A 113,198-nucleotide genomic window follows, 5' to 3' on the forward strand; every position below is an offset into this window, starting at 1 on the left:
TTCTGGGTGTGTGTTCAGTGTGTGTGTGTGTGTGTGTGTGTGTGCACTTGGATGGGTTAAGTGCAAATTCTGAGTATGGGACACCATACTTGCCGCACATCACTTTATACATTACTTCATTTTATGCCAGCACTCAACAACCATTAAGTTTAGATGATCACAAATCAGTTAGATCAGGTGACTACTTGTGCTTCATAAGTGCCCGAAAGGGCAGTTTCCAGTTCTCTTCATGTCTGGCCACAGCGATCTCTTTTCTGCAAAATCATCACAAATTAACAGAAATGTCCATTTATTTGGGTGGCAGATAAGGTGTCAGGGGCTTGCTACATGCTGGTGCACCTCAGATAGGCCACAATCTTGTTTTTATCTCCCATAGCCTATGCAGTCACAAACACCCCCCGCCCAACCCCACCCTAACCGGGAGTATGTCTCCAGAGTAACCACGGGGGGCTACTCCCATGTTAGCCAATAGACCTTTAACATCCAGATGCGGAGGACAACTACAGATGTAGAATCAAGTTAAATTGTCACAACTCACACATAGGCATGAGAACAGACAACCAGAGCTGAATTCATCGGTAGTCAAACAACAACTGGCCACAATAATCCATGAATTTGGCATCGCTTCATGAAATTGCATCATAAGGTCATGAAATCCATTTCAGTGATTTAAATCTTGCATAGAAATTTAGAAAATTTTGCATAGAAGTCCATTAGTAATAAATATTTGCAAACCCCTCATATAGCCTCAAGATGCACTTTCCTCCTGTGGTATTATTAACTACTTATGCAGGTTTTAGTATGTGTAATTTGGAATATTATTGTAATATGCACTTTTGGGTATAGATAAAAGATGAAGAAACTAATATGATATGCATATAACATGTATTTGGATCTTCTTACCAACTTTGTTGGTAAAATTTCAAGCTTATTCAAAGAGTGGGAGAGTTTGGGTGTGTGCTCACACTCGCGTGAGAGCGAGACCTGATGCTAGTTCAGGGTCTACTGTTCAGGGTCTGATATAGGGAACGGTTCTGATTGGTCAGCAGACTGAAGGGCAAAGACATGATAAGGATAGAACAGCCTTTGTGTCATCATATGCAAATGAGCAGCGAGCATTAAAACTCACAAGCAAGGGAGCAACGTTGACGATCGCTTAACAGCATGGAGACAACAGACTTGTGAAAACAAATGTGAGAAGACTAGTGAGGGTGACAGATGAAGCCAATTAAACTGTTTTTCAGCACTTCCTGCAGGACACAGATCTAAAGGTGAGTGTGTCGGCCGGTGACTATGAACTACAGGATGGCAGCTGCTCTTCCTTTAAGATGAAAAGTCCCATATGAGGGATCTTCCACAGGTGTGATCATCTGAAGAGTTGGGAAGAGATTCTACATGAAAATCTTTTGGAAACAAAAATGAATCGAACAATTTAGACCAAGCTGAATTGATGATGCAATAGATCTGGAAAGCTCTATTGTCCTCTAGACAGGATATCATCGTATACTGTAAGTTCATTATTGAGACACTACAGTATAGATGATGTACTATCCAGGGGGTCAACACACCTCCAACTGTTTCCTGTGGACCCCCAAACATTGTGACAGAGAGTGGCGGTGAAACCGTTACCATTACTGAGTTTAGTAATGGTAAGGGTTCTGTTGCCTTTTCTCAAAAATCATCTGGATACGATGGAACTTCAGAGCAACGGACGGCGCAGTCAAAATCAGATTGAGTGAACGGATGGACAAAAACACCAGAAAGACCAATGCTACGCAGATGTAAAATTCTGAATTATTTTTTATTCTATACAACTTTATAGCCTATAATGTGTTACATGAGACCGCCATTGTGTGTAATTTAAATAAATATCACTGAATTGAAATGAAAAAAATTATTTTGTTTCATTATTTTTACAGTCTACTTTTAACTTTAATTTTACAGAGAAAGGCAGCATATAGTTGGCAAAATGCTTACTTGTGTTTTTAAGAGCCAAAAACATGAATAAGAAGCTTTGCTTTAACTTTAATGAACTTACAATTAACTGATGCAGCCAATGGAATAAAAGTAATGACCAGTATCAGGATCTAGAGAAAGAACGAGGGACATAGCATTGCTTTAGGCCAGCTAGAGGTAAGCATATAATTCTTCATGGAGTCCTACTGCAAAAAGGGTAATAAGTGCATCTCTTCACCATTTTGAAACTCGCTTTAGCAGCAGGTTAACTGCGCTTTCCATTCCAAAGGTTATAAAACCCTTTAGGGTCTAAACAGGGGAACTTTAAATGGCTTTTTTCCACATGCTTTAAAGGAGGTGGAAGAAAAAAGACAGTTTACATTATTTACGTTTATTTTAAGAAAAAAAAAGTTTTACAAAATTAATTACAGAGAGAGAGAGAGAGAGATACAAAACTGTTCAGAGGTTGGGGTCAGTGTAATATTAATTAAAAAATTATCAGATTAATGCATCCTTGGTGAGCATAAATGAAATTATACTGAACCCAAACTTTTGAATGGTTTTGTATTATAATAAAACAAACAATTGAGATTTACACAATTAAATCTGCAGCCAATAAGTGAGTCGATTGTTTCAGCTCCTTATGTGCCGTCTGTAGATAAAGAGATCATAACCTTTTCACCATAGACAGTCCTGCACCATGAGAACTGACTATTTTATTTTAACTCGAAACATTTACCACTGACTAAAACTGATACAATAATTTACTCAACCGATGAAAATTAATTATTGATTATTGATTACATATTTATTAACTGCAATATTACAGACATAGCTACAAATAACTAAAAATAGTTAAGAATTCAAAAGCTGCAGTTAGTATGGTGTACAGCTACAGTTGAGGAGGCCCGGCTCCACCCTGGCAACCAGCCACCACCCCAACTGTGCAGCCCACTCGGAGTCTTATGGCCCTCCTGACATGTTAGAGCTGGAGCTGGGCTTACGGTTGAGTGATTTCAGGTCAGTGTAATGACATTCAGTTAAACAGCAAGACTGCACCACAGATAACAGCGTGACCACACTGAAGACAACGAATAATAAAAAACAAGGTAAACCCTTCCTTCCAGTAAAAGAGTAACAGTTAACCTTACCCTCAGAGCAAACAAGTATACCTATGAATACAGAACTACGTGATTTTTGGCTTTTATTATTATATAGACATTTTTATAAATCAAAAGCAGCAAGATATGTAAGCAGCAAAGGGCATGTGATACAATCGATCTTTGAAATGACACTGAAAACCCATGTAATGCGCCTGATATACTTGCATTTCATTTTACAGAAATGAGGGTGGTCTCTTGAGATCAGCCTGACAGTACAACCCAAAATACAGACAATTTTGAGTTCATGTCCATTTCTTCACTCTTCCTCAACTCTTTTCAGGTTTCCCTTCTGCCTCTGACCTTCATCATTCAAACAGTCTACCTCACTTCTTCAACTTTGCAGAGATTTTTAAACGTACTTCACGCAAGAAAATCTTCATTAGGTCACTTTCAGCTTCCTGGGTTATTCTGGTTATCAAATGACCTCCAGAGCCAATAACCATTTTCTGCAAGAAAGAAAGAACAAAGGTTTAAATGTATAGTGAAGTATAATAATGTTACTGTTTCTTCAGGTAGTCAGAAGGCATTCTTGTGTCTTAAAAACAATTCCACAAACTGTCTACCATAAAACTAAAGTCGTCTGATAGTTAGAACAGCAGCACAGAAGACTAGCCTCTCTAAAAAAAAATGTAGCAAACAAACCAACTCACCATATGAGTGTCTTTCTTTACATATAGTTTGATGGATATTTCGAGTACCCCATCTTCAGACTCCTTCCAGATTTCAATTTGCTGCAGAAAGACCAAAACAATAACATTACAGAAAACCTAAATAATACAAAAAGGTCACAATACATATTTTAAGTTACAAAATCATTCAAAAAGAACCATGTATGTATGATTAGGTTTTGTGAAGAAACTCCCGATTTAGAGCCAACAGAATGAGAATCATACCGGCATAAAATAGACAGTTTCGATGATAAGAAAAAAAAACAGACCATAGCAAGCTGGGAAACAGCAGATAAACTGGAAATGAGTGAATATGACTATATTTATTTGACCAAAAATACAGTAAAAACAGTAAAAAATCATTTTAATGTTATTACAATAAACTCATATTATTAAAATATTCAATAACTGTTTTATATTTATATATATATATGCACCGATGGCAAAGCTAAGTTTTCAGCAGCCATTACTCAGTCTTCAATGTGACTCAATACTTAAGAAATTGTTCTAATATGCTGATTTGGTGGTCAAGAAATGATTCATCAATATTAATTTTTTTTTTAAATCACAAAGCAGAAATCAGTTGTGCTGTTTAATATTTTTGTGTACTGTAAACCATATATTCAGGATTCTAAGATGAATAAATGGTTCAAATGCTACATCTGTAACATTGTAAAGGTCTTTACTCTCCCTTTTGATCATTTGAATGCATCCTTGTTGAATTATTTAATTTCTTTAAAAAAAAATCTATTGACCCCAAATGGTTGCATATTTCAACACCTTTTTATCATGACCCACCTGTGTCATACTGTATGGCACCTCCTTCGGGAGATGCTGTAGAAGTTTCTCTCTGATAGTGTTGATGCACATCTCCTCAGGACCCTGGTCAGTCAGTACTTCACTGTGGTACTGCCACTGGCCAGGCTTTGCACCATCGAACAGGTACTTCTGTTGCACGCGTTCAAACACAGACAAATTAAGGATGAGAATCACAATGCTGGAGATTCCAACATAAGGTTTGTTTTAATGCAAATGTCTCTTTCTTAAAATTTTCCAATGCAGTCACTAACCTTTAACGTCTCCACATCTTCTCTGTCAATGGAACTTAACATGAATACATCCTTAAAAAGATGCCAGCCCCTGCGGCTCTTCAGGGCCTTCAGTCTGTCTTTGTCCTGACCCTCCTGAGACAGCCCGTCCTTCACGCTCTCAGACTCTGGTTGTTCAGCATGTCTGCTGTGGCGTATGCCTTCTAATTTCTCACGTGGTTTCTCTGCGCCACGGATCCTGATCTTCTTTCCATTAACCACCCCTTCTGTGAGCTGTGCCGTGATGTCTAGCAAAAGTGTTTTGTTCTTCAGTAGATCTACCTGTGTGTTAAGAGTTGATTTTTTGCTAAGTGTAGCAGCTAATTAATCATTCACTGAGTTTAATAGCGATATTCATTTTGATGTTAACAGTAGCAGCATAAGAGCCCAACACCCCTCTCTTTGCAGGATGAGAGATGGGATATGCAGAGAAAAAGAGATTGTAATTTGGTCAGACTAGGACAGACCAATACAAAATACAAAATGACAAAGTTAATACCTTATTGAGGACAAGGATGGCAGGGACATCTGGATTCAGGGCCAGACACTTCAGCACTTCATAGTCCAGCTTATCGCGGGTCCATTTATCAGACACATCGACTAGCACCACCACTGCACATTTATAGCAGAAATGGAAGATTCAGCACAAAATACAGAGTCATAACACAGTGGTTCTCAGCCTCTTTGATTCCAAGGCTCTCATTTGCCCAAGACTATATTCAGGCTCTACTAAGTTGATATATACCTCTACATTTTCATGGTTAGTTCTAATTATACACACACAGTAAGCCAATGGCGATTATATTGGATGCTGGCTGTGTCTTCGTTTTTGAACAGATTAAGAAATAAATAAGAGAAGAACAACTAATACAAAGATTTTGTTATGTTTTTTTTTACCTAGATCAGCTTCCTTTATTGACTCAAAAGGGTCCACCAGCAGTGATTCCTCCAGTTGATGTCTGTTAAACAAATATAACAAAATCAAGTTTAGTTTAAAAGTTAAGAATTTTTAGCACAATCATGGCATTAGTTAAACCTATGTTGTTGTTGTTTCGGGTAGGCTGAGATGTTTAGACAATCAGAGCAAGGTTGCAGAGCAGAGCATCTACACTTTTCTGGGAAATCAACCAACAAATGGTTTACTTAAAGTTGTCACCTAATGTTGTAAGAAACTGCTGTATTACATAGTCACCTTTTAGCCTTTATTGGTGTGGTGAGACCAGGGGTATCCAACAGAATCTGACAGAAAAATTAAATAGGTGAGAAAATGCCATCCAACCATGGAGCATTCCCTAAACAGACTAGACTATTATACACGGGGTAGAAGAGGTACTTACGATTTGTGTGTCATCCTCTGTCAGGACACCAACAGCACGTGATCTTGTTGTGTGCACTTTCTCAGAAACAGCAAACAACTATACAGAAATTGTGAATTAACATTTAAGGTTACAGACACAAGGTCTTATAGGGATCATTCACACCAAAATTGAAATTCTGTCATTACTCGCTCCTAATTATGCATCACTATGCATATCTAATTTTAACGTGTACATTCAAACATACTGGAACCGCACTGTCACTTTATACACAGCCTGTTAATTACAGGCTCAGTAAACAGCAGAAATAACATTTCTGGGTGAGAAATAAAGATTTCACCTTAATTTTTATTCCATAAATTAGTATAATATCACCTTTCGACCCAGCAGTTGATTGGTCAATGTTGATTTCCCTGCATTAGGAGCACCCACTATCGTCACTTTAAGAGATTTAGCATTTGCAGGTTGATCAGGATCCTTCAGCAATAAGGAAAATTGATGACCTGAAAGCAGAACACATACATAAACACACAGACAAGATTAGTTTAACGAATAGGCTACAATATCACAAATATCCAAGGAGATGATAACTGTTTTCAATATGTTATTTGTAAAAAAGCAGTCATGAAGGCTCGAGGGAGGCTGGTGATTATATTATTACCGCTGTCTGAGGGAACACAGACAGGCTGATGATGACAGAGACCCTCATCGTTCACCACCGCTCTCCCCTTCTGCAGTCTGTCCAAAAAAGCACTCGAAGACACCAAACTGGCAGGAGTGCAGTGAAAGAGACATTGTCTTACTGTCTGTGGACCAAAAACTGAGCGACCTGTGAAGAAGTAGAGGACAAAAACGACAGGTAAAATAAGAGATATAAAGTTACCATGACGTTGTTGTTTTTCTCTGAGTTTGGTTTTATTTCTGGTGGCGAATTAAGACAAATAGAGCCAGTTTATCATCTAGCATAACGTCACGACATATAAGAAGGATAAACAGACTGTGTATAGTCTTTCATCTATATATCACCAGATAGACGCAGATCCAGTGGCGCGTGCTCTGGGGCTATTGTCAGTCTGCAGATCGTTGAAAATCGCACAGATCTGCGTAGAAACGTCTCGCAAAGCCGCAAGGCCATTGTCGGAACACGTTTTCTATACACAAGTGGATGATTTCAAAATGTTACACTTAGGTTAGCCCTAGTACAAAGTGATTCTCATCTCCATGTTTGTTTACACATGTGTCCAGGGCGCAGACATGTTGCTAAAGTCGAGTGAACTGTTGTGATGAATCTATATACTACACACCACTGCCACCTGCTGCTCAGGCGCCGCTACGAAGGCGCCATAAATAAACTGATTGTATAATTTATAAATTATTAATACTTAAATATATAGACAGCCTCAGCGTCTGATAATAAAAACCAAGAACCTTTGTTATCATTTCAGCTAGTACAAGAGGAAACACCGTAGCATGTATTATGGATATAATGCACTTTGGATATTTACTTTTACAGGAGTTCGGGAGTTTATGGAGTTCAGTGATCTAGCATGTAACAGACAGACCTTCTGAATCAAAATCGTTTGGTTTGTGGTAAAAGGAGCATTTCAGGACCAAAGAGCTGAGAATATGATCCCTTATCAAGGGCGCTGATGTTGTTTTTATCCGTTCAGGTAAAATCAGAGGGAACAGATGTGTTTTTCCATCTTCCATCAAAAGCTAGTCCACCAGGAGCAACTCAGAGTGAAAAACGCTTCCACTGGGGAGAAGAAAGGATATCAGGTGGCCCACAATCTGTCAGCATATATCAGCCTAGTGATCAGCCACAAAACATAACAAATTCAGGCAAATAAAATGAGGATTTTGATTGAGTCAGATATTTGTTTGCATTAGAAAAAGCCATGAATTGTTCAGGAATAGACACAAATATATCACATGTGTCAACAAAACATGCTTATTGCATGCATTCACTTATACACATATGGGTTTGGTCTACCCTTATTTTACCCTGCAGACCAGGAGAAATGGCATATTCTTCCCCTAACGCCTCATTTGAGAATATGGGCCATTTATAAATACATATGATCAGAATTTATAAAGATAATAGCTAATCTGAGGTTGAAACTTAGCCTATTTTGTATTTCAAGGCATTCATTAGGTAATCAGTAATTAAAAATAAATGCCGTGGAGACACATTTTGCATAACTTCTAAAGATCTTTGTTTCTGATTGTGTATTATTATTGCTGTATGAGATAAATAGGATATCTGGGATTTGACTACCTTTTGTTTTATCAGCCACAGCCATGAACGTTAGATGAACTTTCTCACAAACTGTTTTAGCACACAGAGACATATTGCAGTATTTCACCTTGTATTCTTCCATCAATTTTAACAAGATGTCCAGTCCTTTCTCAAAGAAATGCAGACATCATGATTCTACTCCCTCAAATTTCAGATGTGAAATGTGGCCAGCGTTACATTCAGAACACACCCATCATTTGTAATTGTGGTCTCATGCAACCACAAAATCTTTTTCCACATTAGAACTAGATCACCATAAATAAAATCTATAAACATGTTGATGTGCTTTCACATCTTTTTGAACAATAACTTTTTCTTTGCCAGTCATTAAAGGCTAGTGTTTGATCTGATTAAATCTTTTTCTCTCACAATTCTCGTTGAGCTTTATGAGAAGACCTTTTCTGGCAAGTGTCTGTGGAATTGTATGTGACTTCCACTTCCTAGAACCTGAATCCTGGTAATTTAACCCTAAATTCAAAGAAACCTCTTTAATCTTCATTTTCACTGTGGTTTTATGACCAACTAAATATCCATCCAGCTATGTGGTTTTCATCTAGAAAAAAAAAAACTTCTGCAGGGCCTAATACGTTATGCAAAACATAATGTCACGTTTAAATAATTCATTTGAGTCTCATAATTGAAATACTGAAAGTAAAAAAAAGGACAAAGGTGTCCATCTTGGATGATTTTAAATTTCTGGCTTTCTCCAAAAATAACTTGACTATTAACACTATTTCTAATAATTCCTGTGCACATATATGTTTATGTTTAGGTTCTAATTTACAAAGCTCAGTGTTAGAAATCATAATAAGAAAACCCATATCAGCATAAAATGATATATCAGCATCTCGTTCCAGGGTTGTTTGTGCTGTATATGCCATTATTGTTTAGCAGCTGTGGATGCTGAATAACTGCTGTCATGTCAAATATTTCAGTTGGTATCTCCTCAACTTTTGGAGTGAAGACAGACATGCACACACAGATAGAAATGTCCCGCAGTTACAGCACAGCACTGCAACCTTTCTTCAGGCAAGGAGGAATCACAAAGCTGCGGAGATGTTGAGTATAACAGGCGTGTGACAGGAGTTGGCCGAGCCGTGCTGGTTTGTTGCTCAGGCAGAGATGCAGCTCCGACTTGCTCAGCCATTACACATGATTGCAGCACAACACACAAAGCCACACAGCTGAGGCATCCTCTGTCACATCCTCATCACACTCTTATTAAAAGCACCCAGAGGTCATACTTTCCAGCGCTGATTGTAGCAGGAGAAAGAAAGTAAGAAGAGGAGGAAAACTCATACTAAGGAATTCACAATCAATACAACTTGTCTGTGAAGGGGATCAATAATGCATCTCCTTTGAAACCACCAATCATGTCAGAGTTGGGAATAAAAAGCGTAATTAGGACCACTGTTCCTTAAACATCCTGCCTTGATGTCTTTCAGGGCCATAGAAAGACACCATTCTGCGTCATTAACGTTGTATTATTGTGTGATGAAGCACACTGCTGAGCACTTCCCCTCAGCTGTCTGAGACTCTGTGGGTGCAAAATTACGTTTTGTACTGCTCCAGGATCAGCCATCATAACCTTAACAATTCCAGAAAAAAAAAATTTCTGAAACCGCACATTAAAAGCTTCAAGCTCAAGACTTTATTTATTATTCCATGCACATAATGGCTTTATCTTTTGAGAAAGCCTTTCACAGTTCGGTTTATTTTTTTTAACAATTTTTTTTTACACTTTTCAAAATACTTTTTAATAAAATATATATAAAATAAAAAAAGAATAAGAAATAAAATACTGCTGCAAAGTTCTCCATTAAATAAAATAGTCTCAGTCTCAAATCAATATCATATAATAAAATATAATGAAAAATATAAATAAATAACTATGATTACAGTGCAGCATTACCAATCCCAGCTTGTAGGCCTGCTCATATTTAAAATATATATATAACTTTTCCAAAGTGTAAAGTGCAGCATCAACAGCATCAACTGCTCAGATTTCGTTAAAGCGTTGGCCCGATCGGAATTAAGAGCAAAGGTCTGTTTAAATGCCGACGGGAGCTGCGTTTGAATTACAATCGTTTTTTCCTAGTTTTAGTGATGTTCACACTCGCGTGATGCCTTTTGAAAACCATTGCACCTGTCAAACATAATCTATTTTGCCGTCAATACTGTTGACGGTGTCCTTTATCATTAGGCTTTATATTTATGCTCAACATGAAGTATAGATATTGTTGTCGTGAAGACAAGATCCTGGTCTGGCCTCCCTCTATGTCACCTACAGTAGCAGCAGCGCGCCAGCGCCGCGTCAGGCACGATTCTGGTGTATAAAGAAGACACAGAAAACGCGAAGCAGCCGTCACGCAACTGACACGCAGCAGAAACGCCACGCAGCCAGTGTGTCACCGGCCTTAGAATCAGCTGCAGGGCGGGATTTGCGCTGAACGCGGAGACTTCCGCCACTTATTCGTTTGGAAACACGAAAATGTTCCGCAAACAAAATATTGCATTCACACGTGCACCGTACCGAAAGCCCTGTACCGAAACGGTCCGGTACGAATACACGTACCGTTACACCGGTCACGGCTATACGCGACTGTCACTCGACCGGTCACGGATACCCAGTTGAAAAAAGTACACTTCTATAATGTACTTAAAGTGCTCTGTTTTCGCGCACTAATTTCGTTCTTAACGCGTCTGCAAATTTACCTCTCAGTACAAAACGAAGTCCAATAATTAAAATTATATTTACAATGCCATAGTAAATGTCTTGTGGGCAAACTGACAGAAAATATTTAACCAATATGTCGCTACAGACAATATCTTCCTTAATGTATGTACAGTACACACAAAGTATTTTCTTTTTTTATGTTCCAAAGGTTGCAAACCACAAATGCAAGAATGTGTGTGTGTGTGTGTCTGTGTACAGTGCATTCATTTTAGGCAAGTTGGTATTCAGATCATAATTTTAAACCAAGCACATTTTACAAATTCCAAACCACATCAATCTTGATAACTTTTTTTCCTCATTTTATTGTTAAAAGAAAATCTACCTAATAATTATGCACACCTTGATATATGAATGTTTTCACTTCCAGCCTTCATGGACAATTATATATCACTTATAAATTATTAAATATAAAATTAATAGTAGTTATTAAGATTAATGTGGTGTGGAATTTGTTAAATGTGCTTGTTAAAATAAAAACTATGATCAGAATATCAACTTGTCTAATAATTAGGCATGCACAATACATACAAACACAAGTGCACACACGCACACATACATCCATACATGAATATGAATAATTTGCTATAAAATCCAAGGCCATTAGGAGAGTACTACAACCTTTAGAACATGAAAAAAAGGTTTTAGGTGAATTAGTTTTTAATAAAAAAATAGTTGTGTGCTGTACAAACATTAAGGGTGTTATTGTAAAAATTTCACCTGTAGAAAGTCAGTCTGGTCACTACGAACATACTGAAACCTTTGGAAAACAAAAAACCCATTTGTTGAATTACAGTAATTGTTATTGAATATGAATGACGTACTGCATGTACAGTAGGGGGGATATTGGCAAATGTTCACCTGTAGTAAATCAGTCTTGTAACTACTAACGTACTACAGCCTTTGGAACATGAAAAAAACCTTTTGGTGAATGACAGTAATTGTTTTCAAAGAATAATTATATACTGTACGTACTATACAGTAAGATAGAAATTGGCAAAATTTCACCTGTAGTAAATCAGTCTTGTAACTACAAACATATGAAAGCCTTATGTACTGAAAAAACCTTTTTGGTGAACCACAATATTTTTTTCTAAGAATTATTATGTACTGTACGTACAGTAAGGAAGATATAGGCAAAATCGCACCTGTAGTAAGTCAGCATCATAACTACAAATGTATTACAGTCTTTGGAACATGAGAAAATCCTTTAGGTCAAATACAGTTTTTGTAAAGATGAATTATGTACTGCATGTAAAGTAAGGTTGATATTTGCTAAATTTAAACTGTAGTGAGTTAGTCTTGTAACTACAAACGTACTACAACCTTTGGACAATGAAAAAACCCTTTTGGTCAATTACAGTAGTTTTTTTCTAAGAATAATTATGTACTGTGTGGACAGTAAGGGAAATATTGGCCAATGTTCACATGGAGTAACTCAGTCTCGCCACTAGGAACGTACTACAACCTTTTAGAACATAAAAAAACCCTTGTGGTGAGTTACAGTAATTGTTTTTTAAGAATAATTATGTACTGTATGTACAGTAAGGTTTATATTGGCAAAATTTCAGCTGTATTAACTCCGTCTGGACACTAGGAATGTACTACAACATTTGGAACATAAAAAACCCATTTGTTGAATTACAGTAATTGTTTTCTTAGAATAATTATGTACTGTATGTACAGTAAAGGAGATGTTGGCAAGATTTTACCTGTAATAGGTCTGTCTTATAACTACAAATGTAATACAGCCTTTGGAGGATGAAAAAAAAAACATTTGTTGAAAGTAATTTTTCATAAATGTGTGTACTATACATACAGTAAGGAAGATATAGCAAAATGTAACCTGTGGAAAGTCAGCCTTGTATGTACAAACATTCTACAGCCTTTAGAATACCGAAAAAAGCGGGGCTACTAAAAATTCTTCTTTAGTACTTCTTAAGATAATCTTAAGAGCGTCTATAAGTGCACTTAAGTGTACTTTTTTGAGACACCATGAAATATGAACTAAAATGTGCTTTTAATATACTATCTCTGTATTTAAAAAATTTATTTAGTTACCACTTGTAGTACACTATTGGTTCAAATGTACTATAAGTGGTAGGCCTATCTAAATATATATTTTTTTACATACAGAGATAGTATATTAAAAGCATATTTTAGTTCATATTCCATGGGGTCTCAAAATAGTGCACTTGAGTGCACTTAGATGTTCTTATTATCTTAAGAAGTAATAAATAAGTTTTTAGTAGTTAGAAATTAGTGCAAAAAAAAGAGCACTTTAAGTAAATTATAAAAATGTACTTTTTTTCACCTGGGTAACCCCGTGTTCCATCAAACCTTCTGTCAAAGTCACCAATAAATGTGTTTGGCTTGCCTTCAGCTTTGAATATGTATGCTAGTTGGATTTTGCCAGACGGGCCTACTGCTATTTTTTTATTGTAGCAAATTCCTTAAGTATGTACACACAATAGCAGATCGAAGTAGTAGGCTAGCCTATAGTATAGTAGCTAGTAGTACTTTTTCAGGATTTAATTATCAATAAAAAGTTAAAAAGAAGAGCATTTATACAAAATATAAATATTTTCTAACAATGTGAATGTTTACTGTCACTTTTCCTCAATTTAACACATCTTTGCTGCATAAAGGTATTACTTTCTTTCAAAAAAATAAAGGAAAAATTACTGACCCCAACTTTTGAACGGTAGTGTATATTGTTACAAAATAGTTCTGTTTTAAATAAATGCTGTAATTTTTTACTTTTTATTCATTAAAAGAATCCTGACAAATTTATTTATATTAAGCAGCAGAACATTTTTCAACATTAATAATAAATCAGCTTATTGATTTCTGAAGGATCATGTGACACTGAAGACTGGAGTAATGATGCTGAAAATTCGACTTTGATCACAGTAATAAATTAAACTTTAAAGTGTATTATGTGTGTGTGTGTGTGTGTGTGTGTGTGTGTATATATACATACATACATATATATATATATATATATATATATATATAAACCTATAAACCCATTATTACACTAACCATTATTTTAAATTGTAATAATATTTGACAAAAGTTTTTTTTTCCTCTGAATTTTTTATTAAATAATTCCAGGCTTAATGGGCATAAAATACTTATTTTAAAAACATTACAAATAGCAACGCGTGTAAACTTTTGACCAGTACTGTAAATATTTATACATATATCTATATAGCAATATTTTTATACAATTATGTAAATAACACTTATTTCTAATCTAAATATGCATGCAAATTGCAATAGTGCACTTTTTAGAAGTTTTAGCACAACAAATTGTTGGTGAAATACTTAAACTTTAATAAACATTCTTTTTATATAAATGTATTGCATTTTTGTGTGATTTTATTATAATTATTTTAGGTTACTGTTGTATAACTTGGTTTCAAAGCTACATTAGTGTGTATGTCAGATTAATGAACCTGGACTCCTGGAGTGTCATAATTTACATTGAAATGTATTGTCAAATCTTGCCTAAACATTGTTAGACTTTAATAACAAAACAGGCCTTTAAAATAAGAATTAGTTTTCCTAGTCATCTTTTATTACGAAGTAGTTACTTAAGAAAATATAACTGTAACGGGTTACGTGACAGGTATACGGTGGTAGGAGAGGCGCAAGGCAGATGAATTCAGCAGTGACAGTTCCAGTGACAGGCGCGTATAGCCATGACCGGTCGAGTGACAGGCGCGTATAGCCATGACCGGTCGAGTGACAGGCGCGTATAGCCATGACCGGTCGAGTGACAGGTGCGTATAGCCATGAGCGGTCGAGTGACAGGCGCGTATAGCCATGACCGGACGAGTGACAGGCGCGTATAGCCGTGACAGGCGAGTGGCAGCAGTGACAGGTCGAGTGACAGGCGCGTATAGCCATGACCGGTCGAGTGACAGGTGCGTATAGCCGTGACCGGTCGAGTGACAGGCGCGTATAGCAGTGACAGGTCGAGTGGCAGCAGTGACAGGTTGAGTGACAGGCGCGTATAGCAGTGACAGGTCGAGTGGCAGCAGTGACAGGTTGAGTGACAGGCGCTTATAGCAGTGACAGGTCGAGTGGCAGCAGTGACAGGTTGAGTGACAGGCGCATATAGCAGTGACAGGTCGAGTGGCAGCTACCACTAGCGGTGACGGGTCGAGTGACAGGTCTCAGTGGCAGCTGCCCCTGCCACGCAAAGATTTTACCCCTACTGGGAGAAAGTGCTAAAAACCACATTAAGTACTAATATCTGTGATATTAGATGCTCTGTTTATAATTTTATTCAGAATGTGTTATGTACATTTAAGTTGTGTGTTTGATTGGCTTAGCTGCTTTTATTTTTTATTTATGTGCACAACTTTACAAAAATTATTGTTTTCTTTTATAGTAAAGCGGTAATACATATAGTAGGATGAGCAGATTTCAGAAGTATACAATAAAAATTATGGAAGCATCAATTTTAATCTGTTGTTTGGAAAAGTTGGAAAAGTGGGAGTGTCAGTGTAGAGGGGTTAGTAATACCTATGAACAAATCTAATATGTTTTCCTTCATATTTACTTCAACCATTCTTAAAAATATCAACCAATGAGAATTCAAACTTTTCAGAGCATAAAATATAGAAGAACATTTTAAAAGATCTAATAGGCCTATAAATGAGCCAATATTTTTTGTCCAATTTTACATTTTACAGTTATAATGTTTAATAAAGAAATAATGATTTGTGATTTAATGATTTTAAAGATTAATTTTAAGTAAGTGTTAAATAATGGCAGAGGTAACTGCATCAGTATATTGGCTAGTATATAATGATGACCATTTTATACAGTATATATATATATATATATAAAGTGTAATAAAATTGTCTGTTAACTACATATTGGCTGAAAGAAAAACTTGGAAATACAAGTAATATATCACAGTTAAGGAGACTGGTGTAAACATTAAAGGAAGTAAAGTGAAAAGCAATGAGTCTGTTCAGCTTAAAAAAGAATTACAAGATAGTCTAATTGTTTTAGTTTGAGGGATGACTTCCTGACAAGGTATAGCTATTATTCCTCCAAAGCTAAGCTGTTTTAGGTGTCAGTGTACAGGACGTGTAGCAGGAGTGTGCATATGGAAAATGAGATGTGAAAAATATGATGGTTAGAGCATTATAAATGTCAAGTGACTGATGGGCTCCGCTGTTGTAATTGAGCTGCTTTCCACAGTGCAGCGTGTATGGAGGATGTCAAGTACAATTGAAAGCATAGGACGTACAAAAATATACAGCGAGCAGAAAGTTTGATGTGTGGAGGCATTGCGGGCATGTAGGAACAGAAATGACAGGAGAAATATTTTGACAGTGTGGGATGGAGTCAGAGGCTCTAACGCCATCCATCTTCTACAATACAGAACATTTCTTGGCCTTCTATTATAAATATGATAAATATAGCTGCAATGCTTCTGAGTTGATCCACTGAGATCAAAACTATCTTAGAAGCAGATATTCAATTTATTCATGATATGCACACACTCTAAATCTCACAAAGTCGTGCGGTATTTTCTAACACTATTAGCATAAAGGAAATTACTATATGGAGATACAGATCCCTCAGATCCTTCACTGGCATATAACATGGCTTAGTGGACTCACTGGACTGAAGAGTGCTCTATAGAAAGAAAATGTGTATTTATGGAGCTTAAATATAGAAAGAAAATAACCATCTCTGTCTTGTTTGCTTTTGAGAAATGATAGTTCATGGACAAAGAACGATTAAATATATTAAATTTGCTATAATATCTTTTAAATTATTTATTTAAAGCATAAAATCGATATTTTCACCAACAAAAAATGGTTTTAAGTCAGCTATTAGTCTTTTGCTGTAGTGTGTTAGTAGGAAATATTAGTTTGCATTACCAAACAATCTTTTTTTTCTCCATTAACTGTAATAATGCAGTGAGATTTTTGTTTGCACAAGGAGTTTAGCAATCATCATCAGTCTGTCTGAGACTACATGAAGAAACAGAACAAACTGAGACAGACTCAATCCAGAAGAACTGTGGCAACGCCTCTAAGATGCATCAAGAGACCTACCTGAAATGTTACCTGAAAAACTATGCACAAGTACACCTGGGCCAAAGTTGCTTTAAACGCAAAGGATGCTCACATTAAATGTTGTTTTAATGTAGTTAATAGAAGTTAATTAATGAAGGAAATCTATTTATGACATTGTTTATTATATCTCAGTTTGTTCTGTTTCTTCCAGATCTCTGTGTGGAGCACTGGCTGTATATACAGTATATATAGAGTAGAGGCTGGGGAAACGCCCCCTACTGTTTTTCTCAAAATAACCACAAGATAAAGTCGAGATACATTTTTATTTTAACTATGGACTATGTTGATGTACCGGAGAGAAAACGGATATCACAGTAAATTATTTAATTTTCAGCAGTAAGAAAAAAAAGTGTTTTAAAGTTCGCTGATTTGTAGAACATCACAGTAATAATATGAGAAAAGTAGGGCCTGTAGATAGGGAGTTCATGTAATTTAATAAAAAAATATAATTATAATTTCAGAATGACAATTATTTTTTTTTTTTACAGTCTGGGATAAAATGCCTGCAGGGGGCAATAGGCTATTGATGTAGTTATTCTGCTGTGAACATCAAATCCTTTGTTTTTCCATCAAATATATTCTAACTAGTTGGTTGAATTGTTGGTTAGCCTTTGGTTGGTTGAATTGTTGAATAGTTGTTTTATCAATGTAGGCTATATGAAACAAGAATCCAGCTAAATGCTGGGATATAGAGGGTTAATTCTTAGCATGGAGTGCATGAAAATTAAGAAAGCTACAAGGTCATTAAGAAAGAGTAAAATTGATTGCATTTTTCAAGGAGTCAGGAATGTATCAGGGAATTTATTCATGGGTATCAGGTTGCTAGTGCGTTTCAAATTTAGGTTTTCCTGTCAGAATATGATTTTGACTGTTTTTCTTGTCCTCTGACTTTGGGCGTTCGCTGTAACACACATTTGATGATTTACACTTGCTATATTGGACGTTTATATGCAGATGCGCATTAGACCTGTAGGCAAGGGCGTAACTTTGGGTCTACCATTGGGGGGGTTAAACTCGCGGCATATTTATTTATTTATTAATTTATTGTATTATTTTCTTGTGTAAAAGGTAACATGCTAATTTGCATAATTTAATTATGCAATCCCCCCCAAAACGGGTGACTGTATTGGAGCAAACAGCAGTTACAATTCAGTGACATTGGTTCTACACAGTCCCTGGCACCCTCTGGCTTTACCTCATAGGACACTGGCAAACGAACATCTAGCCAGCCAACTCCAGTCAACAAAACAAATCATCAGCTAACTCAGTGTTTCTCAAACTTTTCTGCCATTCCCCACTTCAGAGGAAGGAAAGGGTTTCGAGCCCCACCTGTCCCCAATCACCCCAACAAAATGTTAATAAACTAGGCTTTAAGTTTAACTGTTAAAATGTATTTTATTAACATCACATTTTAAAAACTTAACATCAAATAACAGCATTAAAAATTTTCAAATAAAGAAAATGAAAGTGCAATTATATTATCACTTTGCATGAAATAAGTCTCAAAATTAGATTAAAAAATAATAATAATTGTGTTTGCATTTAGCCTCTGATAACATCAATACAAGTGTGGACTAACATTAACCTAGTTGTGCTTTGATTCATTTTGACACTTTGCAAAATCCATGCAAAAAGAACAACAAAAAAACAAACAAACAAACAAAAATAAAAATAATCTCAAATTGAACCAGAGGTGGTAAATTCCTAATAATGTACGTATTTTTTTAGGTATTTTAATAAGATAGATACCTAAAATACGTTGCGCATTCTCTTGGTCGGCGTTACGTCACAAATCATGTGACCTGCATAGCAACAAGCCGCCGCCGTGTTTGAAGGGTAAAACAAACCGAAGGCAATCAAGGCAAAGCCCGAGGAAAATCAAAAAGGTATCTATTCACAGAAGTTTTGTTGTGGATTATGTCAGTTATGGATACTAACGGACTACTTTGTATTAATGATGAATGATATCTGTGTATGCGAATGTATGTCGGTGGTGAGAAGTGAAGTGAATGTAATAAAACACTCATGTAAAGCGCTTTGTGACTAACGTTAGCTAACGTTACATGTATGTGAAAGGCGCTAGCAGCTATACAAATACAGATCTTCTTTCTTCTATTACAGAATGTCTTATCAATATATAGAAAGTCTACTTGTGCCTGCATTGACCAGGTACCACAGAAAGCTGTCGCTTGTAGGTTTAACGTTACAATCTTGTCCCTATCGACATCCAGCTGAGTCCTGGGAGAACAACCCAAAGGCATGGCCCAGGCACGAGTATCCAGACATATACAATTACCTCATCAAATCCCCTGGTGTGAACACCATGTGTACATACCATGTGTCCTACACTTGCAGTCATGTTTAAATACCCATCAAGCATCGATTACATTAACTGTTCATTTAGAAAAAAAAATGTTTATTCAAAAGCACTGTGTTACACAATGGCTGTAATGAGCTCAGTCTGTCAGTGGCACAGCTTGTACAGTGTCAGTGAGGGACACGGTTTTTTCAAAAAAGCAAAAATAGACTAACTGCAGAAACGTACCTTATTCCCCACACAACTAGTGCATTTCATTGTTGCTTATCAGTGTAGAGCTGCCGACCATTATGCATAGCAATGTCATAACATAGCAACAGAAAATTGAGTGGCCATCTCTGCAGTGGTATTATTTTGTTATTCTTTGATTTGCCGAATCATTGCTAATTTTTTAGGCATGATTCTCGGCAGTTTTCTCGACATATCTGCGCTCATTTGTCTTCCGCTTCGTGTTGCTTAATGGCGAGCGCTTATTTGTTTTACCCTTCGCCGCGGTTGCTATGCGCGCGCAGTGCATTATGGGAGTAAAAGTCCCGGATGTCCGACCTCGAGAATACAGCTCAAGTAATGCGATCGTTATAAAGGTGTTTGAACAACAAAACACATCCACTTGCACATATTTGACAATCGGAATATCAGATATATCCTGCTATAGCTAACACATTTGTGAAATTTTGAATAAAAAAGGAAATAAAAGCAGATCATCAGTCATTCAGCACTATTGTGGCTACGGTGTGACAAGCAATGAATGGCGCGTCTCCATGGGAACCATAAAGCGATACTACGATCAATAACGGTAGCCTTGAAATACTTTTAAACTTACGTGTGAAGAGGTTAAGTAACGTCAAGGCTTACATTTAAATGTGTCTTTGTTTTGAGTGTATGGTCAATAAATAACGGAATTAAAAAGATGGGCACAAAACCTGTTTGTCATGTTTCTATTCCCCACACTTTGAGAAACGCTGAGCTAACTTAACAGCTAACTTAAGGGTACCTCCGTTTGGTCAGGATTTTTTTAAGGGTACCTTCGTTTTTTTCTTTTTTCTTTTTTTTTGGCTGGTGTCGACAAACAATGAAAAATCGTTGTCTGGCTGCCTTTCAGTGTCCTTTTCATCTTTCCGTCAGCTTTCTCCAACCATTCATCCCATCGACTGCGCAAAATAGTGAACAAACTTGGTACAGAAAGCGGGTTGGGTAATACCAGAGACTTTGGTAATACCAAATCGGTGCGGTGGGCGGGGGGTACATTACAGATTATTTAAAATATGATACTATCTTTCTTGCTGGCAAATGAAATTAATAAAGAAAATGAACAAAAGTATTCATTCTGAATATTTCATATCTATTTTAATCTGAATGATGTGATGATATTGGGGGGGTTATATTAGCTGGATCTGATTTTTGGGGGGTCATGACCCCCGTAACCCCCGTGCAAATTACGCGCATGCCTGTAGGTGACGACATACACACTCCGCATTGTGTTACCAGAAATCAACAATAGAAGAAGAAGAAGGCTTCCGGTAAAATGGCGATCGAAGGGTGATTAGTCCTGCTAAAAGTCAAGAATTTATTGAAATCTCACGGTTCTTTTCTCGCCTATAGGAATTGTAAATATCTCTACATCATTTTCCGTTCCGTCCGAAGCCGGCTTTTTTGTTGTTGTCGCAAGATCGACGTTGTTTTGTCAGATTATGTATCGCGAGCTATTTTTGTCATATCAGCACAGGATCTCAAAACGAAACTGCAGTCCTTGTCTTTTCATTTCAGTAGATTGTCTGATGAGGTTTTCAGTCAGTGTCTGTCAAAACCACATAACTATGACTCAAAAGAAAAAACTCAGTGTTTACTTATTGAATGACCGCGTGCCAGTTAATCTATTTATAGACTAATGTGATTTGATTAAGAGACGTAACGTTAGCTGTATAATTATGATGAGATCAAATACACGATTACATTTGCGCTAATAAATCTGATGAGTGCACCACGCACACTGTGTGTTTGCTCTATGGTGCAGCTCCCGTGTTGTTTCCTGTTTTATCAAAATGGGAAAATGCTGTTGTTACTCCATTAACCAGCTGCCTTCCATCTGTTGCTAAGAATGTTTTATTTTATTCTGTGAATTTTTTTGTTATATATAACCTATGCATTGGTTTGTTGTGATGAATACCCTCCATATTTGTAACGATGTTCTCCCTTTCCATACCACGTGGAAACAAAATGACTTTGGACAGACTTTAATGTTAGTACATTCTCTGGGACTGTACCAAAAGGTTAAACCTACTTACTAAGTAAGGGAGAATATGCAATAAACTTGTTTAAGGAAATGTTTTCTTGTGTTAAACATGTTTCTAGCAAATCACGAACTGCTTGTTTAGTTGATATCTACCAGGAAATATCGACCATATCTAGTTTTCCTTAGAGACACAACCATCAAGACAGATCTTCTATCTAATAAAATGTGTTCCTCTTTAAACAATACGATTATCGTGGTGTTATTTATGATAGTCCTAAAGATGGTCTAACTTAATGGATAAACTAATACAAATTCCAAGACAACTCTTCTGTCTCTTGGAGAGTAAATTAAATAGACGATAAACCAGAGGAGAATAATCTCACAAATGATATGCACTAAATTGCACCAAGCTATCGTGGTTAGTGAATGATAAAGCATGATTATCTCTGCAGTCACAGCAACATGAAATGTGAAGCAACGGACAGGCATTACATAAAGCTCTCGTGATAGATTTACGAGTGATTTTGCAAGAATTCAAAAAGACACGATGCTGTTACAAAATGATTTAGATCCGAATTTAAAATATGGTCTAATCGGTTCCAGGGAAGATGTGTTTGATCGGTTATGGGAGAAAAACGCCTTCAAACCCGCCTTTTGCAGAAATTATTATATTTGGACTAATGCTAACTGTGGAGGATTTGTTAATGTAATATTTACATTTGTGCACTAGCCATTGTCTGTGACGCGAGCGCTGGAGCGCATGCGCCGGAAGTTGCTGCCGCAGACAGCAACACTGATTCGGCAACGCAGAGCAACAACACTAGAAAAAAAAAATCAAAACAGTATCCAACTAATGTTATTCCAGTACGATGTTCTGAACAATGTATAATACCATGATCCACGGAGAGTAAGTATATCATTTGAATGATACTACCGTAATGATTTTGTGGATGGTTGGTTACATTCAACCATTTCATATTCAAGCTTTAAGAAGCAACAAAGGAGTCAGCTCTCTATTTATTTTAATGTGGAAGAGCTGGCCACTTATGCACTTGGCCTTCTGCTTTAGGCCAAAACAAGAACGACATCAGTGCTTATAAATCAAGAGTTAAATACTCCGAAAATCCGCGTATGTACGTTGTTCTAGCACACGCAATGCATTTATTTGAGTGTTATTTTTTGGCCACTCTATGCTGACTTCCAATGAATGAATGGACTTTTAGCTGCAAATTTAACTACGATGTATTGTACTACATTAATAGATTAAAGTTTCCTATATATTACTTGCAATGTTCTTGGAAATGTTTAGTATTTCTATCGCATAGGCTGCGTTTTAGGGATACTTGGTGTTACAGGGCTTTTGGGTGTCAGACTGCAGACTTCGCATTTGATCCTCCAGAGAGAGAGAGAGGGAAAGAAAAGAAAGAAATATGTCTGTGACCTTTGCTGAATATCAAAGGCGTTGTCTCGAAATGTCACCGGGGATTTCTCCGCCGAGAAGCAGTGCGGTATTTGAAGCTGGGGGTTTTGACAGCCGACAGCAGATTGGCTGGTGGGTGGAAAGTTATAAAGTCGCATATCATTAGAGGGTTTATTATGGTTCGCGGTGAACTGACTGCGATCCACATACATGCACGACTTCTGTAAACGACGCTTGGCCATTTGGATAGCAATGTACAGTTGCTCTGTCATAAATCTCAGCTTTAGTCTAGCCAGATGGAGTCGTTATAAATCATTTGACTGCAAAGAAATCACAGGAAAAATCACATGGTTTCATGTAACAACACTGGCCACCCATACAGCAAGAACAGTATTTGTGTCATTAAAATTAAAATGAATATCCAACGTGTTGCACCTGCTTCCTTTGAATACTCGTTGTGTTTGCCTTGAATACTGCGTTCTGTAAATTAAACCCCCTGCAACAAGCTTAAAGTGCACCGTCTGCACCGAGATTTTTATGAATTAATTACGCTATGTTTTATACCCGTAGATAAGTGCTGTTTCAGATGAAAGGGGTCGGCAAGGTAACAAAGGGTTGACGTCATGCATCGCATCCGCCCGCATGACTTCCAACTCCGAATCCCGCCCCTGTTTATTTTAAGAGACCGGCGTGATTGGTCGAATGGGCTGCTAGACGCGTCCTAGTCTAGCCGAGAGCCAATGGGAGGAAAGCTTCCGTGTTGATATATTTAAGAGTGGGCGGGGTTAGTTGGCGTAGAAACCGGAGCGATAGACGCCACTGCTCAATCTAGTGTAGGTGTCTCCGCGGCTGCCCGTGTTGAATCGACCACTTTCTGTCGCTGTTCAAGGGATCTTTAACCATGCATTTCGGTCTTGTGGATTGGTGCTAAATGATTGCGTCGAATGTCATCCGTAAATAACTGGATCTCAGGGTAAGGTTAAAGCTTATGTGTGTTAGTAGACGTATTTTATTCTTGACCATATGTTGTGATTTCCGACCATGTTGCGTGTTTTCATGCAGTCAGCAGACTCTTGGCAGCGCTGAGCTTTTCCCATCTGTGTAACTGGCAACGTGAATCACTTGCATAACCTTCATTGCATGCTCAGTAGATTGTTATTGTATAGCAAAAGTTTAGTTTTAACATATTTTGAGGATGTCCTTTGTAAACATAGCTGGAATGTGAAGAATACATAGAGCATCATCGGTTCTGAGAAATTTGCTGTTGGTTTATGTTAATTTTTGTTCAGGTTTATGTTTATGTGCTTTTCTTTTTTTCATGAATGCATTCTAACCATTCTTAAAAGTGCAGTCACCTAAGGCTAAAGAGTGTTTATTTGGTTTACTTCTCCGGTATCTTGTGCTCACTCCGTTAAACCCGGAGCTTGACATTAGTTACCCACTGACTGAGTGCAGTTGTAAATCTTTGCGCCGTCTTCTGTCTGCCCTACATTTTCCAAAGGCTGGATAATTCAATTTCAGACTCCTATTTCCAAAGAAACTCGGTCTCCTATTCTCAGTACAATTATTGAGCGTGGTGAAGGATGATTTTGACATCTGGGTGTAACGTTTATCTTCTTCTATGTGGAGCAATTATGTGATTTCAATTGGCTTTTTGAATTGATCATGGGGGGAGTGCTTTCAAATATGCATGCCTACTCATACATAAATACATTTTCACTCCTGCAATTGTCCTGTCTGCAGCCACAAATGTTTTTTTTTTTTTTTTGGTCAGAGTAACTATTCCTTATTTTGCTGATCAGTTTTTCATTCATTAGACTGTATGCATATCAAACAGAATATGCATATTATTATTTATTTACATGCATAGTTTGAGGCTTTGGGTTTTGGTAACCAAACATTTGTTTGACACAAATTACTCCGTATTAGTTGTTTATAGAGCTGTTAAAAGTAATAACACACTCTTGGTTTAGTACAGCACTGCTGTGTTTACCTGTGGCCTTATATGACATAAACTATGAAATCTTTGTGCAAACACCTTAAAAATTAAATATTATTAGAATCTAGTTTTAGAAGGTTGTATAGAGATACTTGACACGCACCTTAAGAAAGGTGGCAATCAACTAATGTAAACAACAACAACAAAACAAATAACTAACAATAAAAAATAACTAGCAAACAACAATCCCACGCCAGTAACCAATGACCATATAATATATTCATGCTATAATTCATGCTGTAATTCACAAACCCTTAACATTTTAGGAGTCTTGTTTAATTATTACAATTATTTTTCAGACAACTGTGTTTGACTAGGATAACATTAGGGAGAACTCTGTTGGCTTAACATAGGTTTTTATGCAGTTTCAAGAATGCTTATTCACAAATCTTAGTATTCATTAATTATAAGTCATGGAAACTTGAAAACATGTAGTTTTTTTTTTACAGTTAATTTTTGCTCAAGTGATATTGCTTAAATGTCATTACACGTGTAGTAAGTAACCTCTGCTAATGGAATAACCATATGGCCACAATATCTCCAGATGTTTTGCAACACGTGGCAACCTGTTAATGCATTTGATAATTAACGCATTCCTCTATGAGTGTGCATGGAGGGCTTATGGCTGCATTCTCCTCTCTAAGTGGTTTAGGTTTAATAGACCTGCCTGTGCTAAGCAAAAGGTAAATATAATCGGTCATTATAGAGGAAATGCCAAACATGGTAACCTATTTTTTTATGAATACCATAAATTTGTCTAATTCCAGAAAGAATTTTCTTTTTTTTTTTGTAAGTTTGAGAGAGATAATGAACATTTCTGATCATGTGATTATCACGGACACAGTGTTTTATTAAATAGTTTTGTGGTATATGTGGTGACTAAGTTGTATGTGAAGACTTAAGCATGAGGATTGTCACAATTTGCTATCATGTGATTTTTTTTTTCTTCCTCTGGCTGTTGGTTCAAGTCCTTTGTCTGTGCGGCTCAGTGTCATGTTGTTAATACTGATAGTAATTGCTGTAATCTTGCGATTTTGAAGATCAGTTGAATGAGGTCCAAATGGACAGATTTCTCAACTGAAGGACGAGCAATCACAGCTTGTGAGTCAGCAGATGACAAATTACAGCAGAAGTGATTGAGAGGAACCCAAGTGGAAGAAGTGAAGAAGATGGAGATGATGAGGACTTTTGGGCTGTGTGTTCATCAGAACCTGAATGTGGTGATTTGTGAGTTCATTTTAAAGGTTCACCCAAAAATGAAAATTTGCCTAAAAAGTTGTGAAGTGGAGACCTGTGAGTTTGTACTCATTCAGATGTTTTTAACTTCAAATTGTTGCTTCCAGTTAAAATAACAGTCCTTTACAAAAATTTCCAATAAATTTCTACACTGAGAAGTAAATTTTTTTGCAGATTTTGCTTTTCCTTTAACACACTGATGTTCTGCAGTTATGCATCTATTGATGAGTTTTCAAACACACAGAATTTTTATTTTTCCTCAAAACTAATCTGAATTTTCTTGTTTATCAGTTGTTAGTGTAATAGTTCAATCTTAGTTCAATCTTAAAAACAAACAAACATCTAAAGCCATTGAAAAAAAATAAATGAAAATGACTCTTTCAACCTTGTTCCTAATTATATAACATATTTTATTTGGCTTGCAAGAGAGCCTGATCAAGCTTGTCGATCAAAGCTTTGCAGATCCAGCCTGTGTGTGTTTGTGGTGTGCATGCTCATTTGCACAGCTGTTTTCCACTGCACGACACGTCGGTTGGAGAAAAATGCGTGTACGCCAGTCTGTGTCTCATCTCTTTCTCCACCTATTGAGAGTGAGAGTTAAACACCCAGCTGTTAAACCAGGCCACACACACACACACACTCTCTCTCTCTTTTTCAGTTCTCTACATCTTTACTTACACTAGAGCAATAAAGCCTCACCGCCATCTTTCTCCCGTGCCTGTGCTTTATATCGCTTCAAACAGACCAGATCTCTCTTTTCCTGCACCCTAAAGCAAGAAGCTTTGGCCTGACTCATAAAATCCCTTTGTATGAGGGTAAACTGCAGGTCTGAAGAGATCAGCTGAGAAAGAGTCTCAGATAAGCCTGTTAGATGAGAGTGAGGAGCCTGATGTCATTGAGGCCAATTGGGCTGTATGCTTTTACCGGACAGGTTTAGATTGTCTTACAGGGCCTCAGTGATTGGTATGTCAATTTTCTGTTTTGTTTACCACTGCACTCCAGTTGAGGGTAGATAAAGCATAGCAGTCTGTGTGAAAGAGATTTGTACGGCATTTATGTAGCTGTTAACTGCATTTATTATAGTAAGCTAGCTTTACTATAAGCTTAAGTTTTAGTAAGTTTAAGTAAAAATGCATCTGAATTAGCCAGAGGACAAGGGAATAACTTTAATGCGTACTTTGCAAAAGAATAATCAATATGTGGAAAAATGGCATAACTGCACTCAGTTCAGCACTAAATTTACCAAAGTTTAAATATATATATATATATATATATTAATCTTTACTTTGAATTATTCCGATTAGATTAAAATAATTAGAAATAAAATTAAAACAGGATTCTCAGTAGTGTTTTATTCTGATTAACGAAAATAAATACTAGCATAAATTATGTACATAATCAAAAGCTTCATTTCAGTAGATCAGTGGTGACTCAGGGTTAAGCCCAGTATAATGTGCCAAATTCCCTAATCAAATATTTTTCTGTGTATCAGTGGTATGTCAAGTATAACTACAGATTTCCATGTCTTGTTCTCTAGAATAAAACAGGAAATTCTTAAATGTCAACTGCCGAAATATTCAGAACTGTTGTCTACATTGAGACACAACAGACAAACACAGTTTGTCTCCCTTTTAGCATGGAAGCAGAGTTACTATGGTACCTGTAAAAGGGAAGTGTGTGCATGCATCCAAGTGATATGGCCAGTATAATGACATCTATTCTACAGCAGGGATTAGATCTGTATTTTGGTGTGTATGTCTCTTGCTGTAGAACAGGAACGTGTTTATCCCCCCTGTCTGTGCATCTGTCTGTAAGTTGAGCAGGAGGGCAGCAGTCATCTGCTCTTATCTGTTTATGGCTCTAGATAAGAGCTCTGGAACGGGATATCTGACCCTCCCTTCTGTCTCTGCCCCGCTGCATAATGAGGGTTTGCTTGGCAAATTGCATATCTGTCCAGTATAATCTGAAAAGATGCCATTAGCATGGTAGCGCTCTCATCTCCTGCTTGGGTGCCAGGGTGGCCTGCTGCGTCTTTGCACTTCTGTGGTAATGCAATGCTGAGCTGTAGTCGTGAAGAGATGGAAGTGAGATCTGCTTCCAACTGGTTGGGGCAGAGGGCAGAATCATGAGACAGAGAAGTCAATTTTGAACTCAGAAGTACCTCAAATGGAAGTTTTAAAGTGTTTGATGTTACCTTTCACCTCACTGTTAAATGGAGTCCATGTAGTTGTTTATTATACTGAATAGTTTTTAGCTTCTCTGGAATACAATGAAACTGATGCCCTTCTCTTTACAGGTCTATTCTATTTTCCCCAATCTATTATAATATTATTATTACTTATCAAATTCAAATTATATTTGTCATACACACCACCATACATGTACAATGTGAAGGGAATGCTCTAAGAGATTTAAAAGTGCTAAAAAGATAAATATATGTACAAATCGGAATAAAAATTATAGCCTAAATAAATTTAGATCAGAATGATGTTACATAATGTAAATATAATATATATAAATATAAATATAATATAATATAATATAGATTATTAATGATCTAAATAATAGAATAATATAAATAATTTAAATAGTCTATTTTTTGTGATTTAATTAAAAATAATTTAATCTTTTCTTCAGTTGTTCTGCATTCATCTTATTCCTCTTTTCTAGAAAGATGTCGAATGGCACATTTTTACACAAGTCCTCTGGGTTTTCATACATTTGAGGCATTTGAATGTTTTGTTGACAGTCATTTTGACATGCTTGTTCATCTTTATCCTTCTTTCTTCCTTCTTTTGCTGTGCTTCTTAATGAGAGACAGACAGATTGACACAAATCTGGCATATTTTGCAGCTGCTTTGGACAGGAGCTATAATTTATGGTTTTCGGTGTTTGTCAGATTCCCATTTTAATGTATTAAACTGTACAGAAAACACATGGACCTTTTTGTGTGTGTGTGTGTGTGTGTGTGTGTTTCATCTGTGTTCTATGCTCTTTTTGTGTGTGTTATTGAGACAGAAATAATACATTTTAAAGTTATAGTACATTGAGATGACAGGATGATGGGATAGCTGATTCCTCCTGGAACAAAGAACAATATGGCGAAACATCAGAAGGTTAATGTCAGGTTACATGGAGCAGATTGAGTCAGCTGACAGTCAGAGAGATACAGAGGCGGGGAGGGGGTGTGTTGTGGATATTTGGCATGTCTGTTAAATTTTATCATGCCAGCCTCTGCTCTAACGCTCATAAAAGCACTTTGATGAATGTTCTTAGCCACAGGCAAGCACTTACTGTCAGCTCTTGCCATTGGTTGCCTTTTTATCAGAGGCCGTCCCCATTGGCTGATAAAGTTCTGCAGCCCCCTCAGGTCAAACTCAAGGCTGTCACACCAGTCAGGCCAACAACTTCTCACAGAAATTATTTAAAGAGATTCCGAAGAATGAGCTGAAAGCTAAGGGTATGCATTTTATCTTTCTTTCTTTCTTTGCATTCTTTTATTTTTCACGATAAAATCAGTAAATGTAGACTCGTTTGTTATCTTGTGTTAGTTTTGGTATACTGGTATTAATAAACCACAACAATCATCATTTTGCAAATTACAGTACCTGACCTGCATGGCAATTTGCTGTACAATTAAACCGTTCAAGTTTCTGTGGCATAAATCATGAAAGTTAATGTGTGAGATTCATTCAAATCTTTATGAATGCTTTTAAAAAACGTTTTATTTGAACTCAGATCCAGATGGAATGTTCATGAGCACGATGTGAGCAAAATATCATAATATTGTAGGTATTTTATATCACTGTAATGGTACACTATATATACTTAAATGTAGTTATAGACTTTTGTTTTGCATTTATTCATTTCACTTGCTTTCATTTATTCAAAGTGACGAGGAATACAGCAAGCCATTCATCATTACATAAATAATTGTCTAGTTTTCAATAGGCTAGCTAGCTAAATGCTTGAAATGAAAATGAAAGGGAACTGATATTTTTTTTATTTAACTTGATGTATGTATACCAGAAGATAAGATTATTCATAAATGAGTGATAAGTCTGGCGTCAATACAAAAACATCTTCAATTTATGTAACAAATAGAAACAAAGTAAAGTGTGGGGAAAGTTCCAAATGTTATTGCAGTTAGATTTTCTCATGTTTTGATACCTACTTATTTTGTTTGCAAGTAACTTGATGTATTATTAACTACACAAGAATGTAAGATTGATTGCAACTTGCTATTTAGTCATTTGATTTGCTAGTTTCATTTCATATGTCAATCCAGGCTGTGTTAATTTTTTGCCTTTTGATTTAGTATTGAAACCAAGATACCAGATAGCAAAATTCTGGTTTTGATCCAACCCTATTTGCCACACATCTGTTAGCACCGAGCCTATTAAAAAGCATATCTGAGGATTAGCGCTGTGTTTCTATCACTATCTCTCCATTTTATTTTCAGCCTAGCTTTTCCTAGTCCTCTTCTGACTAGCTACTTTCTCTGTAGCCATGTTTTGTGTACACCTGTTTTTATTGAAAGGTGAAGGTAAAAGTTAGTCAAAAGAAAATTGACCTGGATATCCTGTGAAAAGCCTTTAATTTTGCAGCAGCACAAGAGTTCAATTGAATTCAAGTTTATTTGTATAGCACTTTTTACAATACAAAATATTGCAAAGCAACTTTACAGAAAATTACATTTGTACAATATTTAGTAGTAGCTTATCAGTGGTGACTGTCAGTTTATGTGCATATGGCAGAAATTTCGGAAAAATTAATACAAGAAATAGTCAACCAGATGATGAACACTATGAACAGCAATTATTATATGATGCAATCACACTTGTAGCAATATTTGGTAGTTCTGTATGTTTTTTCAGGGTTAGCATCATCTGAGGTCCTCTGAGGGGTTGGTATCATCTCTTCTCAGGTGTTCTTGATCCAGACTGGAGCTTGTGTAAATCCTAGTTACCATGGGATGCAAAACATTGAATGTGTGAAATGAAATGAAATAGATGTGTTTTTAATCTAGATTTAAATAGAGAGAGTGTGTCTGAACCCCAAACATTATCAGGAATGCCACTCCAGTGTTTGGGAGCCAAATGCGAAAAAGCTCTACCTCCTTTTGTGGACTTTGCTATCCTAGGAACTACCAAAAGTCCAGCATTTTGTGACTTTGGGGAGCATGATGGATTGTAGCGTGGTAGAAGGCTAGTTAGGTACGCAGGACCTAAACCATTTAGGGCCTTATAGGTAAGTAATGATAATTTGTAACTGACACGGAACTTAATAGGTAGCTAGTGCAGAGACTGTAAAATTGGGGTAATATGATCACATTTTTTTTTTTTGACCAGGTAAGGACTCTAGCTGCTGCATTTTGGACTACCTGTGGCTTGTTTAATGAAGATGCAGGACAACCACCTAGAAGTGCATTACAATAGTCCAGTCTAGACTTCATGAATCCATTAACTAGCTTTTCTGCATCAGAAACATGTTTCATAGCTTGGCTATGTTTCTTAGCTGTTTTTGTAACATGGGAAATATGGTTTTCAAAAGACAAGTTGCTGTCTAAAATAACACCCAGATTTTTGACTGTAGAGGAAGTAACAGTACATCCGTCTAGTTGCAAACTGTAATCTACGAGATTCTAGTGTACTATTTTTTTTGGTCCAATAAGTAATATCCCTGTCTTATCCAAATTTAATTGGAGAAAATTATTGTTCATCTTTTAAATTTTTAACACACTCTGTTAGCTTAGATAATTTAGAAGTTTCATCTGGTCTTGTTGAGATATATAGTTGAGTATCATCAGCATAACAGTGGAAACTAATCCCATATTTTCTAATAATTTTACCAAAGCGAACATGTATATTGAAAATAGTAGACCTAGGACAGATCCTTGTGGCACTCCATGTTTTACTGGTGATAAATGAGATGAATCCCCATTTAAATAAACAAGTGGTAGCGATCGGACAGGTAGGATCTAAACCATCTTATAGCCTGCCCTTGAATACCTGCATAGTTTTGTAATCGATCCATGAGTATGTCATGATCTATGGTGTCGAACGCAGCACTAAGATCAAGTAAAACTAGCAATGAAATGCAACCTTGATCTGATGCCAGAAATTCTTCATACAGATAATTTTTTTTGCAGGAAAAGGAGCACAATTGAGCAGACCACAACTTTTTCAAAAATTTTAGACATAAATGTAATATTTGAAATGGGCCTATAATTTGCCAGTTCACTAGGATCTAGTTTTGGTTTTTTTTAATAAAAGGCTTAATAACAGCCAGTTTGAATGGTTTTGGGACGTGACCTAAAGATAACGACGAGTTAATAATATTGAGAAGTGGTTCTTCGGCTACAGGTAACAACTCTTTCAGTAGTTTAGTGGGTACAGGATCTAATAAACATGTTGTTGGTTTAGATGCCGTGATAAGTTTATTTAGCTCTTACTGTCCTATAGTTGTAAAGCACTGCAGTTTATCTTTGGGTGCGATGGATGAAACTGAAGTGTTAGACACTGTAGAATCTACATTTGTTATTGTTTTTCTGATGTTCTGATGTTTCTATATGAATTCAGTGAAGAAATTCATAAAATCATTACTATTAAATGTTGATGGAATATTTAAATCGGGTGGCGTCTGGTTATTTTTTAATCTAGCCACTATGCTTAATAAAAACCTTGGATTGTTTTGGCTATTTTCAATGAGTTTGTGGATATGGCAGTTTTTAGAGCCTGTCTATAGCTGGACATACTGTTTTTCCATGCAATTCTAAAAACCTCCAAGTTAGTTTTTCTCCATTTGCGCTCAAGACTATGTGTTTCTTACTTGAGAGAGTGAGTATTACTGTTATACCATGGCACAGTACATTTTTCTCTAACCTTTTTCAATTTGATGGGGGCAACAGCTTCTAATGGATTAGAGAAAATAGTGCCCATGCTGCCAGTCCCATCATTATGTGAGTGTGTATGTGTGTGCAAATTTCAGAGCGTGTGTGTTATTTCAGCACAAGGGATCCAGAGCAGAGAATAGGAGCCCTTTATGTGGCCCGTGAATCAGTGCTCCTGTTAAGACCCATTGTTGAGAAGACTGAATACTGAATGTTGAATGCTATCTCTGCACTGGCCGAAATAGACAGAGTAATAATAGATTACATTATTAAAAAAAGTGAAGCAGAAGGAATTGCTTTAACCACAATGTTTTTTTTTTTATTTAGGTAAAGTAGGAGAGAGGGCAGGCATGAATAACAAGGCTTGTATGTAATGGGGAGAGAGGAGGTGAAGGGTAAACGTTGACCTTCACTGGACCTGAGTGAAAGAAGTCATCCTGAATGGACGTTTGTGTTCAGAGCTGAAGCAGCGTGTGCTTCGTGTTCGTTCTGAAAGTGACTTCTGACGTGCTAGATTAACCTTAGCACCTCTGGACATTTGAGACTGGTCCATCTCTCTTTTACGTGTTTGTGAGATTGGATTCAGTGTGAGAGAGGTGGTGGTTCAGCCTGACATATTACTCGTGTTTCTTGGTGTATTTGGTATGAGCAGTTTTGGGCAGGATGTTATTTAGTGTGACCAAGCATGATAGTTTGTGTGTCGCAGTCTAACTTACAATTGAGAGTTATTACTTTGACCACAGGCTGGGTTTATTGATCTGGTAATCTCTGATGCAGTTCCTGAAGCAAGCATTAAAGTGATCTTATTAGCCTCATACACATGCACACAGTAATTGCTACCTCACTGAAAATGCTTTTTATATGTCAGTGAGATTTTTTTTGTTTTAAAGAAATTAATACTTTTGTTCAGTGACATCAAAGACATTCGTAATGTTACAGAAGATTTCTGTTTCAAATGAATGCTGTTCTTTTAAACTTTTTATTAATCGATGAATGTGGAAAAAAAAATATATCATGGTTTCCAGGAAAATATTAGTTACAGTTTTCAAACTTATTTCAACATTTGATTATAATAAGAAATATTTTTGAGCATCAAATCAGCTCATGTTTTCTGAAGGATCATCTGACTTCATGCAATCATGAAGACTGCAGTAATGATTTGCGTTACAGGAACAAATGACATTTTTACAAAATATTACAATAAATATATTACAGTATTTCACAATATTAAAGTTTTTACAGTATATTTGTTATGAATGAATGATTGATTGAATGAATGAATAATATTTGTATGTTTTATGCAAAAAAAACAACATTATTGGTGAATTCTATATTGACCCATAAACAAAACTGCTGAGTGCACTTTTAATTAATGAATCGTTTGATTTTGAGAATTGACTAGTTCGAGGATTTTCTGAATTTAGTCTTTTAAAGCCAAAACTAAAGTTGTAATTTCGCTTACCCAATTATTTTACCAACCTGACCCATTCCATCCTGTCTCTTCGGCTTGACTTCAGCTCGCCTGCATTTCTTTAACAAGATATTCATCCTACACGCACCTTTCTGGGCCCTCAGACCCTCATAAACTTTCTTAAAAAAGATCAACCGTTGTGACAACTGTCAGGCCACATCTAGATCTGTTATCTTGAATGAGGGTTTATTAAATACGAGCTGCAGGCTAACTAACGTCTCTGTTTACTAGCCTGTCCACAGCACAGGTCTCACTTTCTCAGCTACCTAATCCAGGAATGTGTCTTTATGCTGGATGAACTCAGCTGAAGAGATCACGTTGCTTTGTAATGACAGGTCAGAGTTGACGAGTGGACAGCCGAGTGAAGAATCAGGGTGCTGCTGTAACGCTGGGATTGATGCCTTTGGCAGAGTCAAATGCTGGTGACAGTTTGTTCGGGATCAGTGGCGATGTTTTGCTGAGTTTATCAGGGATTTTCTCTCAAACAGGACATGTAGCCCAAGAGAAGGGCAATATGTGTAGGGCTAACTGCTCCTCTTAATGTTGTTTCAAGTGTAAACAGAACGGTTTTAAAATTATATGCTCCACAAATAATGTAAGTGATACAGTTGAGTCTCCCTGCATCTTAATGGATTACAAAAATGGAATTTTATGGAAGTAAACCACAGATTTGTGTTAGTGGACAGTTGTTGTGTGGTTAAAACTTTATGCGACTTTATGGAAGATTACCCTCAATTTACTTCTAGTATAAACGCATAGATTTTCTCTCCAGTTGCATTTTGTAATGTATAGATTACAAAAGAGCTGGAAATATTATCGAAGTAATCTCCTATGCTCATGAAGACTAAATGTGTTTGAGCAAAAATACAGTAAAACGTAATATTGTAAAATAATATTACTATTGTAATTATATTAGAATATAATATTACTATTTAAAATAATTGTTTTATATTGTAATACATTTAAATGTCTTTTATTCCTGTGATAGTTAAGCAGAAATTTCAGATCAAGTAACATGATCCTTCAGAAATCTATTTCTAATTCTATTATGCAAATTTTCTGCCCAAGAATCTTTTCTTATAATTAGCATTTTTGAAAACAGTTGTTTGGCAGGAACAATTGTCAGAGGAACTATTTACATAATATTAGTTGCCTTTAGCAGAGAAAAACCAAATCAGCACTTTCAGAAACGTAATAAAGTATGGTTAAAATTACAGTTTTGAAGATGTTTTAACAAAGGAAGCAGGTATTAAAATTATGTACAGATGAGCTGATAATTATTGGGTTTTGTGTTATGGCTGATAATCATTAGATGCATGATATTAGAGTTGTATATATTTTATTCTTAACTAATTATCCAATTGAAAATAAAACATTTAAAATTCTAGTAAATTTAGACATAACAATGTACAGTAAAAGCATGGATAGCTATTTTGAGATTTGCTAAAGATAACATTTAACTAGTAATTATTAGCGTTATTTAGGATTAACCCAAATTACTATTAATTTAATGTCTATTGCAGAACCTGTACTTTTGGAGATTCAGAAAGATCTTGAGTAACATCAGTGCCTGAGGTTCTCATAGCAAGTCAAAAAAAGATTCTGGGGCCACATCCTTCATGAGCAGGTTTCCAGAAATATTCACTTGTAGATGTCAACACACCAAGCCAATAAATCAGGTGTGTTTTCTGAAGGTGGCGTGACGTGAGACCTTCTGTAGCCTTTTGTGCCTCCCGCTGATTTATAAAGGCAGCTCAAATGGTTATCAATCTAGCACAGGATCAGACACGGGCCTGGCTCTGAGGACGGTTCACTCCTGTGTGCGGGGAAGAGAAAGAGAGAGTTGTTCGCAGAAGCAGGTGCAGAGAGGTGCACTGACAGACACGAGGGAGGCTTAATATCCTGTCAAAAGACAAAGGTGCCTTCTAGGCTTCTGCTGTCCTCCTTGAAATCTTGCAAAAACAAGTTGATCCGGTGAGCCTTATAAAACTCATGTGTGCCACTAATGCATGTACAAGAGATACAAAAGCTACACATGCACAGGCACAAAGCAAAGTATAGTGCTTGGGTCAATGAGTGTATGAGTAGCTACGGGGGCAAGCGGAGACCTTTTGTCAGGCGTCTCTCAGCGATCAATGAAGAGTACACCTTCAGCCATTTCCCTCTTTTGTGCCAGAGTCCGGAACGTGGGGTTACTTGAAGAAACCATCCATTAGCAGAAGCTCTTTTGTGTGTGCTTGTTGATGCTGGCTCTGTTTGTTTTGTGCTTGCATGCATATGAATGCGTATTTAAAGTAGCCTATAGTGTTTTCGAGTCGGCTTGGTGCATATAATGTGGAGTTGTGTGATGAAAAGCCATCCGTGTGACCTAGTTTCTGAAATGCGGCATAGCCTGGCTGGCAGTGAGTAAGACCTACACGGGCAGCATTACAGAGCTTGATTGAAGAGGATGAGAGGGAGCTGAGTGTGTGTGTGTGTGTGCACTAGAGAATTTGTGTGTGTGTGTGTGTCTGCATTCAATCATGGTTTGGCCATTTGTCTTCCTGTAGCTGATGTCCCAGGGTCTCATTGCATGCTCACTGTCCCTCTGCGGTGGCTTCCTGTAATTAATAGGGGCTCCTACCCAAAGTCATCTGAGAGCAGGTGTTTTTGTGAAGTGGAGTAGTGTTGTCTCCGTGACCTGACAAATATTCATCCTCCCATATCAATGAACACGCTCGGCCTCCATCCACAAATCAACCTCAGGTCAGTGACAACAGCAAAGGAGAACGCATATTAGTGGTGCTCGCTAAGTGGTGTCATATCTAAGGACCGGAATGTCATAGAGACTCGTGGGTGGGCTCTTTTGACTCGGGACACTCATAAAACCCTACAGCATACTACCGGTATGTAAGTACCGCAAGTAACATTGGATTAAAAAGAAAATGTCTGAAAAGTAGAACTAATATTTTCCTGTAAAATGCACTCAATTACTAATCTTAGTTTTATTTACTTCCAAATTATTTACTTTGGAGAATGCATATTTGGATGTAGGGATAGACTCATTTTTAACATATTTCCATATGTCATTCTTGTCCTGTGGATTTAGTCTTTCAGTTGTTAGCCATGAAATCTGTAGGCTTGATTTCCCCTTCTCCTTTTGGCAAACATTTGCACTTCCCTGTGATTTCCGTGATGCTGAAAAAATGATGATGGAATTGCGGAATCAAGTCATAAAAACGGCATTTAATGTATTTTGGTAGGATAAATCAAAAGTAGGTCAGTACACTTAAATCAAAATGCAATATGGAATAGTGTCTGTGTGTCTCTGACTGTGTGAATGAATGGTGCAGGCGCATGGTTTCATTCACTGCATGCATCCTGAAGTGCACACCATGCTCGTGGTGTTTTCAGCCACTGCCGCCAGAATATAAGAGAACATAAACACATGAATATAATCTCTGTGATAGCTTCATCTTCACTTCATAAAATTTTTACAGTTTATTTTGGGTAAAACTGTCATCATATATACAAACAGAAACCTAAAGTTCTTCACCGCAACGTGTCAAAAAAAGTTTGGTTTAACTTTAAGAAACTGTGACAGAAATAAATTACTTAGTGTAATGATAAATTTGATAAATAATAAAATTATTATGAAAACATTATTTTTTTAAGAAATATTTACCAGAATATATATTTTTTATAAATTAATTATGGATGCTTTTGATTGCTAACTTTTAATGAAACCATTAAAATGGAATCCCGAAAATGAATGGAAAACACAGAATTTGGTAAAAAATTAAAATGAATTAGAGAAAAAAAAGGCTTTAAAAATCTATTCTTTGTTAAAATTTTAATAAATTGCTGTTAAATGGTGTAAGTTTCATGATTTCAATTAATTAGACATGCTTTTTGCTTACTACAATTTAATTGAACCATCAAAACAGAGTCTAGAAAAAAAATGGGGAAAAAGTGAAATCCAGAAAAATTTAAATGGAAAAAATGGAATCTGTAAAAAAAAAAAAAAAAATTGGATGGATGGATTGCATAGTGCCCTACATTTGGCATTGTTTTGTTCATTGGAGTATGTTGGTCCAGAGGACTTTATATTTATTTCACTTCAGCCTTCATTGGTTGCAATGAAATGTTTCCTTCTATGAGGCTGATGTGATGAAAGCAGCTTTTAAATCCTCGTGGTGCCCTCAGCCTCTCCAGCCAGGACTAATCAGCCGTGGCCTGCCAGAGTCAGACACTGTAATATTCATGATCTAATTATTCAGGGAGAGGTTAGTGTGCAGAACTGTAACGTGTGATTTAACCTCTTGTCAGGGGCTATAAAAGGAAGGCGGGTTAATCTTTCTGGCAACCGTCTCTCCACCCTTGGGAGCGCGCCTCAATTTCCCTCCCTGTGCCCTGGAGGATGTGAAGAAAGAGAGAGAGATACAGCATATTACACAGACACACACATATGCATGCAATTCACACTCAAGGTGTTGCTGACACTCAACATCTATTGCTTTTCTCTGGAGAAATAAAAATGAAGTGACCTTTGATTACTGGTGACAGCAGCTGCCAATCTGTCAGATACAGTCAGATACTCACAAAATTGAAGCAGTTCTCTCATCTGACATTAAAGTTTAGTTCTGTCATATTTTCAGTTCTGAGCAGCACTGACACTCAAAGTTAATGTAACATTGTTTTTTGTTAGGAAATATTATTTTGTAAACAGCGTCCCAGAAGATATGACTTCACCGATATGAAAAAAAAAAAAAATTAAATGACTCTATCAAGGACACATTTGTCTAAATTTGCCTTAATTGGCTTCTACTTGTGAATTATTAAATTAAAAGCATTCTTTGTATAGTAAACACCGTTAAACATTTATTTGGTCTTTGAATCAGAAGGACAGCTGTGAGAATAAATACTAAAGAGTCTTACAGAGAAGTTAGAGTAAAAAATAAACATGTATAAATGAAGCAAAATATCAAGTGTTACGATGTTTCACTGGAAGCAGAAGATGCGTCAAACCACACAGGTGCCTAGAAAAAGTTCTCTATTGGATAGTGGCAAAAAAACGTATGGCTGTAAAAAAAAAAAAAAAAAAAAGGTTAACATTTTTACAGTGTCTATCAAAATGGTCAGTGTTCATTTATAAATATATCATTGTTCATTGTAAAATTGTTAATTAACTTGTTAAAATTAAACTATTGTATGTAGAAATTAGCATTAGATGAAACAGTGCTGTAGAATTATTGTTTGTTCTCAGTTCCTGATACCTAATACAATAACTACTCTTAATGAATAATTTTGGTATTCTCGTTTGCTGACAAACAAAAGATTTTGCTAACGCTTTATAGTGAATGTTGAAATTAGTCTTGACTAAGATTAATAATTGCTTTTGAAGTATTTATCATTGTTAGTTTATGTTAACTCATATTAACAAATGAAACCTTATTGTAAGTCTTTTAAACAATATTTTTTGGCAAGATGAAACCAAAAAAGAGTCTTTTGTCAAAGCAATTTGTCTGGTGTAAATAGTACATTACCCAAACCTAAAACCTTAAACTTCTTCTTTCAGCAGGACAATGATCCCGAACACAAGGCCCAAATGAACAATTTAGTGGCTCAAGAAAAACAAGATTAATGTTGTGTAATGGCTCAATCAAAGTGCTGAGCTCAGCCCAGTTGAGAATTCTGTCTGAAAATAGTGTACAATAGTACAGCTAACCTGAACAAGAAAATCAGGACAAGTAGTTCTGCAATCCTGTATGTTTTTCACTTTGCAGTCAAAACAACGATTGTGTAAAATCTTGTATAAAATAAGTTCCTTATTTTCTTATAATCCACCATTACACCATCAAGGTTGATGTTTTTAAGTACTAATTAGAGCCCGACCGATATATCGGCCGGCCGATATTATCGGCCGATATAAGCTAATTGCATTTAAATCGGCATCGGCATTTATAACGGCCGGTGAAACATGAGAAACAGAGTCTCATGCTTCACTCATGTTATGAGTGTTGCACAGTGTGCCCACCAGAGGGAGCTCTGCAGCTCCAGAGTTAACAACAGCGCCAGAAGTCCACTACAGAAGAAAGCGATCAACTGTTTTGACGGTGAGTCTGTCGTTCGTCATGTGAAATGATTGTAGATTTAGTTCATACCCTGTGTATAAAAACTGTGTGGTAGTTCTAGCTAACGGTCCTATCATTATTACTTCTAAATATTCTGTAACATCACTTACAGCCGCTAATGCATTGCTATATTAGATTAGCCACAAAGCTAATACCATGTTTATCAGTGGAAGAGCGCGAACGTTAATAGGAGGTCAAACTATAACGTTAGCGTTTAACTTATTCTTATTCTATTGCGGTGTGTTTCCCACATAATGACCGCGAAATTGGGCCTTTCACACAGTACGCGGTATGCACGGCGCTTGCCGCTGGGTTCAGCGTTGCCCTTCAGATACAACGCGATTTGCGCTGCGCTATGGCATAGGCGGAGTTTTAAAAACGTTTAGCGGGAGCTCTTTCATAGTCTGTTCCTCCTCCTTTCGGTCAGCAGCAAACATGTATCTGTCCCGTTGTCAGAAGCGATCGATAGCGCTAGTCCTGCTGATGAGAATTAAGAGAGAAGCAAGGAAGAAGAGGCTACCCTCAGGTCCAGAGAACAATTTGGTGAATTCAGGCTGGTTACGTTACTCTAACGCTAATAGCTTCCTTTTTAGCAGGCCCCTTAAATGCTTGCTATTAACTTGTTTGAAGGTGGTTCTTCTCAAAATTGACAGCGGTGTGTTCATGACACTAACGTTAACCATTCAACTTCGAATTGATTCCGTAATCTTTCGGTAATAGTAGGCAAGACGATGTTTTGATTCAGACTGCACAAAGAGAAGAGAAGATATACGGGTCTGTTGTGAATGTGTCTGTGAGAGCAAATATAGTGTAGTTACAGTAACTACAGTAGGTGCGTCAGAAATGATTAAACCAGAGGGGACATGTAAATAAATGTGAGCTGAACAAGCGCTTTTTTCTTTTTTTACATATTGTTTCAAAGCAGCTTTACAGACATAACAGGAAAATGTTGAAATAATATTGTTAAATATAAGTAGGTAATACCTATTGCTTGACAAATAAAAAAAAAATATATATTTCTCATTTTTGCCTATGTAGGAGGCAAGTTTAATTATTATTATATTTCTAATGATGACATGAGTAATGATACATGGTGATATTATTAATACACATGCTTATTCTTTCTCCGTCTCTCTTTCTGCCTACAGATGGCTGAAAAAGGTGAATGCTGTAGCAGCAAAGTGTGGGACTACTTCTGCAAATACTTTAACTTTAGTATTATAATTTATTTACAGTAAACACACAGACTGTTAAAACAAGCTTCAACTGGAAGAAAGTAAAAGTGTTAAATGTTTAAAACCAGACTGTTTTTTGATCATTAAAAAATATATACTTTTGATGTGCAATTGTTTAGTCATTGAGACTGTAATCTAAGGCTTTTTTTTTTACATGGTCCATTCTGGAAAATGGTTTATACAGCCCACATACATAGAACAGGCAGATATTTTGCTATTGAATGTTGTGTAAATGCAGTTTATAGGAAATGGGTCTAATATCCAGATTATTTAAAAAAAAAAAAAATATCGGCTTATAAATCGACTCTTTTCGAGTTAATATCGGCATCGGCCCCCAAAAATCCATATCGGTCGGGCTCTAGTACTAATTACAGATTTGTGTAATCCAAGAGTTTTATGAATGAATTGTTTTTGAAGGTTTTTGTTAATCAGGCAAGACCTGGCACTTAAAACATGGTGGATATGCAGAGATTATGCTAGGCTGTGAGAACTCCAGGCTTGAACTCGGCGAACCCAATGCCATCACCACCCAGAGTCTAATCCACGCTAAAACCCGCGTTGCTGGATCTGTTCCTCCAGTGTGACACTTCACACAGCTTGTTCCATAAAGAGACATTTAAATCTGCTTCATCATGAAAGCACCATTTGTGTTCGCTTTACACCCTGGTCTTTGTTTTTGCGCGCTGTTTCATAGACAAACAGCAGTTTGGATTTTAGAAGATTACTATTTGATTATACCTGGTCTTCGTAGAAAATTTCTCGGAACAAGTGTGCTCACACATGCATGAGCATCTGAAAATCACTGCTTTTGTTGGATGATTCACCAACCCACATGCCTTTGTTACCACCATTGTTCACAATAACAGACCCACACAAGCCAGTGGCCTCTGCCTCCGCATGAAACCCCTCTTGATCTGATTTTGGACCTGTAGCCTGTTTTTCTGAGAATCATAGTCATGTAGGATCAGCACTCCTGCTAAGCACGTCCAACCCTGTTACTGTTTGATCAGAGCTAAAGTGACCCGTCTTATGAAATGCAATCTGACTGGGGGAGGAACTTTGCCCACCGCTGGTGGTGTGTCTATCAGATACGCTGCTGTTTTCTGCATGCCTGGCTTACCACTATATCACTCCCATCACATACCGAGAGTTATGGTGTCTGGAAGCAGCCACATTAGTCGCTGGGTGGGCTTGTGGTGTAGGAGCATCAGGAATGTTACAATTCCAGCCTTCAGAGTATTGCCTTAACATGGGTCAATACAGAGACATTTGGTGTCTTGTGAGTTAAGGTGAAGGAGGTTTGTAATACCTTGAGAAAGCTACTCGTTTATCTTAATGGCAGTTGAGAATTATGCAATTATAATTTGCCATCTTTCCTCATAGGAGCTTGGTTATGGATCCTGTTTTTTGAGTGAGTCACCTTTTTTTAATAATTGTTTTTTAATAAACTTTCTTAAATTAATGCATTAAGTCGATTAAAAGTGACAGTTAAGACATTTATAATGGTACAAAAGATTTCTATTTTGAATAAAATGCTATTCCTTTCAACTTTGTATTTCTCAAAGAATTCTGAAACAGTTATACATAAAAAAATTAAAAAAAAGAGAAGGTTAATATGAAATGTTTCTTGAGCACCAAATCAGCATATTAGAATGATTTCTGAGGGATCAAGTGACATTTTACAATGAGAAAATAGGAAACGGTTATTTTCACAATATTATTGTTTTTTCGGAATTTTTGGTGAACAAGAGACTTCTCTATAAATGTGACTTTAAAGACAGCAGAAAGTGAAAAGACTTTTTTATGTTTTCAAGAGGCCTCCAAAAATAATCTTAATAATATATGTGTGTGTACTGTGTATATTTATTATGTATATACATAATATGTGAACAAAAACTTATTTTGGATGCAATTAATCGCGATTAATTTTATATATATATATATATATGTTACTTTTGAATGACAGTCAGTGGAGATGTTTTAGTAGTCAGATGCTATAGTAGTCAGCCATGCTAATCAGCTACACTTTGACCTCTTGGTTAAGTGTGATTTATGGCTAATGGGTCTCATGGTTTTGAGATCTGTGTTTGTGCTCGTAGCAGAGCAAATGAGTTTCTGTGCACTTCACATTGTACTATGGCTTCTTATTAAAGGGCATTGCACTAATCATATTGTAGCATCACAGTATTTTATATGACACACAAGGATGTACAACACCGTGTAGTAATTTAAGAATTGGAACAAACACACAGATACATAATGAAAAGTTGGATCAGTGTATTTGAGGGCCGAAAGCAGTCGTGGAGAGAAGTGGAGAGGAGGACGAATCACCAGCTCTGTCTGATTATTGTGAACTACTACAGAGCACTTCACAATCACTGAGGCCGTATTTATCAAAGACGTCTCTGTATGAGGCGCAAGATTCACCGCTCACATGATTCATGAGCCCTGAGTGAAGAATTATCTCTGAATAATTACATTGAATCTGTAAAAAAAAATCTGACTTTAAATAGCTGTGCAAAGATTACTTACTTCATAAAGTCAGATATCTCAGCTATATTAAATTAAGCCCATAAAGTGAACCAAGGTCATGGTACCGAAATCAAATTAATCGAACCGTAAATATGAATATAAATTTTTATTGTAAATATTAACATACCTATTAGTTCAATATTGATTTAAATATAATTTAATATAAAGTCCCAGTAAAAAAAAATTTAATAATACAATCTATTTCTATTTTAAATAAATTATATTATTTTGAACCATCACAGAGTACTGAAAAAAGTATCATGGTTTCCACACAAAAAAAAAAAAATATTATTAAGAAGCACAGCAATATTTAATATTTATAAGAAGCATCAAATCAGCATGTTAGGATGATTTCTGAAGCATCATGTGACACTGAAGACTGGAGTAATGCCTACTGACAAATTCAGCTTTACCATCACAAGAAAAAAATACACTTTTTAAATTATATTAAAATATAAAACATAAATTTAAATCTGAATGTTACACAATATTACTATTACTGTATTTTTAACAAATAAATGCATTCTTGGTGAGAAATAAAAGTCACCCCACCCCATATGCTGTTCACAAATGATTGATTGATTTGTTATGGTTCTTATGGAAATCATTCATTAGCAATTCAGTCTGAGTTTGAATTAATTTTGTAAATCCTTACAAATAAACTGCTCTTCTCACACTGTGGAAAGACTGATATCATTTATTTCTTAATTTGTATTTAGACTTGATGCTGAAGTAGCTGTACTGTCCCCTAAAGGGGCATACGGGGCAGATTTTGAGCTTTGTGGGGAGCCGCCGTTGAGCGCCAGTGCTGATGAAGTTAATTAGCAGCGGCCAAAAGGCTCCGTTCACTCGCTCTCACACATTGTTAGCGACATTACTGCTTATGCATCAGTGCCCAGTTTCCTGTGAGTCAGTGTTAAAGCTCGCACAAGCTGTTCTCTCATAAAGATTCGAAAACGCTCACCTCCCTGACACCTCTCAAATGCCTGGGTCACTCCTGCAGTTTCACAGCAACTTACCGGCCTGTAAAAAGCTTATCGACCCCATCAGATGTGCTTCATAAGCTTTGTTACTTCAGGAATCTGCAGTGCCCTCTTTCTTTGTGTCAACAGCACCGTATCTGCGTTGATTGATGTTTGAGGGCTTATTGAAATGGGGGAGAGAGAAAAGTTGAAAGAACTTGAGACGGGAACAAAATGAGTGTTTGGGATGAGGAAGTGATGTACCGATGAAGGGCGTATCTGAACATGTCTCAGATAAATTTCAGGCGCAAGGACTAAATGCTATTAGACCAGCAAGTCAACTATTTTATTCACAGTTCAAGTTATTTTTAGACATTGCAATTGTTTTAGTGAATATAATTGTACTTTTAATTTGATTTTTTTTTTTTTTTTTGTATATTAATCAACTTTTTGATTTTTGATTTCTAAAATCCTTCTGGACTGCAAAAATGGAAAATCATGGAAATTTATTCTTCAAGGAATGAGGGATCCCTGAACTGAATGCATCAGAAATGTCACCATTCCCTGACAGCAGGCGTTTGTGTAAATAAGTAGGTTGTAAGACAACATCTGACAGTTTTATCATAATCTAGAGCCAAAGCAGATTCTCAGCGAGTTTTCTTCCATGACAAGGCTTTATCTGTTTCCTGGAATCTGGAAAGTTCAGCTCAGTTGTGGCGATTTGCTTGTGTTTGATGTGTCTGTTCCCATGGTCACATGCCCTTGTGAAATATTTGCGGTCACAAAATCAAGCGGTCTGTCTGTTTGACCATCTCCCCTGTATAGCACATCCCACAGGACAACAGTAGAGGATTGTGAACTGTGGTGTCTGTCAGTCAGTACAGCAAAGAACAACAGTAGAAATAAGAATGTTGCCATTTCTTCTCCTCTTTGTTTATCTGTTCTCTCTATGCGGTATTGATGTGTTGCTTTCAAGTCAGTTTGTGATAGGAAGCTGACCTTGTGTAAATGTAAAAACTGGAGCGAAACTGGAGTGGAGTGATGAGAGAACGCTTTTGAGTAGGCATGGGAAATAGCTGTTGCAGCTCTTTCAGAACTGTTTCCATTGGCGGAGAGAAAGCATAGGAACTAAAAGGTATAGTTACACTAGATTTGTGCTCCTTTCAATTGCTAACACATATTTAATGTGCATACTATAGGGCAATGAGAGACAGAAACTCCTCTTCTGCACCAAAGTTCATGTTTTAGGTATTGGTTTCATACAAATAATGCAAACTTGTGTCGCAGAAAAGTGGAGTAGATTATACACTTTAATGATTTATTATCTTTTGTTTGTTACATGATATAGGCCTTAATGCTGTTGTTTTCAACCAGGGGGCCTTAGCAAACTTAAACAAGATGCCATTTGAAATAATCCACAAAAAGCTAAAAAATCGAAATATTTCATATCTTAATTCACCTGCTTAACAACCCCCCCCCCCCCCCCCCCATAATGTAAATTATTGAAATCTTACATATAATTATAATTATAATATACATTTTATTTATTCTTATCCTTAATTCTGAAAAACAATATGAAACATTAATTGAGCACCAAATCAGCATATATGATTTCTGAGGGATCATGTGACATTTTCTAATAACAAAATTATATACACTTAAGGCACTACATAATCAGGATACAAAAATCTAGTAACTAGAAACATAAAAAACATTATTAAAAACAGTATTCAGATTACAGTTAAATTTTGGGAATACTATAGTATCAGGATTACATTTGTGTAGTTAAAAATGAAATAAATGAGTATTTTGACATAATATTGCTATTTAGGCGCTGCTTTAGCCTATTTCCTGGTTCTGTTGACACTCATGTTGACGCGTGAGCCACCTGCTGGTGCGTGCGCAAGTAACACCCGTCCACTATTATTCTCCTCAAACGCCGGATGAGACGCTGCTACCTTACCTTAATTAGGATGCTTCCTGGTGGGGAAAAGCGTTTTCATGTCTGGAAATTTCACAGATATTTTGTTTTCAAAGAGGATAAAGGACTTTACATAGTCGTACAATGTAATCTGTTCATGAAGATTCTTGCTTTACAAAGTTGTCTTCCCTCCCAACCCTATATATATATTTATATATTTATATATATATATATAGTGGTGGACAATGGGGGATTTTCAATTCAAAAAGGTTTAGATTTTACAACCCATATGACATCCTGTTGTCTACTGTCAAGTTACTTGGTAATAACTTATTTTATATACAAATGTTTTATGAATGCAATATCATACTTGTTTTATGTTTAAGAGGGAGAGAAGCAAAACAAATTGTGTCTGCTTTTTATATAGAATCAAACACCTTTGTGTGCAAACTAGTACCTGTAAAATGTGTTTGTGTGGATGCAGCAGTTTAGAGGTGCTGGAGCAGTCAGGCCGCCCACATCATGATGGATGAGGGAAGGGTACGGCTGGATGAGGCTGGCCATAGATCGTTGTAAGGGGGCGTATACAATGACAAATCATGATGAAGACCAAGCTGCACTCTAGGCTGATTCAGTTCCCCTTCATGTTGAACGTTGGGTTGCATCTTTGGTGTCCAGTAACAGTTGAAGGGCACAGGGATGTGCAGGAACGGCTGCTGGGATGTGCTTGCTCATCTATTGCACTCTGGGATGAGATGGCAGCTGTCTGAATCACAGAGAGAGAGGCCCTCCCTCTCACCAGAGGCAGATAGACAGCTTTCCCCTACCTTTCAGAAATCATTCTCTTTCTTCCTTCCTTTTTTCCTTTTGCCGCAATTTATCACCAGGGTGTCCAATTTCGGATGAGCTGCAGGCGTCTTGGGCAAACGGATGAGCAGTAAATGGATGAATCTTTTCATAAATGGAAATTGTCTCACTCTGTCATTTCTTCATCTTGTTTTGTGAGCATTTTTATCCTCGTTTCTGTTATTGTGAACCAGTCCAGCACAGATGTCTGGTCTGTAAAGAATGTGTTTGAGGAGACCCTCTCTTACTCCCTAGTGGCCTTGTGTTAGTGTGGGTATGTCATTGTGTTTTTACTTTATATGGTCTTGCAAAGTTTTTTTGTTAGTGGTGGGGTGGATGTGAGATGTTTTCATAACTGCATTAAATTGCATAAGGAGAGCTGATGTTTGTTAAAACATTTCTCATTTGATTTGTTTCTCCTTTTTTTCTCTGTCCAGTATGCTGTGAAAAACTATAGCAGACTTCACAATGCACCATTAAATCACTAGCTGGGTTTCCGTCTGCATATTTTCATGTGAATTTTTTAATAATGCATAAAAGCTATGCTGGGTGGAAACACCAAGATGAAAATAATTTCCTAAATGTGTGTATAAAAATAGATTAACAGTTTGTTCCCACAACATATGAATTAGTGGATACATCTAATGAATCAATTTCCTCACTTTAGTTAAATCATGGCCACATTGTACTAATTTGTTTATTCACTTTAATTTAGTTCAATCTATGATGGAATATATGATTGAGTGACATAGATGGAACTGCTGCTTTATTGCAAATTGTTTCAAAATGTATGCATAGTCTGATTATTACAAACTGACTCTTTTAATCGATTCAGTCAAAGAGACTCTTATGTTGCTGTAAAATGTAGATGTTTTTTTGAAATTACATTGTGAGGAATTTTTTGAAAATTCGTTTGTGAGTATTTAAAGCTAATGTGTATAGCAGTTCTGTCTCTCTTCTGCTCTGCTGCCTTTTCTCAGTGTTATTCTTGTTTTTGTCACATCTGTTGGGCTTCACATTACACACAGCCTTGCTCAGGCAGGTCCAGATATAAATAAAAACGCAGAGAGTTCTTCACCTTTTCACTTGGCCTGTGGTTCATTTTTCACACATCACCTCACTGTAAGTGGTCAACACACACATCCACCTATATATAATTAGACCTGCATATTGCTTTTCTTGGTTGCCTTTTTTAGATGTTACAGTAATAATGAGAATGTATATTAATGAATTCGATACAGAACTTGCCCTGTCTATCCGTCGCATTTTCTCTCTCATGCATGCAAACACTCTCGCGCTTACTCACATTCACTGGTCTGATCTTTCCACACGTTTGTTCACATGCTCACACACCCACAGATCACTCATTTTCTGCTGTACTCACACCTTATGTTCAGTGGCTGAGCGATCATGAGTAGAAATGTCAGAGGCTGTCTCGGTCACTCACACTCCAATGATTAAATTGCTGGAGGTCTCCATGTATGTGCTGTTGGTTTCTTGAAGGCGTTTCTAATCTTCACTCAGTTTGATCACTATCTGCACTCCCACTGGTAGTCACTGCTCATTTGCATAACATTTATTGCTAATTATTTTGTGTATACTGTAAATTAGGCATGTGATTTCATATCACAATATTTGCAGAATTTTTTAAACTATGTTTTAAATGATTAAAGTGCAAAAGAACATAATTTATAAAGAATGATAAAGAAACAATTTTCAATTACTATTCAGATTTTTTTTTTAAATACTTGTATCTGTAAATACTTGAGGGGAAAAATGGTATCTTTAAGTATCAGTTGTTGTTTTATAAACACCCTGGTGAATACACCAATCTTAATTGCTGTTTGAAAAGATTTAAGGGGATAGTCCCCACGAAAAAGATTGTTCCCCTAAAGATAATGATTGTCATAATTTTCAAATACTCAAGTTGTTCCAAACCTTTGATTATTTTTTTATTATTATTATTTTTTTTTTTTCCAGCTGTTGAACACAAAATAATATATTTTGAAGAATGTTGATAACCAAACAGTTGATGGTAGTGATTGACTTCAGAAAGATGGAAAAAAATACTATGAAAGTCAATGACTACCGTCAACTGTGGTCAGCAGAAGAAAGAATCCTCATAGAGGTTTGGAACAAGTAGAGGTTGAGTACATGATGACAGAATTTGGGGTGAACTATCCCTTTAAGTACACAAGCACAGAATTTTCATTCAACACGTTTGCCGTTTTTGTTCAGACCAAACTTTTATGCAGCATACATGCAGAGCTGTAAATTTACTCATGGTAAAGATGCTAATGTGCGTTCTTAAAAGCTAAACAATTAGGACAATGAAGCCCAAAGCAATAAGCTTTAAGTGGTAACACTGGCCCAGGTCATTGTTTTACAGCCATAGAAATGGGAATAGAAGGAACAACTAGAAACTCCTGGAGGCCCAAACAACAACAACAGGCTCCCACACAGACAAGCGCTTGTGTGATGGGTTAAGAGATACCGTAACTATAGTTTAAAGAGTTTATGAGAGTTTATAGTTGTTGTTGTTAGGGCTGGGCAATATGGAGCAAAAAATATATCTCGATATACGATATATATCTCGATATCTTTACAGGAAAAATAACCCCCCAAAAACTACTGCAAAAACAAATATGCCAAATATTACATGTTTAGGGCCCTATAACATGTTTTATTTTTTCTTCATCATATGTTTTATTGTTACCTAATTCTGTGTTTTAATTATTGAAATTCATAAAAACAAATGAATTTGTTAAATTTTTTGCTTAAAATAGCATGTTTTTTCCCCTCTGAAATTCTGTGTATTTACATTTTTCTGGTTATCAAATGAGGGCATAAAACATTCATTTAATTTATCTTTTAATTATTGAAAATTACTTTATTTAGAACTTTATTTTTTGGTAAACAAAGGGGATTTACTATTAAAAATAAAACCTGGAGGAAATGTTGTGTGATTAATCCTTAAATTTTAATAGTAGTACACTGTAAAAAATATTCCATATAATATACGGTAAAAAAACTGCAGCTGTGGTTGCCAGAATTCTACCATAAAAAATATGGTAACACCGTTGTTTGTTTAACGTTTTTTTTACTGTAAAAAATACAGCAACACCGTTAGAGGTTCAACGGTTTAACTTTAACTTTACAGTTTCATACCGTAATTTAACAGTAATGATATAATATTAATATAACAACTATTTTAAGTACTGAAATCTGTTTTGTACCTTTATATTACACTGGTAACCACCAAAAGCAGGTGGTGATGAGAAAGCCATGTGATGAAACGAAGCTCATTACAAGCAGCTTGTAAATAATAAGATACACAGAATGTGCAGAGTGTCATTCACACAGACACTAAATACCATCATGGTGAGACTCATTAAACTGAAATATGCAATAAACATTAATTTAAAAACATTATATGTAACATACAACCCTAATAAACATAACAGATAAGAAAAAAATAAGAAGAAACATAGTTATTTCAAAGAAAAAACATCAAATTCAAACAAAATTTTAAATGCAACGCAGAGAATTCTGGGAACGTAAGTTTACGGTTTTTCTCTGTAAAGTTTACAGGAAAGTTTACCGTTAAACAATTAACAGGTTTGTACTGTGGCATTTTCACAGTTTTTTACTGTTAAAATCACAGTAATTTTTTACAGTGTAGTAGTAATAGGCTATGTACATTCTGCTGAACAATAGTAATAGATTTCTGGCAAATACTTGTCTTTTAAACTAAACCAGACTTTTATTTTGACGGGTTACCATACCTTTACAGTTCTGTGTATGTGATACTACAGTCTATTATGTGATATATGACGCTGGTTTTACTCAAATCAAACGGTCTGATGCTCATGAAGTGACTCTCAGAGCAGTTCTGGAGATGTTGTTCATGTGTTCACATCCTCATTTAGTGAGAGGAAAGATGCTGAAATCACAGCAAGCGTCACGCGCGCTTCCGTCTGTTTAATGAATGAAGACGCGCTTCTGCTCCATTCATTAACACAGACACGCTGAACATGCAGGATTCATATTTAAATAGACTTTTCCGGCTTAATATTTACAGATATTAGGCCATATCGCGATTTGATGTGAGTGCGATGACCGACTATTGATTAATTCAAAATTTGGCAAATTCTGTGACATTCCATGTTAAACTATAAATTCTGCGATTCCGTGCGCGTTTTCTGCATCGCGGAAATCGTAGGGCCCTACAGTAGACATCTGCCTGCTGTTCATCCGATGCCTTAAAACCGAAGTATCTCCATATAATGGAGCCAGTTGTCTTTTTATATACTAGTTCTGTAGTCTCCGGGCTGTTTGCGGATGCTGCCATATTCAATGAGACAACACACGAGGGGAGGGGGAACAAAATCAAGGAGGCGGGGGGTGAGCGAGCGGGGGTGAGCACAGCACAGAGAAGGCAAACAAGCAAAGTGGTGGAATCAGAATTAATTAAATATAAACAATATATCTATATATACGATATGTCAAAATCCATATAGTGTTTAAAAAATATCATGATATATTTTAAATATTGAGTTATCGCCCACCCCTAGTTGTTGGTGTTGTTTTTTATTGGTCATAACGTAAGGACATAAATAGTGCAAACATAGGGCATGGTTGAAACTTTCTGTTGGGCATGTATCGAGGATGTCAAATACTGTAGAGTATACTTTGAAAATGTTCAGCTGTATGCATTATTTAAGCGTTCTTGCCAAAACTCAAGCGTGGGCTTAAGGTATAGAAGTATTCACTACACGTCATTATATGAGTCTCCAGTCTATTCTGCAGTGTCAGACAGCCAGTCTGTCTCTCTGTTTTAAGCTCTGTTTAAAATTTTCTTTCTTTCACCATCACATACAGTCTATTAGCATTAGCTGTTCGCGAAAATCTCCCTGAGCTAATATCTGAAACTGCATGTCTCACACACTTCATGTGCTTAAAATTGGCGCTGCTAGACCAACAAAACTCTCAGAATAACTCTCACAAAATTTTTTTTAAAAAACATGCAAGCGCGTATCGTTCAGGGGATGTGCTTAAGTCATCAGTGACATGCTGACAGCGACATGCTTGCACGTCCTCAACGTGCAATCTATTCAGGCTGCTATAAATTGATGCTTAAAATGGGCCTACGCTGATGTAAACGTTTATTTACAAGCAGCATCTCTTTCTCTCCTTCCTATTGAGCTGCTCTCGTATTCAAGGGTAAAGCTTGTTTCTCTTTTGAAAAAATCGAAATGTAAGCTCTCACCCCCGCCCACCTGATGTCCTCCTCCGTAGTCCTCATAAATGATAATCACAATCTCTCCTCTCCACTCTTCCCCTGCGAAGTCATTTCACTCAATAGCTTTTTGTGTTCCTGGGAAACTATACATGCAAGCGTACATTGGATTTCTCGCTCACTCTATTGTATGTGTATATTTTAGTGTAATTAGTCTGTGTTTTTCCTGAGCGTAAAGGCCAGTGTAGGCAGATTGTCTGAGCTCTGGATCTCAGGCCCACCAGAGCCTGATTACCGTATTTTTCGGACTATAAGTCACACCTGAGTATAAGTCGCATCAGTCCAAAAATGCGACATGAGGAGGAAAAAAACATATATAAGTCGCACTGGACTATAAGTCACATTTATTTAGAACCAAGAGAAAAGCTTGACTTCAATGGAGCATTATATGATGGCAAAGGGATACACAATTATAAATACTATACTGGCCAAAAACACTGCTATGCTCCTGGTTATAGTTCTTTCATCTCTGAGTAGATATTTTTGTCTAGACGGGACTGGTTTGTGAGACTCTGCACGCATACAAGCACTGCGTGGGGACGGGAGAAATCAAAGATTCAGGCTGAGAGGAACAGATGAATGAACCATCATCAGTCAAAAAATAAATTGAAGGAGGAAGAAGAGACAAGGGAAATATCGATCATGAGTAAACTTTTGTTTCATTCTCTATTGAAACGTGTTTATAAAAAAAGCTTGGTATATTTAAAGTCGATAATTTTACCCAACTTATTAGAGTGTTGCACCATTAGCTTAGCATTATGCTAATGGAGGATTATTGACACTAATTTGTGGGTTGAGTCTCACGTGTGGAACATAATTTGAGTTGCTAAAAATTCACTCTCAAAGCTCACTCAGAAGACAGCAGCTGGTGCAGACAGCATACAGTGAGCCAGCTCACTAGTTTTCAGATTAGAGCTCTTCCTCAGGTAAATTTGAGAGAGCAATTATGTTTGTATCAAGCCCTGCTGTGTTGTTAGTGCACTGGAAGGATTTTAATGAGCTGCCTTCATGACCTTTCACTACATACATACTCTTTATTTCTCACTCTCTCTCCCAGCTTTGGCTGGTTGGCCTTGTACTGCCCTGTCAGAGTTGTTTGGTGCATAATTGCTTTGTTTGTTTTATATATATTTTAAAACATTGTTTTTGTCTAGTGTCAGTGTGTAGTTATTGGATGTAGCACATGGTTGTATGCAGGTTTTCTCACCACAAGTTACCAAGTAATATCCATAGTTGTTGATCTTTGCATCCTCTCTTTCATAGAGAGTAAAACATCCTGAGCCACACGCATTCAAAATGAAAATGTGTCCGAACCTGGTGTGATATGACAAGTGTCCAACAATTTGTGTCTACATCAAACCAACATCCTTTGCAATGTGATGATCACAGCCCATCAGAAGAAATTTGATGTTCAGTCTATTGTTATAGAGTGCAGTCTCCATGCTGATAATGCTTGTTTTGCAATAAATTAAAAATATATTATGATAACAACACCTAGTATAGGGACCAATTCTCATTATTAACTAGTTGCTTATTAGCATACCTAACATATTGGCTGTTTATTAAGCACATATTCTGCATTACTATATTCTACATCCCTACATTACCCAATACCTATCTTAACAACTACCTTATACTAACTATTTATAAGCAGCAAATTAGTAGTTCATTGAGGCAAAAGTTGTAGTTAATGGTTTGTTAATACAGAGTACTGGACCTTGAAATAAAGTGTGACCAATATTATTTCAATATGCTCAATCAACATGCACCCATTTTCGTGTCTCCGTCACCTCAAATTTACAGTAGTGGTTTTATATACATATAGGCATATTGAATGCAAATTTCTGAAACCAAGGCTGCCTAAAAAGTGGACAGGCACTTTTGAATGTTATATAGAGAATGATTTGAATTGGTCACATTTCACAGATTGACTATCCGGTAGATACCATATAAATAAAAAATAAAATAAAAAAACAAGCAATCAACAGAACATCCTGTCGCAGTGACAGCTGGTCAGGACAATTCCTCCCATTCTGTGCATGTGGATTTGTGCCTACACAGTCACACTAACTCATTGTGTTTAATGACTGATGGATGAGGTGTCAAAATGTTCTCAGTGGTCTGATTCTCGCATTGCTGAAGGAAAAAGTACAAATGTGAAACTTTGGAATTTAGCAAAGGTAACCTTAGATCACACCATTCATGCGAGAGGATGGGCCAAAGATGTGGAGGTGAGGAGAGAGAGATGAAGCCCCTGGGGCACGGTGAGAGGACTCTGGCTGGTATGTTTGATGTTTAATTGAACCTCAGATTTGATATGAAGAGAGTTTTGAACTGCTGCTGTACCATTAGTGAGAGTGGTTTGGAATGGAAAGGTATGTGAGGGGTTTTTGCTGCTCTGAATTGACAAAGAGGATGATTAAAGAAGGAGATTTTGATTTCCTAAGCTTCACCGGATTGATGGGTTGGTTGATTAATTTATGCGAATCCAAAGCTTTGAAGCTATCATAGTTGGTTCTTTTTGTAATTTGCAACAGAAACTCTATTTGCCATGCAATTAATTTTCACATAAATATGTGTTAAATTGCTCTCAATCGCACATTTGAATTGATGTTTGAATGCATTCCTCATGACACACTTGATTAGAAGACTTGCTGAGTTTTAATGAATGCAGTGAAAATGTGTGTCAAACTGACAGATGGTAATTGTTTCATTGCTCCTGTTAGGTTGGAAAATGATCCAAAACATGATTGTGAGTCATTTAGCTTTGCACCTTTTCTAACAGTAAGCTTTCAATGCACACCATGCCTTTTAAATCATACCTTTCTGAGGGCAAAAGAGACATTTCTAATTAGTTTGTTTTGAATATGATTTAGTTGAAAATCAAATTACTGACAAATGTTTGTTTACAATTGTTTTTAATAATGAAGACTGTTTTGATAATTAAGACTGTAAGAAAGTTTGCATTTTTTTAGTGATATATTTATCATTTTATTCCTTTTGTTTTTACTTTGTTTAGTGTATATCATTATATTAAACTGTGTTAATGTATTATTACTGTCTCTATTCAGACTTTGTTCTTTACTGTGGTACTGTGAAAGCTTTTAATCATCTAAATCTGAAAAGCTTTTATACAAAAAGCTAGGTGTAACACAACCAGTATTGTTTTAGTATTATTGATATGCTATTATAGTATTTATTAACATTTTGGAGTTTTGTTTTTATTATTATTTATTTTAGTAATTTTAGTACTTCAGCTTGAGCTTGTTTTATTTCAGTCATCTTGCCAAGGCAACATTTCTAATTTCTGTTTGTTTGAATAATAATAAAAAAACTTCATGTAACATTTCTTTTTAATTAAATTTTCTTTAAGATTCATTTCAGTTAGCGAGAACAGCTTAAATGGCTTTGGTTAACATCACTGAACACAATAAGTCATTTTTCAGTCCACATTGAATGCTGTAAAACCACACCTAGTCACAGCTAATCAGAACATATCTGATGTTTAACAGTTATGCAAAGTCAGATTTTGGGCCAATGAGAGTTCACTATGGGCGGGGCTAACCAATGTAGCAGTGCAGTTAGAAAAACCATTAATGACAATATATTGTTTTAGGTTCGGACAGTGTTGAACTTGGCACTGAGGTATTTGCTGTAATATCGAATTTCTCTCTCTTTTTTTTCTCTACAGTGTGAGGAGTGTGTGGCCCATGTTGCTCTAGGAGTGACTGTGTGTGTGTGTGTGTGTGTGTGTGTGTGTGTGTGTGTGTGTGTGTGTGTGCGCGTGTGTGTGTGTGCGTGCGTGTGTGTGTGTGTGTGTGTGTATGAAATGCTGGCCTGTCTGCCAGGGCCAGGTGATCTCTCCCTTCAGCTCCACCCCCACTCGCAGATGAACACTGGACTTCAAAAATGTGAGTGCAAACACAAAACACACAGTTCAAACATTTGGTGGCCATTTACTCACACTCATTATTTTCTAATTCTACTGAAGTCTTTTGTGTGGATAAAAAGCCAGAAATGTAATGTGTTTGAGTGAATAACAACTTATATGTTGGTTTCTTCCTTGCACAACTCTAAACATTTAATGCATCACTAGTTTTTAAAGGTTTACAAATTAAAAAGGGAGTTCATTAAAATAAACCGAAATGAAACAATTATGGAAATAAACATTAGAAAGGTAAGATTAAAAATCTTTATAAATATTAACAAATTTTACAGCTTTTTTTTTTGTTAAATGTAAATGTGTTTTTCACTTATTTAACTTTTTTTTTTGTACTACATTTAGCTAATGCTTTAGCAATGAATACATACTGTACATATCAGTTATAAGTGAGAAAAACAAGACATTTACAAAACTCCTGTAAACTGGTCATGACAGGACATGACAACTTTAATAAATGATCAGGACCAGAAACAAGTTGATTTAGGACACTTCCAAAATAAATACAGCAATTTGTGCATGTAAACCACAAAAGTGCATCACTCATAATTAATAAATGTATGGTGCTTTTTGTCATCTTTTACTTTTTGTTTTGGCATGGAAAAGTGTTCAGCAGAAGAAAGTAAGTTGCACAGGTTTACAATGACGTGAGGGTGAAAAACTGTTAACAGAACTTTTGATTTTGAGTGAATATTCCTTTCATTCTCCTGTTTACCTTCCTTTCAGCATTCTCAAATGAACAAAATGTGAATAGCAAGATGAAAACAGATATGTAAAAAGAGATAAATGTCTGACGAGAGACTAAACAGAACTGAGAGAGAGGAAATGGAATGAGGGAAAAAGAGAGAGTTGTTGTTGGTGAGCAAAAGCGTATTTCCAGAGACAGATTGTCAAATCCCAGGATTTTTATTAGGGCGGTTTACAAGGGCAGACACCTGCTGAACCACAGCGCTCACAGAGAGATAGATTGAGGCAGATAACTGGCATAACAGAGGCAGTGAGAAAATGAGAGTCAGACAAACAGAGAAACTGAGTCAGTGCAGGAAATAAAGGATACGTACAGACAGAATATCTCGCCTTCTCTGTCTGTGGGCAGACATCCTGTCAGATTAGCTCTCCATCAGGATGACAAATTATGCTATGGAGACGTGCGGCCAGGGGAGTGCCGATGGCCCGGAGACTGATGAGTCTCACATCGCCTCAGGAAGACCCTCATCAGGCAGCAATTACTGAGAGGCTGGAGACAAATCTTTAACTGCAGAAGAGAGCAGAAATCATAGAAGGACAGGAGTCGTATTTCTAACTAGTGGGAATACAGAAAGTGATGGAGTCATATTACTAACTACACGAACTACAGGGGATGAACAGGTAGGAGATAGGAAATGGAGGCATTCTCTGATGTTGATGCCTCTTTCAGAGCAATAATAGAAATTCATTTCTTTCATTGCACACACAGTGAAGTAGGATCTGTAACTACAGGCCCAGAGTGTTTGTCTGTGAAGAGAGTAGATGTAAAGGATTCATTAGTTTGCCACATCCTTTGCTGGGGCATTAATGATGTCATATAATTTAAGTGCTCTGAGTGATTAAATGCCTCATGGAAATCCCAATGAATTGGACAAAAACTAATGAAAATCAAGCTTTAACGGTAGCCTTTAAATGGTTAAGATAAGCTCACTTTTGGTCCAATCCCTCCTTCACTTTGATGGACCTGGTTGTCAAAAAAAAAGACTTGTTTTAATTGATTTATGAAATAAATAATCTTTCCATTGATGTATGGTTTGTTCGGATAAATCAATATTTGACCGAGATACAACTATTTGAAAATCTGGAATCTGAAGGTGCAAAAAAATCGAAACATTAAGAAAATTGCTTTCAACGTTGTCCAAATGAAGTTCTTAGGAATGCATATTACTAATCAGAAATTAAGTTTTAATATATTTATGGTAGGAAATTTGCTAAATATCTTCATGGAACATGATCTTTACTTAACATACTAATGATTATTGCCATAAAAGAAAAATCAATCATTTTGGCCCCTACAATGTATTGTTGGCTGTTGCTACAAATATACCCGTGCTACTTAATACTGGTTTTGTGCTCCAGGGTCACATATCATGTAAATGATAAAAACCTTTACCGCATGGTAGAGCTGAATGCTTAATCAAAATAAAATCTAAATTGCAATATGGCTTACTATGAATATAAATTTGCAAAGGCTGCACTTCATTTACTCACCTGCAGGTCATTAATAATATTTTTTTGGTGTGTCAGGTTCGATTTGCAACTGTGTATTCTGAAATTTGGTAATTTAGCAAATGAATACAGCCCATAATCTACATAGTCCAGATTCCCTCTACATTCAAATAGAGATGGAAAGAGAACAAAAATATTATACTCAAGTAAAAGTACCATTAAATTAAATAAATTTTACTTAAGTACAAGTAAAAGTACCAGTCTAAAAATCTACTCAAGTAAAGTAAAAAGGATCTCATTTAAAATTATGTAAAGTAAAAATTACAATTAAATTTAACAGTGAGAGGGAGGCAAAAATGGGACAGGCCAAAAGTGATAATTAAACACATCTGATCCAGCTAATCTCATCATTCAGGATTATTTGAAAACTACATGTGTGATGGAGCAGGATTGGAACTAAAATCTGCAGAGCTGCGGCCCTCCAGGAACTGAGTTTGACACCTCTGGGATAGGCCTATAAATCTTAAACCAGTTGTTTTTAATTAAAGGAATCAGTTATTTAGAATAAAAAAATGAATCACTATCAACAAAATTTAATTTTTCAATGCAGAGGAAACACAGAAGCTTTCTTTTGAAGTGGGATTTCTATGAATTTAGCCACTGTTTAATGCAGGACTGTCTGGCATTTCTGTTAAAATGTGTAATTAAAACAGCCAGTAGGTGTCTGAACATCACTGTTAATAAGTGAGTGATTGCTATTGAACCGAATCATTTAAACTGGTGATTCATTCAGGAACGAAACACCGTTATTGCGGAGAGAGGCAAAACATTGCTATGGTGGCTGTGTTTGGAATTGTTTTTGTTGTCGAAATAGAGCAAAAATAGGTATCTAAAACTCAAGACTCTTAATTAACTTCTTGTTTATTGAACTGCTGTAAAAAAAAAAATCTGTATGTAATCATGCTGATTTTTTAAGGAAAAAACGGCACTCTTTGTGTGATTATTGATTTACTATATAAAATTATATAAATGTTCTGCCCCTATATCTTCAATTTTGTGATCATTCTAAATGCATTTTAACAGACTGAATAATGCAGTGAAAGACACACTCTAAAACGAAGCCTAATTTTCATTTTTGGGTGAACTAAACCCTTTAAATGTCCCATGACATGTCATTAACTGCCCCTTTAAATTCATGTGCTCCCTTCTGTGGTCCAGATGTTACTGAAGCACATCTGGCACTGGCACAGATTCTCTCGGGGAACTCAGGAGACACAGGAAGAGCCAGAATATACCTTGGAATTCAGGAACGCAAGCCATAGATTGGGGCAAAAAAAGACCCGTCTTTTGTCTAAATAGTTTCTGTTGCATTTTCTCTCTCTGAACTCTTTCAAAAGAAATCTGAAAAGAAGGTGAGATGAGTGGGGAGGAAAAGATGGCTTTAGATAAGAAGAAAGAGATGAATAGAAGGAGGAGGCTTTGCTTCTCCATGAGGAATAACCCTATATAAGACAATATAAGAACACCCACTCAGATCAGCAGTCTCTCGGATTAAAGAGAGTTTAAAAGTGTGTGTGTGTGTGTGTGTGCAGAGGGGAAAAGGTGGTTAGGAGATGTGTATGGTGTACTTAGACAGAAAAGACTGACAATAGCTGTGTATCAACCCTGTTTGTCTGTAATGGGGCTCCTGGGGTTTGGCTGATTACTGTGATCCTCAAATCACTGCTGATGAGAGAGAGAGAGAGAGAGAGAGAGAGAGAGGGAGGGGAAAGGTTAGTGAAAAGAACACTTTTAAAGGTATAGTTCACATAAAAAAATGAACATTCAGTAATATTTTCAGGACACAAAACGCAAAACCAGATTTTAATCAAAATGTCAGAGCTGCTGTTTTTTTATGCAGTATGTTTACGCTACAACGTTTTCATCTCTTATGCTCATAGAGGCTGCATTATGTGATCATTAATACAGTAAAAACAGATATATTCTGAAATATTATTATGACAATTTAAAGTATAAAGTTTTGAATATTTTAAGTACAATTTTGTGAAACTGTATTTTCTGCAGCCATTGCTCATATATGCTGATTTGGTGTTTAAAAAATCTTATTATTATCAATGTTAAAAACCGTTAAGCTGCATCCTTGATGAAGCTGAGCTACATTCTCAAGTCTGTTAATCTGACTTTACAAAAATTTGATTTACATGTCTTTTTTTATATATGAATTACTGATTTTTTAGACTGAAGTAAAGCTTTTGCACTTACTGTAATTGGAGGGAAAAGGGCAGCTTTGGCATGTCTCTTAATATCTCCTGTTGTGTCCCACGTTAGATTGTTGTACAGGTTTGGAACAGATTGATGAAGAGAGACAGTTCATGAGAGAACCTTTCCCTTTAATTACAAAACCCAAAGAGAAGTGAGTCAGATCTGGCACTGAGCTCTAGAGATGTTAAAGTCCCTCGAGACATTTACATCTCAGTGCATATTTAAATGTCACCTGATCACTTTCCTCTGCCCTGCTCTCCTGTCCTCAGAATGGATTGCATGACTGCCGACCTGTATGTTGTTGACTAATCCTAACAAGATTGACTCCTCATTATCACCGGCCGGACTCCCCCTGGATGTCACTCAACAGGGGAGAAAGGCATAGACCCAGAGAGAGATGCAGTGGGAATAGAGTGAGAGAGAGAAAGAGCGTCCCTTGTGAGTTATTAGCATAATGACTCTCCTCTTCCTCGCTCCTTGATCTAGTCCTGCGGTGGTTCATTTATTGAGCCCAGCGTGGCTCTTCCTTCTCCTCTTCCTCTCTCTTCTCTCTCTTTAGGAGGTGAGCAAATGTGGGCAGCCGGTGAAGGCAGCTGACATGGCCTGAGATTGGCAGGAAAGCTATTTAACTAAGAAATGTCAGGGGCCATTTTGTTTAGTCAACAGCCCACATAGAGGGAGAGGGAACGAGATGAGTGAATGGCATGGAGGCTGAATGCTGTGTGAGGTGTTGGTGGATGGGGATGTGTGTACTGTCCTGCACCAAACAAACACCAATAATTCACACAAAAAAGTACTCTATATCATTGTTTGTGGTTGCTAGTAAGCTATTAGGAAAATTCATAAAGCTCTACATATTTGCTTTAGAATATTAACGGCCCTTCATTCACTAGGACATACATCTCTTGCCCCACACATGTTTACTAATTATTCATAATTTGATAATACTTTTGAAAATGGAAAAGCATTACTCCCTGACCTTTTGTAAGGTCCATTTTGTTGCTTTTAAACCATTAATGGCACCAAAAGAAAGTAGAAACATAATGTGTCAATATCTTCCACAACAGTGTCAATGTTTTCTCTGAATCCTGCCACAAACACTTACCATGGGTTAATTTTTCCCAAATATCAGCATCAGACTTTAATTCGCAAGCCCTCCGTCTCGCAATCAACAATTATGGGTGTTACAACAAAAGTTAACATTTTAGCATTTTTTATTTAAACTTCAATAGCAAGTTATGCTGTCCATTTGACATTTCTAACATATTACGTTTTATTCAATAATGTCAATATCTATCTTCATGTACATTACTGTTTAAAGTTTTTAGGTCAGAAAGATATTTTAATGAGACTTCTCATGCTCACAAAGGCTGCATTTATTTGATAAAATACAGTAATATTTTGAAGTATTTGTGAAGTATATGAAGTAGAATTGTATTTGAATATGAATATGGCAAAGTGGAATTTTCAGCAGTCATTACTTAGTTTCAACAAGTCCTAGAATTCAGTGTCATGATCCTTCAGAAATCATTCTTCTAATATGCCAATCTGTTGCTCAAGAAACATTTATTATCAATGATGAAGACAGTTGTGCTGCTTAATATTTTTGTGGAACCTGCAATACATTTTTTCAGGATTCTTTGAGTAGAAAGTTCAAAGGAAAAGCATTTATTTGAAACCGAAATCCTTTGTAATACTATAAATGTATTTATCGTCAATTTTGGGATTTAATGCATTCTTGTTTAAAAAAAGTGTAAATTTCTTTCCAGACTTTTCAATTGTGGTGTACATATTACTATTTGTTGTTATATTGGTAGATGAAAATTCTTAATATCATTATTCTTGTGGAAGCTGTGTGGAAAACATACCTTATTATTTTTATCTAAATGTTTACCATGTTTTAGTTCTTCTTTGTTCTTGTTCGATGTCTTTGAATATTTGGTGGGAAGTCTTCGGTGTTTGTTGGGGCAGTGTAAGCTGTGAACAGTGACTGAATCCGCTCAGGCTGGATGAATGAGCTCAGTCACAGAGCACAGGCTGTCTATCCTCTCACTGGGGATGAGGGGGCCAGGAACGCATAGAAACATGTTAATACTTTGTGTGTGTGTGTGTGTGTGTGTGTGTGTGTGTGTGTGTGTGTGTAAACTCCATATCAGTGTGAGCACGGGAAGTGCAGGTGGGTGCACATTAGAAGTCTCTCTCTATCACTCTCTATCTCTCTTTTCTCTTCTCCCCTCAAGTGATGAAAGCTTGTTTTATACAAAGACCCCCTTTCAGCAGCCAGACAGCAGCTTCACAGAGAGCACTTATCATCCTCAATTTCTTTCCTCTATCCCTCGCTTCCTTTGTTTTTCTGTCTGTCTCTCACCCTCTCTCCTCTATTCTCAACCCATCAAATCAGAGGTGTCCTGGCAGGTGAAGATGTCACTCTCAGGAAGAACAGCATTGTTCTTAGAGCTTATATTGTGTGCAGAGACCTGCAGACAAATAATTTAGCTCATTAATGTTCACTTTTGAAAGCATTACTCTGATCCTGAAGAGAAGAACATATGTGTGTAAAAAACAGATTGATAAAAAGGGCTCATCAATTAGACAGCTTATTTAGAGCACAGAACATGTGAGGCTAAGATGCTTACCACACTAGACGCAGACATACATGGTTGCTATAATTTTGGGGGCAGGGCCAGACAGGTTTTAATTTCTTATTCACACTCTGAAACTGTAAGAGAATCAAGCACAGACACATCACACTGTTAAATATAACAGAGGTGTGTGTATGTGTGTGTGTGTGTGTGTCTGCAATAGCAGATCAAACTCTAGCATAGATGAAGCATGTTACATCTAGTAGTGAAAGAGGAAGTGAGAAAGTGAACATTCACCTTAACACCAAACACTCAAAGGTTGTGTATGAATTGCCCCTAAAAATCAGATTGTGACCAATTAATGTCTATCTGTGAAGACTATTTGTTCTGTACTGTAGGGAAAATCAGATATAGCTGTAAATGCCACATTTATAGTATATTCACAATTCTTTTGAAAAGTGAGTTTGTCACTTGTATATTTGTGCACTGGAAATTGTTACTTAAAGAAAGAGGTTAAACAATGTAACAAGTCTAATGAAAATTATCTCTATTTTTTCATGCTTTAGAATAATAGTGAGGTCATCAAAAAAGCAATTAATAGAAATTGGAACTGAGCAAAATTATACATTATAAAGATCTCAAGATTAAATTTAATATCATGAAAACAACTTCCTTCAAATGTGCTTCAGACTTTTAAGTGATGATGTACACTACTTCTACACTAAATGTTTAGGGCTGGGCAAGTTAACGTGTTATTATCGTGTTAACTCATTAGTTGATTAACGCTGACAATTATTTTATTGCGCGTTAAGGCAGTTATTTATTATTATGAAAGTCCGTTGCTCATTTGCTTTGAATACACATACAGACAAATCATGGGTCACAGGAGGGGATGCTATCTTGCCAGCCCTGCTCTGTGTACAAAATTGGGAGGTCAAACCAACTGATTGTCCACTATATTCAATGCATAATATGATGTCTTTTCTTCCTTTTTGTCCCTGTTTCCTCCACATAGGGGACACTCCACAAAGGATGAGATCTGCTCAGTATCCAACCCCTGCAGAATTGGATGCTTATGCTAAAAAGGTTGCCAACAATCCACTCACCATCAAGATCTTCCCCAACAGCGTCAAAGTCCCTCAGCGGAACCACGTTCGTCGCACAGTCAACGGACTCGATACCGCTGGCCCCCGATACAGTCCCTACCCCTCCTCTCAGGCCACTGCTAAGACTGGTCTCCTTGCCATCGTTAAAGTGCCCCTCATCAAGGGTGTCATCAAGGACTTCGACGGCACACGGGCACGTCTGCACCCAGAGGTGATAATGAATGCCGCCGGTGGCCCTTATTCAGCCACCTCGGCCTGCACTTTAAACCTGCACCACCCATCACAGGGGCCTTCCAGAGAATCCCAGAATTCGCAGGGCCTTCCTCCACACCCTCAGAATCTTCAAACTTTGCAACAGCCTAGGCATCCACATCAAGGACTCAGACACCGACCTTCCTCCTCCATGCCACAGCAACCCCATGGCCTTCCGAGGCCCCAGACTCTGTCTCACGCCCCTGCTTTAGGCCACCCTGGAGCCCACCTACCTTCAGCAATCCTGCTTCCTCAGCAGTACCTACAGAACCCCCCTGCAAGCCTCCAGGTGGGTCCTCGGAAATTGCCACTTGCAGACGCCCCTCCTAACGTTACTGTTTCTACCTCAACCATTCCATTATCCATGGCCGGAGGGCTCCACCAGGGCTGTCAGACAGACTTAAACAGCATAGTGCACCAGATAAGCCAGTTCTGCCAGGCTAGGGCTCAGGGAGCCAGTGCCACGTCAATGTGTGAAGGGCAGATTGCCAACCCCAGTCCCATTAGTCGAAATCTACTTATCAACGCCAGTTCTAGAGTCTCAGTGCATGCGGGAAACCCTAATGTGCTTGCTCCTGGCCTCATGCACCCATCGTGTGCTATTGGACCTCCTGATAAAATGACTGCTTCTGCTCCAGTGAGTGCGATGCCTCCGCATAACATGGCAACGATGAACCACATTTATCACAGCGATATAAAACAACAGCACCTACAGCATCAAAGCCATCAACCGCAGCGAAATCACCAACAGCCGCAGATGAGGTCCTGGACTCAGCATCAGCTCGCTCATCTTCAGCACATCTCGGAAGGGGGCGGACACCCCTGCAAACCCCCGAATCGTGACTCTGGCCTCCCTTGCAAGGGCATTACCTATCACCCAGAAATGGGCATGGGGCAGCCTTATGCCATGAAACCCTCCAGCCCCTCGTCGCCAATTGCAAACAACAGCAACAATGCAATGCCCCCAGGAGCGGTGGCACACTACACCAACGGGCAGTACTACTACCAGCCACCGTTGTGGGGTAGTATTCTTCCCACGCCCCACAGCGACAGCTCCGGCTCACAGGACATCCCCGTGCCCTTCCATGGCACTGGCACAGGCAATACCAACCCCACCCCAGGGATGGACTGTGCCCCCGTGGGGGGAGCGGCCCATTACCGATTAGTAGGGGGTGCCTTAATTGGGCAGACTAATCTGATGCAAACGGCAGATTGCATGGGAGGGGACTTCCAGACGCCCTGCTTCCGAGATCAGAATCTCATCCTGATGGGGAAAATGCACAGGCCACCCCCTATGGGCCGGGTAGTGGTCCCCCACTCTGAGACGCAAGGCCAGCACCCAGGGTACAGATAAGCTTCAGCCCACAAGCCTCAGACACAGCCTCTCCTCAGTGAAGTCAGCCACACACGTGTGCCCTCGACACCTCCTGTTAGTCTTAATGAAATTACATCACGAGAGGAACTAAATGAGCTCAGAATCTCAAGGATGATTGTTGATGAAACTAAGAAAAAAACAGGAATACAAACATGTCTAATAAAGAGCAGTGTTTTGTGTTATTAATCTTGCAAGTGATCAATTTTTTTTTCTTTTAACAAGTGCTTTTATAAAGGCACTAAAGGGATTTTTTTTTTCCCGCTTCTGTCTTCTTTATCTCCAGTTACCCAGATCTCAAGTGCTCCAGGGTTATTTGGTTATATGAACGTCTTTTCTGTGTTAGTGCTTATGTTATTGAAATATATAAAAAATAATATAAATGTCTTGTGAAATACATCACTTCTAAACTGAGGGCACCAGGCCTTCTGTTCATTGGACAGCCAACTAGTTTTCATTTGACAGATCTTTGTTATGAGCTCGTCTTATAACATCAAGATGGCTGACAGACTCGGAGCACTTCCCTCTTCAGCATGACACGTTCTTTGTCCTTTCTTTTTTGTTTTCCAGTGTCTGAGGTATGTGGGAATATGCCAGTCACTGATCCTTTCAGACTGTTCCTAGGTGAAAGCTCTTGACGTGGGCTTCCAAACGTGAAGAGCAACAGATGTTTTAACGTTAAAGCTGTGCCATTTTTGTTTTACCTGATCATTATACTCCCTTTATTTGTTAACATATGAGAAACTACTACTTGAATTGTGTAGATGAGTTGTGCTGTTTCAGGTGGGTCGTATGTGGTTTAGCTGTACGTGGGTTTGCAGGACTAAACATACTACTGAAGGTGGTGTCTGTAGGCTTGTTACTAATATTATGATGTAGAAACTATGTACCAAATCAAGGGTTTATGATCCTGCATTTTCTAATTCATCCTTTATAATAATGTAAAGTTGGAGTTGCTACTGATTCTTTTGTGAAGTGTGCTTGAATTGACCAAATTGACCACTTGCAAGATCATTTGTGGTTAAATGAAAAAGGACTTTTTAAATGAAAAAGTCAAAAAGGTGAAACAGCAGGTGAATTGCTTATTTTATTGTACACTGGCTTATCTACTGTACTGCTGTAACTTTAAAGAAGTGTAATAACTGTGTATGAATGTGGCTGCTGCATATGGATATGGTGTGCATGTGATGAACGCAGGTGTGTGTGTTGGTGGGTCAGTTTGTCTTGACTCGCTGTTGGTTTGCCTCCCCTCAACAGCCCTCATGAAGCCTTAAGTATTTGGTCCTTGGACTTTCCTTTGACAACAAGCATGATTCTAATAAAGGTATACTGAATTCTGATTTTGAAAAATGGACTATAAAGGAACAGCATTTTTCCTCGTTTATTTTTATTAACTCAAGCTTTTGTTGAATAGAAAAGCAATTCTTTAGAATTAATTTATAATGTAAACGAAGAAATAAAGAATATTTTATCGTCATTGTTTTATAGCTGTGTGTAGTAGTTCTGGGCTGTAACAAAATCTTTTTATTCCATGTTTCAAAGCTTCAGTTTTGCAATTTGTGCTATTTATTATTCTGAACTAGATTTTTTTTCCTCATTATTTAAATTTTTTTTTTCGTTTTGCAATTGCTGTGAAATTGGAGGAAGCTTCTAGAAGCCTTTCTCATATCCGTAACTCTGTGGCTGTCATTTGAATTCGTGGGAAGAATCTGAAGAGTGTGAGAGTTGTGCTACTCTTTTTTTTTTTTTTTTTATATTGTAATAATGAAATAAAAATCTAATTTATGCTTTCATGTATGACTCAATTTCAGTTTATTGCTCAAAAGCTGCTAAAACTTCAACCTTGGACTGGTCACCCTGTGTATACCCTCATATACTGCAGTCTTTTTTTCAACAGTGGTCTTGTTTTAAGAATCTCTTCCCTCAAGCAGTGTCTGCTCATCTGGGTTTTAAATATGATGCTCTGACTGCTGGTAGCTATTGCAGGAAATACCAAACAAAAAAAATGTTTTGATCTAAAGTGGCAGATATATTAAATGGTCACAAAAAAACACATTACTTTGGTGAAGAAAGAAATGTATCTTATTGGTGGTTTTAATAGTTGTTATTGAACAGTTTACTCTTGCAGGTTCAAATTCAGGTAAAGCAAACCAACAAGGAATTTATTTGAAGATCACTTCACAAAATAAATTGTTCACAACAACTTTACAAAGCTTATACATGCATTAAGAGTTACTATATTGAGTAAAACATTCAGTAGTTTCTGAGGATACATCTATGTACAGTTGAATTGAATAATTATGTTAAAATGTCAACTGATGAGATGAAAACCCTAGAGGTGATTCTTAGAGAACCTCTTCTCATAATTAAAAGAACTATTCAGCTTATTCAGGAACTAGAAAGTCAACATTTAGAGGGAAAACAGCTCCAAGTCCGAGTGGGGGCTCTTTTCCCCCTATGTCTCAGTGACGCAAGATTGCAGCTTGTTTTATTCAATGGCTCTATATATCAAAGGGTGACAGCGCGGGAAGTGACGCAGAATAGGCAGGTCTCAGCATTTAATGCGTCTGGTGCGGATGTATTTTTTTTTTTTTTATAAATAAGGGCACAGCAGGACATTTGCGATCTAGGGTCGCAGCATTTCAGCTCTGCAGTGGTAATAGTCGGAGGATATAACCCATCTATCACTGAACTTAAATGATCGGTGCCTTATTATAAAGGTAAATCAGTAGCAAAACTCGAGAGGTTGAAGATCTGAATGTGAGAACTTGTCATATTAATATTTGTATTTGTAAGTTAAAATTTACACTCACAGCTCTGATGTGAAAAGTTGAATCTTTCAATTTGCACACACAGACAATGATCAAAACACCCGTGTTTTGAATTGGAAGTTGTAGATTAATAGTCACAAATGTGTAGAATGACATTCACACAAAGAAAATGACATACACACATGTTTACGACATATTTACTTTTGCACTTTACTTCAGTTTCGCTGCACAACGTCAAGTCGGCACTTACAACCTCTCAGATCTGGAAGTACAAGTTCAAATCCTAGCGCTCTGACTTTTGCTACTCTTTTTGCGGTATTCTGTTGCAAAACTCACTTGTGCACTTGTATATGCAGATGTGAGAGAGCAGAGCTGGGGGCGGGGCTTTGGTGCGAATGAAGACATTTTATTGGTCGATGCCCGACCAATGAACAACGCCAACTGTTTTCACTGAATATCCTTAGCTTTGACCGGATTTTAAGACACTGCATTCATTTTGCCATTCAGGTATTATCTAGTAGAAAAATAATGCAACATATTATAGAAACATAATATATGTTATTATATATATATGTCATTTTCTTTGTGTGAATGTCATTCTACACATTTGTGACTATTAATCTACACCTTCCAATTCAAAACACGGGTGTTTTGATCATTGTCTGTGTGTGCAAATTGAAAGATTCAGCTTTTCACATCAGAGCTGTGAGTGTAAATTTTAACTTACAAATACAAATATTAATATGACAAGTTCTCACATTCAGATCTTCAACCTCTCGAGTTTAGCAACTGATTTACCTCCATACTTATTGGCCAGTAAAATAGGTAACGAATGACATTTGTGGACGCATTTAATTATAGTGGCAATAAGTATACTGATGTTATGCACAGTGATTCATTGTGTCTGGATCTTATTTGCATCATCCTGTGATGTTTATTGGTTGGAGGACTACAGTAGGCTACGTTGTGCCACATCAGTCACCAGCAGCACCGCGCGAGATATATACAAACACGTCCCTAAAATAATAAAAGTGAACTGAATATGAAAATATATCATGATTCCAGTCACTCAGAATCGCTGAGAACATAAATGTTCTGAAATAAAATTGGTCTATATATAGCCAACATTCAAACTTTGTACAGTTTTACGTACAACATGTGTGCGAAGGTGTGATTATGCAGTCGTGATTTTTATGTATTTAACTCGTCATTTTTTGTTGTTGTATCCCCCATATAGAAACATTTAAATGACTGAAGAGACATTAAATGTTACTGAGTTTTTACTGTTTTTAATTGTTTAAAAATAAATGTATAGCCTATTTAGGGTACTTTTGTGTTAGATTTTAAGTGTTAATATAATACGTACGAATTGTAAAATAATTTTTTAATATCCACATTTTAAATATGGAAATCATATGTTGTTTTATCACAATTAAGTGAACACTGGGTGAATATTAGATTCATTTTTTTTTTAAATTTCATGTTTGAGGTAATGCACAATTACCAACTATTATTAACCCCCCCCCCCCCCCCCTAATCAAAATGACAGTTTGACACAAATTTTGTTTTATAACATTGTTTATGTCTAAAACATCCTGTTTGATAAAACTAAAAACATTATAGTATGATATAAAAATGTAAATCAAAAAGATTATTAAAATATAGCAAAATGAGCAAAATGTACAGTCTTATTTTATCTTACTTGATAAAAAAAGAATTAACCATGTATAATATGCTATATAAATCCTTTCATAAATTACAACACATGCATAATCATTTTTTAAAACATTACAGTTCAAATGATATGATGCATAACAGCAATGACCCTTGAAGTGTATAATATTTGTGTTTTAATAAATTAACCACAGTCAAGTTTTAACAAGACATAATATGTAATTATTCCTACAGTTCGAATAAAAGGTAATTACAAAACAGATTGCAATAGATTATGGATTATAAAAGCATCAGACGGAGGTAGATGCCTCAGCTATAGGACTCAGCTCCTGGACATCTCTGTGTTGTTGTGTCTGTGTCCAACGTTTACTGAATGTTTGCATGAGTCCACGCTGGCTGTGCTCTGTAACCAATACACATGATATAATGTAAGATAAAAAAAAACAGACACAGATTTGTTTATCATCGACTACCTTTCTGAAGTTGAGTTGGGGAAGGTACAGACAGGCATCTCCCAGGGTCCTCGGTAATTACACCCAAGTTTCTGTTCCATTGGTTCCAGTTGACTTCCTCCACACTGAAAGAAAGAGGACACATGCTTCAATTATTGCTTATTGTTTCACTGAAGTGTGTTTACGGTAAACACAGATCAATACATGGTAAGTGTCCATTATTATGTATTATGCTTATGATTGCATGCAAATATCCTCTTTTCAAAAATAAATCCTCCATTTTTAAATGCAAACAAATGCAAACTTCAGATCTTGTGGTTTCGGGTGAAAGTCACCAAGGTCACCTAAAGCACCAGCGTATATCAGGCTCTTGCCCCCCGCCTATGTCCTTTTGTTTCCCGGAACGCAGCCTTGTCTTCAGGCAGCGGGGAAGAATCCACTCCATGTCCAAGGTGGTGATTGCACGCTGTGAATAAGAATGAAGAAACAAACAAAATGGCAAATCATTACAGTGTATGTTTGTTGCAGAAATGGACAACTTTAACTTTTCCTTTGATTTCACCTGTAGTTTCCAGATGTTGGTGCTCTCTACGGACATCTCCTCCACTCTTTGATTCATCAGAGCGATCAGCATGTTCAGCATCAAAATGTACGTCATCACTATATACAGAATCAGCAGCACATAGAAGACCTCTATGTATCGATATTGATCGGTGAACTCCAGATCTCCCATGCCAATCGTAAACTTGAACAACTCCAGAGTGGTGAAGTAGATGCCCTGAAATGTGGGCTTTTTACAGTTTTCATTTCCATTAATAGGAAGGAATAAAGACCGTCCCTTACTAGGTCGATCATCAAAGAGAGTTACCACAGCTGTTGATTAAGAAACACACCATTAAAACACATTAAACATTTGAGGAATTCTTTGAGGAATTGAAAATTCAAAAGAACACCATTTATTTAAAACATAATATTTTGTAACAATGTAAGAGTCTTAACTGTCCATTTAATCAACTCAGTGCATCCTTGCAGAATAAAAGTTTTAATTTCTTTCAAACAAAACAAAACTTGCTCATCCAAACATTTAAAGGGGTCATATGATGCTGCCAAAAAGCATTTGGTGTAATGAAACGTGTTCATGCAGTTTAAGGTTCAAAAAACAAATTATTTTCCACACACTGTACATTATTGTTTCTTCTCTATGCCCAGCCTTACTGAAATGTGTTGATTTTTACAAAGCTCATTGTTCTGAAAAGTGAGGTGTGCTCTGATAGGCCAGCTATCCAGTGCATTGTGATTGGCCGAACACCTCAAGCATGTGACGGAAATGTTATGCCATTTGTCATACTGTGATGTTCTGTGTCCCGGCACGATGAGACAAAACTAATAAAACCCATACAAACAAGGCATTTGTTACATACAGTGGGGACATAATTATTGATTATAATTATTTTATTCAGTCTTTACGTGTTGCGTTGCATATCGTGCCGTGTAAAAAATAAAACCATGTCTGCATTTGTGATTAGAGAAACAACAAACAACAAGCGCTACTCTACACTGCTCAAATCTCTGTGTTTGAATCATCAGTGGCAAATTCTTTAAATATGAAAACGTACTTACAGACTGTGGGTCAGAAGCGCCAGACTGTCCTTGCAAAGTTGGAATTGCCCCACCAGTCCTCCGTAAAATGTGTTTGACACATCTGTATATTTTTGGTTGAACTTTTCTGGAACAGTGTTTTAAATACAACTTAACCACTGATATCTACTTGTGTCCTCTTTTGGAAGGCCACACAAAGTAGTTTTTGCTTTCACAATGAAACACAAAGCATCTCCACAACATGGCAGCAGCAGCAGCAACAATACTACAGCGAGAATCAAAGTTACACATTCTTTATTTGCATGAATATTTGTGCCACGTTATGCAAATCTTCCCACACACTGACGTAGACATGTTGGGTATTGTTAGAACGAGCCGTTTTAGGGGAGCGTGAACGCATCTTAACTTTTATAAAGAATATCTCTTTGGGTTTGAGACTTTAGTCTTTGCAACTTTTGGGATCTTATCTTTTCATGAACAGCTCGTAACACTCCGAAGAGAAAGGAAAACTTGGAATTGCATCATATGACCCCTTTAAACAGTAATGTGTTTGGGAAGTGATAAATATGTTTGTTGTGGTTGTGATAAATATGAAATCAATTATAATAAAAAAGCCAAGGCTATTGAATGTATGCAAATATACCTGCGGAGAACCCAATGAGGAAGACCAAGTACACGACAAGGAATCGACGGATTTCTCCAAGAATCATCTGACAACAATTAAAAAGAGTAAGTGTATTGTACAAACATAAAGTAAAGTCTGAGTTGTAAGGACTAGTCTCCACTACAATGAGGCATTAAATGTGTTGAATAGCATTTTTCTATGGCGCTACACAAAATACTTTACTATCACTCAAATCTGAAGGGCAGAAGAAAGGATAATGGATAAGAAGGACAATTATTCCTCACCTTTTGCATCATGACACTGTAGATTCCCATATTTTTGGACCCTCTGGAAAAGTAAAGTAGATTTACCCAGCTCAAGGCAAGACACAAAACTAGACAGGCCACATATTCATCATTTCCAAAGCAGTAAAGTAGAGCACCAGCCAGGAAGAGCACAGCCTGCAGAAAACTAATGCAACAAAAAGCCTTAGCATTAGGAGGAGTAAACAATGAATATATACACTTATTGATTACCGTTTCTAGCATAAACATTTGTTTGGCTAGTGCAATTTAGCTATGTCATGTGAAAAAAACAACAACTATATATTTATTATATTTGGGATTTCAAAAACTTTTAACCCTAACCCTAGCTAGTAAACTTATTGGCAAAGACTGTAATTCCAAACATATTGATCAACAGTGAAAAAAAAAGATGTTAATTGTTATTGCTTAAAAAATTATTACAGAGTGAAAGCACTTACAAAAGTTGATCTGTGTATCCATCTATGAACAGGGACTGAAATCCTGGACGCTTTCTTAACATATCTATTAACTTAAAAGATAAGGGAATTCAGTAAATTCTGCAAAAAGGGGTATCTTTATTTTTTTGTATGAAAGTTATATACATTTGTTTTTAAACCAACAGCAATAGATACATAGCCTACCCCTCTAATAAAGAAGTAAAGTGCTCCAATGGTAGTTATGATGTGTCCTGTCAGAAGCAGATAGCCTTCGCTGCCTTTTCTATAAGGATATGGAGGCTTTATTGACTGAAAAAAAGAGTGGGGATCAAATAATGAATCAGATAATCCAAAAATTAATCATTAAAAAAAGACACGTTTAAGCATAGGTTTGAATTAGACACTGAACCTGAATAAGTTAATTGTCTGGTTAATGTCATTATCCATATTTTCCCTAAAATTACTTTTATTATATTCTCTGTGAATGCACGAAATGTAGCTCCCCTGCCGTGAAGCAGAAGAATCTCAAAGGGGCGGGGTTTTGAGTCCCCATTTCTGGGCTGTAGGCCTATACCTACTTGGTTGTTGTTAATGTCCTTCCCTGCTTCTCGGTTAAAAGCTACTGCAGTGAAGATGAAAAGGTAGATAACATAAACGATAAAGTTGAACATGAACATCCGTTTCGCAAATCTCTGCCACTTCTCTTCAATTAGATGGTTGAAGGGCTCAATACGGAGCATCTCGAGGCGATTCTGAAATCAGATCAAATAATATGTTTAACTTTTTTAAAGTGAAACATTTAGCTTCAGTGGAGTAGTAAAGTCTAATTATACATTTGAATGAACTGGTTTCATGTTAGTAGCATGTCATCTCACAGGAATCTCACTGCCATAAACGATTATCTCCAGCGCGGAGTTGTTGTCGTAGGTGTCGAGAGAGGCGAGGTCATACAGAGACGAGCACACTGGACCGTAGGCCCACTCCGTGATCTTCCGTGACAGATGTCGCCGCCCCTTAAACTCCCGCTGCACGATGTGCTTTAACAGCTAGTTGAAAGTGAAAATGAAATCTGAATGACTTTATCAGGCTTTTACAGAATATACTAATTACAACTGATTTACAAACGTTCTATTGAATCCCTTGTCTTTGGCAATGAACTGTTTTTAGTAATCAGCCAAGCCAGCAACAGAATCATATAAAATGTAGAACAAAAGCAATACAATAAATAAAAACTTAAGGTTAAAGTAAAGGTTATGACTGTCACTGTAGACTACATGATGATTTATGAAAGATTCATACTTTTAAGGTGGTGCAGTAGTGCTTCTGAAGTTACGTTTAGGGGTCTCAGACTGTTTTAAAGTTGCTCAGATGTGTCAGAAATGCAGCTTTTACAACTGTATACCTTAATACTAGGGCCTTATGTGGTCTGAGCTGGCATAATTTAGTCAGGCTTTTATGCAACATTGTGTCTTTACACTGAATTATGAGCAGGCACAGAGAAGCCTTAACTCGATTGTGTAAAGATGCCATATGAATAAGTGCGGTGTCTGATTTAATGCCATGTGCTGTAGGGAAATAACATCTCACATCACATGAGCACTAATCATCTAAACAAAATCAGGAACATCCAAAAACAGAAAACAGAACTCACACTTAAGAAATACACACTGCTTCAAACGAATCACTGCTTCAAATAAATACTGGTATTTTGTAAAACATTAATTGTTTGGACATTCAACAATCAGTAAACACAATGAAAAATTAAGGTTTACCCCCAGTTTTCCTGTTTTGGCAGCAAGTGTGAGTGGGTTGAGTCCTTCATTATTTTCAATTTCCTCCAGCTTGATCTTGGGGTGAAGTTGGTCAGTTTTGAATAAGATGTGGTCATACATGGAGATGACAAACTCTGTGTTTTCAGGACTGTTATCAGCTATGGATACTAATGCATGAAGCACTGTGTTTCCATGAGAGTCCCTCTCCCTGACATCCACCGTCTGGTAAGGGTTGTTCATAAGGAAGTCCACAATGTCTGGCTGATTAGTGCAAGCGGCCAGCGACAAGGGTAGCTCACCTGTGCACAAAATGTGTAAACAATGCAGGTAAGCCCAGGTCCCCACAAAAATGGGTCAGTGACAATGGGAACATTAAGTAGATTTTGAATAAGACTTGGATTTAAAATGCAGCTTTTCTACTGTAAAAAAATATATAAATATTGCAAAAGTTTAACCTCAACCTTAGACCTACCAAAATAGAAACATGTCTCTTGATTGGGCTGAAAGAATTTCCCACAGGCTTTAACATGGACATCAGCCCCTTTCTTAACCAGCATCTGTACAAATTTTGCACTCCTCCGTTCAATTGCAACATGGAGTGCTGTCTGACCTGTCTCAAAGAGATCAGTCGATGACATTATAAAATGGGTAGGCTGGACAACCTGTTAAATATGATCAGTATTGTGTTGATTTATAAAAAAGAAATGACTAATATAAGGTTTTAGCTCATATATATCTTTGATAATAATTACGTTAATAAAAACATAATGTAATATGAAGCTATGTCTCTGACCTTTGTAGAAACTGTCTGTGTAAGCAGCATTGACAAAATGTTTTAAATCTCCAAGTTTCTCTGCAATTTCCAGCAGATGTTCAATAGTGTCATTCTCGCCCTCCCTCAAATTTAAAAGTGCTTTCAGCAGGGCAGTCTTTCCATTGGACTTATCTAAAGATGACATAAAAACAAATGTTTCATTATTTAATAAATATCTGTCATGAATTCACAGTACTCTTCTGTTTATTCTTTGTTACACAAGTTTGGGGTAAGTAATATATATATATATATGTGTGTGTGTGTGTATATATATATATATATATATATATATATATATATATATATATATATATATATATATATATATATATATATTTTTTTTTTTTTTTTTTTTTTTTAATGAATTAATACTTTATTCAGCAACAACAGATTAAACTGATCAAATATCAAAGTTTTCACAGTTTGCATTATGAGAACTAAATAAGCATATTAGAATTAGAAAATTCAGATCTGCCATCACGGGAATAAATGAAATCTAAAAAAAGAACAGTTATTTTAAATTGTAATAATATTTCACAATATAACTGTTTTTACTGTATTTTTGATCAATTAAATGCAGCCTTGGTGAACATAGCAGTTATAATATTTCACAGTATTATTGTTTTTACTGTATTTTTGATCAATTAAATGCAGCCTTGGTGAACATAGCAGTTATAATATTTCACAGTATTATTGTTTTTACTGTATTTTTGATCAATTAAATGCAGCCTTGGTGAACATAGCAGACTTCTTTCAAAAATCTTACAGACCCCAAACATTTAAACGGTAGTGTATTTGCTGTTGAATAGAATTACACTGAGAGTCAGTGAGCCGTTTCATGTTTTTGTGCAGGTACTGATGTAAACCCTGCAGTTTAGACACTTTGCCACTGGACACGGCATCAAACAGCCTCTTGAGGGTAAACCTCTCACTGTCCTGCTGAGATGGTTCCTCTTTCACTTTTCTGATTCCCCTGTGTGCAGAATGCATCTGATAAAGTAAGGATTTCTCGCATTATGTTAATCGTACACTCCAAGTGTGGTTTAAGGAGGCCGGCTCACCTGTCAAAGTGCAGGTTAAATTTAATTTTGTGTGCAGGGTCATCTGTCTCATCCAGGTAATTAGAATCCATGGGCCTCTTGTCCTTTAAGACACCTTTCTTCATCTGTTTGGCCTTTTCCCTTTGCTCCTGTGTCTGGTCATCTGTCTCCAGGAAGAATGTGGGGCTGCTGTCTCTTGATTTACTCATGGTGATGTCTTGTTAGTCATACAGTAGATATTAGAGCTCTAGTGGTATCATTCACAGATACAGGACATTAGGTTTCTATTTCATATAAATAAGGTCTAGGAAATGTGAGCCTGACCCCAATAATTTTACTTTTCTAAGCAAATATGATGGTCTTACATTAACTAGCTTTAAAATGAGGAAATGTGCTTAAAGATAATTACTTAATGTTTCTTCCTTTGTGACCAGTCAAATTGATTTATGATGTAATGTAGAATAAGAGCTGCTTTTGTAAGAGCATAAGCTGCATGATGGTTATAATGGATCATCATCACATTTCAGCATTCTAGGTTTAAACGACACTTAAAGAGGAAGGGGTCAGAGATGATCCAAATTGAAACTCTGTGACAGTTTAAGTTGAAGGAAATACAGAATTACTGCTACTGTTATATTAAGCTTACATTTATGTGTATCTCATTGCTAGAACTCTTCATAAAAACAGCAAGAATAATTATGGAAATGTGATGATATGCAGTTCTGATAAGACCACATGGGCCTATATAAACCATCTAATGGATCTGTGGTTATCTTTGATGCACAATCCATTCTTAATCAAAGCCAAAACACGGTTTCATTTACATGCCAAAAGAGGTTTTCAAAGATACAGAAGAAAGAGAAAAAAAACTTAAAAAAGGAAACGGTTTCAGTTTATATGTGCAAGTAGAGATGCTGCAAATAGTTGCAGACTCTAATAGACCTTTGCTAACTGAATTATTGATATCTCTTCATGCTGTTACATGCAATATGATCCCATCCAGGGAATGGGCCATTATTGTCTTATCAAGGGAAACTTTCCCTGAGAATACATGAAAATGCATTTCGGGCAAGTTGCAGTATCTGATGCATTGGATGTTTTGAACTAGAATATTATAAAGTAGCCTGTTTGTAAATGGCTCCATATACAATTACATTCTCTAAATGGCAGTGAGATGAAATAGTAATCCTGAATTAAGAAACTGCATTACACTGTCTTTAGGTTATCATGTAGTGTAAGATAAAAAAAATCGATAAATGTCTATAGAAACAATTAGCTACCAACACTTAGCTCTATTGTCCTCAGCATATATGCGATCTATCTTGAGCCACTTTACCATGCATCTCTAACAAAGCTGGTTTTGCATTTAAACGTCAGTTCTTTTTTAAAATAAATCAGTTTAGATTTTACTATTATAAGCTAATGTGAACTAATTATGCTTGGATGTTATATGAGTGATTGTCCTTTCTCTTGAGACCATTTAAAAATATACAATAAAATAATCAAGTTAGCAGCTATAGTGCTGTGAGAATAAGAGCTAATGGATCATGTGACTTTTTGGTTCAAACACCATTTAAAAGAGGAAGGGGACAAAACAATTCAGATGGAAACTCTCTGTGACAGTATGCCAGGAAATACAAAATTAGTTTAAATAGTTATATACAGTATATGATTTGAACATTTGAACATATCTGTATCTCACATTAAAAAGTAACTTAAATGGCTGAAATCTTTATAGAAATGTAATCGTGTAATAATAATATGTAGTCATGAGAGCATCTAGTCACAGTTCCTCATTTAAGGCACAGATTATAAACAATAGACAACCATAAAATAGACACTGAACGTTATTCAGATTTGTCAAAAAATATGCATATTAATGTTTAATGTGCATATCAATGTAAGTAAGGGTCAAGGATGCTAGAGATATTTTTAAATCATAAAGAGAATTGAACATATTCGATGCGTATGTGAAAACAGACTCCTCAAAGGTTGAGGCAGCACAGATTGTTAAAGAGTCCAACAGATATTGATGGACAAATTATATGAGTTAATTTTGGTTCACGCTAGATAGAAGCTAGATAGTTTTACTTAATAAAATATTATGGCATGGCCTCTCTGTAAATGGGTTCAGATAATATTACAGTGGAAACTGTACATTACTCAGACACCATCTTTAGATCTTCTCACTTACTACATTATGAGATTTAGCACTTACTCAGCATGTTTTGGGTTGAGCAAAAACAGTCAATAAAAGGTTTTTGTCAGCTTTAAAAAGACAAACATTAAAACTGATCTGCAACAAAATGAACTGGAGTAGATCACAAAAGCATCACGGAATTATGTTAACCAAAGGCATTTGGCAGCAAAAAACAACTTTATAGGTTTTAATATGATTTATTACACTAGCAAAATCTTATATATTTTTTTTAATTGCCCTACATTATTTAATATGTAAGAGTAAAGTATGAAACATTTGTACTCACCAATTAATTTCTGTTTTTTAATCCGTTAGATGAGGAATTCAGTATCGATGAACTTGAATTCCAGCACGATAACCTGCTCTCTTTCTCTCTGTGTCTCAGAGAGGAAGAGATGTTTTGAGGTTGCTGAGAGCCTTACAGAAAGGCGGGTTGTATTGATTTTTTGAGTATGTTGAGTATGTTGAGTTGTTATGTATGTTTTGCCATGTCCACGCCTTATTGTATCTCATGTATAATCATCCATATGTACAATGCACTAGAAGTCATCAAGTTCCTTCTCAAAATGCTTCTTTCTCATCGAGCAACACAATATTGTTAAGTTATTCTTATACATATCTTAACTTTATCTTCTTGTGCTGGAATGCATTTAATATTGAATAAGAACCTCTGAGGAGCACATGTTTGGTTTAAAGCAGCATTCAGGTCACCTACACTTGTCTGTTGAGACTGTTCTCTTGAGCAATTTCACTTTCTTAGCGTGCAGAGTTTCCTGTATGATACTAGAGGACTGCAGCAGGGTAATGCGGTTTAGGTGCATAGATTATGTGAACAAACTGAAACCTTAGCATGCAGTCAATTCGGATGAAATGTGTTGATATATTCCAACTGTTTATTAAGATTTAAAAATGTCACTAAACTTTGTCACTAAACACTTTGTCTTTTCAAGGCTTTGTCCAGTCATTTAATGGAATTCAGAAATATTCTTACAATACATATTGTTTGATTGCACAGATACTATTTAGACTGAACTGAGCTGAACGATGAAATCACTGAATTCAGTGATGAACTGCCTTTGAAAATTGAGTGTTTACTATTGTCATTTTGCATTATTGACACACCATTTTCCTATATAATACTGTAAAGTGCTTCGACACCATCTGTACTGTTAAAAGCGCTATATAAATTACAGGTTGCTTGACTTGACAATTTTTCAACACAATGCACTCAACAACAATAGTTACATAATAAACAACAGATACATTTGACCCATGTTAGTCAAAAATTATGATTTTTTTTTTAAATTGATGAATGATTAGATATTTAAAAAAAAATAATAAATAATCTTAATTGCAAAGTGTTATTATTTATACATTTTACTAGAAAAATAAATAAATAGCCCCAACACAGTAGGTCAAACCATACTATGGTAGGTCAGATATCGCAGTGACAAACATGATCTAAAATTTTGTATTTTTAATAGTTTTGGCAACTCCAACTGCTGAGTCAACATCTTTTCTGTAGACTACATGAAATGGAAAAACTCTGTCTGCTTCCTGTTGCAGAAATGTTACATGACAGAGCGCTGGCACTGCTCCAGCGGCCTGCAGGCTCTGAGAGGACATAATAAGACTAATTTTTTCTGTAAAAATGTGATACAGATGAAATAGTTTTCTGTCTTGCATTTTATCTCTCTAAATTATGGATTTCGTTAAAAATGTGGAGATTAGCAGAAATAAGTCAATGCAACCTCTTATTCAAATAAAGTTTATATTTTTATGTAGGCATATGTAATTGTAGGCCTATATAATTCAGTTTTTAAAATTGTATTGCATAGGCCTACATGTTGCTGCCATAATAATGACCAATTTCAAATGTGCTTTTCTTCTTTTTGCTCTTAACAGCTCCCACCTGCTGTGGTAAAGCATTTATGAAATATTGTTCTTGTAAATACTTTCCAGCTTTTCTCACCACAAGAGGGCACTATGAATACCTGCTGTGTTCCAATCCTTTATTAATGAGATCATCTGTGACATTCTAAATCATTGTCATTACCTAAATTGAGGTAAATTACCATTTTTGATCTACCAATGAGACCAAGATCAGTGAGGAACACATCCCTCATGTTAAAACTGTCCTGTTTCGATAACTGACCAACAATTTGTGTGCTAAGGCAGAGAAATGTGAATAACATGTCTCAAGCAAAACCGTCCTGGGCTATCCCTTACGAAAGGAAAATATATTTACCAATATATTTCTTAAAATATATTGTGATATATTGTAATATATTATTTTCCATTTTTATTTTCTAATATATTATATATTTGAATACACTGAATAATATATTGATGATACATATATTATATTATATATTGCAAAATATACAAATGATTGCCGCTTTCAGTATATTGCAATATATTGGAAAAAATAAATATATATAAGAATATATGCCTAATATATTACATGATATTCTCCAATATACTGCAATATATTTTTGTTCCATAAGGGATAAGATCAGTCATGGAGGAGTGGAGATGGACACAGCAAAAGTCAGGGCAGTCACCGAGTGGTCACGTCACAGTAAAAGAATTACAGAGGTTCTTTGAATTTGCTAACATCTATAGAAGATTTGTCTATATCTACAGTACCATCTTGGCACCTCTAACTTCATTACTCAAGGGAAAAACAAAGAAACTGTCATGGACTCAACCTGCCTAGGATGCCTTAAAATCCAGCTTTACCTCAGCTCCAATACTGAAACATCCAGATCGTGACACCTATCAAGGAAGTAGATCCTTCTACTTTGGTATTGGAGGAGTTTTATCTCAGAGACATGGAAAGTTAACTACTGCTGAAAGGAACTATGATGTGATTTAACTATTGAGTAACTCCTTCTTGTGGCCCAATCTAAATACAGGTGCATCTCAATAAATTAGAATGTTGTGGAAAAGTTAATTTATTTCAGTAATTCAACTCAAATTTTGAAACTCGTGTATTAAATAAATGCAGTGCATACAGACTGAAGTAGTTTAAGTCTTTGTTTTTTTTTAACTTTGATGATATTGGCTCACATTTAACAAAAATCTAAAGTGGCTGCAGTGGGTCAAAAGAAGTGAATGGGTGTGGTATGGCACTCATGTGAGGCTGCAAGGGCAGTCAGAGCTCACAGAATCAAGGCTGACCAGAGGAGGTGTACTCATTCAAATTACTAGCCAGGTCCGAACATCTAGTTGTCCACCCCCAGATCTGCGGTTATGGACGCTCAACCCATGGAATGTAGGCCCGTTTTGTATCTTATGCCAAAGTAATCCAAGAACCTACAAGCTAGAGCTTCTTGCTCATTACTGTATTTTCATGTTTCCCTGCCTCCACTTAATGAGGAAGGGGAACACCCTCCAAAACTTGAGATTGTTGGAGCTCTGTCCTATCTGGTGAAGGATATCCTGGATTCCAGGTGTCATGGGGGCCAGTTGCAATACCTGGTGGACTGGGAGGGCTATGAGCTAGACTAGAGGAGAGTTCATGGGTGGCTGCCAAGGACATCTTAGGCCTTAGAATCCTTGATGCAGGATTTCCACCAGGCACATTCCAATCAAACTACACCCAGACCAAGGGGATTCTGTAAATCTCCATCCATTCCTCCAACCAGAGGGAGTAATCCCAAGAGTACTGACTACTGCTGGTTCCTCTTGGTCACATTTGATTTTTGTTGATTTACCAGATTCTTTCATACACGAGTCCACTTATTATTTAACACAGCCAGTAACTTAAAGGGGTCATCGGATGCCCATTTTCTACAAGTGATATGATTCTTTAGGGTCTTAATGAAAAGTCTGTAACATAGTTTGATTAAAATTTCTTAATGGTAGTGTAAAAAAACACTTTTTGACCCTGTCAGAAAACAGCTCTGTTCAGAGCAAGCCTGTTTGTAGCATTTTCCTTTAAATGTTAATGAGCTCTGCTGACCTCGCCCCTCTCTTCCAGCCGCTCTCCTGAGAGACTGCTTACATTAGCCGCATTCATTGCGAAACTCGCTAATTAGCACATTATTAGAAAAGGCGATTTGCAAAGATTCATTAAAAAAAATTTATTCTACCTTTTTATGTTGGTGAAGCTGGATCACAAATGATTTGTGCGAAGATATATGCAAATGTAATCCACTGCATCTTCAGCGACTCAGATGACGGGAGTAAATGACGACTGCTGTTCATTATTACATCTAACAACAAAACACCTCAATCACTTAGGAGACATTCTTGTCTACATCTGCTCCGGCGGTGAAACAATGGTGGACTGATAACAGCTCACTCAGGGAGGGTCTAAGGTAATCTGCTAGTCCAGTCTGTGCTGAGACGCTACTGTCAATCAAACTATGTGGGAGGGGCCTTACTGTGTGACGTCACAAAGACAGGCATCTGAGATCGGCCAATTTGAGGAAGGGGTAGAGATTTTAGTAGATAAAAAAAAAAATTACAACAACAAAAATACACTTGGTGGATTTTCATCATTATAGGGTGGTTGTGTACACACACTGCCAACACACATTTCAGTTCAGACAACTTGTAAAAGTGCATGTAGCATCCGATGGCCCCTTTAAAATAGCCTCAGTATATCTTTGACTCTTGCCATGGGTTTAAACATCCAGAATACACAATTCTGGTTTACAGTTTTACATAATCCATTGAATTTTATTGAGAAATTATTTGTATATCACTTCACAATATAAATACTTCACAACAACATTACAAGCCTTATACATCCATTAAGAGTAAAGCTGTGTATGCATATGAATGGAAGTCAATGGAACGAAAAATCTAGTGGCACCACGGCTTAACTCTGTTGAGTAAAACAACATTCAGTAGTTTCTGAGAACACATATTGAATCTATATTACACTCGATGGAACAAAAAGCTATACATTTGGCAAGTTATGCCACATCGATCACAAGCAGAAAAACACAGTCCTGGGAGAAACATTTGAATGACTTAAAGAGACATATATTATTTTTGATTATTGGAAAATAGGTAGGCTACTTGGGTAGGCCTACCTTTATGTTCCCTTTAAAGGGCTAATGTATTGAATAAATAATTATACACAAATTTTAATATTGCAAAACTGCAAAATAGATTATGGATTATAAAAGCATCAGACGGAGGTAGATGCCTCAGCTAGAGGACTCAGCTCCTGGACATCTCTGTGTTGTTGTGTCTGTGTCCAACGTTTACTGAACGTTTGCATGAGTCCACGCTGGCTGGGCTCTGTGACCAATACACATGATATGTTGTAAGATTAAAAAAAACAGACACACACACATTTGTTTATCATCGACTACCTTTCTGAAGTTGAGTTGGGGAAGGTACAGACAGGCATCTCCCAGGGTCCTCGGTAATTACACCCAGGTTTCTGTTCCATTGGTTCCAGTTGACTTCCTCCACACTGAAAGAAAGAGGACACATGCTTCAATTATTGCTCATTGGTTTCACTCTATGTGTTTGAAAGCGAACAGGTCACCTAAAGCACCAGCGTCGATCAGGCTCCTGCCCCCCGTCTAGATCCTTCTCTTGCCCAGAACGCCACTTTATCTTCAGACATTGGGGAAGCATCCACTCCATGTCCAAGGTGGTGATTGCGCGCTGTCAATAACAATCATATTTATACCCTGATTGAACAACTGAAATTGAAAACCATTACATATCTTACGCAAACAGTTGCCCATTGTATCATTTAAAGTGATGAGTCAGACACAAGACAGCTTTAACTTTTCCTTTGATTTCACCTGTAGTTTCCAGATGTTGGTGCTCTCTACGGACATCTCCTCCACTCTTTGATTCATCAGAGCGATCAGCATGTTCAGCATCAAAATGTACGTCATCACTATATACAGAATCAGCAGCACATAGAAGACCTCTGCATATTGATATTGATCGGTGAACTCCAGATCTCCCATGCCAATCGTAAACTTGAACAACTCCAGAGTGGTGAAGTAGATGCTCTTGAATTCGGTCTTATTAGATTGTCCTTCATTACATAGATTTTCAGAACTGTTTGCTCTTTGATCTTTGTTGGTAGACTCCTCTTCAAGCAGAGTTACCACGGCTGTTGAGTAAGAAACAAATAATTAACACACAATATTATTCAAACATTTGGGTTCTGTATGATATCTTAATGTTTTTGACAGTCTCTTATGCTTAATGCTGCATTTATTTGGTCAAATCAGTAATATTGTGTTTCTTTGTTAAAGTATTTTAAAATGTAATGCATTCCTTTGATGACAAAGCTGAATTTTCGGGAACCATTACTCTAGTCTTCAGTAACACATGATCCTTCAGAAATATTCTAATATAGGCTACTGATTTATTACATTTATTATTATGATCAATGTTGAAAACAGTTTGTGGAAGCTGTGATTTTTTTCAGGATTTTTTGAAAAACAGAAAGTTCAAAAGAACCGCATTTATTTGAAATACAATGTTTTGTAAGAGTCTTTACTCTCAATTTCAATCAACTCAACGCATACTTACTGAATACAGGCATTACTTTTGAAAAGTAGTGTAATTGGGAAGTGTTTGTTGTGTCATGATAAATATTAAATTAATTGTAATAAAGAGTCAAGGACATTCATGAATGCATGCAAGGGTACCTGTAGAGAACCCAATGAGGAAGACCATGTACACAACAATGAACCGACGGATTTCCCCAAGAACCATCTGACAACAATTAAACAGTGTGAAAGTTTGTCATACAAACATGAAATAAAAAAGCCTGAACTGTGAAGACTAGTTTACACTACAATGAGGCATTAAATGTGTCACATAGCATCTTTCTACACAAACCATAATTTACTAAAACTCTACAGAATGATGAATAAGGAAGATCCTCACATTTTGTATCATGACACTGTAGATTCCCATATTTTTGGACCCTCTAGAGAAGTACAGTAGATTTACCCAGCTCAAGGCAAGACACAAAACTAGCCAGGCCACATATTGGTCCTGACCCAAGCAGTACAGAAGAGCACACACCAGGAAGAGCACAGCCTGCAGAAAACTAATGCAGCAAAATGCAAAAATAAACAATGTATGTATTTAATGGTTACTGTTTCTGTAGGAAAAATGAGTCTAAGTCGTGCAATTTAACTGTGGGCTGTGCATATACAGTGATTGCGAAAACTTTATTGACAAAGAATGTACTTTCAAGCATATTAATCTGTATTAGAAAATGATTAATAGTCAAATAAAACAAGAGAGTCAAAGGACTCACAAAAGCTGATCAGTGTATCCATCTATGAGCAGGGACTGAAATCCTGGACGCTTTCTTAACAAATCTATCAACTTAAAAGAAAATGGAATTCATCAATTTCTGTAAAAAACAAATGTACATGAAAATTAAATATGAATTTGTTTTAAATATACATACCCCTCTAATAAAGAAGTAAAGTGCTCCAATGGTACTTATGACGTGTCCTGTCAGAAGCAAGTAGTCTTGGCTATTATTTCTATAACGAAATGGGGGCTTTAGTGAAAAGAAAAGAGTGGGGATGAGACATGGCATTAAATAGTGAAGCATTAACACTAAGCATGCACAATGTTGGTTTAAATCAGACATAGAACTGGAATTAGTTGCAAGTATGCATATATCCCAGAAAAGTATTTTTAATTTTCTCTGAGACAATATTGGCAGAAATATTTGTGTCTAGCATGAAATGTGATGTAAAGCCAAACCCCTGCCCATCTCGCACCCTTTTTGTAGCCCCTTTCTTAGGGCTGTACACCTACTTGGTTGTTGTTAATGTCCTTCCCTGCTTCTCGGTGATAAGCTACTGCAGTGAATATGAAAAGGTAGATAACATAAACAATAAAGTTGAACAAGAACATCTGTTTCGCAAATCTCTGCCACTTCTCTTCAATTAGTCGGTTAAATGGTTCAATATGGAGCATCTCGAGGCGATTCTGAAATCAGATCAAATAACCAAGCCTGACAGCATTAATCAAAATCCATATAGTTTCTTTACTAATTAAAATTTTGCTTCAGTGAAGAAGTAAAGTCCAATTATTCTAGAATGAATTAGTTTCATGTTAGTAGCATGTCATCTCACAGGAATCTCACTGCCATAAACGATTATCTCCAGCGCGGAGTTGTTGTCGTAGGTGTCGAGAGAGGTGAGGTCATACAGAGACGAGCACACTGGACCGTAGGCCCACTCCGTGATCTTCCGTGACAGATGTCGCCGCCCCTTAAACTCCCGCTGCACGATGTGCTTTAACAGCTAGTTCACAGGTGAAAATTAAATCTGTCAAATATGTGTTATTTAGTCACTTGCGTTTGGCGATACACTCATTTTACTAATAAGCCAAGTCAGTAACAGCACCAGGTAAAATATAGAACAAAGGCAATACAATAAACTAATACATTGTGACAACCGTGACTTTGGTTTAATAAGGTCATGATAATCACTGTAGACTACATGTGTGGTGTCTGATTTAATGCCTCGTGCTGAAGGGAAATAACATCTCACATCACATGAGCACTAATCATCTAAACAAAATCAGTAACATCCAAAAACAGAAAACAGAACTGATACTCTAGAAATACACACTGTTTCAAACGAACTGCTTCAAATAAATACTGGTATTTTGGAAGACATAATGAAGTTGTTTAAATTCATGGACATTTTAAAGTCAGTAGGCACCAAAAAATAAAAAATTAAGGTTTACCCCCAGTTTTCCTGTTTTGGCAGCAAGTGTGAGTGGGTTGAGTCCTTCATTATTTTCAATTTCCTCCAGCTTGATCTTGGGGTGAAGTTGGTCAGTTTTGAATAAGATGTGGTCATACATGGAGATGACAAACTCTGTGTTTTCAGGACTGTTATCAGCTATGGATACTAATGCATGAAGCACTGTGTTTCCATGAGAGTCCCTCTCCCTGACATCCACCGTCTGGTAAGGGTTGTTCATAAGGAAGTCCACAATGTCTGGCTGATTAGTGCAAGCAGCCAGCGACAAGGGCAGCTCACCTGTGCACAAAATGTGAAAACAATGCAGGTAAGGTACCCACAAAATGGGGCAGAAACAATGAGAACATTAAGTAGAATTTGAAAGGGATTTAAAATGCTGAATTTCTACTGTATAAATTGTTATCAGATTTAAGGATCATTCCAAGAAATTTGTGCCTTTTTAATATAAGCAAAAAAGAATCAAACATAGAAATACTATAACAACAAATAAAAATAAATAGGCTATGCATTCTTTCATCAATATTAAAGTCAATAACATGTTTAAATAACATTTTATGAGGGTAATATGGCCAATTTGAAGGCAAAAACAAAAATCACATTCTATGTTCTATTTTTGATCATTAATGAGGTTTGACTGAATGTCAATACTGTTACCATTTTTTAAATTGTAAAGTTAAACAATTATTGTATTTAATATAATCAGTATCTACAAGTAATATCCTTTCAAAATGTACAGCCTGTCCTTTTGTGACCTTCACCTAATAGCTAGCATTTATCAAACTACCCTTAAATCTTCAAACCTGTTACTGTCATCCCTGTTACTTTTCAGACTAACAGGTTTTGACGTGGGTAACAGGGATGATTTAGATTACGTGTCACCTTGACCACAAGGTTATCTGTGTAAAATGCAACCCAATCCTGCTATGTTAAAGTCAAACCATATTAGCAACAAGATCTTGGTCTGGTTTCAGATGATCATAGGAAGACTGAGGCTGCATCCAAAATCCCATATTTCCCTACGATATACCAGGCAAAAAAAAAAAAAGAGGCAAAAAGTACACAAATGATCTACTAGTTCCAGCATGATTCTGAAGTGTGCATAAGATGGACCCTTTTCTATCCCATGAGGCCACAGGAGAGGATTTATGAATGGCAGTGATGCGATGCAACTGACACTGGTCACAGGACAATGAGAACATGAGGAATAAAGATTACATTCATACTACATACATTCACACTCTTTTTGAAGTTGCAAATTTATTACTTATTCAAAAAAGTGTGTATGCGATTTTGGACACAGACCAAGATCTTTCATAATAACTGAACCAGATCAGTATATTTGAAGACAAGCATACGGACACATGATCTAATTACAATACACATAAACATTAAATCTCTTAGAGAAGTAATATGCTTCACTAATACAACTTTTTTTTTTTGATTAAAGTTATTTTATTAAATTTTTTTCCCAAGGTGAAAAGGCACCAATTTCATGGAATGACCATTAGATTAGTCTTGAAAGAGTTTAACCACATCCTTAGACCTACCAAAATAGAAACATGTCTCTTGATTGGGCTGAAAGAATTTCCCACAGGCTTTAACATGGACATCAGCCCCTTTCTTAACCAGCATCTGTACAAATTTTGCACTCCTCCGTTCAATTGCAACATGGAGTGCTGTCTGACCTGTCTCAAAGAGATCAGTCGATGACATTATAAAATGGGTAGGCTGGACAACCTGTTAAATATGATCAGTATTGTGTTGATTTATAAAAAAGAAATGACTAATGTTAGCTAATATAAAACTAGATCTAATAATAATTGTGCTAATAAAAACATAATGTAATATGAAGCTATGTCTCTGACCTTTGTAGAAACTGTCTGTGTAAGCAGCATTGACAAAATGTTTTAAATCTCCAAGTTTCTCTGCAATTTCCAGCAGATGTTCAATAGTGTCATTCTCGCCTTCCCTCAAATTTAAAAGTGCTTTCAGCAGGGCAGTCTTTCCATTGGACTTATCTAAAGATGACATAAAAACAAATGTTTCATTATTTAATAAATATCTGTCATGAATTCACAGTACTCTTACTCTTTGTATAATATACAGTTCAAAGGTTTAGGGTCAGTAAGATTTATTTACCAAAGAAATTAATTCATTTATTCAGAAAGGACACATTAAATTGATCAGAAGTCATGATTTTCATAAGTTTGCACAGTGAACACTAAAATAAGCATATTACAATGATTTGTGAAGGATCACGTGACACTGAAGACTGGAGTGATGATGATATTAAATGCATGAAAAATGAAAATGAAATGGAAAAAAAAATGAAAAATTCAGATCTGCCATCACGGGAATAAATTACATTTTAAAATATATAGAAGTTATTTTAAGTTGTTATAATATTTCACAGTATTATTGTTTTTACTGTATTTTTGATCAATTAAATGCAGCCTTGGTGAACATAGCAGTTATAATATTTCACAGTATTATTGTTTTTACTGTATTTTTGATCAATTAAATGCAGCCTTGGTGAACATAGCAGACTTCTTTCAAAAATCTTACAGACCCCAAACATTTAAACGGTAGTGTATTTGCTGTTGAATAGAATTACACTGAGAGTCAGTGAGCCGTTTCATGTTTTTGTGCAGGTACTGATGTAAACCCTGCAGTTTAGACACATCGCCACTGGACACGGCATCAAACAGCCTCTTGAGGGTAAACCTCTCACTGTCCTGCTGAGATGGTTCCTCTTTCACTTTTCTGATTCCCCTGTGTGCAGAATGCATCTGATAAAGTAAGGATTTCTCGCATTATGTTAATCGTACACTCCAAGTGTGGTTTAAGGAGGCCGGCTCACCTGTCAAAGTGCAGGTTAAATTTAATTTTGTGTGCAGGGTCATCTGTCTCATCCAGGTAATTAGAATCCATGGGCCTCTTGTCCTTTAAGACACCTTTCTTCATCTGTTTGGCCTTTTCCCTTTGCTCCTGTGTCTGGTCATCTGTCTCCAGGAAGAATGTGGAGCTGCTGTCTCTTGATTTACTCATGGTGATGTCTTCTTAGTCATACAGCAGATATTAGAGCTCTAGTGGTATCATTCACAGATACAGGACATTAGGTTTCTATTTCAGACCATTTCAGATAAACTCTAGGAAATGTGAGCCTGATAACAAATGCCGATTTTACATTTATAAGCAAATGAGACGGTCTTACACTAATCCACTTAATGTTTCTTCCTTTGTGACCAGTCAAATTGATTTATGATGTAATGTAGAATAAAAGCTGCTTTTGTAAGAGCAGAAGCTGCTTGAGCGTTATAATGGAGCATCATCACATTTCAGCATTCTAGTTTTAACCACCACTTAAAGAGGAAGGGGTCAAAAATGATCCAAATGGAAATTCTGTGACAGTTTAAGTTGAAGGAAATGCAGAACTACTGCTATTGTTACATATGGCTTACTTTTATGTGTATCTCATTGCAAGAACTCTTCAAATAAATAAATAAATATATAAGAAGAATAAAAAACAAATAGAAGAATTAAGGAGATGTGATGATATGCAGATCCGTCTATGATTTTGAAAGAGATTAATGTCCATAGAAACAAGCTACTAACACTCATCTCTGTGTAGACCTGGTTCCGGATCTTGTGACATTTTACCCTGCATCTCTCAGAAAGGTTGTTTTGTTTTTAAAAGACAGCTCTTTTTTAAATGAATCCATTTCTTTAAAGATGACAAGACCACACATTTTGCTTTTATAAGTCAATGTGACATTTTAATACGAGTTAGCATCAGTAATTATGCTTGGATGCTATTTCAGTGATTGTTCTTTCTGCTAATACCATTTAAATTACACTTCATTTATAAAATAATTATATTATTATAATTATGATTATTATTGCATTGCTCTCAGTTTTATTGAAGCCCTAAGACTGGCAAGAGCAGATTCCAAATCTTTAATACTTATCTTACTGGATTTGTCCACTGCTTTTGACACGGTTAACCACCACATCCTCCTGTCAAACCTACTGGCAAAGGGCATCTCAGGAACCACACTACAGTGGTTTGAGTCTTATCTCTCAGATAGGTCCTTCAAGGTATCTTGGAGAGGTGAGATGTCCAAGTTGCAATATCTAACTACTGGGGTGCCTCAGGGCTCAGTTCTTGGACCACTTCTCTTCTCTGTCTACATGGCATCACTAGGTTCTTTTATTCAGAAACATGGCTTTTCATATCACTGCTATACTGATGACACTCAACTCTACCTCTCATTCCATCCTGATGATCCGACCATAGCTGCTCGCATCTCAGCTTGTCTAACAGACATTTCTTGCTGGATAAAAGACCATCACATTCAACTCAACCTTGCCAAGACAGAACTGCTTAAGGTTCCTTTAAACCCATTGTTTCATCACAATTTCACCATCGAGTTAGGCACATCAACCATAATTCCTTCAAAAACAGTCAGAAACCTTGGAGTTGTGTTTGATGATCAGCTAACTTTCTCAGACCACATTGCTAAAACTGTCCGGTCCTGCAGATTTGCTTTATTAATGTTCCCTCATGGTGGAAATGACCTGTCCAACTCAGTCCGAGCAGCTGAGTCCTTAGCCATCTTCAAGAATCGTCTGAAAACTTGTGTTCCATTTGACCCTCTAACTCTAGCACACTCTATTCTAATCCTATTCTTAAAAAATAAATAAATAAATCATGCCCCATTTAGATTTGCAAAATATTTACTAAAAGCTTGTTGTCTTTAAAAATAAATAAACTAACATTTGCTTCTCTAATCTTTTTGTATTCTATTTGTTTTGTTTTTCTATTGTACAATTAACTAAAGCAAAAAAAGACATCTAACACAAGCTTGCTCTATTCTTTTCCTATTCTATTTTTTTTTCTTTTTATTTTTATTTATTATATGATTTAAAAAAAAACTTGCTACGTGTACTGTAATAAGGTAACTTGTGACTTGTTATAGCACTTGCATTTCATTGCTCTTTTGTTGATTTTGATTGCTTCCATTTGTAAGTCGCTTTGGATAAAAGCATCTGCTAAATGACTAAATGTAAATGTATTAACAGCTAGTGCTGTGAGAATAAGAGCAAATGGATCATCTTAATGTGCCTATAGTTAAAAAAAAGAGGAAGGGGTCAAAAACAATTCAGACAGAAACTCTGTGACAGGAAGTCACAGTATCAAAGGAAATACAAAATTAGTTTCACTAGTTACATATATATATATATTATTTGAACATTTGAGCATATCTGGATTCTCATTAAATAACTTAAATGGTTAAATACATTAGGGAAATGTAATAATGCATTCTTTTTTATTGTGCATATCAAAGTAAAGAAAGGCTGTCAAGGATGCTAATGTGCAACTGCAAGAAGCTAGATAGTCTTATTTAGTAAAATATTATGACATGGCATCTCTTTAAATGGGTTCAGATAATATTACAGCAGAAACTGTACATTACACAGACACCATCTTTAGATCATCTCACTTATTATGAGATTTAGCTCAGCATGTTTGGGGTTGAGCAAAAACAGTCAATAAAAGGTTTTTGTCAGCTTTAAAAAGACAAACATTAAATCTGTTCTGTAAAAATATGGACTAAAGTAAAAAACAAAACAAAAAAAACAGATTTTAATATGATTTAATACATTAGCAAAATCTGCATTTATTTAAATATTGCTTTAGACTGTTTATTATGTAAGAGTATGTATGAAACATTTGTACTCACCAATTAATTTCAGTTTTTCAATCTGTTAGATTAAGTATACAGTATTAATGAGCTTGATTCCTTGAACACGATAACTTTTTCTCTCTCTGTGTTTGTGTCAGAGAGGAAGAGATGTTTTGAGGTTGCTGAGAGCCTTACAGAAAGGCGGGTTGTATTAATTTTTTGATTATGTTGTCCACGCCTTGTTTTATCTCATTTATAATCATCCATATATACAGTGCACTAGAAGTCATCAAGCTCCTTCTTAAAATGCTTCTTTCATCGAGAAAGAACTTATTCTTATACATATCTCCTTGTGCTGGAATGCATTTAATATTGAATAAGAACCTCTGAGCAGCACATGTTTGGTTTAAAGCAGCATTCAGGTCACCTATACTTGTCTATTGAGACTGTTCTCTTAAGCAATTTCACTTTCTTAGCGTGCAGAGTTTCCTGTATGACACTGGCAAGATAGAAAGGCGGTTTTGACACATGCATAGTGGTTTGGGCACATAGATTATGTGAACAAAATTAAACAGCATGCAGTCGATTCATGGTGCATGCATAAGAATTTACTCCTTTGAGATTAAGCTGGTCTGTACCTCCTTTTCCTCTTTTAAAACATGAAATATACCACATAAGCTCAATTATAACAAATGACGAAAATAAATACTGTTTATTAACATTTGAAATGGGACTGAACATTGTAAACAATATTTTGTCATTTGAAGGCTTTGTTCAGTCATTTAATGGCGTTCAGAAATATTCTTTAATACATATGTGACACAGGAGCACAAAAAAAGCCTTAAATCACTGGCCAAAAATACATTGTATGTATCAAAATGATACATTTTTATTTTATGCCAAAAATCATTAGGATATTAAGTTAAGTTCCATGAAGATATTTTGTAAATTTTCTACCATAAATATATAAAAACATAATTTTTGATTAGTAATGTACATTGCTAAGAACTTCATTTAGACAGCTTTAAATGTTTCTCAGTATTGTGTTATTTATTTGTTTATTTTTTGCACCCTTAGATTTCAGATTTTCAAATAGTCGTATCTCTGTCAAATATTGTCCTATCCTAACAAACCATACATCAGTGGAAAGATTATTTATTCAGATGATGATTTGGATGATGCATAAATTTCAGTTTAGGAAAATTGACCCATGTGACTGGTTTTGTGGTCCATGGTTGCATATTGTTTTCTATTTTACAACACAATGGTTTTGTATTGCACTATAGTTACATAAATAATGTGTGTAAATTGAACAATACATAAAGTTGACCCATGTTAGTCGAAAATAATAATACAGAATCAAATTAAAATATATATTTTTAAATTGATCAATGATACAGTTTTAAAATATTTTTAAATTAAATACACTTAAGCACAAAGTGTGAAAAATGTATAAATTTTAATACAGAAAATAATTTTTGCCCTACCAGCATTTGTCACGTTTCTGAACTTTCTGTTTCCTTATTTGGTCACCTTCCTTTTCTTGTTTTAGTTAAGTGATTGATCCCCACCTGTTTCCAGTTCCCTCATTACCTTCTGTGTGTATAAATACCCGTTCTGTTCAGTTCCTCCTCGTCCGTGATTGTTTAGCGTTGTTGAATGTATTGTGAATGTCTATTGTAACCTATCCTGAATGTAAATGTAACTTAATCTTCTTCGTCGTCCAGTAAACTCCTTATTTTGATCACTATCCTCCTCTAGCACTTTTGTCCTTCGTTAGCACACACCATTCTGTAACAGAATCACGGACCTAACAGTATAGTTAATTTAGCGGCGTTTTTTCTTTCATTTATTTTTTGCTTTTTTTTTCCCTCCTCTCCCGGAATGGCCATCCCAGCAGTCCGTCTCCTATGCCTGGAGCAACTGGACCGGTCGCTGGAGGACCACACCAGGGACTTTTTAGATTTGGCGTGCCTTACTCACTTCCCCGACCGCTCGCTCTCTAACTTTTTCTATACCGGCCTGAGCGAGCGGAGTAAGTCACGCCTACCAGCGAACGGTCCCCGAGAGGATTTCGCCGCTTTCGTGGAGTGGGTGCTGGAGAAAAATGGATCTTCGTGGACCATCAGCACCGCCGAAGAGGATATCTCCAGCCCCACTCCCGACCCAGAGACCAGCCAGCCACCATCAAGCCACACGTAGCCAGAGCCCACCGCAGCCGCAGAGCCCGAGCCTAAGCAGGACCTCGAGAGCGCGACTGACCAGGTGTGTGAGCTGGCAACACCGTGCATCGTGGGAGTCCTCGTGGAGATCGAGGGCGTGGAGGAAAGCCCTGCCCACACTCCTGCGACTGAGGGTGAGCTGTATTCGGTCTCAGGAAATATGGAGCAACTTATGGATCTAATGGACTGGTCTATGGAGGTAATTCCTGTATCCCCTGTTTTTCCGCTGGTTCCATCCAGCCCTGATCCCCTTGTATACCCTCTCAGTCTCCCACTCCTACCTCCTCCAGTCAGCTCCTCTGGTCCATTTCCGCTGGTTCCGTCCAGCCCTGAATTTTCTTTTTCTCCGTTGGTTCCGCCCAGCCCTGATTTTTCTGTTTCTCCGCTGGTTCCGCCCAGCCCTGAATTTCCTGTGTCTCCGCTGGTTCCGCCCAGCTATGAATTTTCTGTTTCTCCGCTGGTTCCACCCAGCTATGAATTTTCTATTTCTCCGCTGGTTCCGCCCAGCCCTGAACTTTCTGTGTCTCTGCTGGTTCCGCCCAGCTCTGAACTTTCTGTGTCTCCGCTGGTTCCGCCCAGCTATGAACTTCCTGTTTCTCCGCTGGTTCCGCCCAGCTATGAACTTCCTGTGTCTCCGCTGGTTCCGCCCAGCTCTGAATTTCCTGTGTCTCCGCTGGTTCCGCCCAGCTCTGAACTTCCTGTGTCTCCTATATTCCCTCCCAGCCTCCCTCTCCCACCTCCTCCTAAACCTGCCAGTCCCTCTGCTCCACTTCCGCTGGTTCGGTCCAGCCCTGATCCTCCTGTGTTTCCTCCCATCCTTCCTCTCTCTCCTCCTCCTAGACCAGCCCGTTCATCGACCTCATCTCCGCTGGTGCCAGTCAGTCAGTCCTGCAGCTCACCCTCAGTCCGCGCCATCTGGGCGCGATGGTTCGCCGCTGGACTGCCAGTCTCCAGCTCCGCCTTGGCGTGTTAAGGCCCTGTCTCCGCCTCCAGCCTCCGAGCCCTGGACTCCTCCTCGGTCCTTCAACCCAGCGGCTCCGCCTTGGCTCTTAGCTCCCTCGTCTCCACCGTGGCCTGTCATCCCACCTGCTCCACCGGGCTCCCTCGTCCCTCCGGCTCCACCTTGGTCAGTCGTCGACCATCTGCCGCCTCGGGACTCCACTCCTCTGGTTCCACCTCGTCACTCCATCCCTCCGGCTCTGTCAGGCTCCTCCTTCCCTCTGGTTCCACCGTCATCCTCAGTCACTCCGGGTCCACAGCGGTCTTCCAGGACCCCGCCTCCGCCTTGGTCGCCAGAGCCTTCTGCTCCACCTAGGCCCTACGGATCCTCGACGTCACCCTGGCTCTGCGGCTGTGCTGCTCCATCTTGGGCTCCTAACCCACCGGTGCAGTCTCCACCAGGGCTGGACTGGGACAAAAAATCGGCCCGGGCATATTTGCCCAGACCAACCCACTTTATGATCATAAACACCACCTATCTTTGCACGCCCTTAATTATATGCATACCAACTCCTATTCATTAAAACCACTAGTGCCATGTAATGAGTTATTTTAGGAACGAGTGAGAGTTAACAGATGAAATAAGTCAAAATTTTATATTTATTAATACAGTTGAACTATACTCCACAGCGGTGAATCCTAAAACAAGCTATAAGCGGCTCTGGCATAGCAATACCAGTGTTTCTTACAGGATTTTTGTTAAAACTATGGTGGTGTGTCCTCGGTCCTTCTAGGGGGGTTCGGGGACATGCCCCCCCCCCATGAGAAAATTTTGTGCTCTTTAATGTTAAATTCATTAATCTGGTGCACTTTGAGAGTTCAAAATTAAAAGCTCCAACCCATATTCAGTGTGCAAATTAAACAAAGAAAAATTCAAACCTCTTTTAGTTACAGTGTCTATTTACATTACACCTATACATAATAATAGTTATAATATTAATCCAATGACAGTAATAGCCATATTTTGTAAAACAAATGCACAAAAAAATAAAGGAAACTTTCTTAATTAGTTGTACCAATTTCTATACTTGAAAGAGATAAGCACATTATCTTTTATTTTGGCGGAAAACATGGTTTACAAACGCCTCTTATTAAATTTCTAGTGAATTGCGGTAATCGTCAACTATGCAGATGTGGAAATAATCTACACTCATGACATGGCCTAAGTGTTTTGAAAGTAGTTATGCTTACCGCAGGCTCTACACTTTCTCATCTCTCTCCTGATCCTCCGTCCTCACTATCATCATCTGCCACAGGAGCTGATGAAGGTCAGAAAACATATATTTTGACACAGTTTACAGTGTCTGCTTTAAGGGCCTGGTTCTATTTTTTCACGCTATTTATCTGCACATTCCTTGCGTTTCTTCTCCATCTTTTTTACAGATACACACTGACACTGCTGCCGCTCGCTCACTCGTTTAAAGTTGTGATTGGGCCAGCCCAGTGTCAATCAAGAAAAGAGCCAATGGGCTGCTGATCTACGTGTTTCATGGGCTGGTCTGTCAGACAAAAAAACTAACACTGACTTTGACCAATGCATTACACCGGCACAAACCCAGCGCCGCCAATTAAGCAAAACAAAACGAATGGGCCGCCGATGTACAAATTTTATGGGCAGTTTGAAAAAAAAAAAAAAGTACGAGTATGAGATATATCAGCCCAAAAAGCACGTCGGCCCACCGGGCAAATGTCCGGTATGCCCAATGGCCAGTCCAGACATGGTCTCCGCCTGTCGGCCCCCTGGTGTCGTCGGCCCCTTCACCATGGCTCCTCCCGCCGTCGACTCCACCATGGATCTCCGTCCTGGCTGGTCTCTGGTGGACCATGTGGCTCCTCCTGCTCCGGGCTCCTCCCTGGCTCCTCCCTCCATCCACTCCGCCCTGGTCCCTACCTCCATGCTCCCTCGTCACCTGCTCCTGGCCTGCTCCTCGCCCGCCTCCAGAACCCCCACCCTCCCTCCGCTGGTATTCCTCTTGCGGTGTGAGGACGCACCGTTCCGGGAGAGGGCGAACTGTCACGTTTCTGAACTTTCTGTTTCCAGTTCCCTCATTATATTCTGTGTGTATAAATACCCGTTCTGTTCAGTTCCTCCTCGTCCGTGATTGTTTAGCGTTGTTGAATGTATTGTGAATGTCTATTGTAACCTATCCTGAATGTAAATGTAACTTAATCTTCTTCGTCGTCCAGTAAACTCCTTATTTTGATCACTATCCTCCTCTAGCACTTTTGTCCTTCGTTAGCACACACCATTCTGTAACAGCATTCTGGGAGGTCAGATTTCTCAGAGACATTATCTTAAATGTTATATCTTATGTTTGGTTATTGAACACCATGGCAACTCCAACTGCTAAGTCAACATCTTTTCCATAGACTACAGGAAATAGACTCTCCACTTCCTGTTGCAGAACTGTTACATGACAGAGCGCTGCCACTGCCAAAAATACACCTCACTCCAGCGGCCCGCAAGCTCTGAGGGGGTATCTTAGTGGCCACGTTTTCAATAATACCCCTGCACACAGCACAAGTTACATTTAACATAAGTCACAATTAATTAGTGCATGATATGCCTTATGTACACTACCATTCAAACGTTTCAAAAGTTGTCAGTGACATCTTTTAATGTTTTTGAAAGAAGTCTCTTATGCTCAACAAGGCTGAATTTATATGATCAAATGTATAGTTAAAAAAATTAATATGGTGAAATAATATTGCAATTTAAAAAACTGTTTTCTATTAATATATTTTGAAATGTAATTCAGTCCTGTGAAGACAAAGCAGAATTTTAAGCATTAGAAATCATCTTCAGAAATCAGTCTAATATTCTGATTTGCTGCTTAAGAAATATTTCTTTTTATTATCAAAGCTAAAAAAATTTTTTGCTGTGTAATATTTTTGTGGAAATGTGATATTTTTTAAAAGATTCTTTACTGAATAGAAAGTTCAAAAGAAAAGTGTTTATTTGAAATAGAAATCTTGATAACACTGTAGAATAGGTAACACATATTAGTTACTTATTAGCATGCATATTACTAGAATATTAGCTGTGTATTAGTGCTAATTAAGAACATATTAATGCCTTATTCTACATCCCTAATCTTACCCAATACCTAAACCTAACAACTACATTACTAACTATTAATAAGCAGCAAATTAAGAATTTATTGAGAAATGTCATAGTTAATAGTTAACAAGTGTTACCTATTCTAAAGTGTTACCGAAATCTTTTGTAGCATAAAAGTTTTATTGCCACTTTTTTTCAATTCAGTGTATCATGCCCAACTAAACTACTAATTTCTTAAAAAAAATAATAATAATAATAATTTAAAAAAAAATATTCTCACTGACCCCAAACTTTTGAATGGTATAGTGTATAAGACAAAATGCTACAGTCCACAACACTGATGTGGACACAGCATAAAGTACATATATTAAATTGATCTAAAATGTATTTGTGTACAGGTTTTTTTTTTTTTTTTTTTTTTTTTTTTATGAACAGGGAATGTGTTATAATGAAATCCAGACCATCTACATGATGGTTGATAACACCTTATACAAAATGTGTAAAACATTTTATGGCTCAACAAAGAAAAAATAAATAAAGAAATTAGGTTGAAGTAATTATAATACCATACAGCCTTCTTTAAAACTTAAGCTTAAACTGCAGCACAAAAATATCTCTTTTACAAGAACCCATAAAACAGATAGTATCTCTTCAGCAGCCCTGGCCTTGAGAGAGGACATTGAAATCTGAGTGCAAGATCTGTCATGTCTCAATGTACTCACTGCATTCGCATAACATCTCCACCTGGAGGTCGAACTAGTAAACACAAACTCAACTCAGGATGAGTATACAGCATAATGATTGTTGTTTGTAGCTGAGCTGACAGAACTACAGTCTGACTGTGGGTCATATACAGACCAAGTCTGATATTAGGAAAACATAATATGCTATATACAAAGCTAAGAAGAGGCATCTAATTCACACTATAGCTGAAGTGTGACCAGCCACAGCTCCGGACTCCAGCATGACTGGCAAGTGCTGAACAGGGAAACATGCATCCTTCAGACTGGAGGACATAAATACACAGTCAATTCATGATAGCACAGTCATTCAACACAGAGTAAGTGTAATACTGAACATCATATTTAATTAGTTAGAATTTCCATGTCATGTGGAATAGATCGATGTATACTTCTGAAGAATAGTCTCCATTTGAATGTCGTCTATCAGAACATCTTTGAAGTTTCTTTAAGTTTTATGTCCATTTGTGTAGAATTTCTTAGTTTATCCATGTACTGAGGTAATTAGTGACCTCTGTTGGAGTAGAACTACTGGTGTCTTGAACATGTACATAGAGCATTCTACGAACTCCATCACGAGTACTGAAGCTGACTCCTGTGGATGAAACTGCAAACTATTTTCTTCAGTAAATTCTTCTCGGTAATTGATCGCATCTCTGACTCCTGTTTTTCATTCATCATAACTGGTCCTTGGGTTTTAACTGTAAAGTCCCCCACACCCTATAATAAACTGTACATTATTGTCCATTGATGTGAATGCTAATATAGGTACTTTTCTAGTTATTGTTCTTAGTGTAAACTGCATAATTCAAAGATTCACATAAATTTTTTAATACTATGTATAAATATTTTATATATAAAATCTAACACATTTTTCCTATATATATAAATATACACAGTACACACAAATATAGTATGTAAACAAGACCTTTTATTTTGAATTGATTAATCATTTTGCATCCCTAGTAAACTGCTCTTAAAACAAACATAATATCTAAATTGACTCACAAGTGTTTTCCATTTGTTGGTTGTGTTGAAGGAGCCCCAGCTGGCAGCATTTTGTCCAGTCATGACACATTTTTCAAGGTCACACAGAATGGAGACCACATAGTCTTTGATGGTACCAGCATCAATGAAACCTGACAGGAACTCCAGCCTGATTCAGTGACATTTCATAAAGAAATTAATTAATTAATTAATTAATTAATTAATTAATTAATTAATTAATTAATTAATTAATTAATTAATTAATTAATTAATTAATTAATTAATTAATTAATTAATTAATTAATTAATAGTAATAATAATGTATATATATATATATAAACACTATTTCAGTGCAAAACAATTGGATTTTCGCTGAAATCATTGTCTTAAATCATTCATTTACCAGGCCACGCTCAGGTGGGAATCTGGTTAAGGAAGACAGGAAGTCAGCTCTGCAGTGCTCATCCTGATGTATTTAGGAATGAATCTAATAATTCCATTATCTTATTTTAGCCATTCATAGCCTAACAGAGACGGATGACAGTACGGTTATCGATACCATCCAAATTATTTATTTATGATTGAAGATGAGTGCCTTCACCACAGTTTCACACTGCAATGCAAGAAGCCTCAAACATGCTTTCAGTAGTTTGTATAGAACTGTTCTGAATGATTCGGACGGATTAATTAGTTTGGTTCGAGAGAACCGAGAGCCGTATTTTGATAAACATTTATTAATAAGACTTATCAATAATAAAAGAAAAAAAAAGTAAAACAACATGCATATAGTATTTAGTCATGTACTAGCAGTTCAATAAAGAGCAAAATTACATTAAGTATTTAACAGTTGAGAGAATATTTGATAAAAGACAAAAACAAAAAATAATAATATGAAATAAACAAAAGAAACAAACAAAACGCTTTATTTTTTATTTTATTTTTAATTTTTAAAATTAACGCATGCAGAATAATCATTATGGAGGTGACGTCAAATCAGCTCTCCGAAGCGAGCAGTTTGAAAGAACCGATTCTTTCAAATGATTCCTACTTACGAGCCCCGCTTTTGAGCCTTCGCGGATCCCGTAGTGTGGGTTAAAGGTAAATTCAATAAACATATTAAAACCATAATATTTCTTACAATTTTACAAATAAATGTGTATTAATAGACATGCCATTGCTTTGAATTAAGAACACGTTGGTCATGAAGATTTAATTTAATTTTTAATTTAAACCCCATGATGCCTAGCGAGATAATGGCTGACCGGGAATGATACAAGCTGTGTTTTATCCAAAACTTGCCATATTTTCCTGAATAATACATTCCTTATTGAAATACAGACTTAATCGCATAGCTTATTATGTTTGAGCGTTTAATGTAACAAACGATGCTTTCTTGAATCACGGAGGCCGAAGCGTGATTTGTGTTCATCATTATTTTGATCCTAACGGTGAGTGGAGGAGGGGATTTAACGTCTGTCTAAAGTATGAGGTATTGTCCGGGTTCAACTGATGATCTGTGTGTTTCACATCTCTGTTATGTTTTGTCTCTCAGCGTGTTTTAGCATCACATCATGGCCACGGTAGCATCCAAACGCGATGGACCGCAGTTCATCAGCGAGGCGGCCGTCAGAGGAAACAGCGCCGTGCTCGACTACTGCCGCACGTCCGTATCCGCGCTCTCCGGCGCCACGGCGGGAATCCTCGGCCTGGCCGGACTCTACGGCTTCGTCTTTTATTTCCTTGCTTCTTTCCTGCTGTCCTTGCTCCTGATTCTCAAAGCCGGTCGCCGGTGGAACAAGTGCTTCAAATCTCGACGTCTGCTCTTCACCGGGGGCCTCGTGGGCGGCCTGTTTACTTACGTGCTGTTCTGGACTTTCCTCTACGGAATGGTGCATGTGTACTAAAGGGACTCGGACAGTACAAGCAGCCGTGTAGATGTAGAATAATGACAGAGATGTCTCAGGGTAGAGAGTGCTGATTGATGTACCACAGGTTTTATATGTGAGCTTATGTTTAGCCGATAAAGCTTTAAAAAAAAGAGTACTGCTAATTGCACTGAAATTTAGAGATTTAAAAATGGTGTGTCGTCTTATTCTTTCCTCTTGTAATTTAACATTTTTCTAATGCTTATTCGGGGCAAAGCTGGGTTTGGATCTAGTATGACAGCCCAACAGAGAAACTATTAACTAATTATTAACTAATATGTTTTCAGCTTGCTTTGTGTATGATGTGCAACAACACTCATCAATAAGAACCATGTTAAAACACACAATACCAACTTTAAACTGTATAAATATTGTTTTATTTCAGATAATAAATCATTCACCTTGTAGATTAAATTGTGTTGTTTCTTACATGATGTTAAATTATTTGTTGTTAATAGGTTACTACTCATCCTATAATGTGCCTATCATTGGTGTTGTTCTGTAAGTGCTCAGGTTTTTTTTTTGTTTTACAGATTATTAGTTTTATGTAATTTTAATTGAAATCTCAGCTTGATTTTTATTATTCAGACTGAACAGTTACGGTGACATGATCCTTTCCTAAATCATTCTAGTATATTGATTTAATGCTCAAGAAAATATTTTGTCAAGATGCATTCACTAACAGGGGCAGCTGTGGCCTGATGGTTAGAGAGCTGGACTAGTTACCAGAAGGTCACTGGTTCAAGTCTCGGTGCTGGCAGGAGTGGGAGGGAGTGAATGAACAGCACTCTCTTCCACCCTCAATACGCATGGTTGAAGTGCCCTTGAGCACCAGCTAGGCACTGAACCCCAGTTGCTCCCCGGGTGCTGGATATATAGCTGCCCACTGCTCTGGGTGTGTGTGTTAAATGCAGAGCACCAATTCCAAGTATGGGTTACCATTCCTGGCAAATGTCACAACTTTCACTTTAGAAGGTTCAAAACATTCTAAAGGACAAAATTAATTTAAATTAAATTTAATTAATTCTTTTAAAGGGGTCATATGATGTTGCTAAAAATAACATTATTTGGTGTAATGCAATGTGTTTATGTGGTTTAAGGTTAAAAAAAAACATTTTCCAACCAATGTACATTTTTGATTCACCCCACCTTTCTGAAATAATCGATATTTACAAAGATCATCCTTCTGAAAAGCGAGGTGTGCTCTGATTAGCCAGTTATCCAGTGCGTTGTGATGGAAATGTTATGCCCCTTACCATACTGTGATATTTAAAAAAAAATGTACTTCTACACTATGAGTCAGAAGTGCCAGACTGGAACTGCCCCACTTCATAAAACATTAACATGCAGTGTTATGCAAATCTTCCCACATTGTAGATATGTGGGGGCATATCCATATTTTGGATAAAGGCTGGGAGGCTTGAGACTGTCCCATAGACTGCCAAGTAAATAACAGTGTCAAGGTCCAGAAAAGAATGAAAAGCATTGTCAGAATATTCCATCTGCCATCAGTGGTTCTTTGGTAAATTGTTTTCCGAAGACGAACAAAGCTTGTAAGTGTTTGGAACAACATGGGGGTAAGTCATAGGGGGTAAGTGATGAATGAAAAAAAAAATCATTTTTGGGTGGGGTATCCCTTTAAGTGGATATTTTAATTATATGTTTTGTCAATATTACACAGAGGCAGACAGTAACTAAGTACATTTACTTGAGTATTGTACTTACGTGCCTACTGTCCTTATCGTGACAATGACACCCAAACTTCAAGGAGCTGACTAAAGAACAGAAAGAGGCATGGATCCTCAAGAACAACAGGTGTTGGCGATGTGGCCGCAATCATCATGCTTCTAGATGCACACTGAAGGGTCTGTGCAAGACCTGCAACAGGAAACACCTGCTTATATTGCATGACCTGAATGAGCTAGCTGTGAATACCAATGCTGAGACTGAACCCAAGGAAACTTTGTGTCTTGTGAGTACCACAAAAGGCATCTTGTATGCAGACCATTAGCGGCAGCCACAGAGTCCTCTTGAAAGTTAATAAAGTGATCATTGCAAATGGGGATGCAACGTTGGAAATGTAGGCAGCAAGAATAATATGGTTTAGAATTTTTAAATTAGTTTTTATTTTAATATTTTCAAATAATTTCAGTTTAGTTTCATTAATGGTTTTGTAAGTTTAAAGTTGAGTTTTTTTTTTTTTTTTTGTGAACACATTTCTATTTAGTTTTAGTAATTATAGTTTAGCAGAATTAATGGATGACTTCCAGTGTAGACAAAAGCAAGATATTTAATTTTATCAAAGTTGAATGTTTGCACAGTTTACAGCTAACACTTGTGCAAACCTCTTAATAATGAAAATAAAATAAATTTTACAATAGAACAAAACATGTGCAACTTATATGTATAAAATGTATTAATTCATATTCATGTTTATATTCATTCATATTAAAGATGTAATCTTGTTAAACATGCCAATAGTTTACAAATAATCTAATCAACGTTTTCAGAGTTAGGCTACTAGAAAGCTACAGGCAGTTGAGTTTTTATTCTGCAGGACAATGACCCTCCAGTGCTGGATTTGAGAAAACCTGTTCTTTGTAATCATCAGTGGAACACTATAAACTTTATTTTTGTCCATCAGTGTTTTCAATGCATTGATTAGTTGGATCTTTTCACAGAGGAGCCACCGGTGCACACTACTGTATGTCCCGTCTCTCACACTATTAACATACACAAACAATATAAAATGCATTAGAACTTACGGACCCCCACACATGACATTCAAGGAAAAAAAATAAAAATTGTGCCCACAATTTACTAATTAGTTCCCTCGATGTCCTAAAACATGATTTAGCAAATTGAGGGAACGAATTAGTAAATCTTGCGGACAATTTATAAATCGAGGGAATGAAATAGTAAATCAGGCACACGATTTAGCCTACTTTTTTCCCCTGCATGCCATGTGCGGGGCTCCGTAGAAACTGGTGATCTATTCTAAACATAGACAGTAAAAGAAATGGACACAGCAACCACATTGGATTCAACGGAGACAAGTGAAGTCAATTAGAAGCACGCACTTCCTGGGGGTCAAGTGTACTGTGCAGACTCAAATTGAGATTGATGACAATGTGACGTGAACAACCTTTCTGACAATTGTAAGTCTTCTAATAGCTGTGCCAAGAGAAATCTGAATCACCCACCGAATCTTGCAGAGACGGTGAGCGTGAACAGGAGCAAATTTTGGTAAGTATTCTGATTAATTATTTTGTCATTTTGCATAGTATTTAGTATTAATTTTCCCCCAGAATGCCTCATAGACAGTAAAAGATTGCATGCGAGCTTCTCCTCCTGTCCATATGGTAATTTCTCTACTGTGCGACAGAGAGTCGCAGGTTATGACGCAATCATTAGCCTATTTTTACAAAAACTGCTTCTATGGGGCCATAATGTAAGATACAAGGTAATGGAGCCTTTTATACATTTGCGTGTTTCTTTAGAAATAATTAATGGACAAATGGAGTCTTTAAATGCCTCAGATGTAAAGTTATTCGCTGTCAAAGTTACACCAAAATGAATGGGAGTCAATGGAATGCTAACAGCAGGTGGGGGTCCGCTAATCAATGGCGGCGCCCGTGGAAGCTTCAATAAAATATGAAACCCTGTCCCCCTGGATCTAAATGATGTTTGCAGTTTACTTTGACGAGCCGCTCCAGCGCGCACGTGCTTCAGATGAGCAATGCAATCAATCCCATAAAGCCATTTTTACACATTAAAACACCGCCTGCTGCCGCTTTCTCTCATTTTGCATATGTTTTGTAGAGTCAAGATGGTGCTCGTGTCATGGACTCAATACGGACATTTCCATAGTAATTGTAAAGAGTGACAAAATGATTATTCAATAAAGTCAGCTCATCCCAAAAAAATGTAACGCACTCTCATGTTATTCTCGCACATCAAGCATGCTTTTAAACGTCCTTACGCTGTAGGGTGTGCATTATCATTTCCCATTTCATGTTTTATAGTTACGTGCAATTACATATCCCATGTCTTGTTTTGCAAAAAGGCATTCTGTGAACATAATAGCTGCTTAGGACTCAGCTCACATACATGAAACGCCATCTACAGGTATTTCCGTAAACCACCACAAGTCAGAATTTCTGACAGAATGACTTATTTTTAAATTACGAACAAGATTATTTATTATTATTTTATTTTAGTTTTTTTTTCAGTTACTTTTGTTAGTTTTTCCATTTATTTTGACATTTTTATTTTATTTCAGTCATGTTTTTGACCAGTAGTTTTAGTCTTCGTTTCAGTTTTCATTTACAAAAATAACCTTGGTATGCAGTGCTGGATGACGGGTCAGAAAGGACTATTCACCACCATGCCGTATGCGGCTCAGCAACTAACCCTCAAGGGGAAGCCAGAAGAACTGATCCTGCAGACAGTGAGACAAGATCAGCAGGTGCTTCATGGGCCGACTGTCTTCTTCACAGTATCACCAGTGTCTCATCCCCACAAAAAACACCTCATTCAGCATGCGTTAACAGCCAAAAAAACTAGGTCTTGCTGAACACACTCATCCAGTGGCTTCCTTACAGAAAATATATAGACATCTAGCTGGCCTCCCATTGGAACAAATGTATAAAGTGCAGCCTGTGTAGCCGATCGGATCAGATTGCCCACATCTCATCACACCTGTTGAACAAGTCTGGTTAGGCCCACCAGGGGTTCCTGCAGAATTCAAATCCTGCTTTGGATGGACTCTTAAAGGTCCTACTCATGAGGTTCGTCATGAGATCAACACACACACCAATGTTTCTTCACATCTGTTCTCCCCAACACAGACTTTTTTGCTCATGTCGAGAGACTATGGCAGATAGATGTAATTCCCTACCACAGTGACAAGATAGCGACACGATCCAAACTAGATCAAGAAGCTATCAGACTCCTGCAGAAGAAGACTGTGCGAGTGGAAGTTGTAACCAAGAGACATTGATGGAGAGTCATGGTACATCCTGCACCATATGGTTCAGCACAATAACAAGAACCAGGTCATCTAAAACTGCTCCTTTCAGTTTGAAGGCCACAGCCTTAATGAGTTCCTCCTACCAGGAACCACACTAGGCCCATCACTGCTAGCCGTCCTGCTCCGCTTTCGAGAGCAACCTGTCACCATAATCAGCTATATTTTTGTTATGTTTCACCAGGTGAAGCTGCCCTGCAGAGACACATCATAGATCACAGTCAGCCAGGACCAATTTAGAGAGGTAATTGAGAATTCATTTTACATCGACAATTGCCTGCACAGTCTTCACTCCCCCTAAGAGGCTAGAGATCTAGTTGATTGACTTTGTGCACTTCTAGCCACTGGATTCTTTGAGCTTTTGACAGTGGACCAGCAGTTGTCCGTCTGTGATTACTCACCTCCCTGCTGAATCCAGATCCAGTACCGGTGACCTATGGCTCAGTCAAGGCCAACAAGATGTCCAGGAGTCTACTTCGACTGCAGTGACATTGTCAGTCCGACACTCTGCGTTACAATCAGCCAGACGCTCATTCTCAACAACGATGTGCCAGACTTACAGAGTACTAGCGAGCCAATATGATCCACTTGGCTATCCTATCTCTTACACCACCTGGGCTAAGATACTAGTACAACGCCTGTGGGACAAGAAGCGCGACTGGGGTGACCCACAGTTTCCTAAGGATCTGCTTACATTGGGCACGAATGGGAGAAGGAGAAGGACTAGAGGAGATCTCTCTGCCCGGGTGCTTTTCTCAATCACAGACAGATCACCCATCCTGTAGATATGACATCCACTTCTTCTGTGACACCTTGGAGCAGTCTTATGGTTCAGTGGCCTACCTGTGGATAGAGCACAAAGAGGGTTAAGTCGAAGTTGCCTTCATCGCCACCAGGTCCCACATTGCTTCTCACAAGCAACAGTCCATACCCTACCTAGAGTTGTGTGCCATCCTCAATGAAGTGCATCTATCCCAGTTTCTGGCCACAGAGCTTACGTACAATTCACATCTGCTCCACTACGGTCTGGTCTGACTCCACCACTGTGCTCATGTGGTTGACATCCAGATCATGTCGTTACATGGTGTTAGTGGGAACAAGGGTAACAGAGATTCAGGAGATGACAGCTTCTGCCATCTGGCCCCTTCCTCATTAAGATCGGCTGACGTAATGAGAAGAGGTGGGGCATAGTCTTTAAGTGCATGACAACAAGGGCAACCCATCTTGAGCTTCTCACCAGTATTAATTCTGACTCTATCCTGATGGTTCTATGATGATTCTTAGCCAGACGAGGCAAAACCGAGTTATTGTGTGACCAAGGCACCAACATGAGGAGAATTTTTTTTTCAATTATTGCTTACCAGATCTCCAAGCCTGCCAAAAAAGAAGGCTGAAAAGAAGGCATTGGAAATCAGAGATGTGGTCTTTATTGTTGGTCCCAAACCTCCTCACACCCTATGGCCTCTAGCCAGTCACTCAGGTGTTCCCCGGTGCAGATGGTCGAGTCCGGACAGCCAAAGTAGATGTCAAAGGGAAGACCTACACACAAGTTCCAGCCCTGCCCGAGGACGACTAAGACAAAGTATCAACATTTGTTAGATGAGAGAATACAGTTCCTGAATTCAGGGGCAGCTGTACAAAAGGCTCGGCTGTCTCTAAGTCCCAGATGATTCTGACCGATCAGAGTGTTCAACGTCGCCATGAGAGGCAGAGCTGAATCGCAGGTTAGAGAGAGATGCAGCGCTTGTGAGAAGATGGAGCTGTATTCTAGTTCATTCAGTGTTACTTTAAAGGGTCATGAAACCCTAAACCAATTTTTCTGAGATTTTAACAGAGGTAGGTGTGTTTAACACCATAGAAGACAATGTTATAATCTGTAAAATTTAATAATAGGATATAAATGGTTAAATTTGAGTTTGTATCGGCTATTTTCGTCTTCCGGGTTTGAAATCTTCATCAAGTCTACGTCACAGGATGTGACGTTTTCCTGTACGGATCATACAGTGATGACTCATCGTTCTCTCATAATTATTAATGAGGCTGAGCCTTCATATCCAATGAGAAGACATTTCACTGAATTAATCATGATACCACGTGGATCTTTTCAATGATAGACCTGTCAAACAAACTGTGATATTGCGTAGTCGATGAGAGAGGCGATCATAGGACGCAAGTGTTTGTATGCGTGGTGCAAAAGTTCAAGCGCATTGCATAGCTTTCCCCGCGATGCTGCCAGGGCTAGAGTCTGGCTCCGTGCGGCTGGTTGGCCATCCACAACGGACACATCTAATTTATATATATGCAGCAAACATTTTTCTCGAGAGAGCTTCGCCTCTCGAGAAGTCCTCCACCTCCACAGAACCCTGCGCGCTGCCGTCACTGTATATTTCTATGTCGCTGTCCATCTTTACTATTGTTGTTCAGGTGGCGCGTCGATCTAGGCACGGAATTTTTTTTTAACCGGAAATCTATTATTTGCAAATATATTAATTTATAGTGTGTATATAAAGTATATAGTTGTTTATAATGACATTATAATTAATATGTACATTTAATATGTTTTATTCAATAGAATTTGATGACAGGGCGTTCAGTTACTTTTGAAATGACAGAAATAGTGTCAGT

The 113,198-nt window shown here is 37.1% G+C and overlaps 5 protein-coding genes across 11 annotated transcripts; 2 read left to right on the forward strand and 3 right to left on the reverse strand.

Annotated features, from left to right (window-relative positions):
- Nucleotides 1-2,631: 2,631 nt before the first annotated feature.
- On the reverse strand, nt 2,632-7,468 carry LOC132141074 (GTPase Era, mitochondrial-like). The gene is made up of 11 exons (XM_059550267.1): nt 7,218-7,468; nt 6,853-7,020; nt 6,567-6,694; nt 6,213-6,290; nt 6,068-6,114; nt 5,773-5,834; nt 5,375-5,487; nt 4,858-5,157; nt 4,586-4,735; nt 3,770-3,850; nt 2,632-3,565 (listed from the first exon to the last, which is right to left on the reverse strand). The coding sequence occupies exons 1-11, from the start codon at nt 7,324-7,326 to the stop codon at nt 3,443-3,445; spliced, it is 1,359 nt and encodes a 452-aa protein (XP_059406250.1). The 5' UTR covers nt 7,327-7,468; the 3' UTR covers nt 2,632-3,442.
- LOC132141073 (protein FAM222B-like) lies at nt 6,915-68,997 on the forward strand. 5 transcript variants are annotated; one of them, XM_059550266.1, is made up of 4 exons: nt 24,089-24,277; nt 57,502-57,721; nt 62,478-62,646; nt 65,806-68,997. In XM_059550266.1, exons 3-4 carry the CDS (start codon nt 62,565-62,567, stop codon nt 67,500-67,502), a joined length of 1,779 nt encoding a protein of 592 aa, XP_059406249.1. In that variant the 5' UTR covers nt 24,089-24,277; nt 57,502-57,721; nt 62,478-62,564; the 3' UTR covers nt 67,503-68,997. The 5 variants fall into 5 exon arrangements, with proteins under 5 accessions (XP_059406248.1, XP_059406247.1, XP_059406246.1 ...); XM_059550265.1 differs by lacking the exons at nt 24,089-24,277; nt 62,478-62,646 and adding an exon at nt 6,915-7,050; XM_059550264.1 differs by lacking the exons at nt 24,089-24,277; nt 62,478-62,646 and adding an exon at nt 21,129-21,190.
- Nucleotides 68,998-71,993: 2,996 nt separating this feature from the next.
- LOC132141075 (transient receptor potential cation channel subfamily V member 1-like) lies at nt 71,994-81,926 on the reverse strand. Its single transcript, XM_059550269.1, has 17 exons — nt 81,814-81,926; nt 81,475-81,764; nt 79,010-79,235; nt 78,764-78,921; nt 77,928-78,080; nt 77,607-77,744; nt 77,135-77,433; nt 76,238-76,408; nt 75,941-76,114; nt 75,567-75,671; nt 75,384-75,454; nt 74,926-75,091; nt 74,660-74,726; nt 72,980-73,290; nt 72,762-72,883; nt 72,439-72,542; nt 71,994-72,368 (listed from the first exon to the last, which is right to left on the reverse strand). The coding sequence occupies exons 3-17, from the start codon at nt 79,195-79,197 to the stop codon at nt 72,256-72,258; spliced, it is 2,340 nt and encodes a 779-aa protein (XP_059406252.1). The 5' UTR covers nt 79,198-79,235; nt 81,475-81,764; nt 81,814-81,926; the 3' UTR covers nt 71,994-72,255.
- Nucleotides 81,927-86,302: 4,376 nt separating this feature from the next.
- LOC132141076 (transient receptor potential cation channel subfamily V member 1-like) lies at nt 86,303-95,921 on the reverse strand. Its single transcript, XM_059550270.1, has 16 exons — nt 95,668-95,921; nt 92,784-93,009; nt 92,538-92,695; nt 91,789-91,941; nt 91,471-91,608; nt 89,904-90,202; nt 89,285-89,455; nt 88,965-89,138; nt 88,606-88,701; nt 88,450-88,520; nt 88,071-88,236; nt 87,830-87,896; nt 86,966-87,285; nt 86,701-86,822; nt 86,522-86,625; nt 86,303-86,447 (listed from the first exon to the last, which is right to left on the reverse strand). Exons 2-16 carry the CDS (start codon nt 92,969-92,971, stop codon nt 86,335-86,337), a joined length of 2,340 nt encoding a protein of 779 aa, XP_059406253.1. The 5' UTR covers nt 92,972-93,009; nt 95,668-95,921; the 3' UTR covers nt 86,303-86,334.
- Nucleotides 95,922-104,670: 8,749 nt separating this feature from the next.
- Nucleotides 104,671-105,894, forward strand: LOC132140373 (ER membrane protein complex subunit 6-like). Of its 3 annotated transcripts, none has more exons than XM_059549162.1 (2): nt 104,671-104,717; nt 105,172-105,894. In XM_059549162.1, the coding sequence occupies exon 2, from the start codon at nt 105,191-105,193 to the stop codon at nt 105,521-105,523; it is 333 nt and encodes a 110-aa protein (XP_059405145.1). In that variant the 5' UTR covers nt 104,671-104,717; nt 105,172-105,190; the 3' UTR covers nt 105,524-105,894. The 3 variants fall into 3 exon arrangements, with proteins under 3 accessions (XP_059405145.1, XP_059405144.1, XP_059405143.1); XM_059549161.1 differs by lacking the exon at nt 104,671-104,717 and adding an exon at nt 104,844-105,090; XM_059549160.1 differs by lacking the exon at nt 104,671-104,717 and adding an exon at nt 104,844-105,067 and having other exon boundaries at nt 105,172-105,891.
- Nucleotides 105,895-113,198: the final 7,304 nt, after the last annotated feature.

Source organism: Carassius carassius, chromosome 5, assembly GCF_963082965.1.
Source record: "Carassius carassius chromosome 5, fCarCar2.1, whole genome shotgun sequence".
NCBI lineage: Eukaryota > Metazoa > Chordata > Actinopteri > Cypriniformes > Cyprinidae > Carassius > Carassius carassius.

Coding starts and splice junctions, on each gene's coding strand:
- LOC132141074 (XM_059550267.1), bottom strand. CDS start 7,326: ATGGCCTTGCGGCTTTGCGAGACGTTTCTACGCAGATCTGTGCGATTT. Junction 6,291..6,566: donor ATCAACTGCTGGGTCGAAAG/GTGATATTATAC, acceptor ATTTCTGTATAG/TTGTTTGCTGTTTCTGAGAA. Junction 3,566..3,769: donor TAAAGAAAGACACTCATATG/GTGAGTTGGTTT, acceptor TCTTTCTTGCAG/AAAATGGTTATTGGCTCTGG.
- LOC132141073 (XM_059550265.1), top strand. CDS start 57,640: ATGCTGGCCTGTCTGCCAGGGCCAGGTGATCTCTCCCTTCAGCTCCAC. Junction 57,722..65,805: donor GAACACTGGACTTCAAAAAT/GTGAGTGCAAAC, acceptor TCCTCCACATAG/GGGACACTCCACAAAGGATG.
- LOC132141075 (XM_059550269.1), bottom strand. CDS start 79,197: ATGAGTAAATCAAGAGACAGCAGCCCCACATTCTTCCTGGAGACAGAT. Junction 74,727..74,925: donor ACAGTGTCATGATGCAAAAG/GTGAGGAATAAT, acceptor AATTGTTGTCAG/ATGATTCTTGGAGAAATCCG. Junction 72,884..72,979: donor CCAACATCTGGAAACTACAG/GTGAAATCAAAG, acceptor TCTTATTCACAG/CGTGCAATCACCACCTTGGA.
- LOC132141076 (XM_059550270.1), bottom strand. CDS start 92,971: ATGAGTAAATCAAGAGACAGCAGCTCCACATTCTTCCTGGAGACAGAT. Junction 87,897..88,070: donor ACAGTGTCATGATACAAAAT/GTGAGGATCTTC, acceptor AATTGTTGTCAG/ATGGTTCTTGGGGAAATCCG. Junction 86,448..86,521: donor CCCAACTCAACTTCAGAAAG/GTAGTCGATGAT, acceptor TATTGGTCACAG/AGCCCAGCCAGCGTGGACTC.
- LOC132140373 (XM_059549162.1), top strand. CDS start 105,191: ATGGCCACGGTAGCATCCAAACGCGATGGACCGCAGTTCATCAGCGAG.